The 144,179-nt window shown below is 36.3% G+C and overlaps 1 protein-coding gene and 1 long non-coding RNA gene across 3 annotated transcripts; one reads left to right on the top strand and one right to left on the bottom strand.

Moving 5' to 3' along the window:
* Positions 1-15,490: 15,490 nt before the first annotated feature.
* On the top strand, positions 15,491-19,350 carry LOC105307772. The gene is made up of 3 exons (XR_897251.2): positions 15,491-15,559; positions 16,679-16,765; positions 18,445-19,350. It is a non-coding gene; the product is annotated as an uncharacterized LOC105307772 (long non-coding RNA).
* A 7,698-nt stretch (positions 19,351-27,048) lies between these two features.
* Positions 27,049-75,630, bottom strand: VSIG4 (V-set and immunoglobulin domain containing 4). 2 transcript variants are annotated; one of them, XM_011383382.2, is made up of 8 exons: positions 75,502-75,630; positions 69,379-69,735; positions 68,354-68,635; positions 32,870-32,932; positions 32,286-32,363; positions 29,882-29,986; positions 27,624-27,645; positions 27,049-27,286 (listed from the first exon to the last, which is right to left on the bottom strand). In XM_011383382.2, exons 1-8 carry the CDS (start codon positions 75,554-75,556, stop codon positions 27,049-27,051), a joined length of 1,200 nt encoding a protein of 399 aa, XP_011381684.1. In that variant the 5' UTR covers positions 75,557-75,630. The 2 variants fall into 2 exon arrangements, with proteins under 2 accessions (XP_011381684.1, XP_011381686.1); XM_011383384.1 differs by lacking the exon at positions 68,354-68,635 and having other exon boundaries at positions 75,502-75,628.
* Between the last annotated feature and the right edge of the window lie 68,549 nt (positions 75,631-144,179).

The raw sequence follows: 144,179 nt of genomic DNA on the forward strand, positions 1-144,179 counted from the left end.
GGGTCAAGATATTAATTGCCCATCTTTACCTCTTCTCTCCCAATTCCAGTTCCTTCATCCCAAAGCAGGCTTAGAATTTCAGGATTTCAGGTTTACTTGGTGACATTACTAGCAGAATCTTGTTTTTTTTTGTTTTTTGTTTTTTTGTTTTGTTTTGTTTTGTTTTGTTTTTCCTGCTTTCCGGTCAATAGCTGATCTTTTGAGAAAAATTTGGACTCTTGACTTTCTAGAAACACATCTGCAAAATAAGAATTAGGTCTATATTTATATCTATTTAATCCAGAAATGTACAATTACATCTTTAGGCAGTGGCGATTCTAAATATGGTGAACATACATTTCAGATTTCCCAGCATAGTTTCAGTTCCAAAAATTTGTTTCTATTGTTCCCATAAATACATTCACATTTGTCAGACTGGTTGTTTGAAAAAGGGTTTACTTTGAAAATATACTTTATATACAGAGTATATCTGAAGATATAATTTGGGGAGTTGCTAAATAGATTTTAGTATTCTCTTCAATAACTTTTCATTGTTTTGGGGACAAATTATAAACTCAATATGGCATTCAAAGCCCTCAGTGATGTGGACCTGAACATCTATCCAGTTTCATCTCCTGCCACTCTTCGACATAAATCTTGTACTCACTTCATACAGAATTTAAGTTTGAGTGTACAGAATTTTAGTCATCCAAACTTACTTGTATGTTTTATATATCCACATATTTGCACATACTGTTTTAGGATACTCTTCCAGATTACCTATGATGGCCTTCTTCCCACCCCTACCTGTAAACTGCCTGCTATCATCTTATTTATTTTTCAAGTTTCAATTCTAATCTTTGTAAAACTTTTCCTGCATTCCTCAGAAAGTTTATCACTCCTATTTTGCCACTGTAGCTTATACATACTATATTATGTATTATACTTGAACATATCACAGTGATAAACACATTGGGATAATTGGAGCACTCATTTTATTTGCCTATATTTCCCACTAGACAGGGACCTGGCTTAAGTACTCATGCGTTTGTTAAATGAGTGGAGTAATGGGAAAAGGACATTGCCAAAGATGAGTTTCTTCCTCTTCTCACCCCAGAACATAATCAATGTGATTTCTATGATTAAGATGATGAGATGATAATGAAGTAGAACTAGGTATAGCTCAGCCTAGGCTTCTAGCTTGTTTAGTAGTGTGTGATCTGACCTGATCTAAGCTAATTTCCAGTGTTGGGCCCCAAAAAGATCAATCCAAGTTGTCAAATTAACCTAAACCCAAAAAAAGTATAAGTAGTTAAGAGAAGGGCAGAATAGCCTCACAGACACATTCTCAGAGAGACCGGGTGTCATGTTGAAGGGTCTAGAGAATCTGATTTCTCCCATTCCCATCATTACCCTATTGTCTCTGAGACTTGGAGACTGAAACATTGCCACAGTGGTGGTGAAATGTTAGCCTGGAAATTGCTACACACAGGCTTTGGGGAACAGTATAGGGAGGGGACATAAGGGTACAGAGGGTCTGATGCAAAAGCTAACTGTCATTCTTGAGCAACTGAGGAGATATTGGCTAGAAGTCCAGACTGTTGCTGCTAGAACTTCCCTTTCACAATGACTCTGCAGTCCGAAGGCTGGGGAGGCGGTTACAGAGGCCATCTCATGCCAAGCCTGGGCTAGGGGTGGTGACAGATAAGCTGCCCACTAATGAGTTCCCTCCCCATTCAACTTTCCTCCTTAATATCTATTATTACATCAGACCTGACAACAGACCTGTAATATAAGCAAAGACTATGACCTCTGTTTTACACATGAAGGTATTGAGGCCCAGAGAAATGGGCCATAAGTCAGCCTTTTCCCATACTCAACTGTTCAACTTTCCTCATTTAATGGTCTTTCCATGCCCAGAGCCTGAGCTCTGCTATTACTAGAGCCTCATGTCCATCCAACCTAAGAGCTCTTTGGCCTTTCCATGCATTCAATTTTTCCATTTAAACCTAATCATAACATTGACCCCAGTAATGTCAACTCCTCTTATCCCAACTTATGTTATGTCAGGAATACCATTTACTCACTAAATATTATTTAATATCTCCTACTATGTGTCAGGTACTATGATAAGCACTAGCTGATACATCAGTGAATAAAACACAGTTTCCATTTATTTCACAGAACTCTTAATCACAAAATTCAGTGTCCAGAATCAGAAAGATGACCAGTACTAAATGTGTATATTGACCAAAAAAGTAAATTATTCCAAATGATAGGAAGTACTATGAAGGAAATCAGTAGGGTTCTGAGTGTGCGAGGAAGAAGGGGTAAGGAGAGCTACTTAAACTAGGATTCCAACCATAGAGAGACCATTCCATGAACAGGACATTTTAAGCTAAAAAGTGAAGGAAAAGAAGGGGTTAGCCAGAGGTTGAAAGGAAATTTGAGAGCCCAGAGGTGAGAGAGAGCCAGAGGTGTACAAAGACTAGGGGTGATAGCCATCTGGAGGCAATGTTGTATACACTGGAATTACATTGGAAGCAACCTTAGGAATCTGCTTGCTTTTAAACCCATTTCAGTGAAGCTTTTTTTTTTTTAAATGGAGCAAAAAGGAACTGGGATTTACTGAGTGTATACTATATTCCAGGAGTGAGCTTTTCCCTTTCCCACATGTTTTTTTTTTTCTTAAGTCTCAGCATTTTCATCTGTATAAAAGGGAAGTGAGAATATTTGGTTCCAAGGGGCTTTTATAGCTTGGAGAGATTAACTAGTTCAATCTATGGCCCCATTTTTTGGTTAGGAAGCTGAAGCCCCTGAAAATGAAGTGATTTTGCCTTAGATTGCCCAATGAGTAAGTACATCCTTCAACTCTAGGCCTAGTTGACTAGGGTAAGGCTGAAACAATCTTATCTGGTGGACACACCGGACTCAGCACTGCTCAAGAAGAAGGTGTGAATGAGGGACTCTATCTTAGATGCAGAGGGAGGAAGTCATCTTTTGAGCCTTTGACAGTATGGTTGTGCCTTTGGATGCCAGCAAAGCTTTTCTTAGCAGCAGATATTTCCAGGAAGAGAAGAAACTGCAGCAGAGTGTTTTGGGTAGATAAGGCTTATCCTTGCTGGGGCAGAGGGCTTGGAAAGAAGTTAAATATAAAGTCCCAAATCTATGTGCTTTCCTTGGAGGGTACCTGTGATTTCAATTCCATTTCCATTTGCTTCCAATAGCTTTTTGTCTCCTTGTTCTTGTTCTCCTTTTTTTTTCTGTTCTCATTATTCTTGTTCTTCCTCATTGTTGTTGTTCTCCTCTTCCTCCTTCTCCTTCTTCCTCTTCTTTCCTCTGCAACTAAATTGCTTTTAGTAGCAATGTCCAGTTATAATCCCATGCTCAGGCTTATCCAAACACTTGTCCTAATATCTATTACAGCTTAAAGTAGAGAATAGGAGAATGTAAAGGAGAGGGGAATGTAAAAAAAGAAAGAGTAAAGAAGGAAGAGAAGATAAGGGAGAAATGAGTAGAAGAAAAAGTGAAGAAAGGAGAGGAGGGGAAAGAAGAAAAAGATAATCTCCTCTCTTTGACTAGTAGGCTCACCAATCCTGCCTTACCAAGGAAGCAACTTCTCTTGGGCCTAAGTCTTCTCCCATGAAATAGTATTTGACCTTGATAAGAACCCAGCATTTTAGTCACCAAGTTCCTCAAATCAATGACCTTGAGAGCAATAAAGTGTATCTGTAAATCCCCTGAATCTTCCAAAGTCCCTCAAGCTCACTCCTATTTCTGCCAAGGGAGAAGACAGAGATCTTTGTACATAGTAGTAGGAGTAAAGTGGAACCCTCTGTTCCTTTATCTCCACCTAAAGCAAAAGATTCTTTACTGGGTTTTCACCCAGTAAAAGCAGCATATAATAGGTTAATCATCTAGAAAAGTCCTTGAGGAGGCAGGAACTCACATTAATCAATCTAAGAAAAAACAGGGCCTCACAGAAACCAGAAATATAATTAAGGTGGAATCTCGAGAGGTCTGATTGAATATTAAAGAAGTTACAGAAGCCTCATGGACAGGATTAACTTATCTGCAGAAATGGCACAGAAAGGTGGATGAGGGTTCTGCATGAACACTGAGGGGGAAAAGCCCAAGATCTGAAGTGGTTATTGTATTTATAGTAGTGTCTAAGGGACAGGTAAAAGACATAGGTGACCCTGACCCTCTTTTCATCCAATTTTAGTTGAGGAGGTTTGAGGAAGAAAATAATTCATTAAGCTTATCTAATATCTTTTGTCCTGTCTGTGTTCTCATCAAGCAACTTTCTGATTAATTTGGCTTCAAGAATAGATTTTCCTGAGTAAGAGAGAAATTGTTGTTCAGCCAACATGAGCATTCTCAGCTGTTTGGGGATTATATTTACTTTTGAATTAAAAAACAACAAACAAACAAACAAACACCTTTGTATTGCATGTGCTTCCTGTGAGTTTGACTTGCATGAATATGATCAGGTCATGGAATATAATTGGCTCAACTTCAGATGTCTTCTCAGAAATAAAATGTGTCCCAGGGTGAGAGATCTCTACTTAAACAGTAAGCCTAAATTTTTATAAAGCATTTATGTCTCACTTTGTAAAGTCAAGAGTCAATCATTATTTTGTGGATGGGGCCACCAAAGTCCAGAGGGAAAGAGACTTACCTAAGTTGGTCAGTGGCAAAGCCAGGATCTCGGCCTAGGTCATAGTCTTGTCCTACCTAGGTTCTTGTCCTATACCATTCTGTGTCTGCATTCTGAAATCTGTCTCTTAGCCCCTAATTCAGGCTGAGAAGTTGTATAAACCATCAGAAACAGTCATTGAGTCAATTGAACCTAATTACTTTCCTAATAACTGCCAAACGGACTGAGGTCTATTCATAGCTTTACCTTTTGACTTAAGATTACAGATTTCCTATTTTCTCCTTCCAATTCCAGCCCCCAGCTTTTCTTCTTTCTGATTTTCATTGCCTCCTCTTTCTTACCTAAAGCGACAGTAATGAAACCCTAATTAAAACTGTGTATGTTTCTTTTCAAAAAAATTGTCCCCATATGTCCATGGGAAGAAAGTAAATGTTTGGAAGACAACCCAGTTTCTGTGCCATTCTATCTTCATTCCCAGTCAGATACTGATTCTAGGTCTTTCACTAAGTCTATTGTGTGATAGGTATAAAGCCTAAGAAAAGAGAGACCCTCATTATGAAAGATATTCAGACCAGGACAGAATTGTAGTTAAGGACTGAACATGCATGGAAAGGATCTTTTGATATGCATTTTAATTAGATTAAACAAGAATTTACAGAAAGACTGCTTTATGCTAGAACTTACCCAAGGCTCTGGGAATCCAAGTATAAGTAAGTCAAGGCAAGGCCCCTGCCTGGTAGAGCTCACTTTCTAGCCATGTAAACAGGTAACTTAAATGCAATGTGATCAGGCCACAATTGAGGCACTCATAAAGTACAAGGCACTTTGTCTAAGGAAGCCAGGAGAGGTTTCCCAGAGGAGATGATAGCTGAGATGGGCCTGAAGAACAAACACAAGGTCTTCTGGCAGGATAGATGCAAGGGAGCCAGGAAACTTTCCAGGTCCACAAAGAAGCACATGAAAAGGCTAAAAGTGTACTAGAGTACAGACATATTGTAGCTGGAATGTAGGATGGATGGAGAAGGATGAAGATGTAAGTTGTGGATAGGTTGTAAAGGGTCCTGACCACCTTGCTGAGAAATTTTGAATGTTTAGCTTCTGGCAACGGGGAGCCACTGATCCTCTTTAAGCAATGGAGTAATACCATCAGATCTGTGTTGTTAAAAGATCATCCTAGGAATAAATACCAAACTTTAAGAAAGATATCATTGACTGAAAATTGAATATTATGTTCATTTAAAAAAAAATTCATCTTAATCATTAAGAATAAGACCATCCTCTTCCTTAATACAGGCACTTTGAGAGCTTATCTTCTTACTCTTTATTTTCTAAACAGTAACTTACCATGTGTCAAAAACTGGGGGTAAAAAAAAACTGGAAGTACACAAATTAATTTAGACAGAGACTGTTGTCCTTGAGGTAATTCCACCCTATAATGAGAGAAAGCCAGGGGCATAAAATATTAAGTTACAAGGTAGTAAGTGTTATAATCAGAGGATTAATAAACATATACATTGTTGATCAAAGATGACTGATTTTTTTATCTTGGATTGCCTTCATGGAGTCATAGATTCCCTCCAGGATGATGAGCAGGTTTGTTTGAGGTATAGAGTCAGGGACATGAGGACATAGAAATTCAAGGGGGTATGTTCAATATTCAATTTGATCTGGAGGTGGAGGACAGAGAGACTGAGCAAGCATGCAAACACACACATATACAAAGAAAAATACAGAGCTCTAGGAAATGCTAACATGTAATAAGAAGAAGAAAAAGAAAGAGTAGCCCATGAAGAAAACCAAGGAGAGTTATCAGGAAGATAGGTGAATCAGAAAAATATAGATAAACAAGTCAACAGTTCTTACTGAACACTACTTTGGATCATGTGCTGTGTTAGGCACTAGGGAAACAAATGAAAAAGAAAGTCCCTATCATAAACTATGATCCTCTGGCAGGAAGTTGATCTTTACATCTTATGTGAACCACGCTTTTGTGGCTTCTAATAATAGAATTCAGTCTGCAGAGAGAGGATATCCTCTAAGCTAGTTGATGACAGGGCTTTAGGAAAGAAAGAATGGCTGACAGAGTCATCTGTGACAGACATTGAGGGAAATGAGGGCTAGTAAAGAGGATTTGGCTTTGCTGATTAGGAGTTCACTGAAATTTAGTGGCACTAGATAGCAGGGCCAGTGAAGAAATGGAGATAGAGAACAAATAAAAAGCTAAATTATAATGGATTAGGAGGTTAAACAGTAAAGCAACCTTTAGAAACTACTTTTTCAAGAAGGTCATATTGAGTGAATTAAGAATGATGGCATAGATACTGGAACGATCTCTCTCTCTCTCTCTCTCTCTCTCTCTCTCTCTCTCTCTCATATCATATCATCTATCTATCTATCTATCTATCTATCTATCTATCTATCTATCTATCTATCTATCTATCATCCCTATATATTTAATTTGATTGTGACTTGACTATGTTTGAAGGCTGAGAGATCAACAAATGAGAGCCAAATAGAATGATATCTGAAAAGATGTCATTGTGTTGAGCTTTGTGAAAGCAGAGCCAGTGGATTTGTGAAAACAAGTGAGGTGGGACTGGCCCTAATCTCAGTTCTGAAACTCCTTTGCTTGGCTTAGGGATCAAAGTGGCAGGTTCAAAAGAGGCACTAGAAGTTGGAGGCTGCAGGTTGCAACTCAGGGAAGAATGTTTGGAGGGGAAGTAGGATAAGGGGAGAGGAAGTTGACTTACACCACAACAGACATGGTTCAGATGAGATGAGAGGATCATTTCCTGTCAGAGGAGTGTAACTCATGGCAACAGAAGTGAGAGGATCTCTATATTTGCAATCCTCACTAAATTACAAATAATTCTACCTCTACTTTGGAATAAAAAAAAATAGTATGGTCCAACCTGGAGGAAGTGGAAGCTACTAAAATGACTCTTCCAAGTGATATGTGGTTTGGAAGAAAGTAGGAAAGTTGTTTTGATCTCCAGCTCAGCTGCTTACTGAGTAACTTGAAGTAAGTCATTTCAGCAGTCTGAACTTAATTTTTCTCATCTTTGGAAATGGGAGAACAACTCCTACCTCCTAGAATGGTTGTGAAGATGACATAAGATGATGTGCATAAAGCATCCAGCACAGTGCCTGGGACATAGTAGCCATTAGTCAACTGTTGGTTCCTTTCCCCCATTTCCTCTGTTTTTCTAGTCCTATCAACACAGTGTGCAGAGGTCTCCAGATGTGCCCCCTTTCTTTCCCTTGTTTACTCTTATATAATAAGAATATGGGATTATATATATTAAAGAATCCAAGACCAAAGAACTTTACTTAGTCTGGATCATTCTTCAGATCTCAGTTTTAAACGGTTTTGAAGAGAGACTTCCTTAATCTATTATTTTCTCTTTACATAACACCCTATATTTATTCAACATAAAACTTGTATTTTTATTGTGAGATTGTTTGACAGGTGTCTCTTTCCCTCATTAAAACATAAGTTCCAGGAGGACAGAGTCAATTGTATCTTTGATATCTCTATCACCTAGACCATTTGGCAAATTTATGAATGGCAGAAGAGGGCTCCTAAAGACCATCTAGTCCACAACATTTATAAAAAAAGTGTGAAGGACATTTCCCAAGGTCATAATACAATCCATGGTATACCCGGGCTTGGAACTCAGGTCACCTAATACTTTATCTAGGGCTTTTTACAATGACTCTTCAATTTTGATTGCTTCCATGTCCCAGGTCATCAGGAACTAGGGTGTAGGTAAGGCCAAGGAATTCAATATTTAGATGTCACCTCATTTTGGGCCTACACAGCAGAAAGAATTATTTTTGATTAACAGATATTTATTGAGTACCCACTATAAGCAAAGCATAGTTCTAGGCACTACAGATATAGTTGTGAATAAGATAAAATCACTGTCCTCATGGAGCTTGGTAGAAGACACAGACAATAAACAAAAATATAAAATACCAAAGCAAAGTCAAAAGGCAAATTATAAACTAGTGGAAATATTTGCAATTTTTATTACATACAAAGGGAAAAAAAACTCTCTAATATATAAAGAACTCTCAAAATCAATTAAGAAAAAAAATCAGCAACTTAATAGGAAACTGGGTATATCTGACATGGTTCTTACCCTCATGGAACTTCTAATCTAATGGAAGAACCCCTTTTGCTCCAAGGCTAAGGGTAGTGGCTGGGTTGCTGAGTTTTAGAGGGTCAAAGGAGATGATGAGTTCTTGAGCAGCTCTTCTCATACCTTATTAGGGGCAGAGCTAATAAATGTCTGAATCTCAGCTCTGCCACTTACTAAATGTGTGACTTTGAGGAAAATTGCTCACTTTCTTTGAGCTTCAGTGTCGTCATTTGTGAGATGGAAATAATTCTTTTTCCACAAGGTTGTTGAGAGGAATAAGTGATATAGTAGATATGAAGGTATGTGGTACATAATAAGCATTCTGCCTATAGCTGAAAATAGAGAGTCAGTGCTCCTTCTTGTGCTAATATATAGCTCTCGGGTATACCACTTTCTGAAAATACCATGAGGTATCTATTTATTAGCTTAATTTTGAGAAGAGTAATGGATAGTGAGAAATGAACTCCAAGTTTAATGTTCTTGTCACTATAGCACAGGCCTCACATGACAACCTTCAATGTCTGTCACCATTCAAGAGCCACTTTGAGCATCTTTGATATTTTTATTTCCTACTTATTCTAGTTATAATACTTTAACAGTAAGAGACATTTGACCTTCTACATCATAAACATCTGTTTGGTTTGAAAAATTCAGGTTATGCATTGGAAATTCTAAACTACCTATTATTACACAAATTGTGATGTTTGCCACTCTGTAGATGAGCCTGTGGAAACTGACATATACAAATATAGGACAAGAACATTAAGGATAAGTGTCTTGGGGACTAACCCTGGAGAGTGGTATGTAGTAATTGATTGCCTCCTACATAAATGCTAAACCAAGTTCTAGAAGATGCTTAGCTGTGATATAAGCTCAAGTGTTTGGACTAAATTCTCTTGTTGTCCCCCTAAATGTGCGACCCTTGCAATTTCTTTAGTAAGAAGAAACACTAGGAAGATGAATATTGTCTGTGTGTACCAAATCAATGATACCAGGGACACTCACCACAGTCTAAAGTAGAGAATATGTATCTTTAAAAAATACATTTTTGTTCATTCCAAATATATGCACTGAGCTATCATAAGTTGGTTCCTCCTTCCCTGTGCATTCAAAACTGTTGCCTAGGAGTTTTTACCATTAAGTGGACCATTGTAATAAATAGATAAGAATGGTGAGTTAGGGTCACTTCAGTTATTTCCATCATAGATGAAAGCTCCTAAAGGACTCTGACTTTGAATAAGGTACGGGAGTGAAGAATAAAACCAGCTTGCTTTTCTTAGTCTTTAAACAACTCTCTGGAACTTTTATTTTATTTACATTGTTTTTTTTTTCTTTCTAAGAAGATAAATGATGATCAGCTTCAGCTCAGCCTGTTTAATGATAATAAATTGGAAATTAATTGAGGTTTTTCTGGATAAAACTGCCCTTGTAGACCAAGATGATAACTGACTTGAATTTGATATTTATTAGCTAGAGCCATGTTATATAATTTTGCAGATTGCTTCAAAATCTCTACCCTTCATAAATTGTTGCATGACATTTGAATCCTGCCTCTGCCATTTACTAGTTGTCCAATTTCAGGCAAGTGACTTTACCTCCCTGAACCTCAGCTTCTCATTTGTTAAATGATGCTAATTATAGTATCTACCTCATAAGGTTGTCATTAGACTATAACATAAAATAATACATGTAAAGGGCCTGAGACAGTGCCTGGCACTTAGTAATTTTACTATATGTATTTATTATTATTATTATTATTATTATTATTATTATTATTATTATTAAAGTACGAAATGAATTTCTTGGTAAGTCCAAGGTCTTTGTCTGATTTCTCTCAGAACACATTTGGTGTGTTGGAATATCTATAGATATTCAAAGATATTCTTAGGCTTATATTTACCTTGTTTCATCAGTGGTCCCTTCATTCATACAAGCTCATGTTCTTTCTTCCCTCTGTACTTATACTTATGTTCTCCCCTCTGCTGGAATGCTCTTCTCTGATCTTACTATCCTTTGAAGGTCTTTTAAAATGCTATCTCTTCTGTGAAGTTTCTAGTTCAACCAGTTGGAATAAACTTTTCTTTCCTACCTGGACTCCAAAATTCTTTGGCTTAGAAATTGAAGGGCACTGCATCGCTGTACCTTCTCTGGCTTCTCTTATCTCATTGGATAAATTTTAAACTCTCAACCTACCATACAAGGCCTTCCTCAGATTGGTCCCCTCGTTTACCTCTCCTACCTTTCTTTGAGCTATTCTTTCCTTTTCTCAGTCTATTACAGACCACATTGGCCTCCTTAACTTCTGGAATAGGCCATATTATTTTCCATCTCAGAGACTTTACACTTGCTGCTGCTTCTGCTTGGAATGGCTTTCACCAATTATTCACTTAGTTCACTCCTTCTCATTCTTCAGTTTCACTTCAAATGTTACTTCCTTTGAGAGGATTCCTTGACCATATCCAAACCTGATGGATTAGGTTTCCTTGCTATGTGTTCTCCCAGGTCTCTCTGCTCCACCTTTTCTTGTCATATTTACCTGGAATTATTTTTTTAATACCTATTTTCCTCTACATTGCAAGTATCAAGAAGACAAGCACCGTATGTGTCTTGTTCATCTCTGTATCCTGAGTGCCTCACACCATGCCTAATACTTAAAACACTCAACATGTATTTGTTGAGTGAATAAATCTAGTCTAGCCTCATCATAGAGATGGCAATATGGAGGCCCATAGAAGGAGAAGAATTTACTCAAGGTCACACACAGAATCAGTGGCAGAGAAAAGACTATAGCCCAGGTTTCCTGACTTCTGATGCAGTGGTCTTTTTCATACATATACTTACAATGTAGTACTTGTTTCTTCTACATGCTTATATGTATCAGTCTGGCTCCTGGACTAGACCGTAAATTCCTTGAGGGCAGGGACCACATCTTATATATGTATTATTCAAAGTGGTAGCTACTAGTTACATGTGGCAATTGAACACTGGAAACATGGCTAGTCCAAATTTTGATATACTGTAAGTATAAAATACACACCATATTTCAAAGCATGTAAAATACCTCATTAATAAATTTTTATAATGCTAACAAGTTAAGATAACATTTCTGGATACATTGGATTAAATAAAATATATTATCAAAATTACTTTTACCTATTTATTTTTCAAAAAATTAATGTAGCTATTAGAAAATTTGTGGCTCACATTATATTTCTATTAGATGTAAAATGCTGCTCTGTTATATATTTATTTCCCCCCTTGGTGCTGAGCATAGGGCTTTGCAACTAGTAAGTACTCAACATACCCTTGCTGAGTGAAATTCAGCTGAAGTTGGTAGGTTATCTTGTCAATATCACTGGGTCTGTGGAGAACCTCACAGTGAACCCTTTGTCACCAAACCCAGATGTACATGAAGTTCTTTGATCCTGCCCTGGTGGCACCCTACACATTGCATCAGCTTTGGGTTTCCTTTCAGAGGAAGTCCCAATGCAATCATATGCACAGCAATAACCAGGGTTGAGGTGGAGTATGTGGACATCAGCCTCTTGCACAGGAAGTGGCCTCAGCATTGCAATTGTCCCTGGGACCTTTTCTTTACACGTTTCTGATAGGAGGTAGGGTGAGATGGGGTTAGGAACTCAAAGCTGAGGGGGCCCTCTCAGTTCCTTTATGGAAGTGAGGTAAACTAAGGAATATGGGAAACTTGGGCTAAGAGATCTTCATTTGCTTATGCACTGACACATTAATTAAACTCAGAGTCTGGGGCAGCTGTTTCTTTCTTGGTCCTGTGAAAAAAGAAAGGGATCAGACACAGCCCCTACTTTGGGAAGTTCTTGGTCTCATGTGAGAGACAAGCACAAGTCTGCAGAATGGACAGATTTTTAATTTAGCTGGGAGAAGGGTGATCAAAGAAAGTTTTCCAGAGATAGTGAGCATTGTTATTTTCTCTCTCCATTCTTTAACATCTAGCTAGAACCCTACTTTTCTAAGAATCTTTCTAAACACCACCACCTCTTTTCCTCCTGCCCTTGGAGAATCATACCTTTTAACCCACATTTCAGATAACACTTGATACCTTTGTCAAATCACTTGTCTCATACTGTAGAAAGACATAATTTCTTGGGTGCATGCCTGTGTCCTTTTCCCCTTCAGCCCAAGAATCCCTCAAGATGATGGGATGTCTGAGGCTCAGACAAGCTGTGCATGATTTTTTAAGGGAATATAGTTAATGAGTTACAGAGTTAGGTCTAAAAGCCAAGGGCTTTAACTTAGAGTCGAAGACACAAGGACTCTTACTCGAAATTCAGTGTTCTTTTTGTTCCAGCACTAAGTTAATAAATGAATGTGTCTACAGTATGGGACCTCAGCACTGCTTGCCTGAGACCTCATCAAACTCTCTTCTCCTTCATCCCTCTTTATAAGCAGAGCCAACTCAAAGAGCATCCAAAATGGGAAGACTCTGTGTCTTTTAGCTGGACAACATACCTAAAGGAAAAGTCCCCTTTATACTATTGCTGCAAATTTGGTCCTTCCAAGCATGCTTTCTGTTTGTGAGGTAAAGAGGAACTTCAAGGACCCCAATGCTCTTTGATCGAATTCAGGTCTTCTGCATAGGTGGCATGATTTTCAGGTCCTCCTGTCCCTAATGTTGTCTTTCATGGACCTACAGTGAGGCCCAAAGTGGCCACCATTAATAACTACTTTAGGTGAAGACATTGTCTCCAGAGGGCCCCTGTTAAGAAGCCAGTAAAATGCCTTAACTGATAGGTGAAAAAATAAGAAAAAAACATGAGTAGCTGAACTTAATCACTATGGTCTGAGTAGGGAGAAAGGTTCCTTACTTAGGAAAGTGCCCACAGGACAGTCCTTGCCTCCATCCCAAGCTTTAGTCAGAAACCAAAAAGAAAAGGGAATCGAATCTTTCTAGAAGCCAGATCTGGGGAAACTGATCCCAACGACTAAGCCAATATATTATTCTGGTAGAATGAAGTTTTCTTCAGAGTAGCATGAGTGCAAATGAACTCCTATCCCAGGCTGTCCCTAGAGCCTCTAGACACTGCAACAACAGGGAAGCCCACAATGAGGTGTGTGGTGGGGGGGTGGGATGGAGGGACTTATAAAGGAATCAGGGAATGTTTGAGTTGAAGAAGCCACCAAGATCATCTAGTCCAACCTCTGTTAGTCAAATGGAAAACCAAGGCCAAGGGAAGGAACAGAGTTGGCAGATCTGGGACTAAGGTACAGAACTCCTGGATTTCAAGATATAGTTATTTTCTCTTAAATCTGAATCTATAAGGCTGTGTGTAGCTTGGATAGATTATTCACTGGGGCTTGAGTACTTCCCAGAATCCTACTTCTGCTATGTAAACTAAGGACTGGGACTTGGACCAAAGCATACTCTGAAAGCAATGCAGGAATTGCCTCTCTTATCTGCTGTGTCATCAGGATTCGTGATATAGAGCACTGACCGCATAATGGGAATCCAGCTCTTCCTGGCTGTGAATGGAGAGTGCCCAAAGGTTGTAAACACAAGGTGCTAAAAAGCCACTCGCTTTGTTTTCAGACCTTTCACATTCCTCACGAAGCCCAGAGGTCACAGTTAAGGGTCTAGCATCATATTTTCTTTCTCAAGGTTAACTCCCTTTCTTCCCCCTTCTTATAGCCAATGTGGGAGATTAGAAAAGCCTAATATGAAGCCAGAAAGACCTGAGTGCCTATCCTCCCTTCTACATTATTTCTCGTTCCCCCCCCCCCGTTAGGCAAGTTCCTTTACATATTTGTGCCTCAGTGTCCTCATCTATAAATAAGGATAATAAAAATATCATACCACTGGATTGTCAATTAAATGAGATAACACTTGTAAAACGCATACTAAGTTCTTTAATAGATATAAATTTTCTTCTTCTTCTTCTTTTTTTTTTTTTAATTTTGTAAGGCCCCTAGATGCCAGAATGTAACCTATAATCAGAGCTGTGCCAGCAGGGCCAGTTTCATAGGCATGTGACCTGTAAATTTTCATAAGGCCCCATGCTTAGAAAGAGTCCATACATGGTTTAATGTTCTGCTCTTGTTATCTTGAAATTCTTATTTTTAACAAGGAGCTCCTCATTTTCATTTTGGACTGGGCCTTGCAAATTATACACTTGTTCCAGAGAAGAAGCTGTGCCAGAGGGGGTAAAAAAGGGTATTTCAGGACTAAGAGTCATTCTGACAGAATGAAAGAATACACAATTTGGTGTTGGTAAAAATAGATTCAAACTCCAGCTATGCCATCAATTTGCTTTTTGCTATCAGGCATTTCCCCTCATCTCTCATAGAGTCAGTTTCTTAATTTTGACAATGGGGATTTTCATTTGATAATGTCTCAGCTCTGATATTCCAGGATTCCCTCAGTAACTCTAGAGAAATCTCCCTGACCTATAGGCAGAGCCAGGGCAGCCAGGGGCTTTCTGCTCAAACTCTCTGAAGCTTGGAAGAACGGTATCTGTTGGAGATTCGTTGGGAGTGGGAAGAGGCATGGCAGTGGGGACTATTGCTGCACTAGCAGACCCTTTCACAACAGCACTGTTTTGTCATTTTGCACCCAGATTTCCGTTGGCTAACCTCAGCCTTATCTTCCTCATTTCTGTTTCCTCTTGAAGACACCAAGGACCCTTGAAAACACACAGCATTCCTGCTCATAGCATAAAGCCCAGTTCCCTCTGGACTCTGCAGTTTGGCTCATCATCAGGGAACCTGTGCCTCTTCTAAGACCAAGGTACCACTTCAGTAACAGGTATAGTATTCATTTGCCCCTTCTGCTTGGATTCCCAAGCTGGGGCATTGTTCATGGCTACCAAAGGTGGTTTGGACCTGCCCATGTCAGTCTCTTTGAATCCTCCTCAGGGGTCCTTGGTCAAGGGTGGGTGAGAAGAAAGTTCTCATTGGTCTTCTATCCTGGAGCTCCTAATAGTGATAAGGGGAGATAATATTTCCTCCCCAAACACACTGTTTAGAAGATAGTCACATAGAGGTGACTGTTCTCTGGAAACAAGAGTCAGGAAATTTGAATAACAGTCCTGGTTTTCCCATTTATCCACTGGGTATCTTTGAGCAGATCCTTTCTCCATTCTATGATTCACTTTTTTGGCCTCTTGCAAAGAAAAAGGGAAGGACTAGATGAATAGTATCTAGAGACTCTTTTAGTTTTCATATCTTGTTTTGATGGTTGTCAGCCCCTGTTAAGAAAGAGCATGAAAATTATGCTGAGTAAATATCTCTGGGTGGGACTGAACAGGGGGCCGAACCATGCCTGAAAAAAAATTCAGACTGCCCCTAGTATGAGAAGGCCCAATTGAATCAGTTGCAGGGCACATCCTGCTGCTTGGTATGTTAGCCCTTCCAGGGTACAGCAGGGAAAAAGTAATGATATTTTATATAGCATGACAGGCCAAGAGAAGAGATTCCAGAGTCCTTAAATATTACCTCAGGTGGATACCCACCTCTGCTTCCTATGGGTCTGGTCAGCTTTTCTCAACCAAACCTGCTTTTTATTTTTTTTTATATGCACACTCTTGGAGATGCATGGGCTAGAACATCAAGAATAGAAACAAAACTAGTTCCAGCTCAGCCACTGATTCCTTCCCTTAATATCGAGGCAATATGGTGTATAAGTCTCTTTAACTTCTAGTGTACTAAGAAGGAATCTTTAGCCCCCTCAAATCTCTCTTCCTTTTTGATAAAGTCAGAAAGGGTGTTCAGGAGGCTGTGGACATCTCTAGTTTATACAGGTCTCACTGGAGCTGGTAGCTAATGAGAGTGATGATAGCGGAAAGGCGCCGGTTCAGTTCTCTCTTCCCTGCGATACTGAATTTAAACTCTAAGAATCAACTTCCTGGCTTGCTTCCACCCGCAGCTCCAGAGACTGAGCTAAGGTACATGTGGGCTCCTTGATGGGAGGCTCTGGAAAGCTCATCGAACACTTTTCTAACAAGTCTGCCAGGTAAGTCTTCTTGTTCCCATTTCCAGAGAAGAAAACTGAAGCCCAAAGAAAGACTTCCCCAATGCCATGATTGACTAATTGGTGCCCAAAGCAGCATTCGAATCCTAAATTGTATGATTCTTTCCACTCTACCATATCTGTTTGCAATGATTGTTGCTTTGGCTAAAAGAGCCACAATTCTGGGTTGCTGGGGTAGATTGAGTAAGTAGAGAGGAAAATGAAAGAATGAGGAAGATATTTTAGAGCCTTAGATTTGAAGTCATTCTCAGATCTCAAATTAGAGGGGTATGTCACCTCCTTACCAACATACATTCAGCTAAAAGAGTTAAGATTATAAAAACATTCTGATTTTTTTGCTGAATGACAAATTCTCTGCCTTGTTTTAGCTGGAACAAGGCCTTATGGCCTCATGGAGCAGTTTTCTATTTCTGATAATCTTGGACTGCTTGCCACTTTTCATACCAGTATTTAATATAGGCCAGGTACTTTCTCATAGACCAATTGCCACAGCTGGAAAGGAGGTGAATTTGACACAGAGAACTTGGAATTTTTAACAACAGGATCTGGGTGTTGCCAAGAGAATTCTCCTAGAGGTTTTAGGCCTGACCATGCTCCTGGCAGCTTCCTTGTTTACCTGATGGCTGTGGGTTAAAAGACCCCAATGCTTCACTGCTAAGTCCACTACCAATCTTTTGCCTTCCTTGTTGATGTGTATCTTTTTTTTTTTCCCAGAGAGATGTACAGAGCAAGGAGGTAGAAGGACTGATGAGGAAAGCCGGACAGCGCAATGGATTGATATAGGGCACAATCCTGAACTGTGCACAACTTTTATGACCTTTAGCAATTCTCTTCCCCAATATGAGGAAGAGAATTTCCTCATTTCCTCATTTACAATACGAATGGACCAGACTAGTTGTTAGTCCTTTTATAGCTGCCACTCTTGAGTCCTGATGATATAAGGAGACCATGTTAAGTAAGGCTGAGGCTATCAGAAATTTCTATTTTATCTAATTTGACCCTGTTAAATCATCATGGCCTTTACTTCCCTTCTGGCAGGACAATCATCTTTTTTTTTTTTTTTTTTTTTTAGCGTTTGTTATGTATCAAATACTGAACTGAGGGCTTTACATACATTATCTCATGTTATCTCACTATAACTTATTAGGCAGGTACTATATTTATGTCAGTTTTGTGGATGTGGAAAACTGGAGCTCAGAGAGATGAAATGCTTTAGCCAAGGTTTCCTAGATTATTAATGGCAGAGACAGGATTCGAGCCCATGTTTAACCTCAAAGCTTAAGTTCTTATCCCAACACTAAGAAAACTGGGAGGGTTGGGAAGTGGGGGCATGGATACTGACTCTGGGGCATGGTCCTTTCCTGAGGTCAGGGAGTCGGGATGATAACAAAATTGGTCTCTCTATGGTACATAGAGGATCCTGACAAAACTTGAGACCCTTAAAAATGCTATAGCTATAAGACTCAGACCTGAAGAACCCCCAGATGAGCAGTGGGGTCTCATTTGCAGTCTCAACTGGGTGTTTTCTACCTACTCTCAGGATCCCTCTTTTTGTTAGGAACCTTATGCCTATTTTACTTACTTCCCTGTTCTGGTCCCTATAGCCTGTGCAGTTTCCCTGGGATTCAGGGTGTGACTCTTTTCTCTCTCTTTTCCTCCAGGGCCACATCTCCCAGGAAGATCTCACCTTCCCAAAGAAGCCCCTGGCCTGGCCTCCTGCAGTGCCACGCTCCGTGTATTTGACAAGCTGAGTTGGACACTCCATGTGGTAGAGTGTCAGTTTGTCAAATACCCCAAGTGCGGCACATGCCTAGCAGCTTCAGGCCAGGGAAATTGGGATACACCAAATAGAATACCAGTTGGATAAAAGAACACACACCAAACACCAACCAAGCTCTCACAAGTTATTTTCGGTGACTGAGGAAATGGAAGCATTGTATCTGAGACAATTCTGGGAGCCAGAGCCCTGGGCAATGTCTACACAGATTGTGGAAGCCTGAGGTGGGCACCATAGCCTTGAAAAGGTAGCCAAGGCCCAAGGATGAAAGTGCTACTTGATTTATTATTTTCTTCCTTCACATTCCCCTTCCAGAGACTCCCAACAAGGACACCAGAATTCTCACACAAGCATCATGGTAGGGCTAAGAACTTACTTTTCTAACACTCAATCTTAGCTTCTAAACACATTTTGACCTTAGTTATCTCTCTCCTTTTTCTCAAGCCTTTTTTCCTCCTGGGAACACCGTCTCCATTTCTTTCTGCCTATCCAATTCTTTCCCATATTTCCCGGCCAAGCCAAAGTCAAATGTCTCGAGGAACTTTTGAAAGTTAACATACCCTTTTTCCTTCTTCATTCTCAAAGCACTCCTTGCCCCGGCCCTTGTATGTACCCTTTTATCTTCTATTGACCTTCTGAAATGTTAGTAAACTTTTCCAGAGAATATTTTTGAACTCCACACTCGATTGTGTGCTTCTAGAGGACAAGACTGTCTTTTCTTGCTTGCTGTCTCTCCATTCCGTCCCTATCCAAGCCCCTAGCAGAATACTCTGGTTACAGAAAATACTCAATAAATGCTTACTGATTGATTGACTTTTCATGAATCCATTAGCTACCCAGAAAAAAAAAAGTTAAAATGTGGTCACGACAATGCTATAGGGTGTAAAAGGTAATAGCCAACATGAAGGTTTTTCTTTCTGAGAAACAGGGTCAAGAGCTGGAGGAGGAGGGTAAAAAATGTAGAGTCAAGGGGGCAAATGCATTGTAGAATTACTTTGTAACACAAAGTTATACAAGTGTTTTATTGCAGCATTTTCCGGAGCCTTTAATATTGTAATGTTACGTTGGACATTTCCAAGAGTGAGTTATAGAATGAAGCATTTCCCATGCCTATCTCATTGTGGAGTTTTTCCTGTGGGCCAACATCTGGGTCGAAAGTTCGTTCCATGGAACAAAATTTGGAAACCTGCCCTAGAGGAACTTCATACCTGCCCTATATTCATATTTTTAATATTTATGCAAATGATTCTTTAAATTAATTAATTAATTAATTAAGTTTTATGATGACATTAGTTAACAAAATCCAATAAGTTTCATCTGTACACATTAACAGTAAGGGATATATATATTTACACTGTGTGTTCACCTCCCATAGTTAAATTTCTTTATGTCATCCTTTACCCTGACTACCTTCCCCTTCCCCTCACCCCCTACCTTCTGGTAACCACAAGTCTATTGTCCATGTCCATGAGTCTCTGTTTGTTTATCCTGTTCATTTGTTGCTTTTAGGTTTATATTGCACATATAAGTTATATCATGTGATTTTCAACTTTTTCTATCTGGGTTATTTCGTTTAGCATGATTATCTTGAGGTCCATCCATGTTATCGCAAATGGCAGTATTTCATCTCTTCTTCTGGCTGAATAATATTCCATTGTATATATGTACCACAGCTTCTTTAGCCAATATCATCTATCGTAGGACACTTCAGTTGCCTTCATGTCTTGGCCACTGTGAATAATGCTGCTATGAACATCAGGGTGCAAATATCTTTTTGGATATGGGTTTTCAAGTATTTGGCTAAATATCCAGCAGAGGGACTGCAGGATCATATGGTAGGTCAATTCTTAGTTTTTCCAGGAATCTCCATACTGTTGTCCATAGTGACTGGACCAATTTACAGTCCAACCAACAGTGTATGAGGGTTACTTTTTCTCCACATCCTCTGCAACATTTTTTATTACTTGTCCTATTGATTACAGCTATTCTAACAGGTGTGAGATGATATCTCATTGTGGTTTTGATTTGCATTTTCTTAATAGCTAGAGATGTTGAGTATCTTTTCATATATTTGTTGGCCATTTGTATGTCCTCTAGAGAGAAGTGTCTGTTCAGGTCCCCCGCCCATTTTTGATTAGATCTTTTTTTGTTGTTGTTATTGAGATGTATGAGTTCTTTGTATATTTTGGGTATTAGGCCATTATCGAAGGCATTGCTTGCAAATATATTTTCCCATTCAGATGGTTGTCTCTTTATCTTGTTGATGATTTCTTTTGCTGAAAGAAGCTTTTTAGTAGTGCCATTGATTTATTTTATTTTTTACTTCCCTTGCCTTTGAGATCAAATTCGTAAAATCTTCTAAGTCCAAGGTCCTTGAGTTTAGTTCCTATGTTTTCTTCTATGCATCTTATTGTTTCAAGTCTTATATTCAAGTTCTTAATCCATTTTGACTTAATATCGGTGTGTGGTGACAGACAACAGTCTAGTTTCATTCTTTTGCAGGTGGAGTTCCAGTTTTTCCAGCATTATTTATTGAAGAGGCTTTCCTTTCTCCACTGTATGTTTTGGGCATTTTTGTTGAAAATTATTTGCCCATATAATTGTGGGTTAACTTCTGGACTCTTGATTCTGTTCCACTGGTCCGTGTGTCTGTTTTGCTGCCAATACCATGCTTTTTTGATTAGTATCACTTTGTAGTATAATTTGAAATTGGGTAAAGTGATAACTCAGCCTCATTCTTTTTTTTCAGGATGGCTTTGGCAACTTGGGGTCTTTTGTGCTTCCATACAAATCTGATGATGTTTTGTTCTATTTCTTTAAAAAATGCCGATGAGATTTCGATGGGGATTGCATTAAATCTGTATAATGCTTTAGATAATATGGTCATTTTAACTGTGTTGATTCTTCCAAACAAGGAACGTGGAATATATTTCCATGTCTTTGTATCTTCTTCTACTTCTTTTAATAAGGTCTTATAGTTTTCATTATATAGATCCTAAGTATTTTATTCTTTTGTTGCAATTGTAAAAGGAATAATTTCCCCTCTTTCGTTCCTGATTTTGTTTAGTTGTGACCTTTCTTTTTTTTTCTTTAAGGAAGCTAGCCAGGATTTTGTCAATTTTATTAACATTCTCAAAGAACCAGCTCTTTGTTGTATTTATTTTTTCTATTTCTTTTGTTTTCAATTTCATTTATTTCTGCTCTAATTTTAATTATTTCTTTCCATCTGCTGATTTTAGTCTTCATTTGTTATTCTTATTCTACTTTTTAAAGATGAGATGTTAGGTTGTTTATTTGGGCTCAGTTTTGTTTTTGGAGCTAGGCCTGTAATGATATGAATTTTCCTCTTATGATCGTTTTTGCCATGTCCCATAAATTTTGATATGTTGTACTATCATTATCATTTATCTCTATGTATCACTTGATCTCTCTTTTTATTTCTTCCCTGACTCATTTATTCTTCAGTAGCATGTTGTTTAATCTCCACGTATTTGTGGTTCTTCCTGCTTTCTTTTTGCAGTTGATCTCTAGTTTCAAAGCATTATGATCAGAGAATATGGTTGGTATGATTTCAACTCTTATATTTGTTGAGGCTATCTCTATGTCCCAGTGTGTGGTCGATCTTTGAGAATGTTCTATGTGTACTTTGAGAATGTATAAAGCAGCAGTTTTGGGATGGAAGGCTCTGTAAATGTCGATTATGTTCAATTGGTCTAATGTATCATTTAAAGATGTTATTTCCTTATTGATTTTCTGTTTAGATGACCTGTCCATATGCAACAATGGGGTATTTAGGTTCCCTAGTACGATAGTGTTTTGGTCTATTTCTCTTATTAGTTCTGTTAGTAATTGCTTTACATATTTTTGGGCTCCCTGATTGGGAGCATAGATATTAATAAGTGTTATGTCTTCTTGGTGCATGATTCCTTTTATCATTATGAAGTGTCCCTCAGTATCTTTCTTTACCTTTTTTTATTTTGAAGTCTATTTCGTCCGATATTAGTACCACTACTCCCTCTTTTCTCTGAATGCCATTTGCTTGAAATATCATTTTCCATCCTTTAACTTTGAGTCTATATTTGTCTTTGGGGCTGAAATGTGTCTCCTGGAGGCAGCATATGGTTGGGTTTTCTATTTTGATCCAATCTGCAACTCTGTACCTTTTTATTGATAAGTTACGTCCATTTACATTTAGTGTGATTATTGAAATATGAGGTCTTCTTAGAGCCATTTTAACTTTTGATTTCTGGTAGCTTGGTGTTTCCATTGCTTCCTTGTCCTTGTGTGTTTGTTTTATTTTGGTTTGCTTATGTGAATTTTCCCTCTGATTCTTCTTGTTTTATGTTATATTCTTCAGTTCTGAATCTTTGTTGTGTTGTTACAATTATGAATGTGTAAAGGATAGTTATATATATACAGTCATCCATTTTCTTCTGCGTGTGCCTTATCTCCATTCCCCTTTGCGAATTTGGATCTTTGAATCCTCTCCTTTTCAGTTATTGTTGTCTCAATTTGTCCTTATGTATGCTGAATGTTCATTACTATCTTTCTATAGCAATTCTCTTCTTATCATTTAAGCTTATAATGCCCTGTTTTTAGTAAGGGTTGCACTCTTCTGCTTCTATTTGCCTGATAGTCACCTTACTCTTAATTATGTTTTGTTTTGTTTCATTTTTTGCCATTTTGTTTTAGGTTAGCTGACCCCTTCAGTATTTTCTGTAGTACAGGCATCATAGTGGATAATTCCCTCAATTTTTGTATGTTTGGAAAGGTCTTTATTTCTCCTTCATATCTAAAAGAGAGCATAGTTGGATACATTATTCTAGTCTGGTAGTTCCTTTCACTTAATATTTTTAATATGTGATTCCACTCCTTTCTGGTTTATAAGGTCTGTGCTGAGAAGTCCAAGGATAATCTAATGGGTTTCCTTCATAAATTGCCATTTTCTTCTCCTTGGCTGTACTGAGAATTCTATCTTTGTTGTTGATTTTTGATAATTTTAATACGACATGTCTTGGTGAAGGCATTTTAGGGTTGACATAATTGGGTGTTATGTTGCCTTCTTGAATTCCAAGCTCCAGTTCATTCCTTAGATTTGGGAAATTCTCATCAATTATTTGTCTGAAAATGCTTTCTAGTCCTTGCTCCTTTTCTTCGCCTTTGATAATGCCCATTATTCTTATGTTTCCTCTATTGATGGTATCAGCTATTTCTTTTATTTCTCTTTCATTATTTTTCATTGTTAGCTTTCTCTCTTCTTCCTTCTGATTTATTGCTAAGTTTCTGTCTTAGACATCACTGATTCTTTTCTCCATTTGGTCAATTCTATTTCCCAAGCTTGCTATTTCATTTTTCAACTCTTGCACTGTGTTTTTTTTTTTTTTCTCCAGAGGGTTTTAGTCTCCTTGTTCTGTTCATCTCATTGTTTTTTTTTTTGTTTGTTTGTTTGTTTGGGGTTTTTTTTGTTTGTTTTTCAGTTCCTGAAATTGTTGATATGACTTGTTTCAGAACTCACTGAGTTTTTTCAGAAGTAGAATCTTGAATTTTGTCATTTAAGTCGCATATTTCTATGTCTGTAAGCTTATTTTCTGGAGATTTTTCTCTTTCTTTCTGAGATGTCTTTGTCACCTTTGTTGTTCATGGTGTTTAATAGACTATTTCTCCACCTGGGCATTAATGGAAGTGTATTCTGCTGTTTTTCCAGAAAGAAAATTTATTATATAAAGGTCTCTTTTTAGCCTGTTGCAAAGAAGGCACTTTCTTTTGTTTTCTAGTAAGTGGCGTCTAAGCCTCTTGGATCCCTGCTTTATATAAAGCCTTAATAATGCCTTTTTATTTTCTTGTCGATAATTAATCACACTCGCTAGCCTCAGTTTCAGTCTCTGTCAGTGTTATTGACAGTTTCCTTAGTGTTTGCTCAGATTACCCTGGGGCTTCACAGTGTTTGGTCTCATAGGATATGTGGGGAGGGGCCCTCTGTGTTGGGGTTTGGGGACTGTGGCTCAGTCTCAATTTTGCAACTGGGTGGGTAAAAATCAACTGTTGTTTCTCTGCTGTCCCACTTCTCTGCCTTCCCCTCCTGTCTGCTTTCTGCCCTGATAACTAGGCTTTTCCACCCGCCGTGTGGTGCTCACAGCAGTCCCAGATAGGGCTATTCAGGGAACTCACCATACATTCTCCCCTCTCCCTTCTCCTACAGGGAGCCCTGGTGGCTACAAGAGGCAGCTTCTTTATTTCTCCCAGTCTACTGCCCAACACCCGTGGTTCTGAGCTGTGGTAGTTCTTATGCACAGATTCCACACTCAGACGTGCTGGTGTGTAGTTTGTGTGTGTGTGTGTGTGTGTTATTTTTGTTGTTGTTGTTGAGTTTTAGATGTTCAATTTATTGTTGCTTCAAGGGGTGAGATCTGGGGGAAATCTCTTCCTCCGCCATGTTTCTCCAAACTCCCCTTCCCTCTCTTCTTGAGATCTCCTCTTACTCCCCTACTTTCCCCTGACCAACCACCTGCCTGAAACAGGTCGTATGTTATCATCCCATTTTTGTTTAGCCTATCCTGTAGCTTTGAGATAGTCCTAAACCTATGACTCTCTTACTGGCTTGTGTTGTATAAAAAATTTATCAGTTTTGAGGCACAAATGATCTCTAGAAGTTTCCTAATATATTCTTCTATGAGTTCACAAACTCAACATCTGGTCTCTGTTCTACAACTGGCTTGAAGTATTTGACTTTAGGCAAGTCACTGTTTTTTCTCTGGGCTTCATTTCCTCATCCTTAATGTGAGAGAGTTAAAATCAATAATTTCTAATCTCTCCAAGACAAGAAACCCTATGATATCCCTGGGAGTCCATAGCTTCTATGGAGATACTGATCTCTGGATTTGGGACTCCTTTTATGCATGGACATGCAACTAGAACTCTCTTCTTAGCCTCAGTAATTCTTTTCTCTAAGGGTAGTAGGAATAGATAATGGTTGTTTTAAATGGCTATGTGATCTTGACACAGCTGTTTTATGAAGGAAGCTGAGGTTTCCACTGGGTGGGGGCCCTGTTTCAGAGGATTGTAAACATGATAGGAAAGAAAAAGTTGCTCCTTTCATAAGCTATGCAAAGCCGGCAACTGGGGATGAGGAAAATGCTGAGGTTTTAACCATGGACTTGGTAAGGTGGTCATGGTAAAGTGGAGGACTCTTCATTTTTTACTTTTGTGTACTATTTTGACTTCTGTAATTATCCAAAAAAGGAGCAACTCCTGATGAAACCTGAACTGACCTTGGGGTTGCATTGGAAACAAAAGTGGCAACATGTCAGCTTTTACAAAGAATGAAGAATTTGATTTAACATGAATTACATGAGGGGGAAGAAGTAGTGTTTACCTGGCCTAAAACAGGCTTTCATAGGGGAGACTGATTTAAAGATGTATGTATGTGTGCCCACACACAGACAGATAGACATACACACAGATGCTCACACTCCTATTCCCCATTACTGCTTAAGGAGAAAGACTTCCTTGTTCTGAACTCCACCCCATATTGTATGAAGGGACCATGAGATAGGGATGACCTACAAAGAATACAACTATTCCAAAGATTTTATGATTCTAGGAGGTAGAAATCCTTGAGGGTGGTACATCCATACTTTGGAAAGAAGGGGAGCCCTTTATCTCTGCATCCACAGTCTCCTGAGACAGAAGAAGGTTTCATTTTTTTAAGGTTTCCAATTAACCTGGGAAGAGCCATCCACATAGAACTGGCAAAATGATTGGGAAAGGAATAATAGAAGGTAGTTGAGTACAATTTTACCAAATATTCATTGTGTTCCAGGTGGGCCCACCTCTGAAGTGAGGTAAGCGTGGCATGGATGGGAAGCAGAAAGATCAAAAAAAGTAAAGGTGCTATCCCAGGGTCCCAACCATCTCATCTAGTCTCACTTTTGGTAGGTCCTTGAGAGAAGACCAATACAACCAACGTTGCTATTATGATTAGATATTTATTGAGCACCAAAATGTTATAACACTAGACTTACAGCATAGGAGCAGAACTAACCCCTGGCCTGTTACATGACAATCTCAATTAAAAACTATTTGGCCTTGAAAAGAAAAATGATTCTGGACACAACTGATTCCCTAAGCTGGCAGAGCTGAGCCTCATTCTGGTCTTCTGGTGACAAGAGGCCAAAATTTAAGTGGTGTCTGGAGGCATGATGACCAAATGTTAGTGGTATGGGCACTTCTCTCTGGTGATTATAGAGAAGCAGCAGAAGTCCAGGCAGGGATACTACAAAGGCTCAGGGCCCAAGCTAGCAGCAAGCTTGTTTGCGTGCATGTGGCAACTTCTTAGGCAAAGCCAGTCACTCATATGGATTCCATTGTTGGCAGAGAAGACATGTTGGGCTATACAGGAAAAGAGGTAACAGGGAAGGGGGGGTGGCGTGCAGAAGGCAGGAGCTAAAAAGGCAATTATATCAACAGACCTTCGCCTAGTAGGGAAGTTTTAACACACACTCTTGCTCTTGGTTGTCAGAAGTTCATAATCTGGAGGAACTGTGTGCAGCAGGTGAGAGTAGTCACCATTTATCTGGGCGATGATCTGGTACTCCTGTCCCAGGCAGGGTTCATCAGAGTAGCTGTTGCCCGGAGTCTGGGAATCTGACTCTTCACTGGAGCAGCCACTTGTGAAGATGTCTGCCCTCAAAGTTTCACCAGAGTTGCTGGCTTCCCTGGCATGCACCCTGTAGCTGAAGAGCCCACCATTCATAAGAAGGGACTTGAGGACAGGACCCAGTTCTCCCATCCTTCTGCTCCAATCCTTGAAACTGACTCTCAGACTCTTGTCACCCAGAGATTCTGGGAACAGAGAGTTGGTAAACTTGAATTATCTTGTGTGTTTGGTGGGCAAGGACAGAACTCAGGAGGTGCTTCAGAGAAAGAAGAATGCTATGCCCTGACCTTGAAGGCTTTTGGACATAGAATTGTGTCTGTGCCAAACCTCCTTTCTTCCATGCCAGTGACCAACAGAATTGAGGGAAGGGAAAGAGTTAGAAGATAGATGATGGGAGGCTATCTTACCTGGCCACTTCATAGATGTGCTCTAGAAAAGAAGGAGAAATCAGGTCAGAAGTCTTCATGGAAGTGGACAAGGGCCAAAAGTGAACCTTGGGTACCAGTTAAAAAGTGAGGGAAGGGGAGACATAGAGGGAAATCTCTATGTTCGGTTTTCCAGCAACTGGAGGGGATTGGAAGGGTGAGTTGAAACATAAGGATATAGATTTCTCAGGAAAAGGAAGAGGAAGCATACTTGGTAACTGTCCTCTTAGGCATACTCTGACTCAGGACATTGGGCTGGAACAGTTGCTTAATGTGGTGGGACGAGGAACACTGGAACTAAATCCATTCCCTAACCAGGAATCTTGCCAAAGATCCCCTGGGAGTCCTCGTGTGAAACTTGGCAGCCAGGCTGGAGCCCAGGTATAAGGGGCTAAATTAGTCTGATGTCAGGGACTGTGGCCTAAACCATTCCCAAATGCATTCATCTCCACCCTATATCTGAGAAAAAGTCCCAGAATAGGTCATCATTGCCTTCTCCTGTGGAGAAGTATCTGCATTCCATGCAAGCTTAAAGGCTTTATGGCCTGGTACGAAGATCAATGTTTCTTGGTACTGTCCTCTACCCTATAAAGGGGCTTATAATCTTTCAGACATGCAATTGGGAATGCATGTGTTGCGCTACAACAAAGCAAAAATGTCATGCTGCTGCAGACCTTCTCCTTTGTGATATTCTTGTATTTCCAAATCCTACCTCCTCCATTGGCCTAGTAGCTTCCATACTTCAGGGGTTGTGTTATTTTCATTTTTATATACCTAGCTCCTGGCACATAGTAGTAAATACATGTTGAATTGAATCATTGCCCCCAAAACTGCCTCCCTTATAGAGAGGTAGAAAACAGGAATTCTGGAAAAGGAATCTAGGAAGGGAAAAGCATAAAGGTATAAGATGTATAACCTATTTGCTTGTTTGACTTCAGTGACTGAAAATGAAATTAGGTATGAGGGAGTGGTGGAGGTAGAGAAGATAAACTAGAACTGTGTCACAGAGGGCCTTAATGGAATGCTACATTTTGACCTCTATCCTCTGAGTCATGAGGAGCCTGGAAGGTTTTTGAGAGGGAAAAAATCTAATATGGTTCCAATTTATACAACGTCTCATTGAGACTATAATGACTATTTTACTTTTAGTATTCTTAGAATTTGTAGCCACTTGAAATATCTCCACTTCCAAGTTTAGCCTTATGATTCATAGCCATGCTAACTGGCCAAACCCAGAGCTGATACTTGAGACCCATATAAAGGAGATACTCAAGGCTCCCTTCTCTTCTTTGGTTATAAGGCCCCATGTAGGATCCAAGATATTTGGAAATAAGAGCTGGTGCAGTGGAATAAACACACTAATGCTAGGTAAAATGGCTACTACAGCAGGCATTGAGGTGTAGCTAAATTTTACTTAAGAATCATCTCAATTATCTTTTTCCTTCTCTGTTGGCTCACAGTTGGTAAATGGCCCTACCAACTGCACCTTAATCATCTTACTCTTCTGCTTTAAAAACTTTGGTGTCTTTTAATGCCTTTGCAAGTCCTAGAGAAAAAAGTCTAAATTCCTTAGTCTGTCATTCAAGACCTACTGTATCAGGAATTAACTTTCCCTTTCAGCTGTGTTTCATCATTGCTCAGCTACATGAATTTTCTTTATTGATGAGCCCAGTTATTTTTTAAGCCTTTACACCTTTATGCATACAGTTCCTCCTTCCTGGATTACTGCCCTTTTCCAAATTGTTTTCATCCTCCAAGGCCTGGTTTTAGCCCCACCTTCTTCTGAAAGTCTTTGCTAATTACTCTAGCCCTAACTGTCTCTCCACCACTCTGGATCTCTTTAGCATAGATTGCTTTCTCCAGGCTTTGAGTCTATAGTTTTTATTGCTATGTATCATTATTAATAAACTCCATAATTCAACATTGAATCTCCTAAATAAATTGTAAGCAACATGAGGCCAAGGGTTGTGACTTCTCCTTCTCTTGAATTTTTATTATACAACCCATTACAGAGATGGCTGTATTAGGGTGGGTACCAAAGATTTGTAAATTAACTTACACCAGTTGTATTAACATTCTTCACTTGCATATCTGTCTTCATGCAATGCTACCCTCACTTCAAAACTAGGCTGGGAAATCTTTGAAGTGCCTAACACAGTGTCTGATGTAGAGTTTATGCTCAACTACACTTCCAAAATAAATGAATAAGCAAGAGCCACCCAGTCATACTTATCACTCACCCTGTTGAGATGTCTTCCGGCAGAGCATGATATAAGCCATAGTGAAGACCACCATACAGCACAGAGAGATGATGAGAATGATGACAAAGATAGGCAGGCCCTTTCCTAGAAGGCGAAACAAGACCAAGTGGTATCTGATTGAAAATTAGTCGAGAAACAGAGATTCAAATTATCAGCTTATACCGGTGCACACTTCTTTCTTTTCCATTTTCCAATTCCTCCTAAACTTCTTAACTATCCAGAGAGACAAACAAAACCTCAGACCCATGACAAAGACTTGAGAGAGGCTGGAGACTCTATGTATAAAAAATTTCTTCCAAACCTACAGGTTGATGTCTGATTGTCCTGAGCATTTGAACTATTATTCCATGCTTTTCATCTCCTGGGTTACTTATTCCAATTATATCTACAAGATAAAGAAAACCACTAGTCTGGGCTTCCAGTCTTGGATCTGTTATTTACTGGCTATATTGCTGTGGTAGGCAGAATAATGGTCCTCCAAAGATGTTCACATCCAAATCCCCAGAATCTGTATGCTAGTTTACATTGTAAGAAAGAATTAATGTTGCAGATAGATTTAAGGTTACTAATTAGCTGACACTGAGATGAGAGATTATATTGAATTACCTGGGTGGGCTCAATGTAATAAGGGTCCTTTTAAAGTGAAAGAGAACAGAAGAGGAGGTTAGAGTCTGAGAGAGATTTAAAGATGCAATGTTGCTGTTTTTAAAAATGGTGCAAAAGGGCCAAGAGCCAAAGAATGTGAGTAGGCTTTAGAAGCTGAGAAGGACAAAGAAACAAATTCTCCCCCAAAATCTCCAGAAGAACACAGCCCTGATGACACTTCATTTTATCTCAGTGTGTCAGAATTCTGATCTACATAACTGTAGAATAATACGTTTGTGTTATTTTCAGGCATTACATTTGAAGTAATTTGTATAGCAGTCATAGAACAATAAATACAGTGACCTTAGTCAAATTCTTGACTAGGCCTTAATTTTTCCATAATTTCAATGAAAAATTGAATAATGTCTAATGTACTATAGTTACAATATTCTAAATCTAGGGGGCAAGATCAGAGATAAAGAAGGATAGAGAAAGGAATTCCAGTGTCCTTAGGATTTATTGCTGCAACTGACTTTGCTTTTACCAGATCCCAAAATATTCTGTCTTAGAAATCTGGTATTTGTGGTAATCAGAGCTCTAATTGGAGTTGAGAGAACCCAAGCTATAAACTGATACAAATCAAGGGAAGATTCCCCTTCGGGGGAGTCAAGTAGTGAAAAACTTGATAGAGGATGTAGGGCACAGATTCAACATCTGAGAATTTCCATTTCTCCCAGGGTTATCTCCTCATCTTCCCAAACCAGCTCCTCAAGAGGTATCTTCTAATCACCCTTATCCTATTGGATATTGCCCTGAGATAAACATGGAGTCATGAACACCTTCAAGCCAAAGGTGGCAATGCATATGTGGCATGTGCGCGCACACACACACGCACGCGCGCACACACACACACACGCACACACATACACAAACAAACAAATAAAACACAGAGTTGGGCTATGTACAGAGACATCCAAGAAACTCAGCAAGCAGGAGAGAAGTACAAGAATGTTAAATCCACTGTCAATGACACAAAGCCAGAGGATGAGATCAGGAGTGGTAGTCATCAAATTATTTGGCATCAACCTATCAAAAACAGATGCCTACTACAGACCTTGTGTCTTAGAGGTCCTCTGTTGATACTAGGCATCAAATTTTTTGTTAAAGGACTGTGTAGTGGTCTGGAGAGCAGTCTAAGTGATAATGGGGAGCTCAGTGGTTAAGGGAAGCATCTAATTATCAACTAGTGTAAGAGTATTTTATTATTTTAACAATCAATGAAGTCACACTAGTGCATACCAGCTGAATATCAGCTTCAGGTGAAACACAAAAGAGCTTCTTTTTTGGGTTTGGATCTCTGAGACCATGACTTGAAACTTTTGGAAGAATCCAAAGTCAGTTGCAAGCTGCTTGGTGAACCCTGGTAGAGTTTGAGTAATGAGGCTTTGCCATTACTCTTATCTGGCCCAATGCCTATATTGCTATCAGAGCTGGCTGAGGTCATGGTCCCATTCTCATTCTTGCTTAGAATGTTTGTGAAGTATATTACTATGAAAATAGAGAACCAGCTAAAAACACATCTGCCACTCCTCCTTAACCCGATTCTGATTTGCTTATCCCTGAATCTGTCTCTCCCTCTCCATTTCACCCATCCCACTTATCTTCAAGGCCTTTATCCATTGTTTGGAACATAGCAGATAGTAGTTGCAGTCAAATGCCACAGAACAGTGCATATAGTGGAAAGTTTCAGTAGCAAAGTTTAGAGCCAAAAAGGAAGAAGTTGTAACATTGTTCTTACTTGGTGCAGCATTGGTCTCCCTAAGATAACCATTTACTTCAGTGGTCCAGCTCCAGGATGAATTCACTGTGGATGTTGCTATGACAACAGGATATTAGGATCAGAGGCCCCTCTTCCAGCCAGGAACTGTGATGTGGAGAATGACTGCAAAGTTTGGGATCCTTCTCTGGGCATCTGTACTAAGCTTCCCCAAATTCCTGGTCATGCCATTGCTCACTAGTACTATGAGGTGAAATATCTTAGTTTCTTACTGATGGGGGTGAGAATAAGGCCTATAGAGGGGAGGCAACATATGTAAAGTCTCACAGAAAGTCAGACTAGGAGCAAAATAGAAATCACAGTTTTCTCTTTTCCCATGGGGGTATTCTAAGTCTCTCTTTCCTTTTGCCTTAGAAGTTTTCACAAAGAGAGAGTGTGAATATTTCCATGGAAGGTATTTTATTTCCATCACTTTATTTCCATGTTCTCTATGAGGAGCCCACTGACCTCTGATTACCCATCTAATGGCATTGGGCTTTCTCCCTTGGCTTCCATGACACCACTTGAGACTTCTCCTTCTCCAAAATAGCCCTAGTGAAACTTACCTTCCAAGTGGAATTGCATGGTTGTAAGTGCCTCAGTCTTGGTTTCAAGTGACTTTGAGGAGTCTGCAAGAAAAAGAAAGCTCAGTCAAGGTTTTTGACACTTTTGAGAGAACAGTTAAATGCCCTAGGAAAATTGAGAACTAAGTAAATACCAGTAGGGTCCATACTTGGACCTGTCTCAACACTTCCCTCGTACTGGTGGAAAGTTGTGTGTTGCCTGTTCATCTCTCGAATCATTCTAAGGCAAGATTATTAACTCAAGGTTCATAGACCTCCAAGGAATGTGTAGCTAAAGTACAGAAGATTTTTCAATTTGGATAGGAAAACATTATGTTTTTAATAACTTCTAACTAATTTTTATCTATTTATTATCTTGAGAGAAACTTAGGAAATATCACAAAGAAGGTGGCTGTGGATGATGTCAGTGGAAATGGTAGAGTAATGACCTATGAATATTTACCTTATTACAAGAGCAGTAAAATAATTGGTAATATTTCTGTAATAAATTTCTAAGAATTTGGGAAATTAGCCAAAATTTGCATCAACCCAATGAGCATATATGGAAGAAAAACATCCCATTCTTGTTAGGAACTATAAGTTTTGTGGCATTTTAACTTAGCCTAGCCCCATAAACTCTCACCAGGCCAGTAATAGCCTTGAAAATAAATCCAATTTCAGGTGCTGAAGTAAGCAGAACAAATTTAATTTCTAAACAATGGTCATTATTTGACTTGTGCGGCAGTTCCCTGAAAGATCCTACTCAAAAAGCTTGTCTTTAATGGTTACTCGATGTTAAAACTCTCCCGAGAGAAGGAACATGATTTGTTGCACAGCTGCTTGAGGCAATGAATAACAGTTGACAGAAACAAGAGACTAGCCAAAAAATTAAAAGGAAAATCTGAGAAATGAGATTTCTATAGGGACTTTGAAAAGCTCTGACACATTCCTAGAACTCTAGAAAGCCACAGACATGTATAGAGCTGTGTGCATACTCAGGAAAGGCATGAGAAGGCCAAAAGTTCTTACATCTGGCTAGCCTTGAAGCTCTGAACAAGCAGAAAATGAAGGCTATGGGACAGTTATAAACTTCCTAAGTGAGTGTTGAAGACATGTTTTAACAGGCAACAAAACCCTTTAGTATAGACTAGGAAATTTATTGGTTCTAGGTATTTAAGGAAATCTCTATTCAACTATTCACTGACTATTAAGCTAACCTAGTAGAGGCATTAGTGGCCATCCATAACAAAGAATATAGAAGGTCATACAAAATTAGTTCAGAAAAGTCACTAAACAAACTAACAGCAACTAGTACAACAAGCAGTGCCAAAAACAGATTCTGGTGAGAGAGACGGAGAATCATATTTCCAGATCTGCTACATTAAATTATTTTAAAAATTAAGTTTACGACTAAAATATGAGATATGCAAAAAAACTAGAAAGTAAAGCCTATAAACTGGTATAAAAACAAACAAACAAAAAATGATAAATAGAAACTGTCCCTGAGGAAACACAATTGGATTTACTAGAAAAAAAATGTTTTGAAACAATTGTTTTCAATATGTTTAAAAATCTAAAGAAAACCATGTCTAAAGAACTAAAAGAATGAAAATAATTCAAACCAAATAGATACTGTCAATAAAAATGCAAAAATTATAAAATAGGAACCATTTATAAATACTGGAGTTGAAAAGCATAATAACTGAAAGGGGAAAAATCACTAGAGGGGAGAAAAATGTACTCGAACAAATTTAAACAGGCAGAATAAAGAATTAATAACTTAAAGATATGACAATTGAAATTAGCCACTTCAAGGAACAGAAAGGAAAAATGAATGAAGAAAAATGAGAAGCACCTCAGAGACCTCTGGGACATTGTTAAGTATACCAACATACAGATTATGGGAGTCCTAGAAATAGAGGATATGAAAGGACAGACAAATATTTAAAGAAAAGATGTCAAAAAACCCTCAATTTTATGAAAAAACATTTAATCTGTAAATAAAGAAGTTCGATAAACTCTAAGTAGAAAGAAACAATCCACATCTAGCCATATAATCAAAAGCCAAAGCCAAATAAAGAATATTGAAAGCAGCAAGAGAAAAGCAAGTCATTTATAAAGGAATTCTCAATAAGATTAAGGTCAGATTTCTAATTGGAAACAGTAGAGGCTATAAGACAGTGGGATGACATATTCGATGTACTGAAAAACAACTATCAATCAAGAATTTTATATTTAGAAAAAACTGTACTTAAAAAAGAAAAAAAATAAATAAAGCACTCCAAAATAAACAATAACTGGGAATGTTTGTTGCCACTAGATCTATCATATGAGAAATTTTAAAAGGAATTCTTCAGGCTGAAATGAAAGAACACTAAATAGTTACTTAAATCAATATGAAGAAATAAAGCACCAGTAAGGATGACAACATAAGTAAATGTAAAGAGAATATATATAAATATATATATTTATATATATATGTAACTTTTTTCCCTAACTATTTGAAAAGACAACTACATAAAGCAATAATTATACATCTATGTTGATGTGATTATAATGAATAAAGATGTGATTTGTTACAATAACAGCATAAAGGAGAGGGAATAAAATTATATATATATAAACAAATTTTTATATACTATTGAAATTAAGTTGGTATGGATCTGAACTAGATTGTAGTATATTAAGAATTATGATAAAGGCCATATATGACAAACTCACAACTAACATCATACTCAATGAGGAAAAGCTAAGAGTATTTTTCTTAAAATAAAGAACAACACAAGGATTTTCTCTTTCACCACTTTTATCCAACACAGTGGAAGTCCTAACCACAATAATCAGATAAGAAAAAGAAAAAAAAATAAGGCATCCAAATTGGAAAGGAAGTCATAAAACTGTCATTATTTTCAGGTGACATAGCACTATATACAAAGAACCCTAAAGATTCTACCAAAATACTGTTAGAACTGATAAATGAATTCAGTAAAGTAGCAGGATACAAAATAAATGTTTAGAAATCAGTTTCATTTTTATGCACCAATAATGAACTATCAGAAAGAGAAATTAAGAAAAAAAATCGCATTTACAATTGCATTAAAAACAATAAAATACCTAGGAATAAATGTAGCCAAGGAAGTAAAAGATTTGTACTCAGAAAATTATAAGACATTGAGAAAAGAAGTTGAATATACAAATAAACGTAAACATATATCGTGCTCAAGGATAGGAAGAATTAATATTATTAAAATGGACAGAAGATCTGAATAGGCATTTCTCCAAAGACGACATACGGATAACTAATAAACATATGAAAAGAGGCTCAATCTCACTGATCAGATAAATGCAAATTAAAACCATAATAAGACATCACCTCACACCTGTCAGAATGGCTGTCATCAAGAAATTTACAAAAAAGTGTTGGCAAGGGTATGGAGAAATGGAAACCCTTGTGCACTATTATTGGGATTGCAAATTAATACAACCACTAGGGAAAACAGTTTGGGAGTTCCTTAATAAATTAAAACTAGAACTACCTTATGACCAAGCAATTTTACTTCTGGTTATTTATCCAAAAAAAAAAAATGGAAAAAAGAAAAAAAAAAGAAAAAGAAAAAAGAAAAGCCTGATTCAAAAATATATATGTACCCCTATGTTCACTGCAGCACTGTTTACAATAGCCAAGATATGGAAGCGATCTAAGTGCCCATCAACAGACAATTGGATAAAGAAGTGTGATACATATATAAAATGGAATATTACTCAGCCATAAAAAATACCTAGAAGGTATTATGCTGAGTGAAATAAATCAGATGGACAAAGACAAATAACATGATTTCACTTATATGTGGAATCTAAGAAACAAAATAAGCAAACAAAATGAAAAGAGACTCATAGATACGGGGAACAAACATAATTGCCAGATGGAAGGGAGTGTTGGGAGGGTGGGTGAAAAAGGTGAAGGGATTAAGAAGTACAAATTGGTAGTTACAAAATAGTCATAGGGATGTAAAGTACAGCATAGAGAATACAGTCAATAATATTGTAATAACTATGCAAGTGCCAAGGAGGTACTAGACTAATCAAGAGGATAATTTCATAAATTATATAAATATCTAACCACTATGATGCACATCTAAAACTAATATAAAATAATACTGAATATAAAAAAATATTCCAATGCAATCTGCGTTTTAAATGTTTGTTATTGAAAAGGATATTTTGGGCATTATTGTTAATATTTGATAGTATATTATACTATTTTAAACATAGCATCTACCTTTTCCGTTAGATATTCAATTTTGAGCTAATATTTTTGTTATTATTTATTTTAAACAATATACAAATTTTCTCAAAGACAATTTTTTTCCCCCATAAATAGCCTATCATAATTGGAATGTCATTACCTGAGTTTATTTATAGCCTTCATTTGTGCCTTAATTCTTATGAGCTGAAAAATAATAACCTTTCCAGGAATACATTAGAAAGACTTTAAAGTTGATTGGCTTGGGTGATGTTGGCCTTCACCAATATCCACTGTAATTGGAATACTGTGTAAGTGGGCCAGTGAAGAAGTTCTGACCACCTTTTTTTTCCTCTGGCTTGAGCCAAGGTAAGGGTCCTTGGCATTTTCGTGGGTTCGTTTTTTTGTTTTGTTTTGTTTTGTTTTGTTTTGTTTTTTAGAAAGAAGTATCTGACTGTAAAGTCAGCCTGTAATTATTCCACTTCCTCTCAGCATCCATTATTTTCAGGCTCTGAGACTCAGGAGGGATGTGAAAAAATTGGAAATTCTTTAGAAGAGAGTCACAGCACTAATGAAATAGTTGTCAGACTAATGAGAAAAGGTCTAAAATTTCCAGGACTCCACAGTTTTGCATCAGATAAGCCTAGAGCAATACTAATGATGGATCTAAAAGATGAAAATCTGAGAGCATTGGAATTAAAAATCAGCTGTGGGTTTAATTTGGCATTGTTTAATCCATATGGTAACAGCACTTTCATAGACAGCAATGACACAGGGAAAATTTTTAAATTTGAAGACGAAAATTCTTTTTTGCCTCTAAAAACAATCAAATATGAGCTCCTTCCAAGCGTGAATTATCTCATAGCTGTTGATTTGCACATTTTTATGTCACCAATAACCTCTATTTTTCTGATTCTTTCTCAAAATATTTGAAAACATTCTTGAATTTACACTGGACAAATGATGTTTACTAAAGTCCAAATAAAGTTAAAATAGTAGCAGAAAGATTTGATTCAGCAAATGAGATCAATATTTCACCTGATAAAAAGTACATCTATTTTCTGATATATTGGCTCATGAAATTCATGTTTTGGAAAAACATCCTAATATGAATTTAATTCAATTGAAGTTACTCAATTTGGGTATACTGATAGATAATTTATCTATCGATTCTTCTTTGGGAGCCATCTTGCTAGTTTATTGGGGTAACATTGGTTGGTTATCATCCTAATGGCCAGAAGCTCTTCACTTACGACCCAAACAATCCTCTTTCATCAAAAGTACTCTGCATTCAGAATATTCTATCAGAGAAGCCTATGGTGACTACAGTTTATGTGAACAATGAATCTGTTCTCCAGGGAAGCTCTGTGGCCAACAATGAATCTGTTCTCCAAGGAAGCTCTGTGGCCTAGGAAATTGCTCATAGTCGCTTTATACCACAGAGTCCTGTATTGTGAATTCTAAATTGTAGTTTTTGTATGCAATTGTGCTAACTTCTGTTAACAATTAATTTCTATGCATTATTAATTCTGAAGGAATTTAATCAGCAAAGTTGACCCAGAAATATATGACCTGTATAGTTACTTTTATTTTAGTAAGGAAAAGCTCCCTCAGTTCTTATAGCACTTCTGACATAAAAAGAAAATAAACAGTTTTTTTTTTTCAATGTCAAGTAAAAGAGAGAGAATAAAGCTGCTTTTGGTCAAGTAAATAGACTTTGCACAAAATGAGCCTTGCTTCTTCCTTCCAACTGCCAGAGTATGAATTCCACTGAAAAAGGATAGATTGTATTTCCTTAAAATATGAGTGACCTCAGCTCCAACAGTGACCACTGTGACTGTTCAGAACTACTAATAGATAACATGTTTGGATGTTTAGTACTTGCATCTTTGTTTACTATTAAAGAGTTGGAGTTATATTAAAGACTAAAATTTAAGTTTTTCTGTGTTTAATTCTCAAGGCATGTCCTCAGAAGGAATAGGAAAGTAAATGTCTGCTTCTTTGTAAAGTTTCCTTGGGACAGGCAGACACACTGTTATTAATTGTTCTCATTGAAAGCTAAATGTAAATGAGCTCTTTATCCAAATAAAATAAAACAATTGACTAAATATGGCAAAAAAATAATTAATGATATTTTTTAAGGCAACCATCAAAATAAATAAAAATATATAGTACAAGATATAACAAAGAAATTACATAAAACACTAGAAAATATCTAACAGCAAAACAGCAGTAATGAAACAGTAGAGGAATAATGAAGACAAGATATAAAAAATAGCAAATTATCAGACATAAACCTTACCTTATCAGCAATTATACTAAATGTAGAAAGATTAAAATTTTAAATTTAAAAGCAGAGAGTAACAGAATAAACAATCCTACTACATTTTATGTATATTAAGGTTTTAAAAACATAAATGATTTGACAATAAATGGATGAAGTAACATATGCCATGCAAACTGTAACCAAAATAAAGCAAGAGTAGCTATACTAATATTCAAAAACACAGACTTATGGGAAAAAATTGTAACTAAAAACCAAGTAAAACATTTTATAATTATAAAAGCATCAATCCATCAAGGAAACACCACAATTATAAAAATATATGCTCCTAACAACAGGCCCTCAAAATATATAACGCAAAAGCTGACAGAATTTTGGGGAGAAATAGACAGTTCAACAGTAGTAGTTTGAAGCTTCAATACTCCACTTTTAATTTTGGATAGAACAGCTAGACAAAAGATCATCAAGGAAACTGAAGACTTGAACAACACTGTTAATCAAATAAAACTAACAGACATATATGGAACACTCTCCACAACAGCAGAAAACAACCTTCTCAAGGGCATATAGAACATTATCCAGAATAGACTCTGTTAGACAATAAAATGAGCCTCGGTAAATATGAAAAAAATTGAAAAATGCAAAGTATGTTCTCCAACCGCAATAAAATGAAATTAGAAATAAACGAGAGAGGGAAATTAAGGAAATTCACAAATATGTGGAAATTAAACAACACACTCCAATCAATGTGTTAAATAAAAAATCATTGTGAAATGAGAAAATACTTTGACTATGACATAACCAGCATGGTGGCATAAAAGAATATCCAGATTTCTCCCCTTGAAGTGATAATAAGATGGACAGCTATAATTTAACAAAGGATTCTCTGTTCCACACATAAAAATGTCTGAGAGATCTGCATGTTCAGACAACTGAAGGTGGGTGTGTCTGGGCGAATGTCAGAGACAGGATGGAGGGGGCACAAAAGGTCAGAGATGGAAGCCATTCACAGTCTGGCATTTGTTGCAGCCCCAATGGGTGTGATAGCAGTGAAGAGCAAACTAGAGAGGCAGAGACAGCAATTGACCTGGATGGCTGGAACATGTTGAGGCTGGGCCTAGGTTCAGAAGCAGAGAAGCAATACAAAAGGTTCCGGCATTCCACAGCCTGCCAGCACCAGCAAAAGGATTCCATGGACACAAACACATGCCCATCTTATCCCTCCATGGTCCATCCAGCAGTAAAATTCTTGCTTGGCAGATTATGAAAGGACTGAAAAAACTTTCCAGCCTTGGGCCTGGAAAGGGGGGCTGTACTCATTGCAGCTAAACCCACTGGAGAGAACAGAGCTGCAGACACATGAACCCACGTCCCCTCCACCCGCTCAACACTACTCATCCCAGAGCAGCCTGGTAGAGGCAGTTGGGTCAACTCTGATGGAGCAGCTCTGCCTGTAGTTTCTGGTCACAGGAAGACATCCCCTGGAACACCTAGGAGACCCATAGCCCATCACTTCCAATCCACAGGAGTAGTGCCCTAAGACCTAGGCAACGGGGTAATAAAGAGGACACCACCTCCTTGAGGAATATGGGGCATTTTCCACAGCTGAGGCAACACTGCCCCACAGAGATCCCAGAAGCCCTAGCAGCACAGGTAAGAGAAAATAAACACTTGTACTTCAGCACTACCTACTGGGAAACAAAAGAAAGACCACTACATATCAACCTGTTAAACACTGATGTGTCAAATACTTAAAAAAAAAAAAAAAGTTTTCCTGTCTAAAATGAGTTGAGTCTCTGCTAGATCCTTGGTCTTCACAAAGCCGATTTATGTGAGCTATTAGTTACATCTGATTGTTTCAGCCCAGTTATATGGTGATAAGTGAACAGATCTGCCTCATTATCCACTTTCTCAAGTCAATAAAATTACTGGGGAGTCAGTTCTGTTCTAGCTCTGTGTGTCATGATACTGGTGAGCAGCAAGCCTGGAGGAACTTCTCTGTATGGTTGCCACAGCCTCCTAGAAACCTACTCCTGAACGGAATCCAGGTCTGAGGCTTACTCTCTCTGTTATCTCTCATAAAACACTTAGAAAGCACAGAGCAAATGAGTCCTGTTTAACAAGCTTTCAAAAAAAAAAAAAAAACGATAAACAAAACTCTATCTGATTCTAAGGAAAAGCTAACATTTCTTTCAGTTCCCTTTCTGGGTGTAAATTTTTTTCAAATGCAAAAACAAAACCCACACCATAATCAATATGTATGCTCTGATGAAAATGGCCAATTAGTTAGCACATTCAGGGCAGAAGAGAGCCAAACCATGACATTGATGAGTCTGTTATTCAGTCTAGAATAAACTGATTAAAGTGGAAAAAAAAAAGTAGTAACAATATATTTTAATTTTCACTTGGAATCAAACCCTGGACCTTATTTACGTCTTCAAATCAAGCAATGTGGGTCTAAATGTTTGCAATGGGTGGTCTCCAAATACTTTTCTGTTTCATATGCATTTACCTCAAGCTGCTACACATTGGGCTAATCAGATGCTGTGTGGTCTGCCACCACTGGCAACTTCTAGGCCAAACTGGACAGGTATCACCTTCTTCTCACTCACAATGTATATATTCCTATGGCTGCATTGCCACCTTGCTGTAATTAATTGTTCATTTACCTCTTAGAAGAGTGTGTTTGTAGCCTCTATGAAGTATGAAGAAGAGTAAAACACATTTCTGCCTTTTTATATTCTATGTATATTTCAGTGCATCTGTCATTCAGAACGTAGTCTCACCCAGGTCAAAGATCAAAATTTTAAATATGTGTGACCCACCACGTTATGTAAATATAAGACCTGAAACATTAAATGCATAGGAAAAAAAAATAGGTACTAAACTTATGTACCGTGATCTTAGAGAGGATATTATAAATTTGACTCCAAAGAAAAGGAAAGTAAAAGCAAAAGTAAATAAATGGGACTACATCAAACCAAACAGCTTCTGCACAGCAAAAGAAATCATCAATAAAACAAAAAGGCAACCAAATTAATGGGAGAAGATATTTGCAAACAATACAAACAATCTGATGAAGGGCTAATACCCCAAATATATAAAGAACACATACAACTCAAAATAACAACAGAAAAAACAATTCAGTTAAACAATGGGCAGAGGAGCCGAACAGACATTTTTCCCAAGAAGATATACAAATGGCTAATAGACATATAAATAGATGCTCAGCTTTCCTAGCATTAAGGAAAATGTAAATCAAAATCGCAATGAGATTGTATCTCATGCCTGTTAGAGTTGCTACTATCAATAAAACAAGAAATAACAAGTGTTGAAGACGACGTGGAGAAAAAGGACTCTCATACTCTGCTGGTGGGCATGTAAATTGATACAGCCACTATAGGAAACAGTGTGGAATTTCCTCAAAAAAATTAAGAATAGAATTTCTATAAAACACAGCAATCATTCTTCTGAGTATCTACCTGAAAAATTGGAAAACATTTATTTATAAAGATATTTGTACCATTATGTTCATTGCAACTTTACTTATGGTAGCTAAGACATGGAAACAACCTAATGTCCTTTGAGAGACTATTGGATAGAAGATATGATACAGGTGTACAGTAGAATACTATTCAGATGTAAGAAAGGATGAAATACCACCATTTGTAATAACATAGTTGGATCTTGAGAGTATTATGTTAAGCAAAATAAGTCGAAAACTGTGTGATTTCACTCATATGTAAAACAGAAAGCAACAAATGAACAAACAAAAGAACTTATAGACACAGAAGAGAGTAGGGTGGTTAACAGAGGGGAAGTGGAGTAATAAGGGGAGGATGAAGAGAGTAAATGGGGTCAAATGCTTGGTGACAGAAGGAGGCTAGACTTTGGTTGGTGAGTACACAATACAAAATAGAGATGTATCGTAGAATTGTATACTTTAAACTTATATAATGTTATTAACCAAAGTTATCCCAATAAATTTAATAAAAATACACATAATATAAAATTTAAAAAAAGGAAAGAAAAAATTGAGGTGAATAAAAATGAAAACATTACATAACAAAACTTATTGGATTAAGAAAAAGCAGTTCTCAGGAGAAAATTATACCTGTAAATAATACATCAAAAAATAAGAAAGAGTGACTTCAAAAACATGGCAGAGCGAGAGACATCCCCATATATCTCCCTGTGAAACAACAATAAGCTGAACATCTAAAACTCAACAAAAAACACCCAAACTGCACATCAGTACATCTGACCGTGGGATCTGCACATAAGAGCTAACACAGATCAGAACCCTGGGAGTGGGGTGGTAGACTGGGAGAAACAAAGAAGCTGCCTCTCACAGTTGGAGCTCCAAGCAGGAGGAGGGGGAGGGGAGAAGGTGCAGCAGGTACACAGAACCACCACCCTGAAAGAGCTGTGAGCTCCACAGGCCAGAGGCAGTGCACAGGGATTAGGGCAGAAAGCAGAGAAGTGGGGATGACAGAGAAGCAGAGATGGCAAAGAAATAACAGTTGATTATTACCAGCTGCGGTTGCAAAAGGCCAGGCAGAATGACAGTCCACATGCCCCAAACCAGAGGGCACCTCCCCCCATATCCTCCAAGACTGAGCACCACGGAACCCCAGGGGAATCTGAGCAAATGCTACCAAAAATGTCGTTAACACTGACAGAGACTGAGACTGCGGGAAGTGAGCGTGATTGAATATATATAAGAAAAAAAAGGCATTCTTAAGACTTTATATAGAGCAGGGATCCAAGATACTTAGTCACCACCTACTGGAAAACAAAAGAAAAGTGCCTTTTTTTGCAGCAGGCTAAAGATACCTTTATATAATAAATCTTCTTTCTGGAAATAAAAGCGGAATACACTGCCATAAATGTCCAGGCAGAAAAATAGTCCATTAAACACCATGAACAACTAAGGTGACAAGGCAGATCAGAAGGAAACAGAAAAATCTCCAGAAAATACATTTAAAGACATAGAAATATGCAACATAAATGACAGAGAATTCAGGGTGGTACTTCTGAAAAAACTCAATGAGATATAAAACAATTCATATCAACAATTTCAGGAACTAAAAAAAAAAAAAAACTAGATGAACAGAACAGAATGGGATCCTTAGCAAGGAAATTGAAACACTCAAAAAGAACAAAATAGAATTTCTGGAGCTGAAGAACACATCTCGAGAGATGAAAACTGAAACAGCAAGCTTGAGAAAGAGAGTCGACCAAATGGAGGAAAGAATTGGTGATATCGAAGACAGAAATCTAGCAATAAATCAGAAGGAAGAAGAGAGAAACCTAAGAAAGAATGATAATGAAAGAGAAATACAAAAACTAGCTGATATCATCAGGAGAGAAAACAGGAATAACAGGCATTCTTGAAGGGAAGGAAAAGGAGCAGGGATTAGAAAGCATTTTTAGACAAATAGTTGATGAGAATTTCCCAAATCTAAGGAATGAATTGGAGCTCGGAATTCAAGAGGTCAACAGAACACCCAATTATCTCAACCCAAAAAGGCCTTCTCTAAGACACATTGTATTAAAATTATCAAAAATCAATGATAAAGAAAGAATTCTCAGGGCAGCAAGGGAAAAGAACATGGTAACTTCTAAAGGAAAACCCATTAGATGATCATCGGACTCCTCAGCACAAACCTTACAAGCCAGAAATGAGTGCAATCAAATATTCAAACTATTAAATGAAAAGAACTACCAGCCAAGAATAATGTATCCAGCTAAGCTTTCCTTTAGATATGTGGGAGAAATAAAAACCATTCCAGACATACAAAAATTGAGGGAATTCTCTACTACAAGTCCCACATTATAGGAGATACTGAAAGGGATCAGTTCAACTAAAAGAAAATGACAAAAAAAACCTACATAACTATGAGTAAGATGACTAGTAGACAGATAGAAGCAGAGGAGTACAACCCTTACTAAGAACAGGGCATTATAAGCTTAAACAATAAGAAGAGATTTGGTATAGCAAGATAGTAGTAAACATTCAGCATATATAGGGAAAATTGAGACAACAGTGACTAAAAAGGGGAGGAGTCAAAAATCCAAATTAGGAAAAGGAAATGGGAATAAGGCACACACAAAACAAAAAGGACTACTATATATGTATAACGATGATCTGCATATTCATACTGATAACCAAATGCCAAAGAGTCATAACTGATGTATATAATATAAAACAAGAAGGGCCAGAGGGAAACCCTCAAAATCCAACCAAAAACAAACAAACAAACAAAAAACACAACAAACAAACAAACAAACGACAACAACAACAACAAAAAAACCAGACACACAAGGACAAGAAAGCAATGGAAACACTGAGGTACCAGAAAGCAAAACATAAAATGATTATAGAAAAACCTCATATTTCAATAATCACCCTAAGTGTAAATGGCCTGAACTCACCAATAAAAAAACAGAGAGTTGCAGATTGGATCAGAAAACAAAAAACAAAACCCAGCTTTATGCTGCCTCCAGGATACACATCTCAATTCCAAAGACAAATATCGACTCAAAGTGAAAGGGTGGAAAATTCCCTTTCACTATTCCAGGCAAATAGCATTCAGAAAAGTAGGAGTAGCGGTACTAATATGAGATGAAATAGACTTCAAAATAAAAAAAAAAAAATGGTAAAGAAAGATACTGAGCGACACTTCATAATGACAAAGGGAATATTGCACCAAGAAGACATAACAATTATTAATATCTATGCTCCCAATTACGGGGCCCCAAATATATAAAGCAATTACTAAAAGAACTATTGGGAGAGAGACCCAAACAGTATCATAGTAGGATAACTAAAAACCCTCTCTCGGATATGGACAGATCATCCGAACAGAAAATCAATAAGGAAATAACATCCTTAAGTGACACATTAGACCAACTGGACATAATTCACATGTACAGAGCCTTCCATCCCCAAACAGCTGCCTATAGATTCTTCTCTAGTGCACATGGAACATTCTCAAGGATTGACCACATACAGGGACACAGAGACAGCCTCAACAACTATAAGAGATTCAAAATCATACCAATCATATTCTCTGATTATAATGCTTTGAAGCTGGAGATCAACTACATAAAGAAAGCAGGAAGAAACACAAATACATGGAGATTAAGCAACATGCAACTGAAGAATAACTAGGTCAGGGAAGAAATAAAAAGAGAGAACAAGAGATACATAGAAACGAATGATAATGATAGTATAACATCTCAAAAATTTTGGGAAATGGTAAATGTGGTAATAAGAAAAAGGTTCATATCATTTTAGGCAATTTCAAAAAAGAAGAATGAGCCCAAATAAACAACCTAATGCTTCATCTTAAAAAAAAAAAACCTAGAAAAGGAAGAACAAATGAAGCCTAAAGTCAGCAGAAGGAAAGACATAATCAAAATTAGAGCAGATACAAATGAAATTGAAAACAAAACAATAGAAAAAATAAATGCAACAAAGAGCTGGTTCTTTGAGAAGGTTAATAAAATTGACGAGCCTGGGCTAGACTCACTAAAAAAAGAGAAAGGGCACAAATAAACAAAATCGGAGGTGAAAAAAAGAAATATTATGATAGACACTGCAGGAATACAAATGATCATACAAGAATACTATGAAAAAGTATATAATAATAAATTTAATAATCCAGAAGAAATGGACCAGTACTTAGAAAAATGCAACCTTCCTAGACTGAATCAAGAACTGGAAAATCTAAAAAGACCAATTAGCAGTATGGAAATTGAAACACTCATCAAAAACCTACAAAAAATGTCAAAGTCCAGGACCAGATGGCTTCACCAGTGATTTCTACCAAATATTCAAAAAAGAATTAACATCTATTCTCCTCAAAATCTTCCAAAAAAATAAAGAGGAGGCAATACTCTCAACTCATTTTATGAAGCCAATATTACCCTGATACCAAAACCTTGTAAAAATAACACAAAAAAAGAAAATTACAGACCAATTAACTTCATGAACACAGATGCAAAAATCCTAAATAAGATACTAGCAAAGCGAATACAGTAACATATTACAAAGGTTATATACCACCATCAAGTGGGCTTCATCCCAGACGTACAGGGAGGGTTCAACATACACAAATTGATTAATGTAATACATCACATAAACAAATTAAAAAATAAGAATTATACGATCATATCAATAGATGTAGAAATAGCCTTCGACAAGATACGGCATCCATTTATGATCAAAACACTTAACAAAATCAGTATAGAAGGAAAATACCTTAACATAATAAAGGCCATATGTGACAAACCCTCAGCCAACATTATACTTAATGATGAAAACCTAAAAACCTTCCCTCTAAGATCAGGGACAAGACAAGGCTGTCCACTATCCCCACTGTATTTCAATATAACATTGGAGTTCCTAGCCAGTGCAATCAGGCAAGAGAAAGATATAAAAAGCATCCAAATAGGAAATGAAGAAGTCAAACTATCACTATTTGCAGATGACATGATTCTCTACATAAAAATACTCTAACAACTGCACAAGAACATTACTAGAAACAATAAGCAAATACAGTAAAATTTCTGAATATCTATCAGTATTCAAAAATCCATAGTGTTTGTATACTCTAATAATGAAATGTCAGAAAAAGAAGTGGAACTATATGACCCTATTAAAAGAAATCAAAGAAGATACAAATAAATGAAAAGATATTCCATGTTCTTGAATTGGAAGAATCAACATAGTTCAAATGACCTTATTACCTAAAGCATCATACAGATTTAATGCAATCCCCATCAAAATCCCATCGGAGTTTTTAAAAGAAATATGTGGTGACAGAAAGAAATCTAACTATGGGAGGAGAACACACAATGCAATATATATATATGCCTTACTGTTAAATTATACCCCTGAAACTTACTGGATTTTATTGACCAACGTCACCTAAATAAATAAATAAACAAATAAATAATAGAAAAAAAGAGAGATCTCAAATCGATAAACTAATCTTCCACCCTAAAAAGAAAACTAAAAATTAAAGAACAAATTAACAGAGCACAAACAGAATGAAGAGAATAAAGATTTAACATAAATAAATTGAACATAGAAATCTATAGGAAAAATCAACAAAAGTAAAATTTGGTTATTGCAAAAGATCAACATATGAAATATAGCCTAGGAAATATAGTCAATAATATTGTAATACCTATTTATAATGTCAGATGGTTAATGGACTAATCAGGGGGATCACTTTGTGAATTATATAATGTCTAATTACTATGTTATACACCCGAAACTAATATAAAATAATATTGAATGTCAACTCTAAACTGAAATTTACAAAAAAAAATTGAAGAGATCAACATAATTGATAAGCCTTTAACGTGTTGAGGTAAATTGGTACAGTCATCATGGAAAACAGTGTGGAAGTTTCTCAAAAAATTAAGAATAGATGCAGACAACAGTTTAGTGGTTACCAGAGGGAAATAGGGAAGTGGGAAGGTAGATAAGGGTAAAGGGTTTCAAATATATGGTGATGGAAGGAGATTTGACTTTGGGTGGTGAACACACAATGCAATATACAGATGATGTATTATTGAATGTATATTTGAAACATATAATTTTGTTAAACAATGACACCTCAATAAATATAATTAAAATGTTAATACGAATGAGGTATTATTGAATTGTACATTGGATCCTATATAATTTTATTAACCAATGTCACACCAATAAATTTAATAAAAAAACGATTGATAAGCCTTTAGCTAGATCAACCTAGAAAAAGGAAACAAGACTCCAACTCAAAAATCTTTAATAAAAGAGGGGACATTCTATTAACTTTGTAGAAATAAAGAGAACTATAAGGAGATACTATGAACAACTGTAAGACAACAAATTAGTTAAGATGTAAAAGACAAATTTCTAGAAATTCAAAAACTACTGAAACTGACTGAAGAAAAAAAATAGAGAACCTGAATAGGCAGACCTTTACCAAAAAAGATTGATTGTTAATTGAACAACTTCCCATAACGTAAAGGCTAGGCCCAGGTGGCTTCACTGATGAATTCTACCAAAGGTTTAAAGAAAAAAAAAAATAATGTCAATTCTTCACTAATTCTTTTAAAAATTAGGTGAGGTAACGCTTCCCAATTCAGTGTATTAAACCAGGATTATCCTGGTACAAAATCAGATAAAGACATCAAAAGAAAAAAAATACTAAGAACCAATATCTCTTATAAATATAGATGCAAAATTCCTTAACAAAATACTAGCATACCAAATCCAGTAGCATATTAAAAGGATTATGCACCACGACCAAGTGTGGTTTATCCTAGGGATTCAAGATTTGTCCAAAATATAAAGATGAGTTAATGTAATACATGTTATTAGTAGAATAAAGGACAAAAAAATGATAATCTCAATGGACACAGAAAATACACTTAACAAAATGCAACACTTTTATTATGAAAACACTCAACAAAGTAGGAATAGAGGGAACTTTCTTGAACTGTAAAAAAAGCATCTATAATAAACCTACAACTAACATCATACTTAATGGTGAAAGATTGAATGCTTTTCCTGTAAGATCAGAAACAGAAAATAATTTACACTCTCATACCAATTTACTAGAATAGAAGATTCATCCACATTTAATATTTGCTCAGGTAAGTAATTTCCTCCACAATCAGCTTATCTAGAGTTTCCAAAAATTCTTCAGCTGTCTTCATTCATCTCAGTACCTGTAGGATCACCACTCACTTTCATATTAGGTAATGAATAAGGATTCTTGAATAGTTTAAACAAATCAGAGTTAGCAGTAAATTCAACATCACAGTTGGGTCCAGCATTTTCTTTCAACATTGTAAACAATTTTTTTTGCTTTCACTGTGATCATCATGGTGCTGAGAGGGATATGCTTCTGTGTTCGGTCCTCAATCCAGGTCATTAGAAGTTTCTCCATGTTTGGCATGGGCCCTTCTCAAAATTTTGTTAGTCTCATTGCATTCAGTGAAGCAGATCCTTTAATATCTTCCATCACATTGTTCTTGTTTTTCAAGATCATAGCTATGGTGGAATGGGAGATGCCTGACCGGTGAGCAACAATCACCACAGATTTTCCACCTAAGGAGTCCTTAATGAATTTTAATTTTGTTTTCAGGCCAATCACTCAAAGTGTCTTCTTACTATTATTGGCAATATTAGCAGTGGATTTTGTATGTGAGGGTTCATGATGAATTAAATAACACAAGATTAAATCAAGCACAAGAGAACACAATGCAATCAAGAGATGCAGTAAACACAAAATGTTTGAGGCTCCTACCAGCACTACATAATATTATTTTCCAGCAAACTACTTTTTTCATAAGTAGCAAGAGTACACTCTAAAATAATGATAAAAAGTATAGTATAGCATATACACAAACCAGTAACATAGTCATTTATTATTATTATTATAATTATAATAATAATTATAGTTAATAGTTAATAAATAGTTAATAATTATAGTTAATAGTTAATAAATAGTTAATAAAAAGTATAGTAAACACATAAACCAGTAACACAGTCTTTTATTATCATCAAGTATTCTATACTTTATATAATTATATGTGTTATACTTTTATACAACTGGCAGACTGGTAGATTTGTTTACAGCAGCATCACTACAAATGTAGGTAATGTGCTCTGCTATGATGTCACTAGGCTATAGGGACTTTTTAGTTTCAATATAATCTTATGAGACCACCATCATATATGCATTTGACCCGCCATTGACTGAAACATCATTATGTGGCACATAACTGTACCTTCAGTCATTGATATCTGACCAGACTTTCAAGATTATCCAATGGAAAAGCATAGTTTCTTCAACAAATGATGCTGGGGCAAAAGAATGAAAGTGGACCTCTATCTCATGCCATATACAAAAATTAACTCAAAATGGATTAAAGAACTAAACATAAAAGCTAAAACTATGAAACTCTTAAAAGAAAACATAGCAGTAAATCTTCATAACCTTGAGTTTGGTAACGGATTCTTATATATGACACCAAAAACACAAGTATCAGAAGAAAATAGAGATAAATTGGACTTCATCAAAATGAAAAACTTTCATGCATCAAAAAATACTCTCCAAAAAGTGAAAGGAAACCTGTAGAATGGGAGGAAATATTTGAAAATAGTATACCTAAAGGGTCTAGTGTTTAGAATATATAAAAAAAACTCTTACAACTCAACAATAAAAAAGCAAATAAATTTAAAAGTGGGTAAAGTATTTGAATAAACAGTTCTCCAAAAAAGACACACAAATGGCCAATAAGCACATGGAAAGATACTTTGTTAGTCATTAGAGACATGCAAATCATAGCCACAATAAGACACTACTTCACCTTATCTAAGTGTGCTATAATTTAAAAAATAAAATAGAAAATAACAAATTGGTGAGAATATGTATAAATTGCAACACTCGTACACTGGTGGAGATATAAAATAGCACTGCCACTTTGAGAAAGAGTTTGGCTGTTACTTAAAAAGTTAAACATAGAGTGACTATATGACCCAGCAAGTCCACTCTTAGTCATATACCTAGGGAAATTGAAAAAAAAAATACATATGCATGAAAACTTTTACATGATTGCTCGTAGCAGCATTGTTCATAATAGCCTCAAAGTAGAAACCACCCAAATACCCATTGACTGGTGAATGGATAATAGCATGTGTTATATCCATGCAATGGAATATTATGTGGCAATAAAAAATAAAGTACTGCTACGTGCTACAGCAAGATAAACTTAAAAAAATATATTATGCAGAATAAAAGAAACCAAACGCAAAATGTCAACACATATTATATGGTTCAATTTATACAAAATACCCAGAATAAGAAAATCCATAGAGGCAGAAAGCAGATTAGTTATTTCTAGGGTTTGGGGAAATGGAGAATAGAAGTGACTGCTTGGTAGGTAAAGCACTTTATTTTGGAGTGATTAAAATGTTCTGGAATAAGATAATGATGATGTTCATTGCACAACCATCTGAACCACTGAATTGCATACTTTAAAATGCTCAATTGTATAGTATGTGAAGTATATCTGAAAAAGAAGATGTTAGTGAATGGTTGATTGAATTTCATTAGCCCAAGAAAGAGGAAGAAAATTGCAGGCAGACGGAACAACATTTTATGTTTCAGATATGGAGAGATGTTAGAAGATAAGGCTGGATATGTAGGCTAGGGACAGACTAAGGAAGTTTAGGCTTTGTCATTTGGTAGAAGGGTCCATAGAGAGTAATAGGTTTTTGAGAAAGGAGTTAACATTACCGAATCTAAGTTCTGAAAAAAATAATTCTGATAACAGTGTGGTCAGGTTTTTGAAGGTGAGGAAGTGACATATTTTGCCTATTCATTGACAAATATTCATTAAGTGCTGCCTATATGCCAGGTACTATGCTGGACTATAGAGAACCAGTAATGGGTTTTACATCTAGTAATATAAAAAAAATATTCAATATTTACTGAATAAGTTGATGGTTCTGTGAAAACAGAAGGTCATGGGGAGATCATTTAAAAGGCTATTAAAATTGTTCAGAAAATAAGATAATAAAATTATGAGGATATGGGAAAAGAGAGGAGATTAATAAGAGGAGTGGTTCGGTAGTTGAATTCACAGCATTTACTGATCTTGATTATTTGAGAGGTGAAGAAGAGAGAGGTCAGAGATATTGCTGAATCTTTTAACAGGTTTGAGGAACAGGTTTAGTGAATAAAAGGTAAGCTTAGTTTTAAAGAGGCTAGATTAGAAGTGAAACTGTCCAGAGGGAACTATACATTGGGATTTAGCAAGCAGAAGATAAATGAGGGACAAAATTATTGATTTGAGAGACATCAGCCTAGATATGATATTTGAAGCCACAGAAATGAATAAAATCCTGATAAAATGCTATAGAGATACAAGAAGAAAGGAAAGAGAACTAAGTCTTTGAGAACACTTGTAATCAAGGGATGAATGAAGGAAAGGCCAGCAAAGGGGTCTGAGAAAGATCTGTAATCTAGTTCTTAGGAGAACCAAGAGAGAGTGGTGGTGTTGACACTAGTGTTTGAAAGAGTTTTGAGTAAGAAGGAATGTTTAACAGGGTCAAATGATACAGAGATGCTGAGGAGGATGTGTGTGAATGGAGAGGTCTTGGGTTTTGGTGATTTGGAGGTCAGTAATGACTCCAGTTTACAAAGTTATGTTGTGGTAAATTTGGAGGGACAACCAATGGAAGCTATCTTCTTCAGAAGGTTGATAGTGGCCATAGGAAAGATATGGGGTGGCAGATGGAGAGAAAGTTTTTTTTTTAAATAACATATATCTGTATATATGTATGTCAGGCTTACATACATACACATGTACATATATATTATACATGCATGCATACATACATATTAGACTTAGGTGGAAGACAATGGGTGGAACAGGGAGTTGGAGTAGCTGAGGTTAAGACCTCAAGTGGAGGGTTTGCTGTGGAGAAAAGAAAGACATATCTCACTTTGAGCCAAAAGGAGATGGGTAGGAAAATGTCGAGGCAGGGAAGGTTGTTGATAGAATTCACATCTGAGAGGGTCTGGATCTTATCAGAGAAGAAGGAAGTGAATAGCTGCTATAAGGAATAGAACGAAGATGAGCAAATTGATTGGCAAACAGTATGGAGATAAGCAATGGGTATCAGAGCAAAAAACTAACATGAGAACAATGCATCTCTAGTTGTTCTTTTTTTTTTTCTTTCTGTAAGCGGAACTCAGAAGTTCGAGAGCATGAGAAAATCATGGTCTATAGGACCATCCCAGAACTGAGGAACATCACAGAGGTGAGGAAGAAGGATGAGGGGCTGAGAGCTATGTAGAACAGAGATGAAACAGGGAACCAGACTCATGGGACCAAATTGAAGTCGAGAAGGAGGCCAGAGGAAGGTAAGAAAAAAGGAGGTAGAGGAAGCCAAGAGAGAGAAGCTTGGCTCAGAGAGCAGGAAAAAGTGGAAGACTGAGCAATTTCTCTGAGTTTCAGTTTTCTTATCCATCAGTAAGGGACAGTGATGAGCATTGCCTAATAGCTTTGTTGCTTGTAAGCATGGGCTGTGATTAAAAAAAAAAAAATAGACAGGTTGATTGCTTGTGAGCAAAATCCTGACTGCATGAGCTAGGAACTAACTTACAGAAATGTTTAACTTGGCTCTCTATATAGTACACATTCTTGGATATTTTGGCCATGCCCTGCTCCCTCTGCTTGACCAGATTGTCATCTCTCAGAGAACTGGGTCTGTGTCCATACAATTCTTTCAAAGTGAGACTGCCTTTGTTCCCCACAAAACTAACAGACCAAAACCTTCAGCACACCCTCACTACAAATCAACTTTGGGAAACAAATCCTTCCAGTAAAACACAGGAGTCTCAAACTAACATTAGTTGAGTTCAAGTCAACGTGGCTGAGTAGATAAATTTTGTTCTCATCTCCTCTCATGACCACATCAAAATTACAACTAAATCATAGAACAATTAACCTGGAGAAATGTCTGAAGACTAGCTGCACAGAAGTCTTATACTAAGGATATAAAGAAGCCATGTTGAGGCTGTTAGGAGGGATGGTGAGCATCAGGAGGAATATCTCAGCTGCAGAGGTTCCCCATGAAGAGCAAGGGATCCCAGCCCCACAATGGAGTCCCCAGCCCAAAGCACTAGTGCCAGAAAGAGGAGCCCTCACAACACCTCACTGTGAAAATCAACAGAGATTCCCTTCATCTGGGTGAGACCAAAGGCTGCTGGAAACCCAGGCATTTTCTTAAAGGGACTGCATACAGACACACTCACAGGCACTTGCTCTGGGCTCTGGTGAAGGGACAGCAATGGGGCGGGGAGACTAAGGACATACAAGGAGAGACTGAATTGTATGGCTTCAGAATGAGGGCTGAAACGACAGCACCATTATCACTGTGTTGAGCTCTTCTCCCACACAACTGGCAGGTAGGTGCCATCTTTCCTATATTGAACCCTCCTCCCACATGGCCAAATATAAATCTGCATTAACCTGGTAAACACCTCTTGTCCCACCCTGATGACTCCTTGAGACCCAGCCCCACCCAACTTCCACACCTTCAGAAGTTCTCCTAGTGGCAAGCAGCCAGGCTTAGCAAGTCTGTGCACCAACACAGGCTCTTTTCAGTGATGGGCAATGGGTCTTGGCCCATGCTGCAGTCTTTCTTAAAAACTCTCAAAGGTCCACAAGACTCAGGCAGGTGGAGACTGGCCTCAATGTGCCATGTACCTCTTACTAAGTGGCCCTAGGTTTGGCACTAGTGCCATATGTGAATCTGCATTAAGCAGGTTAACAACACTTGCCCCACCCTGGTTATTCCCTGAAACCCCACCTCACTCAACTCACATACTGCCTGAAGTTCTTTCAGTGGCTGAGACTTAAGAGCAGTCTACAGGCCTTGGCAGCCCTTGGGGTCCCCTGTGCCTTTGGCTAAATGGACCCAGGCCCAGTACTGTGACCAGCCTCAGGTCACAGCATGGCCTCTCCCACATGTCTCCAGACCCCATACAGGCAGCTACCAACCATGGATTGCTTTATAGTTTCTACAAGGTAGCCAGTCCAGGGCAGTTACAGGTGGCAGCTGACTTTGGCCTGAACCAGAGACACTAACACGGGGCCCCAGAACCAACACACCTGGTGGCCTGATTCAGATCACAACAGAACAGAACTTGATTATCTCCAGAAGCAACAAACCCAAAGGGTAGTCTCAGCAGGCACACAAGCCCACTGAGGTAAATCATGATCTGTGGAGTCAGACCCCACAAAGCAGCTCATATGTGGTCATGGCCAATCCTTACAGTCAACTGGAGGGTCAATCCCACCAAATGACATGCACACAACAATCAAGGACATACAGAATCCACACAAGAGACACTCCTGGAGTACCTAGTTGAGGTGATCAGGGAGACTGTGCCACTGGCCCAACAAGACACCAACTACAGAAAGCCACCCTGCCAAGATAGGGAGACTAGTAAATCTACCTAATAAAAACAAACATAGAGAGATTGCCAATATGAAGAAACAAAGAAATGTCTCAAATCAAAGAAAAGGAGAAAACTCCAGAAAAAGGACTAAACAAAATGTGGGCAAGCAATCTACCAGATATTTAAGAAACTTAATGAGAATCTCAACAAAAAGATAGTAAGCATTAAAAAAGGACATAGAAATCATAAAAAAAGCACTAATCAGAAATGAAGAATACAATAACTAAAATGAATACACTAGAGGGAATCAACAGCAGATTAAATAAAGCAGAGGATAAAATCAGTAATTTGAAAGACAAGGTAGCAGAAAACAGCCAATTGGAACAGAAAAAAGAAGAAAAAAAAAGAATAGTTTAAGAGATCCTTGGAGCAACATCAAGCATTAACAACATTCGCATCATAGGTGTACCAGAAGGAGAAGAAAGAGAACAAGAGATTGAAAATCTATTTGAAGAAATAAAGAAAACATTCCTAACCAGGTGAAGAAGATAGACATACAAGTCCAGGAACTGCAGAGAGTCCCAGACAAGATGAGCGAGCCCAAAGAGGCCCACACCAAGACACATCATAACTAAAATACCAAAGGTTAAAAACAAAGACAGAATCTTAAAAGCAGCAAGAGAAAAGCATTTAGTTTCCTAAAAGGGAGCTCCCATAAGACTGTCAGCTGATTTCTCAACAGAAAAATTGCCAGCCAAAAAGGAGTGGCAGGAAACATTCAAAGTGATGAAAAGTAAGGGTCTACAACCAAGATTACTCTACTCAACATAGCTATCATTTAGAATTGAAGGAGAGGTGAAGAGCTTCCCATACAAGAAAAAGCTAAAGGAGTTCATCAACATCAAACAAGTACTACAATAAATGTGAGAAAAACATCTTTAGGAAGAAGAAAAAATTAAAAAATATGAATAACGAAATGGCGATAACTACATATCTAGCAACAATTACTTTGGCTAAATGCTCCAATCAAAAGACATATGGTAGCAAATGGATAAGAAAATAAAAGCGATATGCATATTTTCTACAAGAGACACACTTTATTTATTTTTTTAAATTAAGTTTATTGGGGTAACATTGGTTAAGACAATTATATAATTTTCAGGTGTACATTATAATTTGACATCTGTACATTCTATTGTGTGTTTACCACCCAAAGTCCAATTTCCTTGAGCTACCATATATTTGATCCCATTTACCCACTTCACCCTCTCCCTAAACCATATATTTGATGCGCTTTACCTCATCTCCCTCCCCCGTAATCCCCAACCTCTATCCTCTGGTAACCACTAGTTTACAGTTCATGTCCATGAGTCTGTGTCTCCAGTTCATTTGTCGCTTTTAGGTTTATATCCCACATATAAGTGATAACATATGATTTTCAACTTTTTCAATCTGGCTTATTTCGCTTAGCATGATTATCTTGAGGTCCAACCATATTGTTGCAAATGACAGTATTTCATCCCTTCTTATAGGTGAATAATATTCTATTGTATATATGTACCACAGCTTCTTTATCCAATCATCTATCATAGGACACTTCTGTTGCCTGCATGTCCTGGCCACTGTGAATAATGCTGCTATGAACATTGTTCTGCAAATACCATTATAGACATGATTTTTTAAGTCTGTGGGGTAAATACCCAGTAGAGGGATTGCTGGATCATATGGTAGATCCATTCTTAGTTTTTTGAGTAACTTCCATACTGTTTTCCATAGTGGCTGCAACAATTTGCATTCCCACCAGCAGTGTATGGGGGTTCCTTTCTCTCTGCAACCTCTCCAGCATTTGTTATTACTTGTCCTGTTGATTATAGCTATTCTAACAGCTGTGAGATGGTATCTCATTGTGGTTTAGATTTGTATTTTCCTAATAGCTAGGGATGTTGAGCATCTTTTCACATATTTCTTGACCATTTGTATGTCCTCTAGGGAGAAATGTCTGTTCAGGTCCTCTGCCAAGCTTTTGATTGGATTGTTTTTTTGTTTTTGTTTTTGTTATTGAGTTGTATGAGTTCTTTGTATATTTTAGATATTAGGCCCTTTTCAGAGATATTGCTTGCAAATATGTTTTCCTATTTAGATGGTTGTCTCTTTATCTTGTTGATGATTTCTTTTGCTGAGAAGAAGCTTTTTAGTTTGATGTAGTCCCATTCATTTATTTTAGCTTTTACTTCCCTTGCCTTTGAAGTCAAATTCATAAAATCTTCTTTAAGTCTAAGATCTTTGATTTTAACCCTATGTTTTCCTCTGTGCATTTTACTGTTTCATGTCTTATATTCAGTTCCTTAATCCATTTTGAGTTAATTTTGGTGTGTGGTGATAGACAAGAGTCTAGTTTCATTCTTTTGCAGGTGGCCTTCCAGTTTCCCCAGAACAAATTATTGAAGAGGCTTTCCTTTCTCCAGGGTATGGTTTTGGCTTTTTTTTGTCAAAAATTATTTCCCATATAAATATGGGTTTACTTCTGGACTCTCAATTCTGTTCCACTGCTCTGTGGGTCTGTTTTGCTGCCAATACCATGTCGTTTTGATTACTGTCACTTTGTAGTATAATTTAAAATTGGGCAGAATGATGCCTCCAGCCTCGTTCCTTTTGCTCAGCATGGCTTTGACAATTGGGATCTTTTGTGCTTCCATACAATTCTGATGTTTTTTTTGTTCTATTTCTTTAAAAAAAGGCCGATTGGATTTTTATGGGGATTACATTAAATCTGTATAATGCTTTAGGTAATATGGTCATTTTAAAAATGTTAATTCTTCCAATCCAAGAATACAGAATATCTTTCCATTTCTTTGTATCTTCTTCGATTTTTTTAAAAATAGAATCTTATAGTTTTTATTATATAGGTCCTTCACATGTTTCGTTAAATTTATTCTGAGTTATTTTATTCTTTTTGTTGCAAATGCAAAAGGAATTATTTTTTCCACTTCTTTTTCTGACGCTATGGATTTTTGAATGTTGATTTTGTATACAGAAACTTTTTTATATTTGCTTATTGTTTCTAGTAGTGTTCTTGTGGAGTCTTTAGGGTTTTCTATATAGAGAATCATGTAATCCCTAAATAGTGACAATTTTACTTTTTTGATTGCTATTTGGATGCCTTCTATGTCTTTCTGTTGTCTGATTGCACTCTCTAGGACCTCCAATGTTATATTGAATAAGAGTGGCGATGGTGGACAGCTTTGCCTTTTTCCTGATCTTAGAGGGAATGTTTTTAGTTTTTCATCATTAAGTATAATGTTAGCTGAGGGTTTGTCAGATATGGCCTTAATTATGTTAAGGTATTTTCCTTCTATACTGATTTTGTTAAGTGTTTTTATTATAAATGAGTTTTATTATTATTATCTTGTTAAAGGCTTTTTCTGCATTTTATTATAAATGAGTTTTATTATTATCTTGTTAAAGGCTTTTTCTGTATCTATTGATATAACCATATGATTGTTAATTTTTATTTCTTTATATGGTGTGTCACATTTATTGTATTGTGTATACGGAACCATCCCTGTGCCTTTGGGATGAAGCCCACTTGATCGTGGTGTATAATCTTTTTAAAATGTTGTTGTATTCGGCTCGCTAGTATCTTATTTAAGATTTTTGCATCTGTGTTCATGAGAGATATTTGTCTGTAGATTTCTTTTTTGTGTGTTATCTTTACCAGGTTTTGGAATCAGAGTAATATTGGACTCATTAAATGAGTTGAGAAGTACTGCCTCCTCTTCAATTTTTTGGAAGAGTTTGAGGAGAATAGGCATTAAATCTTTGAATATTTGGTAGAATTCACTGGTGAAGGTATCTGGTCCTGGACAATTACTTTTTGGTAGGTTTTTGATGATTGTTTAAATTTTTCATACTGCTGTTGGTGTATTTAGATTTTCCAGTTCTTCTTGATTCAGTAAACGAAGATTGTATTTTTCTAAATACTGGTCCATTTCTTCTAGGTTATTAAATTTGGTGTTATATACTTTTTCATAGTATTCATATAAGATCCTTTGTATTTCTACGATGTCAGTCATAATTCCTCCTCTTTCGTCCCTGATTTTTTTTTATTTGTGTCCTTTCTCTCGCTTTTTTTTTTTTTTTAGTGAGTCTAGCTGGAGGTTTCTCAATTTTATTAACCTTCTCAAAGAACTAGCTCTTTGTTGCATTTATTTTTTCTGTCATATTTTTTTGTTTTCCATTTCATTTATTTCTGTTCTAATTTTGATTATTTCTTTCCTTTTGCTGACTTTAAGCTTCATTTGTTCTTCCTTTTCTTGTTTTTTGAAGATGAAGCATTAGGTTGTTTATTTGGGTTTGTTCAGGTTTTTGGAGAAAAGCCTGTAATTATATGAACTTTCCTCTTATGATCACTTTTGCTGTGTTCCGTGTTCCGAAAGTTTTCATATGTTGTACTATCATTAGCATTCATTTCTATGTATCTCTTGATCTCTCTTTTTATTCCTTCTCTGACCCAGTTATTCTTCAGTAGCATGTTGCTTAATCTCCATTTATTTGTGGTTTTCTTGCTTTCTTTTTGCAGCTGATCTCTAGTTTCAAAGCTAGATCATAGATTGTGGTTGGTAAGATTTCAACTTTCTTATATTTGTTGAGGCTATCTCTGTGTCCCAGTATGTGGTCAATCCTTGAGAATGTTCCATGTGAACTAGAGAAGAATGTATAAAGCAGCTGTTTTGGAATAGAAAGCTCTGTAAATGTCAATTATGTCCAGTTGGTCTAATGTGTCATTTAAGGATTGTATTTCCTTATTGATTTTCTGTTTGGATGATCTGTCCATATCCGACAGAGGAATATTTAGGTCCCTTACTACGATAGTGTTTTGGTCTCTTTCTCCTTTTAGTTCTGCTAGTAATTGCTTTACATATTCCGGGGCTTCCTGAGTGGGGGCATGGACATTAATAAGTGTTATGTCTTCTTGGTGTATGATTCCCTTTATCATTATGAAGTGTCCCTCGGTATTTTTCTTTATCGTTTTTATTTTGTAGTCTATTTTGTCTCATATTAGTACTGCTACTCCCACTTTTCTCTGAATGCCATTTCCTTGAAATATCATTTTCCACCCGTTCACTTTGAGTCTTTGTCTTTGGAGCTGAGATGTTTCTCCTGGAGGCAGCATAATGTTGGGCTTTGTTTTTTTTATCCATTCTGCTACTCTGTGCCTTTTTATTGGTGAGTTCAACCCATTTACATTTAGGGTGATTATTGAAATATGAGGTTTTCTTATAGCCATTTTATCTTTTGCTTTCTGGCAGCTCAGTATTTTCTTGTCTTTGTTTTTGTTTTCTTTATATTGGTTGGATTTATGGGTTTTCTCTCCGATTTTTCTTGTTTTATGTTATATATTTCAGTTCTGAATCTTCTGTGTGTGGTTACCATTGCAAATTTGTAAAGGATAGTGTGTGTGTGTGTGTGTGTGTGTGTGTGTATTTGTCCATTTTTTCTGCGCATGCCTTATATCCAGTTCCCTTTGTGAATTTGGATCTTTGAGTCCTCCCCTTTGCAGTCATTGTTGTCTCAATTTATCCCTATGTATGCTGAATATTCATTACTAACTTGCTATAGCAATTCTCTTCTTATTATTTCAGCTTATAATGCCCTGTTCTTAGTAAGGGTTGCACTCCTCTGCTTCTACTTGCCTGATAGTCACTTTATTCCTAATTATGTTTTTTTTTTTTTTTTGGTTATTTTGTTTTAGGTGTCGTGACCTCTTTCAATATTCCCTGTATGTCTGTATATCTGCAAAGTCTTAATTTTCCTTCATATCTAAAGGAGAGCTTAGCCGGATACATTATTCTAGGCTGGTAGTTCCTTTCACTTAATAGTTTAAATATTTAATTCCATTGCTTTCTGGCTTGTAACATTTGAGCTGAGAAGGCCGAGGATAATCTAATGAGTTTTCCTTTATAAGTTACCGTTTTCTTCTCCCTGGCTGCCTTGAGAATTCTGTCTTTGTCGCTGATTTTTGATAACTTTAATACAATGTGTCTTGGTGAAGGCCTTTTTGGATTGAGATAATGGGGAGTTCTGTTGACTTCTTGAATTCCAAGCTCCAGCTCATTTCTTAGATTTGGGAAATTCCCATTCACTATTTGTCTGAAAATACTTTTTAGTCCCTGCTCCTTTTCCTCGCCTTTGATAATGCGCATTATTTTTACGTTTCCTCTCATGATATCAGCTAGTTCTTGTTTTTCTCTTTCATTATTTTTCATTCTTCTATTTCTCTCTTCTTTCTTCTGATTTATTTCTGCATTTCTGTCTTAGACATCACTGATCCTTTCCTCCATGTGATCGACTCTATTTCCCAAGCTTGCTATTTCATTTTTCAACTCTCGCAGTGTGTTCTTCCTCTCCAGAAGTTCTATTTGGTTCCTTTTGAGAGCTTCGGTCTCCTTCCTTTGCTCTTCTGATAGTTTTTTTCATTTCTTGAAATCATTGAATGACTCGTTTCGGAATTCACTGTGTTCTTTTCAGAAGTACCATCTTGAATTCTCTGTCATTTAAGTCACATATTTCTCTGTCTATAAATTTATTTTCTGGAGAGTTTTCTCTTTCTTTCTGGGTTGCCATGTCACCTTCGTTGTCCATGGTGTTTAATGGACTGTCTCTCCACATGGGCATTAATAGAAATGTATTCTGCTTTTTTTCCAGAAAGAAGATTTATTATATAACAGTCTCTCTTTAGCCTGTTGCAAAGAAGGTGCTTTTCTTTTGGTTTTCAGTAGGTGGCGTCTAAGCCTCTTGGATCGCTGTTTCATGTAAAGCTTTAAAAAAAAAATGCTTTTTTATTTTCTTATAGATATTTAATCACACTCACTACCCTCAATTTCAATCTCTGTCAATGTTAGCAGCGTTTTCGGTAGTGTTTGCTCTGATCTCCCTTGGGCTTCGCAGTGTTCGGTATCAGAGGGTAGGGCGGGAGAGGCCATCTAGGTTGAGGGATGAGGGCTGCAGCTCATCCTTTGTTTTGCAACCATGGCTGGTAAAAATCAACTGTTGTTTTTCTGCCTTCCTGCTTCTCTGCGTTCTGCCCTGATAACTGGGTCTTGCTGCCAAATGCGTGGAACTCACAATTCTCCCTGGCAGAGTTGTTCAGGCAATTTGCTGCATCTTCTCCTCTCCTCTTCCTCCTAAGGGAGCTCTGGTAGATGCAAGAGGCAGTTTCTTTATTTCTCCCATTCCACTGCATGACACCCATGATTCTGACATGTGGTAGCTCTTATGAGCAGATCTCATGCTCAGACGTGCTGGTGGGCAGTTTGGGTGTTTTTGTTGAGTTTTAGATGTTCAACTTATTGTTGTTTCAAGGAGAGAGATCTGGGGACATCTACCACTTCACCATTTTCCAAAAAAGAAGATACTCACTTTCAATCAAAAGCACACACAGATTGAATGTAAAAAAAGGAAAGAAATTATGCAAATGGAAACAAAAATACTGTGATATCAATACTTATATCAGATAAAATAGACTTTAAAACAAAAGCTATAATAAGAGACAAAAGGAACATTTTATAATGAAAAAGATATCAATCAAACAAGAAGCTATAATCCTTGTAAACATGCACCCAACATAGCAGAGGACTTTAATATCCTATTGACACCCCAATGATTAGATCTTCCAGGCAAAAAATCAACAAGAAAAAAAGCAGTCTTAATTGACACATTGGACCTAATGAAATTGATAGTTTTAGAACTTTTCACCTCCAAAGCAGCAGAATTCATATTCTTTTCAAGTGCACATGGAACATTGTCCAAGATAGGTCACACGTTGAGGCCACAAAACAAGAGTTCATAAATTTAAGAAGAGAGAAATTTTGCCAAACAACTTTTTTAACAACAATGGTATGAAAGAAGAAATCAATTACAAAAAAAAACCACTGAAAAATACATTTATCACATGGAGGCTAAATAGCATGCTACTAATCATGAATGAGTTAATAATGAGATCAAGAAAGGAGTCAAGAAATACCTAGATAAAGATGAAAATGAAAACACAACAACTCGAAATATATGGGGCACAGCAAAAAGCAGTCCTAAGAGGAAAATTCATATCAATACAAGTCCACCTCAAGAAACAAGAAAAATCTTAAATGAATAATCTAACCTTACACCTAAAGTACTAGAGAAAAAACAACAAACAAAGCTCACAGTGAGTAGAAGGAAGAGAATAATAAAGATGAGAGTAAAAATAAAAGAAAGAAAAACTTTAAAAATAATACAAAAGATCAAAGAAACCAAGAGCTGTATCTTTGAAAAGATAAATAAAATTGATAAACCTTTAACCAAACTGATGAAAAAAGAGGTCACTAAAATAAAATCAGAAATGAAAGAGCATAGGGGACAACTGACACAACAAAAATACAAGATTGGAATAAAACACTATGAACAATCATATGCCAACAAATTGGAAAACCTGAAAGAAATGGATACATTCTTAGAAACATACAATCTCCCAAGACCAAATCAAGAAGAAACAGAAAATTTTAACAGACTGATTACTATGAATGAAATTCCAATAAACAAAAGTCCTGGCCCAGATGGCTGCACAGGTAAATTTTACCAAACATTGAATGAAGAATTAACACCTATCCTTCTGAAACTATTTCAAAATATTGAAGAGGAGGGAAGGCTCTCAATTTTTTGTGAGGCCACTATTATGTTGATTCTGAAACCAGACAAACACATTACAAAAAAATTATAGGCTAATATCCATGATGAATATAGATGCAAAAATCCTCAACAAAATATCAGCAAACCAAATTCAGCAATACATTAAAAAGATCATACACCATGATCAAGTTGGATTTATTTTTGGGATGCATGTTAAATTCAATATCCACAAATCAATTAATGTGATACATTACATGAACAAAATAAAAAATAAAAATCATATCATATCAATAGATCCAGAAAAATGCGTTTGACAAAATCTAGCACTCATTTATGATAAAAAAGAAAAAGTTTAGCAAAATGGAAATAGAGGGAGTATACTTCAACATAATAAAGGCTGTATCTGACAAACCCACAGCTAACATCATACTCAATAGTGAAAAGCTAAAAGCATTTTTTCTTGTGATAAGGAGTGAGACAAGAATGTTCACTTTTACTACTATTATTTAACATGGTATTGGAAGTCCTAACCACAGGATTCAGACAAGAAAAATAAATCAAAGGAATCCAAATTAGAAAAAAAATAATACAAGTGTCATCATTTGCAGATGACATGATACTATATAGAAAAAAAAAAACTAAATATTCCACCAAAAGAATTATTAGAACTGAGAAATGAATTAAGTAAAGTAGCACGATACAAAATTAGTATTCAGAAATTGATTGCATTTTTATACACAAATAACAAACTGTCAGAAAGAGAAATTAAGAAAACAGTCCTATGTACAATTGCATCAAAAAATAACTAGGAATAAATTTAACCCATGTGGTAAAAGACCTTATTTGGAAAATTATAACATTGAAGAAAAAAAACTGAAAATAAAAATTAATGGAAGCATATATCATGCTCATGGATAGGAAGAATTAACATCCTTAAAATTTCCATATTATCCAAAGCAATCTATAGATTCAATACAATCCCTATCAAAATATTAATGGCATTTTTTCACAGAACTACAATAAATAATCCTATAATTTCTATGGAATCTCAAATAGTCACAGCAATCTTGAGAAAGAATAACAAAGTTATAGGTATTACAATACCTGATATCGAAGTATACTACAAGACTATAGTAATCAAAACAGCATGGTATTAGCATGAAAAAAGACATGTAGATCAATGGAACAGATTAGAGAGTTCAGAAATAATCCCATGCCTACATGGTCAGTTAATTTATGACAAAGGAGGCATGAATATACAATGGAGAGAAAAGGAGTCTATTTTAAGTGGTGTTGGAAAAACTGGACAAATACATCAAAAAATGAAACTACACCATCTTTTCACATCATATACAAGAATAAACTCAAAATAATTAAAGACTTAAATGTGAGACCCAAAATCGTAAAACTCTTAGAAGAAAACATGGGCAGTAAACTCTCTGACATTGTTCTTGGTAATTTTTTTTGTTTTTTGATATATGTTCTTGGACAAGAGAAACAAAAGAAATAATAAACAAATGAAACTACATCAAATTAAAAAGATTTTGCACAACAAAGGTAACCATCAACAAAATTAAAAGATAACCAACTGAATAGGGGAAGATATTCACCAATGATATATCCAATAAGGGGTTAATATCAAGACTTCATAAATAACTTAAATAACTTAATGCCCAAAACCAAACAATCCAATTAAATATTGGCAGTGAACCTAAATAGACCTTTCATCTGAGGACATACAGATGGCCAAAAGACATATGAATAGATGTGCAACATCACTAATCAGAGAAATGCAAGTTAAAATCACAATAAAATATCACCTCAACCCTGTTGGAATGGCAGTCATCAATTAAAAAAAAAAACAAGTATCAATAAATAAAAAAAATCAAGTACTGGCAAGGATGTGGAGAAAAAGGAACTCTCCAGCACTATTAACGGGATTTTAAATTGTTGCATCCACTATGGAAAGCACTATGGCAGTTCCTCAAAATATTAAAAATAGAACTACTATAGGACCCAGAAAAGAAATCCAAAACACTAGTTTGAAAAGATATATGCACTCCTATGTTCATTGCAGTATTATTTACAATAGCTAAGATATAGAAGCAACCTATGTGCACATCAAGAGATGATTGGATAAAGAAGCAGTAAATATGCACAATGGAATATTACTCAGCCATAAAAGAGCAAAATCTTACCATTTGTGACAACATAAATAGATATAGAGGGTATTATGCTAAGTGAAGTAAGTCAGTCAGAAAAAGACAAATACCATATGATTTCATTTATATATGGCATCTAAAGAATATAATAAGTAAACAAAAAACTAACATCACTCTCCTAACCCAATTTGTGAGAGCCTGTTTGCTTATTTTCCTTTCTATGGAGCTATCTTCAGAGAATAGTAATTTTCACATTGCTCTGAGGAAATTTCTCTAAAATCAATTATTTCTTAAAATACTTTGAACAATGGCAGCTTTGTTGGAATATGTGTCTTCACTTCCAAGGAGACCTTTTCGAAGGTGATAGGACTCACTTTTACATGTCACTACTGGGCTGGTCATTTAAACCCTCACCTGTAGCCTTTATGTACAGAGTTTGTATTGCCCCTAGGATAATGCTGTAAGAAATAGTCAGACCTCGATTAATGAGGGTCAATATTCATTGACACCTCAACTACAACTTGCATTCTGTTTTAGGAAGAAGGGAGATAAATTTAAAGGAACTATGTAGAGATCTGTCTTTATTTCACAAAGCAAAATCAAATATAAACAACAAAATAACAAATTATCTCACCAAACCAAACAACAAACAAACAAACAAAAATATTCCAAAGGGTATTTAGGAGCTAGTATAGATTCAACCATGAGAGACAATCGGATATAGTAGAAAGAACATAAAATCTGAGTGCAAATCTGACTTGAACTTCCTATATACAAGCCTCTTGGTAAGTAGGTTTCCCTTTCTGACTCTCAATTTCCTCTTCTTTAAAATGAGATAGCTGTGGAATTCAATAAGAAAATGTGTTTTGGGTTCTTGTGCGTTGTGTCTGGCAAATACAAGGTACCTAGTAAATGTCCCTTTTCCCTATATCATCTTTACTCAATCTATAACATGACAGACATTGTCTCCTGCCTTATTGTCCTCTGTCCAGAATTATTTTTTTTCTTTGTGATTGTACAACCAAGGCCCCCCATCCACACACATAAATCAATCTTTTTTGTTCTTTGGCATAAGGACACTCTACTAAGGTATCTCTGGAACAAGGTGGTCCATTGAGATGCTAACCAGGAGAGAGGGTTGCTCACCTTTGACCACAAACTTCACAATGTCGCTGTGCTGTTCGGAGCCTACCCGTCCCTTGGCAGTACAAAAATAGTAGCCCGAGTCAGCCATCACAGCAGGTTTGAAGAGTAAAGTACTCAAGTTTGCTAATCGAATGTGTTCTTGGTTGTTAGTCTGTTTCTTGTACCAAACATATCTGATGGGAGGAGAACCCCAAGCCTCACACTGAAGGCTAATCCTCATTCCCTGGGGCACTGTGAAGCCATAGCCATTGCCAGTCGTCACTGTGGGCTTGGAAACAGAGACTGCAAAAGGAAAACAAGAGAGGAGGCTCTGGGAAGTTATAAAGATATGGGAACACAAGGCCGAGTCATCCATTATGGGTATAGGGGTGTGTATTTCTCTGCAAAGGGAACTAAAAAGGGCTCGTGACTTGGAAAAGAAGAAGGAATAGGACAATGTAAACAAAAATAGCTTCCTTTGGAGGATTAGGTACTACTTTGTAGTATCTGGGGTTTTGGATTATCTGGAGTTGAAAACCAACTGACTTTAAAAAAATAATATAGTTTTTTTTTTAAGCTCAAATGGAGTTTTGGGATTATCTGCAGGTTTTAGATTATAAAGGATAGATATAAAGTTGCCAAGCCAACCAAATTTATCTTGGCTAAGCCCTGCATCACTTTCCTCAGGGTTTCTCTGTCAGCATCAATCCACATTTCGATATCCTGATAAGCTACACTAATTTTTATGAGTTTTAAGACCCAGATCCCAAGAAGGGAAACAAGGCTGTGGATGCTGGAATTTCTAGGACATCTGAAGGGATAGAGATTTGAAAGCCAGGAACCCTTCCCAACACTTTTAAAATTATGCTATGGGAGTGATGACTCTGAGGATTATTTGTCCATTTCTTCTGATTAGCACATATAACAGAAGGGAGAGACTATGTACAGTTTAACAAAAGTCTTTGGGTTTCTCAGGGTTTTCTAGAATTACAGTCCTCTATTGGGTCTTTGCCTATCAGTGTTTTCCTACCCCCATGATGACTCACGTTTCTGGACACGGAGTTCAATGATCTTATCTCTCACCACTTGGTTGCCATCAGGGGTCTGCCAAGTGACTTCACAAGTGTAGTGGCTCCGGTCATCCATCTCCAGAGTATTCAGTTTGAGGGAAACATCTCCTAGAACCTCATGGTTCACATACAGGCGGCCCCAGTACTTTGCTTGCTGGATATGGTCTCCAGAAGAGTCACGTAGGAAGATGGTGACTGGGTCTGAGCCACGTTGTACCAACCACTTTACCAAGACTTGGGTGTAGCCTTGCAGAGGGCCATAGGTGCAGGGAATATTCACATCTCCTTTCCAAGGCCCTCTCACACTCTCGGGCGCTTCCAGGATGGGATGGCCTGAAGATGAGAAACAGAGGAAAAATGCAGACATAGATGGCACACTCACCTGGGAGCTAGGGTAGCAGTGGCAGTCCTCAAGAGGCTTCTGAGAAATATTCTTCAACTTTCCTTCAATCACGCTTTCAGATTTTCTGTACCCTTTTATTCTCTGCCAGCTTTCTCATCAACTAGAACCAGTCCCAAGAAGGAAAGCCCTTAAGATTATTTAGCTTTTATAAGTTCCAAGTCCTTTTTCTGTCACTTCTGTATTGTGAGGTGACCCTGGGTACATAGCTTTCTACAACAAAAGACCCATTTTCTTCACCTATAATGAGTTTAAATCAAATGATCTCTAAGTTTTCTGCAAACTCTGACATTCTGTAAATCCATGAAAAAAAGAAAAAAATTTCTTTCATTTTCCAAAATAATTGTGAAAGCAAATGCTGAGAAGTTAGGTCTGAGGTATTCTATTGTATGTGATTATATACCTGAAGAAATGTGGAGACCGTGGGGCTCAGAAAGAAAGTGCTATCTACTCTATTTATCCCACATTGCTTCCTTAAATGGGCTCAGTGATCGGATCCCTAACCCTAATCTCTTCTCTGGAAGGAAGGAAGGAAGGAAGGAAGGAAGGAAGGAAGGAAGGAAGGAAGGAAGGAAGGAAGGAAGGAAGGAAGGAAGGAAGGAGGGAAAGGACAATTCTGAGGGTGGAAACTTGTGTGAGATGCAGTCCTGTTTAAAAAAAAAATCATTAGTTATTGTTAAGTTAGAAACCTGCATTTTGTAGGCCTGATTTTTTTTTCCTGATTTCTCTCCTCCTTTGTTTATTTTTTTTTGGGGGGGCGGTGGGCGGTTCTCTTAGTTCTCAGCAGAGGTACATTGGAAAATCTCATCCTGAGGAGAAATGGAGAGGGAAAGGTCTGGAGAGGAAAAGGGTATGAGTAAAACCTAGAGCTCGCTGAGGTAAGAATGGGGACCAAAGTTATATTGCTTCTTGGTGTACTGGGGAGGGAAACTTAGAGTGAGAAAGGTGGAGATGTTGAGAGAGCCATCAAAAATTTCCATCTATAAACTCATATTTTGAAGATTTTGTATTTTATTTAACTGGGACCAAAAGTGAAGGATTGTATTTAGACAATTTTTTGTCTTTTCTAGGACAGGTAGTTTCACAGTGTGAATTATTACTGAATACAAGATTTTTATGTAGCCCATGATTCCCAGGCTTTAGTCAAGGAGATGGAAGATGGGGTGAGGGCATGCTTTTTAGCTCCTAGAATGTTTTGCCAACTACCAAAGCTTCTATCAATGGGGAGGCTAATGTCAAACTTCTGGCCTGTGCCCTCATCAGGGAATTCTTAGAACATCATTAGCATATCTGGGCCAGGATAAAAGCCTTGAGTAGAAAATAATACATAAACATGAATCCATGTTGTTAGATCCACCACATATACTCTGGAGCATTTAAGAACGGGCAGGGAGCAGAACTCAGACCCATGAATGAGAGCACAATAGGGGAAGATTTTGGTTTACTCTAAAAATAAACTTTATAATTAATTGGTGCTATTTATGGGCCTAGATATCTAGGGGGAATTTCTGAGCTTTGTTTAGGTCCTGGACAGAATTACTCTTTAAGGTCCCTTCCAATTCTAAATTGTTCAGGGCTAATAGACTGTAATGGAAACAGAAGTTAAATAACTATATGTTTTAGCTGGTGATGAACTTTCATTGGATGGTGGGATTCGCTATGCTATTGATAGTTCATGCTTCCATATGCATGCAGATACAGCTTATCATCATGCACATATATGCCCATACATATTTTTAGTCACTTGCAAGCACAAACATACCAACCTTAAGTCCCATGAAGACCATCTAAGCCTTTCTTTTCAATATGCTCTTTCCTCTTAGTCTTCCTCTGGCCCTTCAAAATCTCCCTCCCTTCCTTTGAAAATCATTCTCATACTTCTCTCTTGGGCAACAAAGCAGCATTCTGCTGTGAGGACATCTGGAGCAGCTGAAAATGCCTTTGTCTATAAATATGTATGTCTTCTCTCTGACCTTGGGGGAGCTGCAAGGCCTGGCTCACATTACACTCTCCAGGAACTTGCTGGAAATTCTCACATAGCTCACTCGAGTATGTCAAGAACATGGACAGCCAGTTCCAATTCCCCAATCCTGAAAGTCACTTCTAGAAGTAAGTCAGGCATGACTTTTCCATCTCAGAATAGGGGCATGGAGAGTTAGTAACCAGCCTTCCAAGAATGGCATTTTTTCTCTTTTTAATTTTTTTTCTTCCTCTCTCCTTCCTTCCACCCATCCTTTCATCTTTATTCTCTTCTTCCTCCTTCTTTTTCTTGTTCTTTTGTTGTCTTCCTCCTCCTCCTTCATTAGCAGCATAAAGAGAGAGTATATGGTGGGCACAAGGCATCACAAGAAAGGGGACATTGTGCTATTCCTCACATACTCTGATCTCCAAAGAGTAGGTAACTTCAATAGCATTAACTTATACCTTCCAACTATTCCTGTGATGCTAAGATAATCTAAAGGAACATTGAGTAGGAGCATCTAGTGAGATTAAGAGGGTAGTGAAAGACTACATGATGTAGTAAGAACAACACCAATCTAAGTCCAAGGCCTGCCCTACCATATGTCTCTCTGTGTGACCTTGGATTAATTGCTAAACCTATCTGAGCTTCAAATATTTGTCAATAAAATGAGGTAATAATAAACCTTAAATGTAGAGTTGTTAAGGAAATAAAATGGGCTCACAAGTGTGGAAAGCACCTAGCATAGTGGCTGGCATTCAGTAGGTCCTGGATAAATGTCAGTCTTGTCCATGCCTCAAGAGAAACTTCTCATATTTGTCTTGATTCTTCTTATCCTATGGAAGCCCTCAATATGTCTTCCCAGGATGAATAGATTCATTAGTTTGGATCATTGTCAGTTTTAATAATGACCTGAAGGAGAAGTTAGCACATGAATAGGTAAGGAGTTACCCTTCCCAGTCTGATGGAACCTCCCAAGTTACAGATAGATAATAGGCCATCCCTGTATTGTAGAATATCCAGAAAGGATACAGCAGTCTGTATCTCCAACAAGGTTGGCATGACAGCCAATGTGAAATGTTGGCCATATTAAGCCTGACTTTCCTGGAATATTGGGTAGGAGTTGCTCTGCTCATTATGGATCCATGAAAACTACCAAATAGTCAGGTACTTGGTACAATAGGGCTTGAGATACCAAGCAGGATAGAATTTGGAGACTTCTAGAATGGCATAGTTAAAAGAGATCTGTGAAACACTTAGTTGCATTCCCTCATGGTACATATGGGCAAGCTGAGGCTCAGAGAGAGATAGATGCTTATCCAGTCACACAGAGAGCAGGAGCAGAGCTGTGCCTAGAGGCCTAGAATAAAGGCTTTCAAATGCTACTCTGTCGTCTTATCTTCTTATTAAACCAGCAGCCACAACTGAAAACAGCAACCACTTACCTGGGCCTACTTGGCATGGTTTAAGGGATGTTATCCTAGGGCTGGATAATATCCCCTTGACTGCCTGTAAAAGAACTCTCCCACTCCCACCCTGTCGGCTGCTTTCTAAAAAGCTTTTTTAAGAACTTCTGAGCCTTGTTCTCCCCCATCAGGGAAAGATTAAACTTTCTTCAAAAATTGCCCCCCACCTTCCTCAAGTGAAGAACCAGAACTAGGAATTGGATCAAGGGATTTGCTTATAAAGGATTGAATTTGAGAAAGAGGGAACAGTACTGGGGCCTACTCTGGGCCTGGGACCTGGACTTAGAAAAGCAAAGGTCTGGGACCTTTGTGATGATTCTAAAGAAAGGAAAGACATAGTTTTATGGGTGTGAGCCCCTTTATAAAAACTAATATGGGTCTTTTTTAAAATCTTCTTTCTTCTACCACTACACAGAGGGTGAGATCTTCCCATAACCACACACTCCTGTATCTAATCTCTCTCCCGCTCTTGGGCTTCCTCCTGGATAGAGGATTAACTTAGATAATAGATGTCTATAAAATGTTTATGATGTTTATAAAATGAAAATGTTAGGACTTATTTTTAGTGCTATTATTTCAACATGTGTCTTAGACTTAATAGCTGATTCGGGCCTCTAGAGACTTTTTAGAATTGAAGCCACAGTCTTACAGAGCTGTCCACCTGGCAGGGTACTTTGAGGCAAGCCAAGCATCTCTCTTCACTGTACAGATGGGCTGGAGACACTGAGATACAGGGAGAAGTGAGGTGTTATTGGCCATTTTGTATGTCCTGAGCCTCAGATTTATAGTGTAAGACTTTTCACACAAATGGAAGCCCTGCTTCCAGGTCTGGGAGACCTCACAGCTTGGGGAGGGAACAATACACATGTGAGCACTCATGTGCACACCCACATGACTTAAATTTAACATTTACAAAATATTTCTGTGAGCCCCAGCCCTGCCTCTACAAGTCCCAGCTCAAACCAACAAATTTGGAGAAGGTAGGGAGGTATGTTCTAAAATGTGTTAGAAAATAAAAACATTGTAGTTATAGAAAGAACACTATCTTTAAGAGCATTAACTCTGCCACTAATGCTCTGTGGCTTGGAACAAACTTTTTTCCCTCTCAGATGATTTAATTCATTTTCTTTTTGAGCTTGAGATTCTAGAATTCTATGGATCACAGAGCCCCAGGATACTGACCATACAAAGGACACCAAAATAACATCATCAAGTCTCTCCCCTCAAGGATATGGAACAAATAAGAGTGCAGAAAAAAGCCTTTGACCTATGCTGGGTCTCACTTAGCTATTACTCAAGCTTTGTTTGTTTATCTATTTATTTATCTATTTATTTATCTATCTAGCTATTTATTTATTTATTTATTTTTTTAAAAAAACGGTTCTCTCAATTCTCAGGAATATAAGTGAAGTTGGAAGAAGACCCAAATAAATAATGCTACTATGGGGAGTCAGACCTCTTTTGGGATATGTATCCAGTATTAAGCTCCCACAATTAGCCAGCTGGGCCATGTCTGCAGGGAAGTGAGTTACCCCAGAAGAAGGTAAGAAACCAAGTCTTGCGAAGATGAGTTGAAGGATCTGGGGCTGTTTAGCTTGGAGAAAAGATGTGTCAAGTGGACATGATGTCTGTTCTCAGAACTGTAAAAGGCTGTCACAGCATAGAAGAAGCAGATATGATCTGTGTGTCTCCAAAACAGAGCTGAGACTTTAGATAGAAGCCACAGGGAAATTAATTTAATTCAACACAAGGAAGAACTTTTTAACAGTTGGAGATGCCCCTGGATAGACTATATGATCTGTGGAAGCAGTGAACTATCAGTCTCTGGAAGTATGTGCACAGATATTCTGATCACTTGCTCATAACAGTGAAAGGTAGATCCAGGTTACTTTTAAGGTCCAATCTAGCTCTTTAACAACATTCCTTCTTTGTCTTAACAAAGATTAAAGCCTGGAAGCATAGGGGTTAAGGCACAATAGAATTTCAGTTGAAAATCAAGGTGGCATTGGGCACCTTCTTAATGTCTCTGAAATAAGAAAAGTACTATAAAAGCATGTGAATATTTTCCAAGAGAGAATTCTTCTCAATTTCTATGCAAACTTACCTCTTGGCTTTTTCAGCAGCCTTTAACTACCTCCCTCTCTTCTGCAGCATTAGCTGAGAAACTCACCTGCTCAGCAGAAATGGGATTTCCTCAGTAAGCATTCAATCCCAAACTCCCACCTTTTTGCCTGTGCCAACAGAGGCCTCCAGGCCCCCATTTGTTGCCTTACCATAGGTGACAACTGTTAGGTCGCCCAGGACCAGCAGGCCCAGTAAGAGCCCCATCACAACCAGAGCCACTTCTTTCCTTTCTTCCAGCCCCTTGCTTTCAAAGTCTTGAACTCTTGATGGCTGCCAGTGTCTGTGCCTGCTCACTTCCCTTCCTTCCCTATATCTCTCACTCGAACTCCCAGTCCCATCTCACATTTCCCTTCCTTCCCTATTTTAGCACAAGTCATATGAATATCCCCCTCCCTCTCTTGCCTAGGGTTGGAGGTTTGAGAGTGAGCGAAGCAATTCTTCCCCTTACTAGAGTATTGACTTGACCTTCCCAGAAGCCAATGGGGTTCTATGGTTTTAGATATCCCAGTCCATGTTTATTTTAAGTTTCTTCCACAAGACTTAGAGGTTGGAGGGTGACCTTTGGAATGAGTCTGCTCCCTCCAGTAAGGGTGTATTTTCCTTTCTGGTAGGCCCAGGGAGAAGAAATCAACTTTCTTGGCCTATGTGATATTCAATAGTCATACTGTTAACCCTTGCTTGCTCAGCTTATGCAAATGAACAAAGTGTTGGGAGTGTGTGTCTGTGGGCTTGAGAGTGCAAAAGATTAAGTGTATAAAAGGGCTTTCTACAGATAAATGCTTAAATAATTGTCAAACCCATGGATAAGGCTGTTGTGGAAGAATATACTCTCATATCTCATATTGGAAAAGCTCTTTGAATCACTTTCTTCTATAGCTCCACCTCTTTGTCAGGAAGGGTTCCCATTACTGCTCATAAAGGATATTTTATTTATTATTAAGGAAAAATTAAATCTAGTATCCAGAATATTCACCCATTGACCTGATAGTGATATGCTTTATTAGGCTGAAATTTTCAATGACTTTCAATTGGTACAGATCTATGACCTGCAAGAGAATGACCTTAAAGCTTCTAGGAAGCTTAATTGTTTTTCTACACAGGTACCTAAGTGACTGTAAGTCCACCAGCAGTCTACCTATAGGTTTGACACTGCCCACAGTCTACTAAGCTTTGAGAATATAAACACCTGCAAAAGGAGAAATGCACACAACAAATTCACATTGAATTATAAGTAACATCTGGTCTAATATTAGCTTCTTTTCTGATTAGAGAGATAAGAGAGGCCTTGGTTGGGGGAAAGATGAGTTTCACAGGGGAGAGTGTGACTCCAAAAAGAGACATTATCTCCTCTAAATGTTTGCCAAGGGATGGAATTTGGTTACATACAAGTGATCTGGGACTGTGCAAAGGCTAAGATGAAATTCTAGCATTTTAGGCCTTGCCATTATAACATGGAATTCTGTCAAGCCTCTCTGCCTCCCAGATTGAATCTACCTTGTCTGGTTGTCCCTTGCTTTTTGGTAACTTCATTCAGTCCACTGCACTGGAACATCTAGTCATTCTTTCCCATTGAGTCCTCACTCAGGGAACCCTGAATTTGGGATAACCCTCCTTTTATATTTTCCAACCAGTACCCTACCACCAGTGCCACCACACATCTACACACACACACACACACACACACACACACACACACACACTCACACACACACATATACACACAGACTTTTGCGTAAATATGATGAAGATCTGGAAGCCCATGCCCCACGAGACTGGTGTAAATTTTTCTCTGGTCTGGTGACTGTGTTATTTGAATTCCCTCTTACCTCTTGTTAGAACCTCCTGGATCTGAAGATAAATAAACATTAACCTAAAGATACATTAAAAAGATATGCAGATGTGTTTAAATTCAAAATATCAATAATAGACTTCACATACTAAGGGACAGGGGGATGACAGAAACTCATTTGTATAATGGGAGTACAGAGGTGGTAACAAACCCCATGGACATCAGTGGCCTAAGAAAGCTTCTCAGAGGAGCTGGAGTGTGGGCTGGGACATGAGACCTTGTTTGCACTGGATAGGCAAAGAGGATGGGAAGGGAATTCAGAGAGAGAGAGAGAGAGAGAGCCAGCAAAGCCTAGAGGCAGCAAAGATAAGAATTGTGGTGAAGAGGGAGAAAATCAGTTAGACTTTAGCTTGGTGTATATGTAGAAATGTAAGGAGAAGAAAATCTTTGGCAGATTGTGGAGAGTCTTGAAGACCATGCCAAGATGCCTAAAGATGACCTTATAGTCTTCTATGGGAGCCATAGAAGGTTTTAGAGTAGAGCTGGGGCATGTACTGCTGAAAGTTGTGTTTTAGGGCCAAATTTGTTGGTAGCATACCAATGAAATAGGGTGGGGAAATTTGAGGCAGGGAAATGAGGGACTAATTAGGTTATAAGCAGCATAGTGCAATTGATAAAAACAAAACAAAACAAAACAAAACAAAACAAAAAACCCACATTGGAACGGGCATTGAGACCTGGGTTTATCATCTTCTTGGGGCCTCAATGTTCTCATCTGTACTCTAAAGATGTCGTATTCATCCATATATTTTTAAGCTATGTTCTGGAAATCCTTAGGGGTTCTTTAGGAGGAAATTGGGAGGAAATGGGGAGAAGGAAGTATAAGTGACTATTTCAACCAGTGGGGTCTTAGAGCCATCTTGAATTCTAAGAGTTGATTGTACAAATTTCTTCCCAAATCCGTGTTCGATAACATGATGTTGGTAGTTTCAGATTGGCCATGGTAGGGATATTTATACCATAAAAATCAGCAAATTCATAAACCGGAGCTTCTTTTTTTTTTTTCCTTTAGCAATCTGTTTTTTAAACATTTACCCACATACTATCAGTTTCAACATTCCAAATCCACGTTAACCAGAACAACTCTGATTTTATCTGCTAGATTTATTGGGATTTTAACATGTCATTTGCCTGAAAAGGGGTCTATGACTTGAATGGTTTGAAAATAATAGACTTAGCTCATTGATAAAGGCCCTGCTAGGTCTGGCTTTACAAGGTTCTGGTACAAGGGTATAGGCATGAGTCTAGGTACATAGTAGGTACTGAACAAATGCATAGTATGTACAATCAATGTTTTTGATACTGTTCAGGTACTGGGGATATAGTAATGAGCTAAACAGACCATGTAGCTTACTTTCTAATTGGAAGAGATAGTTATTAAACAAACAAACAAACAAATAAATATGGAAAAGTAAAATTGTATATGATATGGCTGTCACGAAGACCCAGCAATATAAACACTGAATCTTGCTGTTACCACCAAAAATATCTATGAATTTAATGAGAGAATGGGAAGACAGAAAAAATGCATGAGTATGCATGTGAAGAATTGGGATGAATGGAGGTAGTGTTGTAAATGAAAGCCAAATCTTCATCTTCTGTAGAAGATAGAAAAGGGGATAATAATATCAGCATGTTATTTAGAGTAATGGAGTTAAAAATCTCCACCCCCCCAAATCAGTAGTTTCATAATTCTTTAACAAGAATTATGAAGCTATTTGATTGTTTTGATTACATGTATGTATAAATAGAAAAAAAAGTGTATTGTATATAATTTGGCAGGTGGTGATGAGTACTATGAAATTAAAATAAGGCATTGCTATGAGACAGAAAGTGTGGTAGGCAAAACACTATACCTCTCCAAAAATATCCACATGCTAATTCCCAGAACCTGTGAATGTGTTAATTTACATGGCACAGGAGATGGAATTATATTTGCAGATGGAATTAAAGTAGCTAATTAATTAGCCTTAATATAGAGATTAGTTTGGATTATCTTGGTGGTATCAATGTAATCACAAAAGTTCTTGTATGGAAGAGGAAAACAGAAGAGTCAGAGTGAGAGGAAAATGTAATCGCAGAAAAAAGTACAGAGAGGTATAATGTTGCTAGCTTTGAAGATGGAAGAAGGGGACCATGAGCCATTGAGTGGGGATGACCTCCAGAAGCTGAGAAAGGGCAAAAAATAAAAATAAAATGGATTATCCCCTAGAGCCCCCAGAAAGAAATATAGCCCACTGACAACTTGAATTTAGTTCAGTAAGATCTATGGCAGACTTCTGACTTCTAGAATTGTGAGATAATAACTTTCTGTTGTCTCAAGCCACTAAATTTGTGATAGTTATGGTGATGTTATAAAACTAATACAGACTAAAACTAAATTCAGAAATGAAGGACTGTAAGGGGAAAGAGGGAGCATGGCTGGAAGAGTGAGTGAAGTGGAAAATTGGTAGAGGATGTGATTGAAAAGGAGATGGTTGAGGGGAAATATATCATGTAGGGTCTTGCAGGTCATTTAAAGGATTTTAGCTTTTATTCTGAATAAGGAATAATTAAAAGGGATCTGAACATGGGGATGGTACAATCTGATTTGTGTTTTAAAAGGATTTCTTTGGCTTATCTATGGTAGACTCTAGAGGAACAAGGGTAGAAGCAAGGAGACTGGTTTGGACATTTTTGCAACAAATGAGTAAATATAAGATGGTGGCAGTTAAATTAGAGTAGAAGAAGTAAATGTCAAAGACTGGGGAAAGAAGAGTGGCTAGGACTTGGTTATGTGTCTGTGTGAATCATAAAAAGCATAGATACTGTGCTCATGTGGTAGATCTAGATGGCTTGGGCAACAATGAGGCCACAAATAGAATTCAAGAAATGCTGAAGGGGAGAGACTATTTTTAGCAGGAGATAATTTGGGACGAGCCACATGGAAATAGAAGTGATGGGACTTCCTCATTGAGATAACCTCCTAGGGAGGATATTATAGGAATGCAGCTCAGAAAAGAGATTATGTTAAGAGGGAGATCTTTAACAATCATTTCGAGAGAGGTGATGATGAAGCCTTGGGAGCTTGTCATATCACTGAGGAGAAGAGAGTGGAGAAAGAAGCAGAGTCTAGGATGGAGAAGTGAGAGTTCCTACAGGATGCTCGATTCCCTCCTTTGCCACAAATACCAGACCCATACTTAGAATCACAGAACATTAAAGCCTAGAGAACCCTTTGAGATTACCATGGGTCATATTTACCTCAATTGTATAGGTGGAGAAATCTGAAGCCTGGAGAGAAAATAAAATTTGTTCAAGGCTATACAGTGCAGGTTAGTGTCAGAAGCAGGACTAGAGCTCAGACTACTTAAAATACATCACACTGCCATGTATGGTGTCACATCCTATTTTGTCTGCTCAGTCACCCTCAGAAATGTATTTGAAAGAAGCCCCTTCTAGACTGGGCAGAGTGGAGCTGCTTTGACCTACTGAGTCCTGGTTTCTCTCTCTAAAATATAAAGCCATTATAATTGATCAGTTTACCGGAACAGCAAAGAATATATTTAAAAATCAAGACTGGATCCTTTGGTTACATGCATGCACACAGAATGGGAAACAAATGAAAAATGAAAGAAGTGTATGCCACCAACTCTTTTCTTTGACTGAAAAATAAAATAAAAAACAGTTTCTCAAGCTCTGGTTCCTAAGGTGACAGAAAAAAGGGAAGTGAGACAGTTGTGGTGACTGCAAGTGGGTGGATGTGATATAAACACAATGTCCAAATTTCATGAGTTTCCTACTCCCACCCACTCTACCTTCCGACTTGGAGAGTTAAGCAAGAGGCACTGATATTCTAAAGCCCAAGAAGATCCCTGGCAGACTAGGCTTGCCAGACTTTCCCCTAGTCTCCTCTTGAATGAACTTTCAATTTAATTCCAATTGATTTCATCAAAATGTTTTATTACTGACTTGTGTCAAGCTTGTATTAGGTTACTTACAGGGATTGTCTCCTTTAGTTAATCATTCTAACAAGGCTATGAAAAAGGCACTAATTTTATTCACATTTCAGAAGATCATAAGGGTAAGGCTCAAATAATGTAGATAACTTTTCTCAGGCTCCATAGTTAATTTGAAACAGAGCTGGGAACTGAACCTACACAGTCTGTATCAAGGTCCATGTTCTGGCTACCACTATTCAATACTGCATTTTGTACTATGAGTCTCATCTCCATAATTTCTGGGCCCAGCCCAGGGCCTGATATGCATTTACTGCCTGTTATATTTAACCAAATTGATTGTGGAAAGTGCTTTAATTAGGAGTTTAAATTACTATAAAACCATAGAGGAGGATGAAGGATTAAATCATCAAAGGGTCAGAAAAGACATTGAGGAGGAGGTGATGGCATTTGAAATGGAATTTGAAGACTTGTTAGCTCTTCCGTAAGGAGAATTGGGGGGCAAATGAAGGGATTATTTCAAGCCAAAGTTCAGGGTGAAGCAAGATCACTTTTGTGTGGGTAGATGACTTTCTTTTCAGCACCTCTAATCTTGACTAATATGCTAGACTTTAGCCCCCAGACATAAAAAGATATTTTGTCTCAAGACAGTATTTGACCTATGGTATACCCAAAGCTATGCAACGGCACACCAAATAATAAAATATCTATTATATTAAGTATAAGTTTACATTCCCTTAGCACATACCATCTGGAGGACTTCAAGAAGGTGGCTGTGGCTATATTGGTAGGTAGAAACAAATAAGCAAGCATTAAAAATTCATTAAAATAGGCAATTTTATAGTCACAAAATAGTTTAGTTTTGCCTTAGACTGGGAGACAGAGGGAATGAGGTGTAACTGCTAATAGGTACAAGGTTTCTTTTGGTGGTTATGAAAATATTCTAAAATTGATTATGGTGAAGGTTGTACCACTCTGTGAACATATTAAAAATAAGGGGGATTGTTTCAAATACTGTATAAATGTTGAACCAATGTACTGTATACTTGAAACTAATAATAAAATAAAATAATTTAAAGGAAAAAATTATTGAACTGTACATTTTAAATAAGTGCACCATATGCCTGTAAATTATATCTCAATAAAGCTGTTAAAAGGTTCACTACGGTTTTGAAAGAAGTTTAAATGGCCTGAGAAATGTTTACAATACAATATAAAACAATAAAAAAGAATATGATACTGTACATAAGTCATAAACCCAATTGTTAAAATATGATGAAATTTCATATAGTGTTTATTCTTTCTTTTAAGTTTTCTATATTTTCCCAACAATCATATGTTTTCTTTCTATAATTATATACATGGAAAATAAACATCAAATGTTAATGTTTGTTTTTAATTGGCTAAACACAACTTTAAAATAAATTTTCTTTTATACTGGTTATTTTCCACCATTTTCCAACCTTTCTACAATTAAAATTCATTATTTTAATAATCAGACAAAACTAAAGTGTTTGGAAATACCACCAAATATCCATTGTATATTATAACATCTATAAATAAATATAAATTATTTAAATTAACCAGTTAACAAATGGACAATAATTAGGAGACAACTTGCACAAGAAATGATACATTCATCTAGTAAACACATGGGAATATACTAAACCTCACTTATAATAGATAAAAGAGGAAAACAGTGGATACTGCCCATTGTTGGTGAAGGTGTGGGGAAAGAGGCACTCTTCCACAGGGATGACCAGAGTATTGACTGGTGCCACTTTAGGCAATTTGGCAATATCTATGAAGGTAAACAGAGTTCTTATGCTATTAAAGTTTTAGGATATTATTCTACAGAAACATTTAGACAAGTGTACAATGAAATACAAGTGAAGATGTTTATTGCATCATTGATAATAATAAACAAAAATTAGAAGCAACCTAATTGTCCATCAATAGGGAAGTGAAATGTCCATTGATATAAACTATAATTTAGAATTTTTAAAATAAATTAGAGTTCATCAATATAATGGAGAATACTATGAAACTATTAAAATGTATGGGGTAAAGCTGGGAGAGGAAAGGCAAGAAGATAAGAAATTATTGTGTTGCCCAGCACCTGGAAAGAAAACTGGACTTTAATTTATTTTAAAAATGTTTAATGTACTAATTTCAGATAATTCACTTTCAAATGTAGGAAATTATCAGTAATAAAGAGATGCATTACCTAAAAAAAGAATGAGGTGAATGTAAATGTACACATACAGAAAGATGTCTACAACATATTCTTAATTAAGAAAGCAAATTTTTAAAGAGAATGCATAATATGAGTTCATTTTCTAGAAACAAAATATGTTAATATAAGCATGGTACAATTCTGTGCAGGGCAAATGACAAACTATATAATCTATAGGGCAAATTTCACTTTCTATTAAGGAGGAGGATTGAGTTTTAATCATAGTTCTACTACTTATTAAGGCATGGGGCCTTGTATAAGTTATCATCTCTCTAAGTTACTACGTTTTTTATATGTAATAGAGAGCTAAAAATTGTACATATTTCATAAGGCTGTCTTGATGATAAAATGGAAAATGTATGTATGTGTTCAATTAATATTAGTTATTATGCTTTGTATTGTTTTAATTTTTAATAATTTTAATGCATTGTTTCTGAAGTCAGAAAAAATGGTAAAGAAAAAGTAGACAATCCACATTCACATAATGGTTTGATAACTGTCAGAGAAGCAAGCAAGGTCAACATAAATTGTATAAAACCTCCCTATGGAGAGCAGAATATCTGGTAACCTGCAAAGGAGCTCCTTGGATGGGGAAAGCTTTAAATCTCTGTTCTTAAAAATTATTGGAAACTGAAGTATTTTTGCATGCATTTTCTCAAATCTATCAATTATTATCATTGCTCTCTAGATGAAACAGAGGCTCTGAAATTCAGTAATTTGTTCAAGGTGACACATAGTGGAACCAGATCTCTTATCCTGTTCTGCGTGACTCCAGGTTTGTGCTCCTTCATATTGCACACTGTCCAGATTCATTCAAGTGGAGAGTGAACAAACTTTCCCTGATGTATTCCCTTAGTCCTTTGCACAGCCATCAACTTTCACACACTTAGACTGTTTTGTTACTTTAGGGATTGGAAAGCAGAAGTGGAACCCCTTATGTTCTGTTCTAGGACATGTCCAGACCTGAGAGTAACTATGTGTCTTGTTAGGTCATGGGCTTTCACTGACCACAGAGATTGAGAACTCTTGAGCAAACCAAATTCTTCTATCTCACTGGTTTTGGAGCAAAGCAGAAGTGGCTAAAGCTCACAAAGCCCAGCTGATCAGGGATTTTGAAATGGACACAAATAATATTCCCTCATGAATATGAGCAATATAAATGTTCTAAACTTAATTCTGCTCTTATGCTTATACTTCATCCTATCTCATCTCCTGTCTTAGAGGTACTAGGTATTCTTCCTTTCTCTTGTCTCCCCTCTTTCAGGTGCCTCATTGTGTTCCTCTCTCCTAAACTTTATAGTCAAATTTCTTGTTGAGGTTCTGTGTAGTTTACAGCTGGACTATTTAAAGTTTCTTCTTATGGGCCTAGCTATCTGATATTTTTCTTTAAATTTACACCAAAAACTATGTTAACCATCTTTTCTCAGTCTTTAAAACTCTTCCAACTCTTCCTCTTCATTTGGCTTTATCACACAAGTCCATAAACCTGAACTTAGATATCCCAGATATTCTATCAGAGGGCAGCTAAGAGTGAGGAACACAAATATAACTTATTTCTTCTTTTTATTATCTGCTAGAATGTGAACTACTTGAAGGAGAGATTTTATATATTATGTTTATTGATATTTCCCAGGAGCCTAGAACAGTGTTTGGAAGCTATTGGGAGTTCAGTAAATATTTGTTGAATGAATGAATAAATAAATGAATGAACACTCTAAGATATTATAGTTCATTTTCTTCATTTCTAGTGTTCAAATAAGAATTAAACATGCCCCTAAAGCTTGGAATTCATATATTCTAAGAGGTAAGACTACATTTTTTCTCAAAATGCCTTTCCAGTTTCTAAAACTACTCCCCGTTAGAATCTGTTCATTTGTTCATGTATTCTTTCATTTAGCTGTTGAGTGCCTATAATGTGCCTGACCCTGAACTGGTGCCAGATGTACAAGAATGAGTACAAAATATGTCTGCTTTCAGGAATCCCAGAATCCATAGTGAATATAGACACAATGCAACTAATTGGACTTCTAGACTGCATAAAATAAGAGTCATGTTACATATACTAATTAGTCCAGAAGCAGAAAGGGGAGAGATCAACTTTAATTCTGTCTTTTACTATCACCTTTAATATTGCCTTTAAATCCCAATATAAGATATCTTTCCTGTGACAGCTTAATCTCATTAAAGTATTAGCAGAAAACAGTCAGGTGCTGTTTAGCATAACTTCCATTACTGCTAGCAAGGCTGCCCCTTTCCTTAGTACTCCTTCTCCCAGTCTTTCCTTCTCTGTAATATATAATCCTAGTTCCATTAGCCTGCTTCACAGGTCAGGGCCTCATGAGTCTGAGCACTTTTTGAGAATCCTTATTAGATTTCCTCCCTAATGACTACTCTAATAAGCTGTGATACTCAACCTTATGACTGAGAAGTTTGGAAATAAAAGCATTCTCACAGGGAGTGCTTACAGAGGTGGAGAGATGGCCTCGATGACCTAATAGAGAAATCAATCTTTTATAGAGCATGGAACAACTATAAAGGTGGAGCAATGAGGTGAAGTTGGGGGACACAAAGAGCAGATGAAAGGAACAACCAAGACAAACTTAAAAGGAGTCATCAGAATGCCCAGAATTGCAGAATTCATTAACACTTGCACCACATTTACTGATTTGGTCACTGTCACCTAAATGAAGAGTGGTAATATTAAGTTTATTACTATGCTACTTTGTAAGGCTGTTCCTGGCTAGCACTACTGAGGATGAGTCATGAATAAATAGATTTAAATGTCCTTCTACCTGAGGCAAAACTATCTCAGTGGAATTGTTCTGGTGCTGTGTCATGCAAGGGCGTTCAAAGTGTCCAACAGTAGATGCTGCTTTCTTCAATATACATGGACCACACTGTTGCCGATCTCCATTTTGGAAACTATTGCAAGGAAATGTCTCAGAGCCTTGCAGTTAGTGATAACTAACTCTCAAAGTGAGAGTTATATATCACTGAAATATATTTAAAAAAAAACATTTTAAGAGCATTTATTTTTCCAAAGTCTTGATATCTTGAATTCAACAACATTTTATATCTTTTAGGTACTAGAAAGAAATGTGCACTTCTCATATTTATTTTAAGACACATATCTATATTGTGGCTGGTTGAAGGATCCTCAAGGGTTGGTTTGGTTCCAATTACTTCAGGGTAAGTTCTTAACTTCATGGATCCAGGAAGTAACTATTAACTCTGGTGAATGGTGTCAAATTAATCAATATATAAAGCAGTGCTTATCAGTCTTGATTATATGTAAGAATCATCTGGAGGACTTTAGAAAGTCCCAATGTCCAGATATTATCTCAGACAAATTAAATTGAAATCTTTAGAAGTGGGTCCCAGATATCAGTATTTTGTAAAGCTCCTCAGCTCTTTCCAATGTGTATCTAAGGTTGAGAACCACTGCATTAGAGTAAACATTGTGTAAATCCAAATGTTGTTTGAGTTACTGTGACTACAGATATAACTATCAAGATTTCCAGGGATTACCATATCTTCCTTCTTCCCCCTTTTTATCATGGACACACATAAGAAATGATATTCTGGGAAATTAGACTAAGTACTATCCTTGGTGAACATGCGATCAAAGTATAGAGTCAGGGGCTCACCAGGAATGGGAATGATTCTTATGATTTGGAAAAATGCATAAATATAATAAAGGGTAAGAAAAGATCCTGGAATTTGATAACAGATGCCAAATACTCTCATACCTCAGCAGGCCCTAGTATTACTATCATGTAATGCTACCCTGTATGTGAAGAGTTACAACTGTATTAATCGTTTTATTTGGTAAGTTTCATACTCTATGATTTCCATCCATAATTATTTATTTAGTGAACATGAATGTTATTTCAAGTAACTTATTTCCTAGTCAACTTTGTTGGAATATGTATGTCTAAAACCAGCAATAACTGTACTTATTGTGCTAAGATAACAAACATTAGAGTAGGAACCTTCTGGGAGTATATGGATTGAACCTTCACTTTTACAGGTCATCACAGCAGTGTAGAAGAAACAAATATTTAAAGACATAAATGAATATTGAAAGGCAGGAAAAAGCAAAGAACATGAAATGGTTAATTGCATTTCAATCACAAAAAAACAAAGGTAGACTTTCCGGTCCAGTATGTGAATGGCTTCCACAATGAAACAGAATAGGTGTGGGCTCACCATAAGAGGGGGAATAGCTTCTTTCTTTATTTCAAGTACTTTCCTTAGGCATAGTTTTTGATTCTAAGTGGAATGATTCAGAATGAGCATCCTCCATAGAAATCCCATCGGATGTGCAAGGCAATGAGGTGATAGGTTTAGAAAAAATCTTACCAAAACAAACAAAGAAAAATCCCCAATTCAATATTCACTTGGTAAACATTGAGACCTTTCGGTCATTTGGTCATTTGTTTGAGGCTAGTAGCAAAATATGTTGACTATTTCATTACTTGTTTAGTATGTATGACCTGTGGACCCTGGAAAAACGTTAGGTAGACTTATAAATGTCCGATTTTTAAAGCTATCTAAAGCACAACCAGATTATTCATACAGCATGCCAATTACATCTCATCTTACTCCTCAATTCTTGATTGCTTCCTATTGCTTATCATTTTAAAAGATAAGCTCTCAAAGTATTGGCTTAGGAATACTGCCTTACTTTGCCTAACTTATCTCTTTGTTCTTATTTGTAATTTCTGCTCCAGGTATTCACCATCACTTCCGATTCTCCTTCTATTATTTCTTTAAAACTCTCAACAGCCTTTAAGAACTAAGCATCAAGTCTGCATATCTAGTTAACATAGACATGGCTTTCAGTCCAGCTCACTTTTGCTTATGCTACTTTGTGATACATACGATTCTGTGATGTTTTTACTTTGCATAGAACTACACAATTGGAGGGCATTACATCTATATTTTTTATAGATTTATTTTTATTTATTTATTCTTTTAAATTAAGTTAATTGGGATAACATTGGTTAATACAATTATATAATTTTCAGGTGTACATTATAATTTGACATCTGATTATTCTACTGTGTGTTTAGTACCCAAATTCCAGTTTCTTTCAGCTACCATATATTTGATCCCCTTTACTCACTTCACCCACCCTCTACCCCCCATATTTGACCCTCTTTACTCTGTCTACCTTCCTCCTCCTCCCCATACCCTACCCTCTGGTAACCATTAGTCAATAGTCCATGTCCATGAGTCTCTGTTTGTTTGTCCTGTTCCCTTGTTGCTTTTAGGTTTATAACCTACATATAAGTGATATCATGTGACTTTCAACTTTTTCTGTCTGCCTTATTTCGCTTAGCATGATTATCTTGAGGTCCATCCATGTTGTCGCAAATGGTAGTATTTCATCACTTCTTATGGCTGAGTAATATTCCATTGTATATATGTACCACCGCTTCTTTATCCAATCACTTATTGTAGAACACTTCAGTGGCTTCCATGTCTTGGCCACTGTGAATAATGCTGCTACGAAAATCAGCATGCAAGTATCTTTTCAGATATGGGTTTTCAAGTCTTTGGGGTAAATACTCAGTAGAGGGATTGCTGGATCATATGGTAGATCAATTTTTAATGTTTTGAGGAACCTCCAAACTATTTTCCATAGTGGCTGTACCAATCTGCAGTCCCATCAGCAGTGTATGAGGGTTCCTTTTTCTCTGTATCCTCTCCAGCATTTATTACTACTTGCCCTGTTGATTATAGCTATTCTAACAGCCGTGAGATGGTATCTCATTGTGGTTTTGATTTGCATTTTCCTAATAGTTAGCAATGTTGAGCATCTTTTCAAATATTTGTAGGCCATTTGTATATCTTCTAGGGAGAAGAGTCTGTTAAGATCCCCTGCCCGTTTTTTTTTTTATTGGATCATTTGTTTGTTTTGTTGTTGTAATTGAGTTGTATGAGTTCTTTGAATATCTTGAATATTAGGCCCTTATCGAGGGTATTGCTTGCAAATATATTTTCCAATTTGGATGGTTGTCTCTTTACCTTGTTGACAACTTCCTTTACTGAGCAGAAGCTTTTTAGTTTGGTATAGTCCCATTCAGCTATTTTAGCTTTTACTTCCCTTGCTTTTGAGGTCAAATTCATAAAATCCTTTTTAAGTCCAAGGTCTTTGAGTTTAGTTCCTATGTTTTCTTCTGTGCATTTTATTGTTTCAGGTCTTATATTCAGGTTTAATCCACTTTGAGTTTATTTGGGAGTGTGCTGATAGACAACAGTCTAGTTTCATTCTTTTACAGGTGGAGTTCCAGTTTTCTCGGCAACATTTATTGAAGAGGCTTTCCTTTCTCCATTGTATGTTTTTGGCTTTTTTTGTCAAAAATTCTTTGCTCATATAAAGCTGATTTACTTCTGGACTCTCAATTCTGTTCCACTAGTCTGTGTGTCTGTTTTTCTGCCAATACCATGCTGTTTTGATCACTGTTGCTTTGTAGTATAATTTGAAGTCAGGCAGAGTGATGCCTCCGGCCTCATTCTTTTTTTCTCAGGATGGATTTGGCAATTTAGGGTCTTTTGTACTTCCATACAAATCTGACGATTTTTTAAATTAAGTTTATTGGGGTAACATTGGTTAATACAATTATATAATTTTCAGGTATACATTATAATTTGACATCTGTATATTCTATTGTATGTTTACCACCCAAAGTTCAGTTTCCTTCAGCTACCATATATTTGATCTCCTTTACCCACTTCCCTCTCCCACAGTCCCCCTATATTTGAACCACTTTACCTCATCTACCAATCCCCTCCTATCCTCCCTCCCCCACTAGTAACCACTAGTCTATAGCCCTCTGGTAACTACTAGTCTATAGTCCATGTCCATGAGTCTCTGTTTGTTTGTCCTGCTCATTTGTTGCTTTAGGTTTATATCCCACATATAAGTGATGTCATGTGATTTTCAACTTTTTCTGTCTGCCTTATTTCACTTAGCATGATTATCTCGAGGTCCATTCATGTTGTTGCAAATTGCAGTATTTCATCTCTTCTTATGGCTGAATAATATTTCTTTGTATATACGTACCACAGCATTTTTAGACAATCATCTATCGTAGGATACTTCAGTTGCTTCCATGTCCTGGCCACTGTGATTAATGCTGCTATGAACATTGGTGTACAGATATTTTTATGGATATGGATTTTCAAGTCTTTGGGGTAAATACCCAGTAGAGGGATTGCTAGATCATATGGTAGATCAATCCTTAGTTTTTTGAAGAACCTCCAAACTATTTTCCATAGTGGCTGTACCAATTTGCAGTCCCACCAGCCGTGTATGAGTCTTCTTTTTTCTCTGCATCCTCTCCAGCATTTGTTACTACTTGTCCTGTTGATTATAGCTATTCTAACAGCTGTGAGATGGTATCTCATTGTGGTTTAGATTTGCATTTCTCTAATAGCTAGTGATGTTGAGCATCCTTTCACATATTTGTTGGTTATTTGTATGTCCTCTAGGGAGAAGTGTCTGTTCAGGTCCTCTGACCATTGTTTGATTGGATCATTTGTTTTTTTGTTCTTATTGAGTTGTATGAGTTCTTTGTACATTAGGCCTTTGTATATTAGGCGTTGCTTGCAAATATATTTTCCCATTCTGATGCTTGTCTCTTTACCTTCTTGACGATTTCTTTTGCTGAGCAGATGCTTGCCTCTTTACCTTCTTGACAATTTCCTTTGCTGAGCAGAAGCTTTTTAGTTTGGTATAGTCCCATTTGGTTATTTTAGCTTTTATTTCCCTTGCTTTTGAGGTCAAATTCATAAAATCCTCTTTTAGTGTAAGGTCCTTGAGTTTAGTTCCTATGTTTTCTTCTATGCATTTTATTGTTTCAGGTCTTATATTTAGGTCCTTAATACATTTTGAGTTAATTTTGGTATGTGGTGCTAGACACCAGTCTAGTTTCATTCTTTTGCATGTGGCCTCCCCATTTTCCCAGCACCATTTATTGAAGAGGCTTTCCTTTCTCCACTGTATGTTTTTGGCATTTTTGTTGAAAATTATACTTGCACATAAAAATATGAGTTTATTTCTGAACATTTGATTCTGTTCCACTGTTCCATATGTCTGTTTTTCTAACAATACTATGCCATTTTGATTACTGTCTCTTTGTTGAATAATGTGAAGTTGGGCAGAGTCATGCCTCCAGCCTCGTTCTTTTTTCTCAGGATCGCTTTGGAAATTCGAGGTCTTTTGTGCTTCCATACCAATCTGATGATTTTTGTTCTATTTCTTTAAAAAATGCTGGTGGGATTTTGATGGAGATTGCATTAAATCTGTATAATGCTTTAGGTATTATGGTCATTTTTAACTATGTTGATTCTTCCAGTCCAAGAACACAGAATATCTTTCCATTTCTTTGTGTCTTCTTCTATTTCTTTTAATTGAGTCTTTTAGTTTTCATTATATAGGTTCTTCACTTGTTTCAATGAATATATTCCTAGGTATTTAATTCTTTTCGTTGCAATTGCAAGTGGAATTATTTTTTCCACTTCTTTTTCTGACGCTTTTTCTGCATTGTCTTTCATAATTTCCCCCTTTTCATCCCTGATTTTGTTTATTTGTGTCCTTTCTATTTTTCTTTTAGTGAGTCTAGGCAGGGGTTTGTCAATTTTATTAACCTTTTCAAAGAATCAACTCTTTGTTGCATTTATTTTTTCTAATATTTTTGTTTGTTTGTTTGTTTGTTTGCAATTTCATTTAATTCTGCTCTAATTTTGACTATTTCTTTTCTTCTGCTGAACTTTGTCTTCATTTGTTCTTCCTTTTCTAACTTTTTTAAGATGAAGCATTAGGTTGTTTATTTCGCCTTGTCCTTGTTTTTGGAGATAGGCCTGTAATGATATGACTTTCCTCTTATGACCGCTTTTGCTATGTCCCAAAAGTTTGATATGTTATACTATCATTATCATTCATTTCTATGTATCTCTCGATCTCTCTTTTTATTTCTTCTCTGACCCAGTTATTCTTCAGTAGCTTGTTATTTAATCTCCATGTATTTGCAGTTCTTCTTGATTTTTTTTCTGCTGTCGATCTCTAGTTGCAAAGCATTATGATCAGAAAATATGGTTCGTATGATTTTAAGCCTCTCGTATTTGTTGAGACTATCTCTGTGTCCCAGTATGTGGTCAATTCTTGAGAATGTGCCATGTGCACTAGAGAAGAATGTATAAGCAGCTGTTTGGGAATGGAAGGCTCTGTAAATGTCAATAATGTCCAGTTGGTCTAATGTATCATTTAAGGATGTTATTTCCTTGTTGATTTTCTGTTTGGATGATCTGTCCATATCCGACAGTGGGGAATTTAGGTCCCTTACTACAATAGTGTTTTAGTCTCTTTCTCCTTTTAGTTCTGTTAGTAATTGCTTTACATATTTTGGGGCTCTCTGATTGTGAGCATATATATTAATAAGTGTTATATCTACTTGATGCACGATTCCCTTTATCATTACGAAGTGTCCCTCTGTATCTTTCTTTATTGTTTTTCTTTCGTAGTCTATTTAGTCTCATATTAGTACTGCTACTCCCGCTTTTCTCTGAATGCCATTTTCTGAAATATCATTTTCCACCCTTGCACTTTGAATCTACATTTCTCTTTGGAACTGAGATGTGTCTTCTGTATGCAGCATATGGTTGAGTTTTGTTTTTTGATCCAGTCAGCAATTCTGTGACTTTTTATTGGTGAGTTAAGCCCATGTACGTTTAGGATGATGATTGCATTATGAGGTTTTCTTATAGCCATTTTATCTTTTGCTTTTTGGTGGCTCAGTGTTTCTATTGCTTCCTTGCCCTTGTATTTCCATTTGTTTTTTTTGTTTGTTTGTTTTTGTTTTTTTTTTTTTTTTGGTTGGCTTTTGTGAGTTTTCCCTCTGGTTCTTGTGTTATATACTTCAGTTCTGAATCTTTTGGTGTGTGGTTACCATTACAAACATGTAAAGGATAGTTAAATACATACAGTCTTTCATTTTCTTTCCCCTTTGTGAATTTGGATCTTTGAATGCTCCCCTTTGCCGTCATTGTTGTCTCAATTCGTCTCTATGTGTGCTGAACATTCTTTACTATCTTGCTATAGTAATTCTCTTCATTTTATTTAAGCTTATAATGCCTCGTTCTTTGTAAGGGATGCACTCCTCTGCTTCTATTTGCCTGACAGTCACTTCACTGCTAATTATATATTTTTTTGTGTGGTCATTTTCTTTTAGGTAAACTGACCCCTTTCAATATTTTGAAAGGCCTCATAGTGGTCATTTTGTTTTAGGTAAACTGACCCCTCTCAATATTTTGAAAGGCCTCATAGTGGAGAATTCCTCAATTTTTGTGTCTGGAAAGGTCTTAATTTCTCTTTCATATCTAAATGAGAGCTTAGCTGGATATATTTTTCTAGGCTCATAGTTCCTTTTACTTAATAGTTTAGATATTTGATTTCATTCCTTTCTGCCTTGTACGTTTAGCACTGAGTAGTCCGACAATAATCTAATGACTTTTCCTTTATAAGTTATCGTTTTCTTCACCCTGGCTGCCCTGAGAATTCTGTCTTTGTCACTGATTTTTGATAACTTTAAAACGATGTGTCTTGGTGAAGGCCTTTTTGTGTTCAAATAATTGGTTGTTCTATTGTCTTCTTGATTTCCAAGCTCTAGTTCATTCCTTACATTTGGTATATTCTCAACCACTATTTGTCTGAAAATGCTTTCTCATCCCTGCTCTTTTTCCTCACCTTTGATAATGCCCATTATTCTCATGTTTCCTTTCTTGATGGTATCAGCTAGTTCTTGTATTTCTCTTTCATTATTTTTCATTCTTTGGTTTCTCTATTCTTCTTTCTAATTTAATTCTAGATTTCTGTCTTTGTTATCACTGATCCTTTCCTCCATTTAGTCGACTCTATTTCCTAAGCTTGCTATTTCATTTTTCATTTGGATTAAGGCCCTTATTGGAGGTGTCGCTTGCAAAAATATTTTCCCATTCAGATGGTTGTCTCTTTACCCTGTTGATGGTTTCTTTTTCTGTGCAGAAGCTTTTTAGTTTGATGTAGTCCCATTCATTTATTTTTGCTTTTACTTCCCTTGCTTTTGAGGTCAATTTCATAAAATTCTCTTTAAGTTCAAGGTCCTTGAGTTTAGTTCTTATGTTTTTTTTTTTTCTATGCACTTTGTTGTTTCACTTCTTATATTTAGGTCCTTAATTCATTTTGAGTTAATTCTGGTGTGCGGTAACAGACAACTGACTAGTCTCATTCTTTTCCTTGTGGTTTTCCAGTTTTCCTAACACCACTTATTGAAGAGGCTATTCTCTCTCCACTTTATTTTTTGCTTTTCTGTGGAAAATTATTTGCTCACATAAACATGAGATTATTTCTGGACTCTCAATTGTGTTCCACTGGTCTGCATGTCTGTTTTTCTGCCAATATCATACTGTTTTGATTATTGTCACTTTGTAATATAATTTGAAGTCAGGCAGAGTGATGCCTCCAGCCTCATTCTTTTTTCTCAGGATTACTTTGGTAATTTGGGGTCTTTTGCTCCTTCATACAAATTTGATGATTTTTTATTCTATTTCTTTTTTAAAAATGCTGATGGGATTTTGATGAGGATTGCATTAAATGTGTATAATGCTTTAGGTAATAAAAGTCATTTTAACTATGTTGATTCTTTCAATCCAAGAACATGTAATATCTTTCATTTTTTCTTTGTATCTTATTCAATTTCTTTTAATAGGGTCTTACAGATTTCATTATATAGGTTCTTCATATGTTTCAATAGATTTATTCCTAGGTATTTTATTCTTTTTGTTGCAATTGCAAAAGGAATTATGTTTTCCACTTCTTTTTCTGACACTTTGTTATTAGAGTATAGGAAGGCTATGGATTTTCAAATGTTGATTCTGTATCCAGAAAATTTACTGTATTTCCTTATTGTTTCTAGTAATGCTCTTGTGGAGTGTTTAGGATTTTCTATATAGAGAATCATGTCATCCACAAATAGTGACAGTTTGACTTCTTCATTTCTTATTTGGATGACTTTTATATCTTTCTCTTATGTGATTGCACTCACTAGGACCTCCAATGATATATTGAATAAGAGTGACGATAGTGGGCATACTTGCCTTGTTCCTGATCTTCGAGGGAAGGTTTGTATTTTTCACCATTAAGTATAATGTTGGCTGAGAGTTTGTGTTATATGGCTTTCTTATGTAAGGAACTTCCCTTCTATACCAATTTTATTAAGTATTTTGATCAAAACTGATATTGTATCTGGTCGAAGGCTTTTTCTGCATCTATTGATATGATCATAGGATATTTATTTTTTAATTTGTTTACGTGATGTATCATATTAATCAATTTGCATTTGCTGAACCATCCCTGTGCCTCTATGATGAAGCCCACTTGATCGTGGTGTATAATCTTTTGAATATGTTGTTGTGTTCAGTTTCCTAGTATCTTACATAGGATATTTGCATGTGTGTTCATGAGAGATATTGGTCTGCAGTTTTCTTTTTTTGTGTTATCTTTACCAGATTTTGGTATCAGGGTAATATTGGCCTCATATATTGAGTTAGGAAGTGTTTCATCTTTTTTTTTTTTGGAAGAGTTTGAGGAGAATAGGTATTAAATCATCTTTGAGTGTTTAGTAGAATTCACTAGTGAAGCCATCTGGTCCTGGACTTTTACTTTTTAGTAGATTTTCGATAATTGTTTCAATTTCCATACTGCTGATCAGTCTATTTAGATTTTCCAGTTCTTGATTTAGTCTAGTAAGGTTGTATTTTTCTATGTACATGTCCATTTCTTCTAGGTTATTAAATGTGGTGTTATATAATTTTTCATAGTATTCTTGTGTGATCCTTTGTATTTCTGCGACGTCAGTTGCAATTTCCCCTGTTTCACTCCTCATTTGGTTTATTTTTGTCTTTTCTGTTTTGTCTTTAGTGAGTCTACCCAGGGATTTTTCAACGTTACTAACTTCTCAAAGAACTAGCTTTTCTTTGCATTTATTTTTTGTATTTTTGTTGTATTCAGTTTCATTTAATTCTTCTCTAATTTTGAATATTTCTTTTCTTCTGCTGACTTTAGGCTTCATTTGTTCTTCCTTTTGTAGATTTTTTATGATGAAGTATTAGGTTGCTTATTTGGGCTCATTCTTGTTTTTTGAGATAGGCTTATAATGGTATGATCTTTCCTCTTATTACTGCTTTTGACATGTCCCAAAGTTTTGATATGTTCTACTATTATTATCATTTGTTTCTATGTATCTCTTAATCTCTTTTTATTTCTTCTCTAACCCAGTCATTCTTCAATAGCATGTTGTTTTATCTTCATGTATTTGAGGTTCTTTTTACTTTTTTTAAAGTTGATCTCTAGCTTCAAATCATTATGTTCAGAGAATATAGTTGGTATGATTTCAACTGTATTGTATTTGTTGAGGTTAACTCTGTGTCCCAGTTTGTGGTCAATTCTTGAGAATGTTTCGTGTTCACCAGAGAAGAATGTATAACCAGTTGTTTTGAGATGAAAGGCTCTGTAAATGTCAATTATTTCCCATTGATCTAACGTGTCATTTAAGGATATTATTTCCTTATTGACTTTCTGTTTGGAGAATGTGTCCATATCCAACAATGGGGTATTAGGTTCCCTACTGTTATAGTGTTTTTTTTTTTCTCTTTCTCCCTTTAGTTAGTAATTTAGTTAGTAATTTCTTTATTTATTTGGAGCTCCTTGTTTTGGAGAATAGATATCAATAAGTTTTATGTCTTCTTGATGTATAGTTACCTTTATCATAATGAAGTGTCCCTCGGTATCTTTCTTTATGTTTTCATTTTGAAGTAGCATTATTTCTGCTTTTCTCTGAATGCCATTTGCTTGAAATATCATTTTCCACCCTTTTCTTTGAGTCTATATTTGTATTTGTAACTGAGGTATGTCTCTTGGAGGCAGCATATGGTTGAGTTTTGTTTTTTGATCCAATCTGCAAATCTCTGCATTTTTATTGGTGAGTCAGTCCATTTACATTTAGGGTGATTATTGAAATATGAGGTCTTCTTATAGCCATTTTATCTTTTGCTTTCTGGTAGTTTGATGTTTCCATTGCTTCCTTGTCCTTTGTGAGTCTTATTTTCTTTTTCTTTTTCTTTTTTTTTTTTTAATTTTGCTTGGGGTTTCTGGATTTTCTCTCCGGTCCTTCTTGTTTTATATTGTATACTTTAGTTCTGAATCATTGGTTTGGGGTTACCATTACAAACATTTAGAGGATATTTATGTTTATATAGTAATCCATTTTCTTCTGGGCATGTCTTTTGCGAATGTAGATCTTCGGATCATCCTCTTTTCTGTCATTGTTGTCTCAATTTGTCCCTATGTATGCTGACTGTTCATTACTATCTTGCTATAGCAAATCTCTTCTTATTGTTTAAGCTTATAATGCCTCATTCTTAATAAAGGTTGCACTCCTCTGCTTCTATTTGCCTGATAGTCACTTTACCCCTAATTATGTTTTTTTTGGTTTTTGGTTTTTGTTTTGTTTTTTTGTCATTTTGTTTTAGGTGATCCAGCCTCTTTCAGTATTTCCTGTAATGCAGTCCTCATAGTGTAGAATTCCCTCATTTTTGTATGTCTGGAAAGGTTTTATTTATCCTTCATATCTAAAGAAGTGCATTGCTGGATACATTATCTTGGCTGGTAGTTCCCTTCATTCAATAGTTTGAATATTTGAATCCACTCCTTTCTGGCTCATAAGGTTTGTGTTGAGAAGTCTGGCAATAATCTAATGGGTTTTCCTTTATAGGTTACCATCTTCTTTTCCCTGTTTGCCCTGAGAATTCTTTCTTTGTCACTGATTTTTGATAACTGTAATACAATGTGTCTTGGAGAGGGCATTTTGGGTTGAGACAATTGGTGTTCTGTTGATTTCTTGAATTCTAGGTTCCAGTTCATTCCTTAGATTTGGGAAATTCTCATCAACTATTTGTCTGAAAATACTTTCTAATCTCTGCTCCTTTTCCTTCCCTGATTTTGTTTCCTCTCCTGATGGTAGAAGCTAGTTCTCGTATTTCTCTTTCATTATTTTTCATTCTTCTGTTCTCTCTCCTTCTTTCTGATTTATTTCTAGATTTCTGTCTTTGATATCACTGATCCTTTCCTCATTTGGTCAACTCTATTTCCCAAGCTTGCTATTTCATTTTTCATCCTTCAGTGTGTTCTTCATCTCCAGAAGTTCCGTTTGGTTCTTTCTGAGGGTTTCAGTCCCCTTTCCTAAAAACTCATTCCTCTGATCTAGTTGTTTGTCAATGCCTGGAATTGTTGATATGAATTATTTTGGATTTCATTGAATTTTTTCAGAAGTAGCATCTCGAATTCTCTGTCATTTAAGTCACATTTTTTCTATGTCTTTAAGCTTATTTTATGGAGATTTTTCACTTTCTTTCTGAGCTGTCTTTTGATCCTATTTGTTCATGGTATTTAATGGACAATTTCTTTGTCTGGGTGTCAACAATAGTGTATTCTGCTCCGTCTCCCCCAGAAAGAAGATTTATTATATTAAGTTCTCCCTTTAACCTGTTTCTATGATGGTGTTTTTCTTTTGTTTTCCAGGAGATGGCATCTAAGACTCTTGGATCCCTGCTCTACATAAAGTATTAATAATGACTTTTTTTTCCTTATAGTTATTCAATCATGCTCGCTACCCTCAGTCTCAGTCCCTGTCAGTGTTAGCAACAATTTTGGTAGCATTTGTTCAGATCCCCTTGGTGCTCCTCTGTGTTTGGTCTTAGAAGATATGGGTGGAGGGGCCCTCTGGGTTGGGAGATATGGGCTAGAGCTCAGCCTCGCATTTTGCTCCTGCGGCTGGTGATAATCAACTGTTGTTTCTCTGCCACACCTGCTTCTCAGCTGTCCCCACTTCTCTAGTTTCTGCCCTGATCCCTGGGCACTGCCGCTGGCCACGTGGAGCTCACAGCTCTCTCAGGCAAGGTTGTTCACAGAACCTGCCACACCTTCTCCCCTGCTCCTCCTCCTGCAGGGAGCTCCAACAGTGAGAGGCAGCTTCTTTCTTTTTTCTCCTAGTCTACTGCCTGACTCCTTTGGTTCTAACCTGTGGTAGCTTTTATGTGCGGATGTCACTCTCAGATGTGCCTGTGTGCAGGTCGGGTGATTTTTGTTGAATATTAGATGTTCAGGTTATTGTTGTTTCAAGGGGAGAAATCTAGGGACGTCTCTCCTCCATGTTCTAATGTCACTCTTAATTCTTTAAATGTTTAGTAAAATTCACCCATGAAGCCATGTGGTCCAAGACTTTTGTTTGTTGCGAGTTTTTCTTTTTATTATTTCTTCTTTGATTTTATTAGTAGTAATTGGTAGGTTCATGTTTTCTGTTTCTTCTTGAAACAGTCTTGGAATATTACATGTTTCTAAGAATTTATCCATTTTTTCCGGCTTGTCCAATTTGTTAGCATATCATTGTTCATAGTATTTTCTTATAATCCTTTGTATCTCTGTGGTGTCAGCTGTCACTTCTCCTGTTTCATTTCAGATTTTATTTATTTGTTTTTTTCTCTCTATTTTTTTGATGAGTCTGGTTAAAGGTTTATCTTTTTAAAGAATTGGCTTTTGGTTTCATTGATCTTTTCTATTTTTTTTAGACTATTATTTTTATATCTGCTCTGATCTTTATTATTTCCTTCCTGCTAGTAATTCTGGACGTTGTTTATTGTTTTTTTTTCCCCCTAATTTTTAAGTATACGGTTAGACTGTTCATTTAAGATTTTTCTTGTTTTTTTGAAGTAGGCCTGCATAGCTATGAATTTTCTTCTTGGGACTATTTTCACTGGGTTCCATAGATTTGGGGTTGTTTGTTTCCATTTTTATTTGTCTGAAGGTTTTTTTTTATTTCTTCTTTGATGTCCTTGTTAATACATTCATTGTATAATAGCATTTAGCCTCCATGTATGTGTAATTTCTTCAGGTTTTTTTTTCTTGGAGCTGATTTCTAGTTTCATACCATTGTGATCAGAGCAGATGCTTGATATGTCTTCTGTCTTTTTAAATTTATTGAGACTTGCTTCATGTCCTAATATACGGTCTACTTTGGAAAATGTTCCACATGTACGTGAAAATAATGTATATTCTGCTGCTTTGGGGTTAAATGCTCTAAAAAATATTAATTAAATCCATTTGATCTAATGTATCATTTAAGGCTGCTTTTTTCTTGTTGATTTTCTGTCTAGAAAATCTATCCCTTGATATAAATGGGGTGTTGAAATCCCCTACAATGACTGTATTGCTGTAAATTTTTCCCTTTATGGTGATTAATTGCTTTATATATTTAGGTGCTTCTCTGCTGTCTGCACTTCTCTGCTTTCTGCTGTGTCCCCTGGGCACTGTCACTGCATGGAGCTCACAGCTGTTGTTTCAAGGGGAGAGATCTGGGGATGCCTCTCACTCCATCATATTTCTAACGTCACTCAATAGAGAGTTTTAAAATATTTTTATATTATATTAGTTTCAGGTATACAGTATAATGGCTAGACATTTTATTATTTATAAAGTGTTCCCTTGATTACTCTAGGATCTATCTGGCACTACATACTGTCATTATGATAATATTGACTATATTTCCTATGATGTACTGGTAGAGGGTTTATTTTATTTTGATTTTTGTGTCAAAATACAGACCTTGTTAAGACCTTATTAAGGCAAGAGGAAGAAACCTGTAAGCACAGTGTTAAAGACAATTATCTGGCAGGAATTGAGTTTCCTTGTTATTCACAAGTAGTTGAGGAAGAGCTTAATAAGGGCAATTTTAAAAAGCAGAGGCTCTGCTCTTTTTGATCCTCCTATAATTGCTGTTATAATATGGCCTTTTACTATCTGACTCAGTTCAGTCAAAAGGTATAATATCTTTGTATAAATTAAATTTGGTTGCCTATCTAATATTTATACAGTAGTGCATTTACCATTTAGACATTTAACTATGTCATAGTCTAAAATGTGAAAATTCTTCCTTTATCAAATGTTCTCATTAAATGTTAGCCAAGGCCTCAAAATTATGGTGTAAAAAATGGAGTGGATATCCTATCGTATGAAGTAAACAAAATAAATAAAATAAACAAACAAAAAAACTTACACAAAATTGGCACAAAAACCAAGAATTCAAATATATATATATTTTAATCCGAGGCCTTATATTATACTCAATGTCAGTTGTTATATATCATCTTCTTTTTTGTTGAGTAACCCACATAAATGCAGTAAAGTCGCAAAAATGAATTGATAGGCTTACCTCACTGACATGATCAAGGTCATAAATCACTTTCATCCTAGATAGCAATAAAGTATTGAAAAAATTACTAATCTAGACTGGACTTTTCTGTAATTAGTCAATATTAAGGCAGAGGAGGAAAAAGCATGAGTAAGGCAGTAGGAGGATGTAGATGGCATGACTTAAGCCACCCTGCTTCAGTCACATAACTGTAAAGTTTTCCTGCTAATAACCTATTATTATGGCAGTCTTCTTAGGTATGGGTGCAATACAGGTCCTTACAGCTGAGTGCTATGTAAAAAGCAATATAGAAAAAGTAGAGAAATGGATCTTACATTTATTTCTGCCATGACGTTCATATCGAGTAAAGCTACAGTGTCACTTGTTATCAAAGTAGGAAGTTAAAAACTGACTGGATGAAAAGAAAAACAAAAGAATTATAAACGAGGTCTTCAAAATATAATAAATTATAAACTTTTAGTTATCATGTATAAAAGTATTTTATGCTATAGTAAAAGATAATTTGACAAGAAGAGGAACTTTGGATTCATGAAAAACTGATTAAAGCATCATAATTCTACATGATAGCTACCTTCATATAGACTATTTTTAAGTTATTAGAGCAAGTAAAAACACCACACACCACATAATAACAAATAAATGGTGGTTTTACTCTGGAGAAGAGAGGCTATAATAGCTTCATCATTTTCCAGTTCATAAAACCAAGATTTACACACTAAATTGGTGAAAAAAAAAACAAAGTAAGAATTCAAATATTTTGGAACCCCAGGCCTAATATTATTCTGTCAGTTATCATATATCATCCTATTTTTTTTTGTTGAATAACCCAAATAAATGCAGTGCAGTCTCAAAAATGAATTGATAGGCTTACCTCACTGAGATAATCAGGGTCATATTCACTTTTTTCCTACATAGCAATGACTTTTGTTCCACTAGATTAGCTTCAATATATTGCATGTGCATCTCTTTTCTTAAATGACAAATGGAAGGGTGTGGAATCAATAAGCTCTGCTGCCAAGCAGGATGAAAAAATGGTAATCTAACTTCTAGGAGATACACAACCCTGAGACTAATAACAGATTCAATCTTTAAGAAAAAAATCTAAACATCATAAATTTTACAGATTGTGGCAGATCCTAGATCAATATTTCACAAACCATATGGCATTTTTATTTACAGATATTTCAGTTCCAGACAATAAAGCCTATTATTTATTCATAAGATTTCAGTACATAATTCATTTGGTTATAATTCAGCCAGAGTGGCTCTCTTCCAAGTGACAGTCCAGAGTTTGTAACCTGAAGAGGCCCAGAAAGGAAGGAGGAAGAAAACAACACATTAGTTTAGATTAGGTCATAGGGATCCTGATTAAGAAGTATTCTTCAATCCAGGAAAGCCCTCAGCCCAAAGGATACAATTTTAATCATGCGGTGCCAGGTAAATCACTTCACTGTCCTCTGTCAGAACAGAGTGAGGTACAAAGTACTGCAACAATGCAGCTGCCTAATCCAAATGACCTCTAGGGTACTATTGTGTACAAGATTCTATACACATGTAATTTAGGCTTTGAGATGACTGTGTTCTTCGCAGTGAACAGCATTTAATCTGAAAAAAGTTGCATATTTTGACTTCATCCTATGGAACAGCTACTTACTTCATTTTATGGTGATATTCATTAGAAAAATCAGGTATTCTGAGAAATATTTGTGGTATTACTGTCAACCATTACAATTTAATCTAATTCCAAGAGGCCTAGATGCCACTAACACAGAAAGTCTTCGGTCTTCTCCATAGCAATCTCAATCTAGCAGAAGTTGAACTCAGCTTTGGTAGCCAACTCAGGTATTTATTGTTAAAGCTATCCAGGTTAATTATCATTTGACAAAGTTGCTATGATCAGTTAAGATTCTGAGGAGCTCCAGTGCCCTGAAGAATGAAGATTATTTCATTGTCTAGTTAGCTCCCTTTGGTACAGGGCCAAGGGTATGGTCTACAGTGAAGTTTGGGATCAAGCTGAGAAATCTCAAAGAGCCCCCTTTTAGGTGTGTTTCCAAGGAAACTATTCATGTGAAAGATCTATCAAGGCCCATATCTGACTTTTTTCACCTTGAGGTTGGGCAATAAAAGAGGATCAGTAGCAGGGAATAACATAAACATAAAATCATAAAGCATGCAAATGTAAGCACTGCTGATGAAGTTGAAACTTAGGCAGACACCTCTCCTCCACATGCTGCTCAAGGTTTTTATGGGTAGGGATTTGCTGATGATAGTGACTTTGTGGCTCTATTTTGGTAGTATTTCTGCTGAAGCACACATAATCTCCTATTTTCAGGAAATGAAGACATCTCTTTTTTTACCCTACAGTTATGTGCCAAGCAGGAAGTTTCACCCTAGTTAAAGAGCTAATTTCGGATATAAGGTAAAGGGTGGATGTTACACTATCAATGTATGGGGGTGGGGGAAGCAAAAAATAATACAAAATGGGGGGAAAAGCAAAGAGTGAATCTGCTGTATTATGGGAAATAATAATAATGTTTGAGAGTGGAGATGTAAGGCAAATGTTTCCTTAATCATATCTCATTACTCATTACCCTCACCATAATATTACCCTTTGGGCTAATAGGTAATTTTCTAACCCTAGAAGAATATGTCTTTGAAAATCAACAACTGTAGTTCCTCAGAAACACATGTCATCTATAAGAGCTAATTCCTTGTATACGTTGTTCACCATAATTTAGTTTTTTTCCCTAAAAAAAAAAGTCTGATTGGTAAAGGTTTCAAAGTGAGTGTAAATTTAATATTCACCTGTACAACCATTAATGTAACATAAAAGTATTCTACCTTTCAGCTAGATTTGGGGGTTGCCAGCTATATACTTGTATTTCCAGTCTTCCTCATCATTCTAAATAATATTCTTGTGCTTTTCAGAAAGGAAAAGGAAATAGCTTCCCTCAAAGACTCTACAAACTACTGTTAACATAATCTTTACCTTTCCTCAACCTTAGCTAAAGTAACTTTAAGACTGTAAAAAGTTGAAAAAAATTAGACATCTTTTTGAAAAACAAGGGGAGGACCCCATCCTTCAGTTAGAAAAGGAAGAGAATATATACCTGTCCATTATAGTGTTACACTGAGTGTCTGATTTGTCTTCATTCAAGATTGGATCATTGTCTTGAGAAAGAGATGACATTAACTCCAAATAAATACACTTAGTTTTCTGTCCAAAGAATTCCTTGGCCATTATTTTGTTTCTTAATAGAGGCATTGGATATGTAGTGCTGGAAATCTGGTATTAACAAATCCAATAAATGTCCAGTGAATGTTCACTCATAGATACATCCTAAATTGACACGTTAGGATATTTTCTGAGAAATAATTAACGCAAGAAAATATTACTCCAAAATGTTTTCAAGTGCTTGAATTATATGGGCTGTAGTATACCCATCAGTCATATAATACAAAAGATTTACAATATTTAGGTCAAATAACCTATAACATGCCAACAACCCTTTCCTCCATTTTATTTACAAATTATATATTGCAATTGCTGAACATTCTGACAGGCCTCCATTTAATCACCTTAATTTTATGAAAAAATAAGACATCACATCCAGAATGACTATAATAAAAAAGACAGATATAATCTTCCAAAACTTCCACCGTCTCCCACCAGACAATAATTCTCCACTTTATTCTTCTTTCAACCCAAATAAGCATCATTTAGGCCTAGATATCTAAGTAAATAACACTCTGCAATAGACATCCAGAGATCTGCCATTTATAAAACACATTTAGAATGATATTAATGTTTATTTTTTCTTCAGCATGTATATAAAACCTCAAATTTTCAGGCCATTGTTTTTCAAATGGTACTCGATGTTTCTTATTAAATTTATAGTATTTGCTAATTTAATTTTTGTTGCCATTGTGAAAGTTTTTAAATAAAAAATTAACTTGTTAACATGTAGCAAAAGTATTAATTTTATACACATATTTTATACTAAGTAAGCTATGTTTTAATATCTATTTCTTCAAAATCATACTATTGTATACACATTTTAATGAGTCAGTTGACATTGCTCTGTTCTGTGGCTACAAAATACAGGTCAAACTAGTTATTTTGCAGGTGTGTTTTGGTGGTGACAAGGGAGACTAAGCAAGAACATGGACAGCACTACATATCCATTATCACTATTAAGAAACAAACTCAATTGAATAATATATTGACATGATGTCAGTAGAGTTATTTTTTAATTAAAGGCAAGTATTATTATTTTCAACCAAAAGCAAGTACTCACTTAAAAATAAGACATGCCCCATGTTTTAACATAGTTGCAGTTCATATTACATTTCATTACCCACAATGTTGCTTATCCATCATTTCCACTTGCTTTATTCATAGGTGACACTAAGTTTTTAGATTTATGTTTCAAAGTAATTAAGACACTATCAAGGTGACTTTTATTTTTGTCTTCGACGAGCACATAGATTTTTAATATCTCCATAAATAAGAGGGTTAGAGAAAAAAAGAGATTATTATGATTATATTTATATATCTGCTATTTCTTAGATAATATTTGATGTTATTCCCATTGATAATATTTAACAATGATATGAGAAATAATAGCAACAAACATTGGAATTTTTAGCAACAGTAAATGTTCTTCTTTTACATTCCCCCCACTACCACCACCAACTCACCATCTCATCTCAGAATCTTACAGTTTCTTTCTTCTTTTCTGCTGGAATATGAAAACATTTAGAAGCCGAAGCCCCAGATGTGACTAGTAATAACTTGCAATGAGACCCATATTTCATTGTCATTAGCTATCTGAATGTTGTGATGAGCAGCCAACTCTGTTGTATGAAAACTAAATTTTAATCATTCTTGTCAAAATAGTTATGAGACATAAATTTTGGGTATCTCAGCAGCAAAATAGGAAAAGAAAAGGACCCAGCACATTTAAATGGTGGGTAGCTTAGAATTATTAACAATTTGGAATATTATCCTTATTATCCTCGTTAGGTTAACTTCCTCCTGAGTGCCTACATTAAAACATCCTAAAAGCTTGATTTTTTTTAAATGTACATTTTGTCAGATTAAACTAAAGCAAAAAGCAAAAAGGGATACCAGAATCCTTCGAGCAATGCTTGATTCCAGGCTAGGACAGGCCAATGGACATGTTATAAAAATAGATTATAATCCTTGAGTAAAATAAGAATCCATATTTCCATGCTGGTATAAATAAATATGTAAGCAGGAAAGAAGGAAAACTTTCTTATAGTAGAATGCAAACTGAAATCATAGAAGAATGATGAAACTAGAATATTACCATTGTATAACCATCATAGTAATATATAATTCAGTTAAAAATTATGTATAAATGCTAAACTTAATAGATAAATTTTTGAGGAACAGGATATTTCTACAGACTCAAAGTATCTCCCAACAATTTACTTATTAATTACAAAAGAAAAAAATGGCAACTTAAAAGTGGAGAAATCTAGGAGATAGCACCTTAATCAACTGATTAAAGTTTACATCATCAATAATGAAACAAACTGACATTTGTTATCTCTGATACAACACACCAAGAACATAACATTACTTCTTGGTATTACTGCCAAATGTATGTAATCTGATTTTATTCATGAGACCAGACCAGACACTTAAAAAATGTTGAGGTCATAGAAGACAAAGAAAGGCAGAGAAACTCTTCCAGATTTGAGAGAGAGAGAGAGAGAGAGAGAGAGAGAGAGAGAGAGAGAGAGAGAGAGAGAGAATTAAGAGATATAAAACTAAATGCAGTGTATGATCCTAGGTTAAATTCTAGACTGTGAGAAAATAGAGAGGAGTGTGGTAGCTATAAAAAACATCAGTGAGACAACTGGTGAAATTTTAGTATAACTTGGAAATTAAAAAAAATAGTATTAAATCAATGATAAGTTTCCTGATTTTAATATTATACAGTCGTTATATAAAGAAGAAAGAAAATAGCAATCCATGTAAAGCCTTTGTATAAAGAACGTCTATAGTAGTTCCGTGGCTCCTTAACAAGGTGAAGTTTAGGGATATCTTACATTTATTTTATTTTGTGAGAATCTTAGGTTAGATGTCAGAAGTCGCCCAGTTCCATTTGAGTCTGCAGAGCTTAGTAGAAGCCTTAGAATGACTGATGCTTCCTAGACCTCATAGATTCTCAATGTCTCTCTTATTAACACCTTAAAGATACGAAGGTGTTAGACAGAAGCAATCTACAAAAAGGTGTTAGCAACTAGGTTACACCTATTATGATCATGCAGTGGCAAATTAGTGTGTATAGTTTTAAAAGTATGAAAACATATAATGAACTGGTGATATGTATAGCTTTCCTTGAAAGGTATCTTTTTTGTCTAGATATCACACACCAATTCATACATGCTGACTAACTGCTTTGACCTTTAAAAATAAGAATGAGCTTGGGAAGAGAAAAATTATGAGACATGAAAGTTATGGAGCCTTCTGTAACCAAGAAAACACCTAGAGTTAATAAAGTCAAAATTCCAGTCAAGATGGCAGAGTGCTTGCCTCATTCCATCTCTGCATTAAAATTGCAACTAAAATACCAAACAATCAACCTGGAGAACCATACAAAGACTAGATAAACAGAAGTCTTATAACTAAGGACATAAAGAAGAAGCCACCTCAAGACTAGTAGGAGGAGTGGAGACTCCACACCCATGTGTGGCAGTAGAGAATCAAAAAGGATATCTTGGCTGCAAAGGTCTGCTCTGAACAGCTGGTGGCCCCAGCCCACACCAGGCTCCCCAGCTTGGAGCACCACTGCCAGAAAGAGCAGCCCACACTACACCTGGCTGTGAAAATCAGCCAGGATTCTCTCCATCCAGGTGAGATAGAAGGCAGCTGGAAATCCGAGCATCCTTTTAAGGGGTCCACACAGACTCTCTTATTCCCAGGCACTTGCCCTGAACTCCAGCAAAGAGACAGTGACTGGGGAGTTTCCAGAGACACATAGGGAAAAATTGAATTGTGAGGCTTCAGGGTGAAGTCTGGAGAAAACAGCAGCCATTGTGCCTGTGTTGAGCCCTCCTCCCATGTAGCCAGTGAGCAGATACTATCTTTCCTGTGTTGAGTCCTCCTTTCACATGACCAAATGCACATTTTCATTGACCTGGTGAGCCCTGCTCATTCCGCTCTGTTGACTCCCTGGGTTTCTGCCCCATCCAACTCAAGCTATGCCAGAGGCTTTTTAGTGGCTGGCTGAAAGCTGTTGCTGGCCTGCATCTCAGTTTTTCTTGGGCAACTGTTGGGGCTCCGTGGGCCCTGGGTAGGTGGTGGCTAGCATCAGTGGGCTCTGAGATTTTTGTAGAGCAACAACAGGTTCAATACTGGTGCTAAATCTAAATCTGCATTAACCTATTGAACATCACTTTCCTCCCTAGTGACTCACTGAGACCCTGCTCCCCCCAATTCCAGTATCACCCATTCCACTCAAGGTTCCTGCAGGAAACAAGCCTTATAGATACATGACTGGCAGTGGCTGAACTTGAGTCTCAGTGTGGCCTCTCCCATGCACCATCAGGTATAGCACAGGCAGTGACCAATCACGGATCACTTGAAACTCCTAGCAGGTAACCCAGGACTGGTCATAGGCAGTGGCCAACCTTGGCCTATAGACGAGCCCATTCTAAGAGGCCACAGAACAGCAGACTTCATACAATAACAGAACACCACCTGATTAACCCTAAACATGGCACACCTGAAGTGTGGTTTTAGCAGGCATCAGAGCCTGCTGGGGTAAATCCTGCTCCAAGAGATCAGTGTCCACACAGCAGCTCTATACTGTGACCTTGGCCAACTCTCACAGCCAGTAAGTATGAAAGTCAGTCTTACTTTCTGATGTGCCACCTACAATCAGTGCTCAACGACAAGAGGAGAGCACACACAACTCAGGCAAGGTACATTCCTGGAGCATCCAACTCAAGTGACCAGGAAAAATGCCACTGGGCACCCAGGGCACCTACTACATAGGGCCACCCTGCCAAGACTAGGAGACTTAGAAGTTCTACCCAATATACAGAAACAAACACAGGAGACAGCCAAAATGTCCCAAATGAAAGAACAGAGCATAGTCCCAGAAAAGAACTAAACAAAATAGAGGCAAGCTATCTATCAGATACAGAGTTCAAAACACTGGTTATAAGAATACTTAAGAGACTCAGTGATCATTTCAACAAAAAAGATAGCAAACATGAAAAAGGATATAGAAATCATAAAAAAATCAGAAATGAAGAATACAATAACTGAAATGAAAAATACACTAAAAGAAATTAACAGCAGATTATAGGTAGCAGAGGATAAAATTAGTGATTTAGAAGGTGAGGTAGCAGAAAACATCTAATCAGAACAGCAAAAAGAATTTAAAAAATGAAGATAGTTTAAGACCTCTGGAACAACATCAAATGTACCAATATTTGTATTATAGGGGTACAAGAAGGAGAAAAGAGAGAACAACAGAATGAGAAACTATTTGAAGAAATGACTGAAAACTTCTCTAACCTAGTGAAAGAAATAGACATACAAGCCCAGGAAGTACAGAGACTCCCAAACAAGATAAGTCAAAACAGACCCACACAAAGACACATCATAATTAAAATGTCAAAGTTAAAAGATGAGACAACCTTAAAAGTAGCAAGAGAAAAGCAGTTAGTTACCTACAAGAAGCCCTCACATAGCTGTCAGCTGATTTTTCAACAGAAATTTTCAGACCAGAATAAAATGGCATGAAGTATTTAAGGTGATGAAAAGCTAGCACTTACAACCAAGATTACTTTATCCAGTAAGGCTATCATTTAAAATTCAAAGAGAGATAAACAGCTTCCCAGACAAGACAAAGTGAGAGGAATTCATCATCAGAAACCAATATTACAAGAAATGTTAAAGAACTTATTTAAGAAGGAGAAGAAGGAGAAAAGCAAAGAACATAAATATAAATAATAAAATGGCAATACAACGTACCTATTAATAACTCCTTTAAATGTAAATAAAGTACATGCTTCAATAAAAAAACATAGAGTAGCTGAATGGATAAGAAAACAAGACACATACATATACATAAAAACAATCTACAAGAAACTCACATCATTGAAAAGTAACACACTCTAAAGTAAGAAATGTAAAAAAGATATTTTATGCAAATGGGAATTTAAAAAGTTGAGTAGCAATACATATATCAACAAAAAACACTTTAACACAGGTTATAATAAGAGACAAAAAGAGACATTACATAATGATAAAGTGATTAATCCAACAAGAGGATATAATCCTTGTAAACATTTATGCACACAACATAGTAGCATCTAAATATATAGAGGACTTAACCACCATAAAGGGAAAATCTTACAGCAATACAGTCATTGTAGGAAATTTTAACACCCCATTGATATCAAGGGATAGATCTTCCAGACAGAAAATCAACAAAGAAAAAGCAGCCTTAAATGATGCATTAGACCAGATGGATTTAATTAATATTTTTTAGAGCATTTAATCCCAAAGCAGGAGAATATACATTATTTTCACGTACATGTGGGAAATATTCCAAAGTAGATCGCATGTTAGGACATGAAGCAAGTCTCAATAAATTTAAAAAGACAAAAGGCATATCAAGCATCTGTTCTAACCACAATGGTATGAAACTAGAAATCAGCTACAAGAAAAAAACTGAGATCATATTTTGCGGAAACATGGCAGAGTAAGAGACATTCCCAGATCTTTCCCCTTGAAACAACAATAGGCTGAACATCTAAAATTCATCAAAAAAAAAAACCCCAGAAACTGCACACCAGCACATCTGAGTGTGGGATCTGTGTATAAGAGCTACCACAGATCAGAAACCCAGGTTTCGGTCAGTGAACTAGGAGAAATAAAGAAGCTACCTCTCGCCGCCTGCAGGAGGAGAGGGAGGAGTAAAGGTACAGGAACTTCCCTCAACAGCCCTGCATGGGACAGCAGTGAGATCCCTGTGGTAGGCGGCAGGGCCCAGTCATTAGGGCAGAAGACAAAGAAGCAGGATGGAACTGCAGAGAAACAATAGTTGATTTTTACCAGCCCCTGTGGCAAAACTGAAGCTGAGTAACAGCCACCAACTCCAAAGCCAGAGGGCCCCTCCACCCATACCCTCCGAGACTGATCACCACAGAGCCCCAGGGGAATATGAGTAAATGCTGCCAAGACTGTTGCTGACACTGACAGGGACTAAAACTGAGGGTAGTGAGCATGATTAAATATCTACTAGAATTTTTTTAAAGAAGGCATTTTAAGGCTTTATATACAGGAGATCCAAGAGGCTTAGACACCACCTACTGGAAACTGGAAGAAAAGAGCTTTCTTTCCAACAGGCTAAAGAGAGACCTTTATATAATAAACCTTCTTTCTGGAAAAACAGAAAGAAGGTTTATTATTAATACCCAGGCAAAGAAATAGTCAATTAAACACCATGAACAATCAAGGTGAAAAGGCATCTCAGAAAGAAAGAGAAAAATATCCAGAAATAAACTTATAGACATAGAAATATGCAACTAAAATGACATAAAATTCAGGATGGTACTTAAGAAAAAACACAGTAAATTTCCAAACGAGTCATATCAACAATTTCAGGTATTGAAAAAACAATTAGATGAGCAGAGCAAGGAGATTGAAACCCTCAAAAGGAAACAAAAATTCTGGAGATGAAGAACACACTGCAAGAGTTGAAAAATGAAATAGCAAGCTTGGGAAATAGAATTGACCAAATGGAGAAAAAGATCAGTGATATCAAAGACAGAATTCTAGAAATAAATCAGAAGGAAGAACAGAGAAACCAAACAATGAAAAATAATGAAAGAGAAATACAAGAACTAGCTGATAGCATCAGGAGAAAAAAACATAAGAATAATGACCATTATTGAAGGTGAGGAAAAGGAGCAGGAACGAGAAAGCATTTTCAGACAAATAGTGGACGAGAATTTCCTAAATCTAAGGAATGAGCTGGAGCTTGGAATTCAAGAAGTCAACAGAACACACAATTATCTGAACACACAAAGACCTTCATTAAGACACATTGTATTAAAGTTATCAAAAATCAACGAAAAAGATAGAATTCTTAAGGTAGCCAGGGAGAAGAAAACGGTAACTTATAAAGGAAAACCCATTAGATTATCCTTGGACTTCTCAGCACAAACCTTATCGGCCAGAAAGGAATGGAAGCAAATATTTAAACTATTAAGTGAAAAGAACTACCATCCTAGAATAATATATCCAGCTAAGCTCTCCTTTAGATATGAAGGAGAAATTAAGACCTTTCCAGACATAAAAATTGAGGGAATTCTCCACTACGAGGCCCACACTACAGGAAATACTGAAAGGGGTCAGCTCACCTAAAACAAAATAACAACAAAAACATTCATAATCAGAAGTAAAGAGACTTTCAGGCAAATATCAGGCAAATAGAAGCAGAGGAGTGAAACCTTTACTAAGAACAGGGCAATATAGCTTAAATAATAATAAGTGAATTATTATAACAAGATAGTAATGAACATTCAGCATACATAAAAACAAACTGAGACAAAAATAACTGAAAAGGGGAGGATTCAAAGATCCAAATTTGCAAAGGGGAATAGAGTTAAAGCACACGCAGAAAAAAATGGATGCACTATACATAAATAACTATTCTTTACATACACCAAAGATTCAGAACTAAAGTAAATAACATAAAACAAAAAGAACCACAGGTAAAAACCACAAAAGCCAATTAAAATAAAGAAAAAAGAAACATAAGGATAAGAAAGAAAGGAAAACACTGAGCTACCAGAAAGCAAAAGATAAAATGGCTATAAGAAGACCTCATATTTCAATAATTACCCTAAACGTAAATGAGCTTAATTCACCAATAAAAAGGCACAGTGTTGCAGACTGGATCAAAAAACAAAGGCCCAACCATATGTTGCCTCCAGGAGACACAACTCAGCCCCAAAGACAAATATAGACTCAAAGTGAAAGGGTAGAAAATGATATTTGAAGTAAATGGCATTCAGAGAAAAGCAGGAGTAGCAATACTAATACCAGATGAAATAGACTTCAAAATAAAAAAGGTGAGGAAAGATATTGAGAGTCACTTCATAATGATAAAGTGAAGCACACACCAAGAAGATATAACACTTATTAATATCTATGCTCCCAATCAGGGAGACCGAAAATATGTAAAGCAATTACTATCAGAACTAATAAGAGAAACAGACCAAAACACTATCGCAGTAGGGAACCTAAATATCCCACTGGTGGATATGGACAGATGACCCAAACAGAAAATCAATAAGGAAATAACATCCTTAAATGACACATTAGACCAACTGGACATAATTGACATATACAGAGCCTTCCATTCAAAAACAGCTACTTATACAATGTTCTTTAGTGCATATGGAACATTCTCAAGAATTGACCACATACTGGGACACAGAGATAGCCTCAACAAGTATAAGAGGGCTGAAATCATACCAACCATATTCTCTGAACACAATGCTCTGAAACTAGAGATCAACTGCAAAAAGAAATCAGGAAGAACCACAAATACATTGAGATTAAACAGCATGCTACTGAAGAATAACTGGGTCAGAGAAGAAATAAAAAGATAGATCAAGAAATAGATAGAAATAAATTGTAATGATAGTACAACATATCAAAACTTTTGGGACACAGCAAAATCGGTCATAAGTTCATATAATTACAGGCCTATCTCCAAAAACAAGAATGAGCCCAAAGAAACAACCTAATGCTTCATCTTTAAAAAAAAATTAGAAAAGGAAGAACGAATGAAGAGTAAGACAGCAGAAGGAAAGAAATAATCAAAATTAGAGCAGAAATAAATAAAATCGAAAACAAACAAGCAAACAAAAACCAATGGAAAAAATAAATGCAACAAAGAGCTGATTCTTTAAGAAGGTTAATAAAATTTACAAACTCTTAGCTAGACACACTAAAGAAAAAAGAGAAAGGACACAAATAAACAAAATCGGGGATGAAAGAGGGGACATTATGACTTATATCGGAGGAATACAAAGGATCATACAAGAATACTATGACACCAAATATGATAACCTAGAAGAAATGGACCAGTACTTAGAAAAATATAATCTTCCTAGACTGAATCAAAAAGAACTGGACAAATAGACTGATCAGCAGTATGGAAATTGAAGCATTCATCAAAAACCTACCAAAAAGTAAAAGTCCAGGACCAGATGGCTTCACTAGTGAATTCTACCTGACATTCAAAGAGGATTTAATATCTATTCTCTGCAAATTCTTCCAAAAAATCGGAAAGGAGGCAGTACTTCCCAACTCATTTTTTGAAGCCAGTATTACACTGATACCAAAATCTGGTAAGGAACCTACAGACCAATATCTCTCATGAACACAGATACAAAAATCCTAAATAAGATACTAGCGAACCAAATACAGCAACATATTAAAAATATTATACACCACGAACAAGTGGGCTTCATCTCAGGGGCACATGGATGGTTCAGCATACACAAATCGATTAATGTGATACATCACATAAACAAATTAAAAAATAAGAATTGCACGATCATATCAATAGATGCAGAAAGCACCTTCAACAAGATACAGCATCCATTTATGTTCAAAACACTCAACAAAATTGGTATAGAAGAAAAATGCCTTAACATAATAAAGGCCATCTATGACAAACCCTCAACCAACATTATACTTAATGGTGAAAAACTAAAAACCTTACCTCTAAGATCAGGAACAAGGCAAGGCTGTACACTATCTCCACTGTTATTCAATATAGTATGGGAGGTCCGAGCGAGTGCAATCAGACAAGAGAAAAATGTAAAAGGCATCGAAATAGGAAACGAAGAAGTAAAACTGGGGATTACATGATTCTCTCTATATAAAACCCTAAAGACTTTACAAGAACACTACTGGAAACAATAAGGAAATACAGTAAAGTTTCTGGATACAAAATCAACGTTCAGAAATCCATAGCATTCCTATACTCTAACAACGAAGTATCAGAAAAAGAAGTGGAAAACATAATTCCTTTTGCAATTGCAACAAAAAGAATAAAATATCTAGGAATAAATCTAATGAAACATGTGAAAGACCTATATAATGAAAAGTATAAGACCCTATTCAAAGAAATTGAAGAAGATACAAAAAATGGAAAGTTATTCTGTGTTCTTGGATTGAAAGAATCAACATAGTTAAAATGACTTTATTATCTAAGACATTATACAGATTTAATGCAATCCCCATCAAAATCTCATCGGCATTTTTTTTTTTAAAGAAAAGGAATAAAATATCATCAGATTTGTATGGAAGCACAAAAGACTCCGAATTGCCAAAGCCATCCTGAGAAGGAAGAATGAGGCTGTAGGCATCACTCTGCCTGACTTCAAATGATACTATGAAGCAACAGTAATCAAATGGTATGATGTTGGCAGAAAAATATACACACGAAGAGGTGGAACAGAATTGAGAGTCCAGAAGTAAACCCATGTTTATACGGCTAAATTATTTTTGACAAAAGTGCCAAAAACATACAGTGGAGAAAAGAAAGCCTCTTCAATAAATGGTGCTGGGAAAACTGGAAAGCCAACTAGACTGTTGTCTATCACTACACACCAGAATTAACTCAAAATGTATTAAGAACCTGAATATAAGACCTGAAACAATAATATGCATAGAAGAAAGCATAGGAACTAAACTCAAGGACTTCGGACTTATAGAGGATTTTAAGAGTTTTACCTCAAAGGCAAGGGAAGTAAAAGCTAAAATAAATGAATGGGACTACATCAAACTAAAAAGCTTCTGCTCAGCAAATGAAATCTTCAACAAGGTAAAGAGGCAACCATCTAAATGGGAAAATATATTTGCAAGCAACACCTCTGATAAGGGCCTAATATCCAAAATATACAAGGAAATCATACAACTCAATAACAACAAAAAATGTAATGATCCAATCAAAAAAGAGGCAGAGGACCTGAATAGACACTTCTCCCTAGAGGACATACAAATGGCCAACAAATATATGAAAAGATGCTGAACATTGCTAACTATTAAGAAAATACAAATCAAAACTACAATGAGATACCATCTCACACCTGTTAAAATAACTATAATCAACAGGACAAATCATAACAAATGTTGGTGAGGATGCGGAGAAATAGGGACCCTCATACACTGCTGGTGGGACTGCAAATTGGTACAGCCACTATGCAAAACAGTATGGAGTTTCCTCAAAAAACTAAGAATTGATCTATCTTGTGATCCAACAATCCCTCTACTGGGTATTTACCCCAAAAGCTTGAAAACTCATATTCAAAAAGATATTTGCACACCGGTGTTCATAGCAGCATTATTCATGGTGGCCAGGACATGGAAGCCATCAAAGTGTCCTATGATAGATAATTGGCTAAAGAAGCTGTGGTACATATATACAATGGAATATTACTCAGCCGTAAGAAGAGTTCAAACACTGCCATTTGCAACAACATGGATGGACGTTGAGATAATCATGCTAAGCAAAAAAAGGCAGACAGAAAAAGTTGAAAATCACATGATATCACTTATATGTGAGATATAAACCTAAAAGCAACAAATGAACAGGACAAACAAACAGAGACTCCTGGGCATGGACAATATACTAGTGGTTAATAGAAGGTAGGTGGGAGAGGGGAGAGAGGGGATAGTTGGGTGGAAAAATTTTAATCATTTGTTCCTTTAAAATTAATTAATTTTAAAAAGTATAATCGTGTAGACGTTATATTTTAACATTAGAATAATGACATTATCAGATATCATATGTCCTTGGGAAAATTCCACTGTTTCCATGAAAGAATGAGAGTGAAAAAAACAAATACTGTCTTGCTATGATTATGAAAATAGTTCTGACTTCACAGTTCCCCTGAAAATGTCTTGGAGACTTCTAGGGGTTCACAAATAATGCTTTGAGTACTGCTCCTGTAAGTGATATTTCAGATATTCCTAATTTTTGTTGTTTTTTATTAAATTTATTGACATGACATTTGTTAATATAATTATATACGTTTTAAGTGTACAATAACACATTATACGTATATTGCATTGTATGTTCAGCATCCAAAGTCAAGTTTACTTCCATTTCATATACTTGACCTCCTTTGCACTTATCTACCACACCCTCCTCCCTTCCCCTCTGATAACAACTTATACATATCAATCTTCCTGATTTTGCTTTCTCCGTTGAACGTCCAGAACACAGACTTCATTCGTATATGTGGTTTATGCAAAGTATCAAGATAAATGGATGTTTAATAAGTAAAATACTATGTTACTGTTTTATATTCTTCCTTGACTTGTAAGCAGCTCTGTGTGTAAGCAGAGGTTCAGCAGATATTTTGCTCATTAAGAAAAAATATAAAAATAAATTTATTACTTCATAATGTATCCTAGTCTCCTCTGCTCAATTCCGAAAATGCTTTATCCACATCTGTATGGTAAAAAGTAACAAAGATAATAAAATACACCTCAGAAACAATGGTTATAAGTCTTTGGATAAGTTGATATCTAAAACTCATCTTTTCCAGATGATTAGAAGCAGTACCTAGCAAATGAGTTTCCAGCCAGAAAATCCAAAGTGCAAACAACTTGACCCCTAAGACTTATAACAATTGTAAAATGTTTAGATCAAGGAAAGACTGTCTGTAGCCCAAAATCCTATGGAAAAAGTTGTGGCAACATTACACATACCTTGTGTCTGTTATTGTTCAGCAGGTTGGCTTCCCCCCTTCTGAAGAACTGATGTTGAAGTTACTTTCTTCTCCTACCCAGTCATTGCATTCTCCAATGCAATCATCTTTTGGAACCCACCCATTAAAAACAAACAGATACAAAACAAAAAAGAAAAGCAAAACAAAGAAACAACAAAGGAAGATATTAATATAATCTCTGACAAAATTTTTGGAAATCACCAGAATAAATAACGACACTGCAAAATATTTGATTGCTATACATTACTAAATTAGTGTATAATAATGGCCTAATTTTCAAACTTGAAACTGAGATCTTGATTGTTTACTTTGTTATTATAGAACTTATAAATTACTCTAGTTTGCTAGTAGAAAAGCATGAATAATTGAAATCTATATATAGTTCTCAAACCTTATTTTAACCAATAACTTCAATTTTCTGCAAGATTCACTATATCTTTTCCAAGGATTAATGAGTGAGAGTAAAATTAACTGATCCGATTTTCATCTCCTTTTAATGCTCTGCTAACAATTTGGAAAAGACAGTTCAAAAGAAGGCAGTTTGAGAAAGGAAAAGAATCAAAGGATTTGGAGAGATGGAAAACTAGATCATTTGCTGCTGAATAACCAACAATTGGATGTATCTGTGTGTGTGTGCTTTTTTATGTAACAAAAAAATCACAACTATGGCTATATAAATAATTCAGAGGAGGCAAAATAGCAATCAGTAAGACAGACTATTTTAAAAGAATAAAATTTACACTTTCTAGGTGCAGTCTAGTGTACCGATAGGAGAGGATAGCAATGGGAGTAAAATGCAGGGCTTTGAATTGTTTGTAAAAACTAAATGTGGCTTACCTATCTCATTCCTTTAAGTTAATGTAAGAATATAGATTTATGAGTGCACATACACCTATTCGTTCATTCATAGTAAACTGAAACTAAGCAAGGAAATGAGAAAAGTATACTCAGATGTCAGCTGGAGTATGTATATTAAAAAATGTACTATCAGAAGCATTCCTATTTCTTCACTGTACTAAGAAGTTTAATTTTCCTTTTGTGACTTTCCTCAGGACGATAGTTGTTTCCAAAGGCATCTAGAGAGATTCTGTCTTATTCCAGTTGATGAACACTTTTTTAAATGAATATATGCAGTATACCCTTTACATCACATCGTAGTCTAGCAGCAGCACTTGATATATTAAGCCTCTTTCTTGGGTTTGAAATACCACCCATAACTGCTTTGCTGGGGAACAAATGGGAGCCTCTTACCTTATATTGAAACATAAGTCTGAGGAATAACTAATGTTTATGCTTTTATGTTATTTTCCTAGTTTTCAGAATTTATTTTTTGCTCATATTTACATTGTACAATTCGATGAGTTTTTTATCATTTATAGATGGCGTGCAATAATATACCACTTTCAGTTGTTCAGCATAGTGCTCAGAGATCCACATAACTCATAAAATGATCACCTCACTAAATCTAGTACCCCTCTCCCTCTTACATATTTATTATAACATTATTAATGATCTTCCCCATGCTACACTCTACATCTCCATTTCTATTATGCAGCTATCCATTTGTACTTCTTAAACCCTTTGCCTTTTTTCACCATCTCCCCTCCTCTCTCTAATCTAGCAGCTTTCAAAATATTTTCTGTATCTATGAGTCTATTTGCATTTATGTTGTTGGGTTTTTTTATTATTATTTTGTTCTTTAGATTCCACATGTCTGTGAAATCATGCGATATTTGCCTTTCTCTATCTGACCCATTTTATTCGGTGCAATACCCTCTAGATCCATCAAGGCAATATATTTTTCTTTCCTCTTTCTTTTAGTCTGTGTCTTTTGATCTGAAGTAAGTCTCTTGTAGGCAGCATATGTAGGGATCTTGTTTTATTATCCATTCAGCCATTCTCTCTTTTGGTTGGAGCACTTGATTATTTTCCATTTAACATACTTGTTGATAAGAATGTAGTTATTATCATTCTTTATTCCTGTTTTTGATACACATTTTTTCTTCTTAAAGAAGTCCCTCCAACATTGCCTGTAATACTAGCTTGGCGATGATAAATTCCTTTAGCTTATTTTTGTCTGAGAAGCTCTTTTTCTGTCCTTCAACTCTAAATGATAGCTTTGCTGGATAAAGTATTCTTGGTTGTAGATCCTGGGTCTTCATTATGTCAAATGTTTTGTGCCAAGCTCTTCTATCTTGCATAGTTTGTTTTGAGAAATCAGCTGCCAGTCTTAGGGGTGCTCCCATGTAGGTAACTAACTGCTTTTCTCTTGCTGCTTTTAAGAATCTCTCTTTGTATTTAATCCTTGACATTTGTACTGTTGTGGGCCTCTTTGGGTTCCTCTTTCTTGGGACTCTCTGAATGTCCTGGAGTTGTATGTGTATTTCCTTCACCAGGTGAGAGAAGTTTTCCATCGTTATTTCTTCAAATAGCTCTTCAATGTCTTGTTTTCATTCAGGTACCCCTATGACATGGATATTTTTACATTTAATAATATCCCATAGGCTCCTTATTTTATTATTATAGACTTGGCTTCTTGTTTTCTTGCTGTTCTTATTGAGTGTTCTTAGCTTTCCTATCGTCTATTTTGGTGGTTCGATCCTCTTCTTTATCCACTCTGTTTATACCCTCTAATATACTCTTCACTTCAGATAATGCGTTCTTCACTTCTGACTGGTTCCCTTTTATAAATTCCATTTCAATTTTTATGGTTTTTTATCTCTTTGTTAAAGTTCTCACTGAATTTATCTACATTTCCCATAAGTTCATTGAGCATCTTTATAACCAGTGTCTTGAACTCTGCATCTGTTAGATTGCTTGACTCCATTATTTCTGGCATTATTTCTGGTCTCTGTTCTGTTCTCTCATATGGTTTCTGCATCTTTGTTCCCATTTTGGCTACCTTTCTGTATCTGTTTTTATGTACTAAGCAAAGCTCCTAAGTCTCCCAGTCTTATTAATGTGGCTTTGTGGAGTAGGAGTCCAGTGGCACAGTCCTGCGAGGGGTTCAGCTGCAGGCCAAGTTTAGCCCAAACCTGAGTCCCTCAGGGCCATCTGTTAAGATTCAGCAAGCAATCTGCAGATGTTGTATTTATAGGTCCCTCAGGAAACCACACCAGAAACAAGGCCAGCTGCCACCATCGTGAATCTTGGTGCTGCTTAGTAAGGAGCACAGGACTTGTTGAGGACACAGCTGGGTGTGGCTTGGGTGGATCCATGAGTTGGGGAAGGTGGAATTTCAGGGAATTCTCTGGGCAAAGCAACATTTGTTATCCAGCTTAATGATGTCTCAGCTATGGCAGCACTGTCTCCGCACACTGGAAGTTGGGGAAAGCGCAATAGAGGAACAATAGATACCATTCGTACTTCTGCCCAGGAGCAAGCCTCACTTCCAGCCCTCACTCCGAAAACTCACCGTTCCTCTATAAGCCCCAGGTGCCCACCATGCAGCCAACCCTTCGCTGGTGCTCAGAGTGAGCAGGTCAGTCACTGCAAAAGTCCACTCACAGAGACGGCTCCTTTAAGAGGCGTCTACAGTGCTGGATGCCACTGACACAGCCTCTTTTCCACTCATCTGCTCTGACCGAGCAACCTCGTATCTTCACTCCTTCCTACCTTCTACCGTTGCAAGTCAATTAATTATTTTATCTCCCTAGGTGGCTTTCCTTGCTGTTTGCTCCACGTTTCTGTCACAACTTTGATTTGGTCACAAGAGGGATTAACAAAGCCTCTATCATCTATGCCAATTTTTCCTGTCTGGACCCAGAATTTCTTAATTAAAAAAAAATTGGAATATTTAAGTGAGAAGATAGTTAACTCTTTATTTTTCACTGTCTCTCATGAGGAATTTCAATTTGCATTGCTAGGTAGTATAATTTAACCAAAGGCAACCTCAACTATATACTTCTTTTGTTATTAAACTATAAGCAACCATACATCAGTTCATCTAAGTAGTGACTACTCAATTTCTGATGCCTGTGGAGACCACTCTTTGGGTGTGCCATTTCTGGAGCTAATCAGGTTGTGCTCTATTGTGGTCTGGGGTAGGCCAATGGGTGTTTTGATTCTGAGGCCTCCTGGTAGTGGCTCCTGTGCAGTCAGAGCTCAGTCACCACCTTTGCGTATTTTAGAGGCACCTAGTAAGAGCTACAAAGTGTTCCGAGGTTGGCAGCTGCCTGCGCTGGGCCCAGAAGCATGTGGGAGATGCCACGCTGTGACATGAGGCTAGCTGCCACCTGTGCCAAGCTGGGGTCACTCAGCAAATGACCCAGTTCACAATGAGGCCAGCCACCACCTGCTGGCAGCTGTCGTCCTTGGAGAGTTTTTAAGAAAACTTGCAGTGTGGATTGAGGCTGCCCACTAGACAAAGTCACTGAAAAAGCCAAGAGTGGTGTTGGTGTTTAGAGTAATGGAATCTCATGAAGTCACCTGGGTATGGTGAGCGGTGTTCACCAGGTTAATGCAGATTCCGGTTTGGTACCCTCTACCCCTGCATGCTGTGTTGGGGGAGGGCTCAACATAGGACAATGATGGTCCTTGCCCTGAAACCAGTTTCTCCCCTTATGTCTTTGGTACATTTTGAGCTGCTGTCCCTTTGCTGGAGCTTAGGGTGAGTGCATGTGACCTATTGAATCTGTACAGGCCTTTTAAGAGGACCCCTGAGTTTACAGCAGCCATTCATCTCACTCAAAGGGAATCCCTGCTGAGTTGGATGTAGCAGGGTCTCAGGGAGTCACCACGGTGGGACTTGCGATGTTTAACTCATTAATACAGATTCAGATTTGGCACCTGCTTGTACCTGCAGGCTGCGTGTGGGGAGAGCTCAACCCAGGGACAATAGTGGACCTTGTCCTGAAGCCACAGAATTCATTTTCTCCCTGTATATCTCTGGCATCTTTTCAGCTGCTGTTCCTTCACTGGAGCTCAGGGTGAGTGCCTGTGAGGGAGTGAGTCTGGGCAGGGGCCATTTAAGAAGATGTCTGGATTTTCAGCATCCCTCTGTCTCAATGGGTTGGAATAAAATCATGTTGATCTTCACAGCCAGCTATTGTAGAGAATTCTATTCTCGGCACTGGATCTCTGGGCCAAGGAGCCCAGTTTGGGTCTGGAACCCCTCACTCCTCTGCAGCCAAGATAGTTCTCCTAATTCTCAACTGCCACAAGTGGGTATGAGACCAGCCCATTTTGTATCTCTGCTCCTCCTACCAGTCTCCACATGGTTTCTTCTTTATGTCTTTAGTTATAGGAGTTCCATTCAGCTAGACTTAAGTGGTTTTTCAGGCTGATTGTTCTTTAATTTAGTTGTAATTTTGATGTGATCATGGGTGAAGTGAGCACAGCGTATAACTACTCTGCCATTTTGACTGGAACTTGGTAAAATTCATAAGGAGTTTTTATTCTTGTAAATAATTATTAAACAACTCACATCTCTGGTTATGTTGCAATAAACTCCGTAGTAAAGGGATAAATTTGGAAGATGAAAAGAGGAAAAATGGAGAAAAAGTAACTATATCGACTTAGCAGTTCATGAAGAAAGCCTTTAATTAAACTTGTAACAATATCTACAGTTTTTGTTGGTTTACCTCAGGTATTTAAAATAAAAAATATTTTATGTTATTAATAAATTTTAAAAGCTTTTGTGCTTCTAAACCTAGACAATTTAAAACAGTGCATTTTGCTTTCTCTCCCACCACCATTTTGAGGTCCTGAAAGTAATACTTTAAAGATATTTTATATAAATAATGCTTTCTTTTTACTATAATAATACATGCCTGTTATGAACATTGGATAAAATACAGAAAACATAAGCATCTTATTAAAAACATGTAAAAATGTAAAAATAAGAATTGCCTTAATAATGATAATGGTATTACATACAATGACAATGATAATGGCATTGCATATAATAACGATATATTATTTTAAATATGGGGGAGTTTTCTTTTGACAAAATGCTATTAAAAATATGCAAGACAAATTTTCCAAAAAGAGTGTCTTAAAATTATATATAATATATAACATATAATATATAATTTATAATATATGTATAATATATACTTTATAATAATTCTGTGTATTCCTCAATATTTTATAATTGTCATACAAAAATTTATGTATGCAAAAAGGTGATTAATGACAGAAGTAGCACTCACATCTGTGCTAGTTCAGATATTGGTTTCTAAAGATTAGAGAAAAAATAATCTATTTTAACCAAAATAATAAAGTTCAGACCTGACTTGCCTATCAGAGTGACTGACCTGAGGCAAGTTTACTTAACCTCTTTGAGCCCCATTGCTTAGCTGTAATATAATGGGTTTGAACTTAATAAATTCTTAGGCATTTTTCAGCTCTAAGAATCTATAACTAAAAATGATTAAAATAAGACCTTCCAGAAAGTAAATTTTTTTTATGTTTGGAACCACAATCAATAAACCAAACTACTAAAGTCTTAATGATAAGCTATAGTAAGAGTCCTCACCCAACCGAAAATAATATTCATATGTTTTTTTTAAAAGATTATTATTTCTGTGATATCCTTCTGAATTCTAACAATGCTTGCAGAAATAAAACAGTCATGCTTACACATATTAAGCTGTCAAGGGAAGCTTGATATATAGTTATGTTTGAAGTATTTGGGAAGTAGTTTTTTGGCAAACATTAGCTCATTCACAATGTGAAAGTTCTAGAAATAAAAGAAAACCAAAATATAGTCATTTACAGAAATATAAAGTTTCCATAAAACAGCAATACAACAACAATGCATCAGGAACCAAATACTTGAAAGACTGGTAAAAGTGTAAAGCCAAAAATTATTATAAAAATATTATCCTCTAAAGAGACAGAAAATGTTACAGAGAGAAAAGGTAAAGGAAAATGTAATGGATTTAACCACTAGAAATTAAACCATACAAACATAAAATACCATTAATTAAAAAGTAAAAAAAAAATTAAAAAGCAAAATACAAAATGGGGAAAAATATTTTCAGCATATATAATGAAGTACTACTCCTATTAGCATGTAGTGATTTCCTAAAATTATTTAAAAAAAAAAAAGACTCCACTAGAAAACATGGATGAAGTTATGGAAAGGTGATTAAAATTAGTCAATTAAGGGTTTTAAAAAAGTGTGCAAAATTCAAATTAAAACAGCAATAAAATATAATCCTTTGTTTATCAAATTAACAAAGATTTCTTAGAAATGTTAATATCCAGTGTTGGCAAGTTGGCAAGAGTTGAAATAAACAGGCAACTATGCATTATTGGTGAGAATTTAAATTTATATAACATCTCTAATGACACATATTTAAACACGGAAATATTGTCTTTGACTTAGAAATTCCAATCTAGAATGAATAGGGAATAATTATAGATCTGTGTAAAGATTTAGCTGCAAACCATTACCAAAATAGTTGTATATAATATTTAAAAATTGGAAACAACCTGAGTACATATGAATACAAGTGAATGTTATACAGCCATCAACATGAAGCTGTAGAATATTTAATAAAGTGTAAAGGTCCGTGATGTATATTTAAATGAAAAAAATCAAATTCCTGAAGAGTATAAAATAAAATATGATATTTTATAAATAATGAATATACCCATATATAAAAGTGTATATATATGCATAATATTATCAGTGGTTATCACTGGATAGTAACATAAGAGTTGTAATAGTTTTTGTTTATTTCTATTTTCTAAATTTTCTATAATTGTATACTACTTGGATTAAAAAGTTATTTTAAAAGTAGACAAAGATTAAAACATGCATACTTATATATTGCCCATTTTATTAAATTAGAAATTTAATATGTTTAATGAAATTATAACAAAATAAAATCAGCATCGTGTTGCTTATGTTCCATTGTCAACTTGGATTAGGATTTTTTGTTTCCCTTGCCCAAGGAGATATATCTGAAAAGAAATTACTGTTAACAATATCAGAGAGTTTACTGCTTATCTTTTCTTCTAAAAGTTTTATGGTTTCGGGTCTTGCATTTAAGTCTTTAATTCATTTTGGGTTTATTCTTCTATGTGGAGTACGAAGGTGGTCCAGTTTCTTTTTATTTTTTGTATGAATCAGTCCAATTTTCCCAGCAATTTTCCCAATTTTCGCATTTATTGAAGAGGCTATCTTTACGTCATTGTATATTCTTGCCTCCTTTGTCATATATTAAGTGAGCGTACAGATGTGGATTTATTTCTGGGCTCTCTATCCTGTTCCATTGATCAATATATTTGTTTTTATGCCATTACCATCCTGTTTTAATGACTGTAGCCTTGTAATAAAGTTTGATATCAGTTAGTATGATACCTCTAACTTTGTTCTTTCTCAAGATGTCTGTCACTATTTGGGGTCTTTTATGGTTCCATATAAATTTTAAGATTATTTGTTCTAGTTCTCTGAAAAATGCCATTGGTGTTTTGATGGGAATAAAATTGAATCTATAGATTGCTTTGGGTCGTATATCCATTTTAATGATGTTGATTCTTCCTACTCATGAGCACGGTATATGCTTCCATTTATTTGTATCTTCTTCAATTTCTTTTTTCAATGACATAACTTTCTGAGAATAGGTCTTTTACCTCCTTGGTTAATTTGATTCTCAGGCATTTTATTGTTTTGAATGCAATTGTAAATGGGATTATTTTCTTAATTTCTCTTTATGAACATTCATCATTGGTATATAAAAATGACACTGACTTCTGAATATTAATTTTGTGTCCTGCTACTTAGTGAATTCATTGATCAGTTCTAACAGGTTTTGTGTGTGTGTGTGTGTGTGTGTGTGTGTGTGTGTGTGTGTGAAAACTTTATGGTTCTTTATATAAAGTATCATGTCTTCAGCAAATAAAGAGAGTTTTACTTCTTCCTTTCCAATTCAGATGCCTTGTATTACTCTTTTCTTATTGCTGTGGCTAAGACTTCCAATGCAATGTTGAAGAAGAATGGTGAAAGTGGGCATCCTTGTCTTGCTCCTGACCTTAAGGAAAACTCTTTTAGCCTTTTCCCATTAAATATGATGTCAGCTATAGTTTGTCATATATGACCATTATTATGTTGAGATATATTCCCTCTATATCTATTTTGCTGAGAGTTTTTATCATAACTGGATGCTGGATTTTCTCCAACACTTTTTCTGCACCTATTGACATGATCATATGATTTTTACTTTCGATTTGTTAATGTGGTGTATCACATTAATTGATATGCAGGTATTGTGCCAAACTTGCATCCCAGGAATAAATGTAGCTTGATCATGATGTATGATATTTTTAATGTATTGCTGACTTTGGTTTGCTAATATTTTGTTGAGGATTTTTACATCAATGTTTACAAGAGATATTGGTCTATAGTTTCTTTTTTTTTTCAAATGTCTTTATCTAGTTTTGGAATCAAAGTAATGGTGGCCTCATAAAAGGAATTATAGAGTCTTCCATCTTCTTGAATTTTTTGGAATAGTTTCAGAAAAATAAGTGATAATTCTTCTTTGAATGTTCGGTAAAATTCAATTATGAACCATCTAGTCCAGGACTTTTTTGGGGGCTTAGGGAAGGAAGTTTTTGGTTATTAATTCGATTTCTTTGGTGGTAATCGGTTGGTTCAGATTTTCTGTTTCTTCTTGACTCGGTATTGGGAGATTGTATGTTTCTAGGAATGTGTCCATTTCTTCCAGATTGTTCAATTTGTTGGCATATAATTACTCATAGTATTTTCTTATGATCCTTTGTATTTCTGTAGAATCCGTAGTTATTTCTCCTCTTTTATTTATGATTTTATTTATTTGAATCCTCTCTCTTTTTTCCTTGATGAATCTAGTTAAAGGTCTGTATATTTGTTTATCCTTTCAAAGAACCAGCTCTTGGTTTCATTAATCTTTTGTATTGTTTTTCTAGACTCTATTTTTTATTTATTTCCACTCTGATCTTTATTACTTCCGTCTTTCTAGTCACTTTGGGCTTTGTCTGCTGTTCTTTGTCTAGTTCTTTTAAGTGTAGGGTTAGATTGTATATTTGAGCTTTTTTTGTTTATTGAGGTCGGTCTGTATTGCTATAAATTTCCCTCTTAGGTCTGCTTTTGCCATGTCCTATAGATTTTGAGTCACTATGTTTTCATTTTCATTTGTCTCTAGGTATCTTTCAATATTTTTTTTTATGCCTTTAGCACCTGGTGTTCCTAGGTGTTCTCCCATTCAAGTACTAACCAGGCCCAACCCCGCTTAGCTTCTGAGATCAAATGGGATGGAGTATGTGCAATCTTTTGATTTCTTACTTGATCTCATTGATCACCCATTCATTGTTTAGTAGCATGTTATTTATTCTTCATGTGTTTGTGTATTTGCCAGTTTTTTTCTTATAGTTGATTTTTAATTTCATACCATTGTGATTGGAGAAGACGGTGGATATGATTTCAATCTTCTTAAATTTATTGAGACTTCTTTTGTGTCCTTACATGTGGTCTATGCTTGAAAATGTTCGATGTGTACTTGAGAAGAATGTGTATTTTGCTGCGTTGAGGTAAAATGCTCTGGAAATATCTATTAAGTCCATCTGTTCTAGTGTATTTTTTAGTCCCATTGTTTCGTTGTTGTCTTTTTGTCTGGAAGATCTGTCCATTGGTGTGAATGGGGTGTTAAAGTCTCCTACTATGAGTGTATTACAGTTGATTTCTCCTTTTATTTCAGTCAATAATTGCTTTATGTATGTAGGTGCTCCTATGCTGGGTGTGTATATGTTTCCTACAGTTATGTCCTCTTGATTTATTGATCCCTTTATCATTATGTAATGTCTTTTTTTGTCTCTTATTATAGTCTTTGTGTTAAAGTATATTTTATCTGATATAAGTTTTACTACCCTGGTTTTTTTCTCATTTCCATTTGTGTGAAATATCTTTTTCCATCCTTTTACTTTCAGTTTGCGAGTGTCACTTAATCTGAAATGGATCTCTTGTACATAGCATATGCATGGGGTTTGTTTTCTTATCCATTTGGCTACCCCATATCTTTTGATTGGAACATTTAATCCTTTTACATTTAAAGTGATTACTGATAGGTACATAGTTATTGCCATTTTATTATTCATTTTTTTCTTTTTCCTTTTTTATCCCTTCTTTTTTTATTGAAGTCCCTTTTGACATTTCTTGTAATACTGGCTTATTGGTAATGAATTCCTTAAGATTTTCCCTTTCTGGAAACCTCATTATCTTATCTTCCATTTTAATCGAAAGTCTTGTTGGGTAGAGTATTTGTGGTTGTAGATTCTTGTTTTCCATAACTTTGATTATTTTTGCCAGTCATTTCTGGCCTGCAAAGTTTCCATGGAAAAATCATCAGACATTCTTGTAACTAACTAGCCACCTTTCTCTTCCTGCTTGTAAGATTCTCTCTTTGTCTTTGACCTGTGACATCTTAATTATGGTGTGTCTTGGTGTGTGTCTGTTTGAATGTCTCTTGTTTGGGACTCTGTGCTTCGTGAACTTGTGTCTAAATATTTTCTTAGGTTAGTGAAGTTTTCTGTCATTATTTCTTCAAATAGATTCTCAATCTCTTGCTCTGTCTCTCCTCTTTCGAGTACTCCTATGATCTGGTTATTGTTACATGTCATGTTGTCCCAGAGGTCTCTTAAACTATCCTTTTTTTTTAATTCTTATTTATTTTTGATGTTTTGATATGGTGTATTCTGCCACCTTGTCTTCCAGTTTGCTGATTCAGTTCTTCTGCTTCATCCAACCTGCTGTTGAATCCTTCTAGTGTATTCTTATTTCAATTATTGTAGTCTTCATTTCTGTCTGGTTCTTTTTTATGGTTTCTATGTCCTTTTTTATGCTTACTATCTCTCTGTTGCTTACTATCTCTCTGTTGAGGTTCTCATTATGATCATCCACTCTCCTGCTAAGTTCATTGAGCATCCTTATAACCAGTATTTTGAACTCTGTCTCTCATAGATTGCTTGTATCCATTTCATTTAGCTTATTTTCTGGAGTTTTCTCCTTTTGTTTAATTTGTGGCACGTTTCTTTGTTGTCTCATTTTATTAGCCTCTCTGTGTTCATTTCTTTGTGTTAGGAATATTTGTTTCAGCTCTCAGCCTTGGTCAGATGGCCTAATGTGGAAGGTGTCCTGTGTGGCCCAGTGGCACACTCTCCCTGATCCCCTGTGCTGGGCACTCTGGACATGATCTTTGCATGGATTTTGTCTGATCTTCTGTTGTTGCTAAGACTTTATTGGTGTTAGTACATCAGTGGATGGATTTAATGCTCAGCCTGACTAATTATGGAAAATGGCTACACCCACAGGATAAGAGTTGCTAGGTGTGGGCTGACCCCGCTGTGAGTGGGATTTGCCCTAGCAGGTTTTTGTACTTGTTGCAATCGCCCTTTGTGTGGGACTAGTCAGGAGTTGTTCTGTTGTGGTCTGGTGCCAGCCTCCATATCCATTGGTTTTGTGGCCCCTTGGGTGGGGCTCCCTAGTAGGCCAAAGTCAGTTACTACCTTCGATTTCTTAGGGCTATATGGTGGGAGCTACAAAGTTATCCACAGATGGTTGTTGCCTATGCTGGATCTGTAGGTAAGTGGAAGAGACAACACTGTAGGCAGCAGTTCGGTTAGCAGAGGGACCAGTGTTCCTCAAGGCCTGACTCTACCTATCAGTTGCCTGTAAGTCTCTGAAACTGGAAGAGCCTCTGGGTGATATGTGTGTTGGGTGGTGCAGGGACATGGGGAGTCTCCTGGGTCTATTGAGTAAATTCCCCCCTGCCACTGCAGTGTCACTTTACATACCAGCACTCTTTCTGGCTCCCTGTACAAGTTTTCAATTATAGCAAGATCAGCTGCTGCTCACCTTGGGCCTGCAAACATCCAAGCTCTGTTTAAGAATTACCGAAGCTTGTGGATGGGAGTTTGTGGCCCGCCACCAAATGCTTCTCCATGATGAACAGACTTTGCTTGGGCCCAATTTTTCCATATTCTTGACAACACTTGATGATGATGATGATGATGATGATGATGATGATGATGATGATTGTCATCCTAGAGTTTCTTAAGTTGTATTTCATTGCATTGGGGTTTAGACTTGGATTTCTATGGTGATTAATGATGTGGAACAATTTTTTCATGTGTTCATTGGCCATATGTATACCTTTGCTGATGTAATATCTATACAGATCTTTTTGTCTTCTTTTAATTGCATTATTTGTATTTTGTCTTTTTATTATTGACTTGTAATAGTTCTTTATATATTTTAGATACAATTCCCTTTTCAGTATATGAATTTCAAAAACTTTTCTTCCATTTTATGGGTTATCTTTTCAATTTTTAAGATTTGTGTAATTTATTATGTGGGAGTTAAATAAATAAATTTTTTATTTATTTTTTTATTTCTATTAAAGTACATTTGTCATACAATATTATACTAGTTTCTGGTGCACAACATATTGTTTTGATATTTCTACGTTCTACAATGTGAACATTACACTAAGTCTAGTAACCATCTGTCACTGTGAAAGTTATACTATTAGTGACTACATTTTCCTTTACCATTTTCATTCATTCTTTCACCATCACTCTGGCAACCATCAGTTTTTGCTTTTTTCTATTAGTCTGCCATAATTTTGTTTTGTTTGTTCATGTTTTTTGATGTTTTTAATTCCACATGTAAGTGAAATCATGTGATACTTGTGTTTTACTGACTTGTTTTACTTAGCAGTATTCTTTAGGTTATCCATGATGTCACAAATAGCAGGATTCCATACTCATCATTGCTGAGCATATAAGTTTCAGGTATACTGGTAAGTTTCAAATATACAATTTAACAGTAAGGCATATATATATTGCATTGTGTGTTCACCTCCCATAGTTAGACTTCCTTCTGTCACCATATATTTGAGCCCTTTTACGCCATTTAACACCCCCATCCCACCTCCATGGCGACACTCTGGTAATCCCGATATCATTGTCCAAGTCCATGCGACTCTTTGTTGTCCTGTTCTTTTGTTGTTTTTAGGTTTATATCCCACATATAAGTGATATCATGTGATTTTCAACTTTTTCTGACTGGCCTATATCGCTTAGCATGATCATCTCAAGGTCCATCCATGTTGTTGCAAATGGCAGTATTTCATCTCTTCTTATGGCTGAGTATTATTACATTGTGTGTGTGTGTGTACCACAGCTTCTTTAGCCAATCATCTATTGTAGGACACTTCAGTTGCTTCCATGTCCTGGCCACTGTGAATAATACTGCTATGAACATCAGTGTGCAAATATCTTTTTGGATGTGGGTTTTCAAATCTTTGGGATAAATACCCAGTAGAGAGATTGTTGGATCATATGGTAGATCAATTCTTAGTTTGTTGAGGAATCTTTTTACTGTTTTCTATAGTTGCTGTACCAATTTACAGTCTCACCAGCAGTGTATGAGGGTTCCTTTTTCTCTGCATCCTCCTCAACACTTGTTATTACTTGTCCTGTTGATAACAGATATTCTAAAAGGTGTGAGATTGTATCTCATAGTGGCTTTGATTTGCATTTCCCTAATAGCTGGTGATGATTATCTTTTCATATGTTTGGTGGCCATTTGTGTATCTTCTTGGGAGAAGTGTCTGGTCAGGTCCTCTGCCCATTTTTTAATTGGATTTTTTTTGTCATTATTGAGATGAATGAGTTCTTTGCATATTCTGGATATTAGGACCTTATTGGAGGCATTGCTTGTAAATATATTTTCTCATTTGGATGATTGTCTCTTTACATTGTTGACTGTTTCATTTGTTGTGCTTTTACTTCCCTTGCTTTTGAAGTCAAACTCATAAAGTCTTCTTTAAGTCCAAAGCCCTTGAGTTTAGTCCCTATGTTTTCTTCTATGCAATTTATTGTTTCAGGTCTTATATTCAGGTCCTTAATCCATTTTGAGTTAAGTTTGGTGTGAGACAACAGACAACAGTCTAACTTCATTTGTTTTGCAGGTGGCTCTCCAGTTTCCCAGCACCATTTATTGAAGAGGCTTTCCTTTCTCTACTGTATGTTTTTGGCTCTTTTGTTGAAAATTATTTGCCCATATAAAGATGACTTTACTTCTGGACTCTCGATTCTGTTCCACTGGTGCATTTGTCTGTTTTTCTGCCAATTCCACACTGTTTTGATTATTGTCCTTCATAGTAAAACTTGAAGTTGGGCAGAGTTATGCCTCCAGTCTTGTTCTATTTTCTCAGGATGGTTTTGGCAATTTGGGGTCTTTTGTGCTTCCATACAAATCTGATGATTTTTTGTTCTATTTCTTTAAAAAATGTCAATGGGATTTTGAAAAGGATTGCATTAAATTTATATAATGCTTTTGGTAATAAGGTCATTTTAACTATGTTGATAATTCCAATTCAAGAACATGGAATACCTTTCATTTTTTCTTTGTATCTTGTTCCATTTTTTTGAATAAGGTCTTATACTTTTCATTATATGGGATCTTCTTATGTTTCATTAGATTTATCCCTAGGTGTTTAATTCTTTTTGTTGCAATTGCAAAAGAAATTATGATTTTCACTTCTTTTTCTGACACATCATTATTAGAGTATAGGAAAGCTATAGATTTTTGAATATTAATTTTGTATCCAGAAACTTTACTGTACTTGCTTATTGTTTATAGTAGTGTTCTTGTGGAGTATTTAGAGTTTTCTATATAGAGAATCATGTCATTCGCAAATAGTGACATTCTGACTTCTTCATTTCCCATTTGGATGCCATTTTTATCTTTTGTTGGGAGCCGAGCTAACTTGAGATAAGTGACACTAAACTATTTGAAGCACTCAGTATTTTCAAAGAAGGGAGCTTGATCGCAGAGCAGAGAGTTCTGAGTTGTGAGAGCTTCATTGTTTTGCAGGATAAGTAATTTGGCTGACCTTGGGTTTTGACTGCTGTTTTCTCATTGTGATGCTATAAGTAGTATGTTGTAAATAAACTCAGGGCTGCAGTATTCACTGTACGCCCTCCCGATTCTATCTCTTGTCTCTGCCTTTTCTTTAATCCTCACTCCTCTTCTTAGGTACTGTTCATCTCATCCAGCTGGCTCCGGCAATCTTTCTCTTGTCTGATTGCACTCGCTAGGATCTCCAATGTTATATTACATAACAGTGGTGATAGTGGACAGCCTAGTCTTATTATTGATCTTAGAGGGAAAGTTTTTAGTTTTCACCATTAAATATAATGTTGGCTGAGGGTTTGTCATACATGGCCTATATTATGTTAAGGTACTTTCTTTCTATACTGTTTTTGTTAAGTGTTTTGATCATAGTTGAATGCTATATAGTTTCAAAAGATTTTTCTGCAATGTTTGATATGGTCATATGATACTTATTCTTTAATTCTTTATGTGGTGTGTCACATTAATCGATTTGCATATGTTGAACTATCTCTGGGCCTCTGGGATGAAGCCCACTTGATCGTGATGTATAATCTTTTTAATATGTTGCTGTATTTAGTTCACTAGTATCTTACAAAGGATATTTGCATGTGTGTTCATGAGAGATATTGGTCTGTAGTTTTCTTTTTTTGTGTTATCTTTACCAGGTTTTGGTATCAATGTAATATTGGCCTCATAAAATGAGTTCGGAAGTATTGGCTCCTCTTTGATTTTTTTGGAAGAGTTTGAGGAGAATAGGTTTTAAATCTTCTTTGAATGTTTGGTAGAATTCATTGGTGAAGCCATCTGGTCCTGAAGTTTTAATTTTTGGTAGGTTTTTGATTTATGTTTCAATTTCCATACTGCTGATCAGTCTATTTAGATTTTTCTTAATTCAGTCTAGGAAGGTTGTGTCTTTCTAAGGACATGCCAATTTTTTCCAGGTTATTAAATTTGGTGTTATATACTTTTTCATAGTATTCTTGTATGATCCTTTGCATTTCTGCGGTGTCTATTATAATTTTTCCACTTTCATCCAGAATTATATTTGTGTCTTTTCTCTTTTTTCTTTAGTGAGTCTAGCCAGGGGTTTGTCAGTTTTATTAACCTTCTCAGAGAACCAGCTCTTTGTTGCATTTATTTAATTTATTTATTTTTTTCAATTTCATTTAATTCTGCTCTAATTTTGATTATTTCTTTCCCTCTGTCGGTTGTAGGCTTTATTTGTTCTTCTTTTTCTATTTTTTTTTTTAAGATGAAGCATTAGGTTGTTTATTCGGTTTCAATCTTGCTTTTACACATAAGCCTGTAATGATATGAACATTCCTCTTATGACCACTTTTGCTGGATCCCAAAAGTTTTGATATGTTATACTATCATTATCGTTTGTTTGTATGTATCTCTTGATGTCTCGTTTTATTTCTTCTTTGACCCAGTCATTCTTCAGTAGCATGTTGTTTAGTCTCCATGTATTTGTGGTTCTTCTTGATTCCTTTTTATAGTTCATCTTCAGCTTCAAAGCATATGATCAGACAATATGTTTGGTAGGATTTTGACCCTCTTACATTTGTTGAGTCTATCTCTATATCCCTCTAGTATGTGGTCAATCCTTGAGAATGTTCCATGTGTAGTAGAGAAGAATGTATAAGCAGTCGTTTTGGGATGAAAGGCTCAAAAGTTGTTTTGGGATGAAAATGTCAATTATGTACAGTTGGTCTAATGTGTCATTTAAGGATGTTATTTTCTTATTGATTTTTTGTTTGGATGATCTGTCCATATTTGACAGTGGGGTATTTAGGTCCCATACTACAATAGTGTTTTGGTCTGTTTCTCCTTTTAGTTCTGTTAGTTATTGCTTTATATGTTTTGGGACTCCCTGATTGGGGCATAGATACTAATGTGTTATATCTTCTTGATGCATGATTCCCTTCATCACTATGAAGTGTCCCTCAGTATCATTCTTTATCTTTTTTTATTTTGAAGTCTATTTTATTTGATATTAGTAGCAGTACTCCCACTTTTCTCTGAATGTCATTTGCTTGAAATATTATTTTCCACCCTTTCACTTTGAGTTTATATTTGTCTTTGTGACTCCTGGAGGTAACATATGGTTGGGTGTTGTTTTTTAGCTGATCTGCAACTCTGTGCCTTTTTATTGGTGAGTTAAGTCCATTTACATTTAGAGTGATTATTGAAATATGAGGTCTTCCTATAGCCACTTTGTTTTTTACTTTCTGGTAGTTTTGTGTTTTCATTGCCTCCTTGTTCTTGTGTCTGATTTTTTATCTTTTGGTTGGGTTTTGCGGATTTTCCCTCTAGCTCTTCTTGTTTTATATTATATACTTCAGTTCTGAATCATTGATGTGTAGTTACCATACGAATATGTAGAGGATATTTGTGTATATATAGTAGTCTATTTTCTTCCACGCGTTTCTCATCTCCATTCTCCTTTGTAAATTTGGATCTTTGAATCATCTCCTTCTCTGTCATCATTGTCTCATTTTATCCGTAACTATGCTGACCGTTCATTACTATCTTGCTATAGCATATCTCTTCTTATCATTTAAGTTCATAATGCCCCATTCTTAATAAGGGTTGCACTCCTCTGCTTCTATTTGCCTGATAGTCACTTTACTCCTAATTATGTGTTTTGGGTTTTTTTGTTTTGTTTTGTTTTGTTTTGTTTTTTGTCATTTTGTTTTCGGTGAGCTGACCTCTTTCAGTATTTCCTGTATTGCAGGCCTCATACTGGAGAATTCCGTCAATCTTTGTTTGTCTGTAAAGGTTTTTATTTTTCCTTCATATCTAAAGGAGAGCTTTGCTGGATACATTATTATAGGCTGTTAGTTCTTTTTGATTAATACTTTGAATATTTGATTCAACTCCTTTCTGGCTTGTGAGGTTTTTGCTGAGATGTCAGAAGATAATCTAATGGGTTTTCCTTTATAGTTTACCATCTTCTTTTCCATGGCTGCCCTGAGAATTCTGTCTTTATCATTGATTTTCTATATTTTTAATACAATGTGTCTTGGAGATAGCCTTTTTGGGTTGAGATAATTGGTTGTTCTATTGACATCTTGTATTCTAATGTCCAGTTCATTCTTTATATTTGAGAAGTTCTCATTAACTTTTTGTCTGAGAATGAATTCTAGTCCCTGCTCTTTTTCCTCGCCTTTGATAAAGCCCATTATTTTTATGTTTCCTCTCCTTATGGTATCAGCTAGTTCTTGTATTTCTTTTTCATTATTTTTTATTCTTCAGTTTCTCTATTTTTTCCTTCTGGTTTATTCATATATTTCTGCCTTCGAAGTCACTGATCGTTTCCTCCATTTGGTCGACTCTATTTCTCAAGCTTGCTGTTTCATTTTTCAATTCTTTCAGTGTGTCATTCTTCTCCAGAAGTTCTTTTTGTTTCTTTTTGAAGGTTTCAATATCCTTGCTAAATACTCATTCTGCTAATCTAGTTTTTTTTCTTCTTTTTTTTTAATTCCTGGAATTGTTGATATGAATTATTTTGGATCACATTGAGTTATTTTCAGAAATACCATCCTGAATTCTCTGTTATTTAAATTGTATATTTCTACGTAAGTATTTTCTGGAGATTTTTCTCTTTCTTTCTAAGGTGCCTTCTCACCTTGGTTGCTCATGGTGTTTAATAGACTATTTCATTAATCCATTAAAGGAAGTGTATTCTGCTTTTTTTCCAGAGATTTATTGTAAAAAGGTCTCTCTTTTCCCTGTTGCTAAAATAGCGTTTTTCTTTTGATTTCCAGTAGGTAGCGTCTAAGCCTCATGGATCCTGCTGTGTATAAGTCTTAATAACGCCTTTTTTTTTCTTATAGATATTTAGGCACACTGGCTATCCTGTGTCTCTGTCCCTGTCAGTGTTAGTGACAGTTCCTGTAACCTTTGCTCAGATTTCTCTGGTGCTCAGCAGTGTTCAGTTTTGGAGAATATGGAAAGAGTGGCCCTCCAACTTGGGGGATGAGAGCTGCAGCTCAGCCTAGCATTTTGCAATCGCAGCCAGTAATAATCAACTGTCATTTCTCTGCTTTCTTCACTTCTTTGCAGTCTCCAATTCTCTGCTTTCTGCCCTGATCCCTGGGCACTGTTGCTGTGTGAAGTTCACATTTCTTCCAGGCAGAGCTGTTCATGGAACCTGCCACACTTTCTCCCTTTCTCCTCTTATTCCTGGGAGCTCTGGCTGCTAGAAGCAGCTGCTTTGTTTCTCCCAGTCTATCCCTCCACTCCCGGTTTTCTGACCTGTGGTAGTTCTTGTACTCACATCCCATGTTCAGTTGTGTGTTTGTGCAGGTTGGGTGTTTTTTGTTGACTTTTAGTTCTTCAGCTTATTGCTGGCTCAACGGGGGAGATCTGAGGACATCTCTCACTCCGCCATGTTTTTGATGTACAGGAGTCTAATTAAAAAAAAAATTAAAGCACCTCAAACATGTTATCTCATAGAAATAACTTATTTAGGGTGCCTAGAATTATATTCATTTTCTTTTTCAGGCAATAACTCTGAAAGAAAAAGTAAATTTACAGGGATGTTGTAAGAAAACTGGTACAAAAATGCCTCATAGTTACATATACAATAGTCTGCTTATTCACAGTTTGACTTTCCACAGTTTCAGTTACCTATAGTCAAAAATATGAAATTAAAAATTCTAGAAATACACCTCACTCACTTTATTTTCTCCTCTTTTAAAAAATTTTTCCCCAGCTTTATTGAAATATAATAGACAATTAGTTCCTTATATTCACATTATACAATTCAATGAGTTTCTTTCAATTATAGTTGGCATACAATAATATATTAGTTTCAGTTGTACAGCATAGAAATTAGAGATCTATGTAACTCGCAAAGTGATCATTTACTAAATCTAGTATCCCTCTTCCCCCTTACATATTTATTACAACAGAGTTGATTATTTTTTTATGTTAAACTTTATATCTCCATGCTTACTTTGTAACTATCTATTTGTACTTCTTAAACCCTTTGCCCCTTTTCACCATCCTCTCAACCCCCTCCTGTCTAGGAGTCTAAAAATATTCTCTATTTATGAGTTTGTCTGTATTTTCATTGTTGTTGTTGTTTATTGTGTTCTTTAGATTTAAATGTACATGAAACCGTGTGATATTTATCTTTCTCTATGTAACTTATTTCATTCCATGCATTACCTTCTAAGTCCATCAATTTATCATCTTTCACCACTCTCTCCTTATAGACTGTGTGTGTCTTTTAATCTGAAGTGAGTCTCTTCTAGTCAGCAAATGTAGGGGTCTTGTTTTCTTATCTATTTAGCCACTCTATATTTTGGTTGGAGCACTGATTATTTTTTTTTTCCATTTGAAGTACTTGTTGATAGGAATGTAGCTATTACCATTATTTATTCCTGTTTTTGATACATGTTCTTTCTTCTTAAATAATCCCTCCAAAATTTCCTGTAATACTGGCTTGGTGTTGATAAATTCCTTTAGCTTATTTTTGTCTAGGAAGCGCTTTATCTGTCCTTTGACTCTAAATGATAGTTTTGCTGTATAATGCATTCTTGGTATAGAATTTGGGTTTTCATCATGTCAAATATTTTGTGTCAATCCTTCTGTCCTGCATAGGTTCTTTTGAGAAATCAGCAGCCGGTCTTATAGATGTTCCCTTATAGCTAACTAACTGCTTTTCTCTTGTTGCTTTCAAGATTCTCTCTTTGTATTTAACCTGTGGCATTTTAATTATGATGTGTCTTGGTGTGGGCCTCTTTGGGTTCCTTTTTGGGGGGTGGCAGGGAACTTTCTGAGCTTTCTGGGGTTGTATGTCTATTTCCTTCACCAGGTTAGAAAAGTTTTCCGTCATTATTTCTTCAAATAGTTTTTTAACTTTATGTTCTCCCTCTTCTCCTTCAAACACCCCAATGAAATGGATGTTTTTGCATTTAATTTTGTTCCATAGTCTCCTAAAATTATTATGATATTCTTGGCTTCTTTCCTCTTGTCATTCTGATTGGGTATCCTTGGTTTGCCCATCGTCTTTATCAGTGTTTCAATCCTCTTCTTTATTCACTTTGTTTATTCCATTTAATATACTCTTTATCTCAGATAATGTATATTTTATTTCTGACAAATTCCCTTTTATAATTTCCATTTTCACTTTTACATTTTTTATCTCTTTGTTAAAGTTCTCACTGAGTTTATGTGCTCTTCCCCTATGTTCATTGAGCATCTTTAGAACCAGGATTTTTAATTATAAATATGTTAGATTGCTTGACTCCATTTTTCCTGGATTTCTGTTCTGTTTTCTCATATGGTTTCTGCTTCTTTGTTTTCCCATTTTGGCTGCCCTTCTGTGTCTACTTTTGTGTACTAAGCAAAGCTCTTAAGTCTCTCCCAGTCTTTTTGGCGTGGCATTGTGTAGTAGGTGTCCAGCAGCACAGTCCTGAGAAGGGTTCAGCTACAGGCCAAGATTAGCCCTAGCCTGTGTCCCTCCAGAGAAACCTATAAGATTCAGCAAGGAATCCATAGATGCTGTGTTCATAGTTGCCTCAAGAAGCTATGCAAGAAATTGAGGTTAACTGCCACCAGTGTGGGATTTTACTGTTGCTCAGCAAGGGACACAGGACTTGTCAAAGAGACAATTGGATGTGGCTTGCGTAGGGTCACGAGTTGGAAGAGATGGTGTTTCAGGGAATTCTCTGGGAAGAGTGACCTCTGCTACCCAGTATGATGACTTCTCAGCTATGGTGGTACACCATTTGCCTGCTGAGATAGGGTGCATCTTAACAGAGGAGCAATGGATACTGCCAGCACTTCTGCCTGTGAAAAGCCTCTCTTCCAGCCCTCGCTCTGACAACTCAGCGTATGTTCTTGCTGCACTCTGAGCAGCCAAACCAGCTCTGGTGCTCAGCACAAGCGATTCTGTCAATAAAAGTCCAGCTGCAGACACAGTCACTTTAAGAAGCATCTGCAGTGGCTAGCTTTCCCTGTGATTGCCTCTGTATCCCTCAGTTGCTGGAGACTGGTCAGCCTCGCATCTTTGCCCCCTCCTACCTTTTACTGTTGCAAGTTGATGTCTTATATCTCTCCCTAATAGTAGTGTTTCTGTTCATCTAGACCCTCAGGTGACTTTACTTGCTGTTTGCTCTGTGTTTCCACCTCAGTTTTTATGTAGTCACAAGAAAGCATGAGTGAAGCTTCTAACATCTATACCATTTTGACTGGTCTCCCAGTTCACATGTTTTAAATTGTGTGCTGTTCTTAGTTGCATGATGAAATCTCATGCTGTCCCACTCCAGTCTACCCAAATGTAAATAATCCTTTTGTCTACTGTATACACGCTGTATACACCAGCTGCTCATTATTCATTTAGTAACAGTCTCAGTTATTGGATTAACTGTCAAGGTATCACAGTGCTTGTGTTCAAATAACCCCTATTTTAGTTAATAATGTACCCAAAGCACAAGACTAGTGATGATGGCAATATTAATATGACAAAGGGAAACTGTAAAGTACTTCTCTGAAGTGAAAAGAAGAAAGTTATTGAATTAATAAGGAAAAAAATATTGTATTCTGAGTTGCTAAGATCTACAGTAAGAATAAATCTTGTATTCATGAAATTGTGAAGAACAAATTGTGCTAATTTTACTTTGTGCCTCAAACTGCAAAAGTTACAGCCAAGTGCGTGATAAGTGCTTAGTCAAGATCGAAAATACATTAGATTTGTGGGTGGGAGACATCAACAAAAAATGTGTTCTAATTGATGACATGTTATGCCAGAAAGCATTGAATCTATAGGAAGACTTCAGCAAAGGATCTCTTGAAATGAGTCACACCAAGCGATTTACTGCAAGTAAGTGATGGTTATAGAGATTCAGAAATAGGTTTGGTATTTTATCACCTCACATAATCATCATCAGCAGCAGCATCATCGTCGTCGTCATCACAATATTGAGTGCAGTACAATAAGATATTCTGTGAGAATGAGAAAAACCACATTCATTTAACATTTATTATGGCATATTCTTATAATTGTTCTATTTTGTTAGTAGTTATTATTATTTTTTTTACTGTGCCTAATTTATAAATTAACCTTTATCATAGATATGCATAGCATAGGAAAAAAACAATATATATAGGGTTTTGTATTATCTGTGGTTTCAGATATCTATCTACTGGGGATCTTGGAATATATCCCCGAGGACAAGGGAGAACACTTTATTTAAACATTACATCACTGTTTTTATCTCCAGTATCATAATGGAATTAAGAATTTTGTTTAATACTAAGTCATTTTTGTGATCAATGGTAATTTGGATTCTATATTTTTCACTGATGATTTTCCTGTTTCAGATTGCACAACAGGGCTCTTCTTTCCAGAAATTTTTCTCTGATCAAACTATTATATAACAAGCACATAGCCTTGCTTCCAGAAATTCCTCTTTATTAATCAAAAAGTCATCTCTCTACCTTTTCCTTTTGTTTTATAGATGGCCTTTAAAAAAATTGTTAATAAATAATTGACAAATAAATTGTATATATGTAAAGTGTATAAAGTGATGATTTGATGTACATATACATCGTGGAACTGCAACATTACCAGGATGAAGATAATTAAACATTTATCCACCGCCTCACATAAGTAACACAATTAACTTTTTCCGGTAAGAATGCCTAATAGTGAAAAAAAAATGGCATAGATAATAGAGGCTCTGTTCATCCCTTTTGTAACCAAATCAAAATTGCGACAGAAACAAGAATCAAATAGCAAGGAAAATCACCTGAGATCTAGAGGAACAAGTCCTACAACTAGGGAGAGAAATAAGAAATCACTCTGCAATAAGAGGAGGTAGGATGGGACCAGGACGTGAGGCTGCCTGGTCTTGAATGGCTGAGTGGGACAGAGGCCATAGCAGAGGCAGCCTGCAGCTGCAGATGCCACTTAAAGGAGCTGTGTCTATGACTGAACTTTTGGGGTGATGGACCTGCTTGCTGTCAGCACCAGCACCGGGTCGGCTACACAGGGTGCACCAGGGACTTACAGGGGGGACACTGAGTTGTTGGAGTGAGGACTGGAGGCAAGACTCACTCTGTACAGAAGTGCCGGTGGTATCCATTGTTCCTCTGTTGAGCCCTCCCAATTCCCAGTGTGCTGACTCAGCACCACCATAGCTGAGACTTCATCAAACTGGATAACAGAGGTCACTCTGCCTAGAGGATTTCCTGAAATTCTGCCTCCCCCAACTCATGGCCCCACACAAGCCACATCCAAGTGTATCCTAGGTGAGTCAGGTGCCCCTTGCTGAGTAGCGCCAAGAATCACATTGGTGGCAGCTGATCATGCTTTTTGGCATGGCCTCTTGAGGCAACTATAAGCATAGCATCTGTAGGTTGCTTGCTGAATCTTAATAGGTGGCCCTGAGGGGCACAGGCAAGGGCTAAATTTGGCCTGCAGCTGAGTCCCTCTCAGGACTGTTCCTCTGGACACCTACTTCACAAGGCCACACGAATAAGACCAAGAGACTTCAGATCTTTGCTTAGTACACAAACATAGACACAGAAAGCCAGTCGAAATGGGAGAACAAGGAAGCAGAATCCATATGAAAGAACAGAACACAGATCCAGAAATAATGGACTCAAACAATCTAACAGATGCAGAGTTCAAAACACTGGTTATAAAGATGCTCAATGAACTTCTGGAAAGTGTAGATGAATTCAGTAAGAACTTTAACAAAAAGATTTAAAAAGCATAAAAATGTAAATGGAAATTATAAAAGGGAACTAATCATAAATGAAGAACACATTATCTGAGAT

This window comes from Pteropus vampyrus, unplaced genomic scaffold, assembly GCF_000151845.1.
Source record: "Pteropus vampyrus isolate Shadow unplaced genomic scaffold, Pvam_2.0 Scaffold516, whole genome shotgun sequence".
NCBI lineage: Eukaryota > Metazoa > Chordata > Mammalia > Chiroptera > Pteropodidae > Pteropus > Pteropus vampyrus.

Excerpts from the sequence above, each read along its gene's own strand:
- VSIG4 (XM_011383382.2), bottom strand. The coding sequence starts at position 75,556 with ATGGGGCTCTTACTGGGCCTGCTGGTCCTGGGCGACCTAACAGTTGTC. Across the intron at positions 32,933-68,353 it reads TGTGAAGTTTGTGGTCAAAG|ACTCCTCAAAGTCACTTGAA; the intron begins GTGAGCAACCCT and ends TTTTTCTTGCAG. Across the intron at positions 32,364-32,869 it reads CATGCAATTCCACTTGGAAG|CAACATCCACAGTGAATTCA; the intron begins GTAAGTTTCACT and ends CTGTTGTCATAG.